This window comes from Neoarius graeffei, chromosome 1 (genome assembly GCF_027579695.1).
Source record: "Neoarius graeffei isolate fNeoGra1 chromosome 1, fNeoGra1.pri, whole genome shotgun sequence".
In the NCBI taxonomy this organism is placed as follows: Eukaryota; Metazoa; Chordata; class Actinopteri; order Siluriformes; family Ariidae; genus Neoarius; species Neoarius graeffei.
Genome location: NC_083569.1, coordinates 99,238,948 through 99,383,126, shown reverse-complemented (window position 1 = coordinate 99,383,126; position 144,179 = coordinate 99,238,948). Strand labels below are relative to the sequence as shown.

The window sequence follows — 144,179 nt, the reverse complement described above, 5'->3', positions numbered from 1 at the left end:
AATAGTTATGTTATGCGGTGTCACATGTGTCTCCTCAAACCAGTGGCCGTTTCAGCTTATAAAAACTCAACGTCGAATTTGAGGAAACACATTGCGGTAAGTAAGCTGTGTGCTTTTGGCTGTCTTCGTAGGCAGACGTTAGCCCTGTTGTAACATCATAAATAACTGTAAAATACATTGTTTTGTGGAAATGTATTGACGCACTGCAGCCTCAGACGGCAAGATAACACACACACACACACACACACCAGAGAACCAAGAAATAAAACTACAAAAAATCTTCCTAACAATCACTTTTTATTGATGTGAAACCAAAAAATGCTCATGAAAATAAGGTTGCTCGCCTAATGTCAGCTCCTCAATAGCGTTACAGTTGTACACGGCTCTGGTCAAAAACTGGGAATGGAAGACTGGTGAAAACTTACTAAATAACAAAACGCATAGCATATCTTTTGTGAAATCTCCATTTTTTCAAGCTACTGTATTTGTTGTGGATTAGAGGGATTTGTGAAGACTTTAGGTGTTTTTTTTTTTCCTGTGAGATTTGTTTTATTATTTGTCTACAAGTGCTTGTTCACAAAAGGAAGGGCATTAGCTTGTTAGCTTGACTGCCTTTTTCTTCTTTTTCTTTGTAACCTCTACCCATTGTTTTGTTATTCTGTTACTTTAATAAATTAAATATTAATTAATTTAATCTTTACATTGTTTTCACCGGTTCACGGCTAAAAGGTCACAGCTTCACAGTGCAAAATTGAGAGCCAGCTGCTGTTAAAGCTGAACAGTCACTTCATGGAGTGAACATGCACGTGTATGCGCGCACACACACACACACACACACAGTGTTATGGTTTATGTGCAGACTGCCTTGAGCTTCTTGTTGTTACTGTTAATACACAGAACTACACACACACAGTTTGTGTGAAATATATATGAAATCTCTGCCTGTTATGACATCCTGATCAATAAACAAAAGTTACTCAGCAGTTACTCAGTACTTGAGTAGTTTTTTCACTTAGTACTTTTTACTCTTACTCAAGTAATTAATTGGACGACTACGTTTTACTTTTACTTGAGTAATATTATTCTAAAGTAACAATACTCTTACTTGAGTACAATTTTTGGCTACTCTATCCACCTCTGCCCGGAAGTTCCGGGAGTCTCTCGCATATTGATAGTGGCTCCCTGATGCCCGCAAATTACATCCAATCTCAGGGAATCTAGAGCAAGCTTCATCCCAAACCAGTCAATCAGTGCATAGAGCATGAAGAAGAGCAGCAGCTGCTCCAGCCATTTTCTGGAACCCAATTAATACATGGTGCAAATCAGCAGTTTTTTTGTTTGTTTGTTTTGTTTTTAACTGATTTGGTGTTCAACTTTCACAGTTATGATAAAGCAGTGTCTCTTTGTAATTGTCATCTTTGTAAGCTCACTTGCTCGGCCCAAGGCTAAATAATGGCAATAAATTACTTTCACTTTACAGTGCTAGAGCTGCAGGAGCAGGTGGCGCACAACAGGCAGGAATTTGTGAGGATTCACCTACAAAACTAAGTCGTTCATAAAACTGCAACCTTTTCTGGTTCAAACAGAACCAATAGGGCCGTGTACACCCTTTCTATTTTGTGCTACAACATTAAGTAGAGGTGTGTGTGTGGTGGTGGGTGTCAGCGCATAATTACCATTGTGTATTTTTACTAAAATCATCGTATCTCTGCAACCATACAAGATTTTTTTTCCCCAAAATTCCAAAACCTATGATCTTCTTGCAGTGTCCGTTTACAGAGAGCTGATTTTAAGGTGAATTGAACCTGTTTGAAATTGGTAAAGTCCCTAAAATAATCACGGAATTGGTGTGAAGGAAAAGGCCACTGCAAGATTAATTTATAATTTAATCACCCTGTGATAAACTTCACCCTGTGTACAACCCCGATTCCAAAAAAGTTGGGACAAAGTACAAGTTGTAAATAAAAACGGAATGCAATAATTTACAAATCTCAAAAACTGATATTGTATTCACAATAGAACATAGACAACATATCAAATGTCGAAAGTGAGACATTTTGAAATTTCATGCCAAATACTGGCTCATTTGAAATTTCATGACAGCAACACATCTCAAAAAAGTTGGGACAGGGGCAATAAGAGGCTGGAAAAGTTAAAGGTACAAAAAAGGAACAGCTGGAGGACCAAATTGCAACTCATTAGGTCAATTGGCAATAGGTCATTAACATGACTGGGTATAAAAAGAGCATCTTGGAGTGGCAGCGGCTCTCAGAAGTAAAGATGGGAAGAGGATCACCAATCCCCCTAATTCTGCGCCGACAAATAGTGGAGCAATATCAGAAAGGAGTTCGACAGTGTAAAATTGCAAAGAGTTTGAACATATCATCATCTACAGTGCATAATATCATCAAAAGATTCAGAGAATCTGGAAGAATCTCTGTGTGTAAGGGTCAAGGCCGGAAAACCATACTGGGTGCCTGTGATCTTCGGGCCCTTAGACGGCACTGCATCACATACAGGCATGCTTCTGTATTGGAAATCACAAAATGGGCTCAGAAATATTTCCAGAGAACATTATCTGTGAACACAATTCACCGTGCCATCCGCCGTTGCCAGCTAAAACTCTATAGTTCAAAGAAGAAGCTGCATCTAAACATGATCCAGAAGCGCAGACGTCTTCTCTGGGCCAAGGCTCATTTAAAATGGACTGTGGCAAAGTGGAAAACTGTTCTGTGGTCAGACGAATCAAAATTTGAAGTTCTTTATGGAAATCAGGGACGCCGTGTCATTCGGACTAAAGAGGAGAAGGATGACCCAAGTTGTTATCGGCGCTCAGTTCAGAAGCCTGCATCTCTGATGGTATGGGGTTGCATTAGTGCGTGTGGCATGGGCAGCTTACACATCTGGAAAGACACCATCAATGCTGAAAGGTATATCCAGGTTCTAGAGCAACATATGCTCCCATCCAGATGACGTCTCTTTCAGGGAAGACCTTGCATTTTCCAACATGACGATGCCAAACCACATACTGCATCAATTACAGCATCATGGCTGCGTAGAAGAAGGGTCCGGGTACTGAACTGGCCAGCCTGCAGTCCAGATCTTTCACCCATAGAAAACATTTGGCGCATCATAAAACGGAAGATCCGACAAAAAAGACCTAAGACAGTTGAGCAACTAGAATCCTACATTAGACAAGAATGGGTTAACATTCCTATCCCTAAACTTGAGCAACTTGTCTCCTCAGTCCCCAGACGTTTACAGACTGTTGTAAAGAGAAAAGGGGATGTCTCACAGTGGGAAACATGGCCTTGTCCCAACTTTTTTGAGATGTGTTGTTGTCATGAAATTTAAAATCACCTAATTTTTCTCTTTAAATGATACATTTTCTCACTTTAAACATTTGATATGTCATCTATGTTCTATTCTGAATAAAATATGGAATTTTGAAACTTCCACATCATTGCATTCCGTTTTTATTTACAATTTGCACTTTGTCCCAACTTTTTTGGAATCGGGGTTGTATTTCTGAATCTTGTCGTTGTCTTTTTGTCCACTGAAACAGGTGCGACGTTATATTGCATCTAAAAACATGAGTTCAGTAGCAAATGAATGGACACGCCATCCTGTTATCTCTCTCAACTCATCGTTTTTTTTTTTGTATTTATAGGATCTGAAAGAGATTCTCTCACAACATGAGCAAAATTTACGCTGTTCAATTAACACTGTATCTTCAGGTACTATTAACACATCATATCCATCTTCTGTCAAATATGTTGTTTTCCGATGTAAAAATCAGCACTCTCCAGTCACAAGACAAAGAATTCTACAGAGATGCGAGAGCATTCTACATCAGAAGCTTTAAAAAAAAAAAAGGAAAAATTCCCAGTGAGAGATCAAATCTTGACGAATCTGTCAGTGGTCAATCCTGAGAACCATGATGATGTGAAACCAGAGCAGATTTTGACTTTGGCAGACAGATTTCCAAATGTAATGAAGGCAGATGCCAGAGAACAACTCCATTTAGAAGTCCTGGATTATGTCTCATCTAACCTGGAAGCACTGGTGCCAAATTATAAGAATTTACCAGTTGATGAGTTCTGGGGGAAGCTGTCCAAAGTCACACCTATGAGCTCAGGGCAGCTGAGATTCAGGGAGCTGTGTCAGCTGATGAAGCTGCTATTGGTGCTGCCAAATTCTAACTGTGATGTGGAAAGGGCATTCAACATGGTGCGTCACATCAAGACAGAATTTAGGAGTCAGACGTCTCACCAAACACGTGTGAATCCGATGTCTTGCAAGATTAAGAAGTTTATTGACACAGAGTGCTATGAGGTGGAGGTGGAATTGCTCAAATCTGCAAAGCAAGCAGCCTCTAAATACAATGAAAGCTTGCAAAAGGAACAGGCAGAGAACAGAGGAAAGGAAAGAGCCCTTTAGGCCTAGGCCTACATGTACAATTGCATTCATTGTCATTCATGCAATTCATTCATTGTTCTGTTATATTCTTCTGCGTTTCGGTATCTAAGTAAAGCAATGTTCTATGGTGAAATATCTATCTATCCTGGTCATCCTTCCTTATTTATGGGGGGGCGGGGTGTCCAGATTCAATCAGTAAGGAGCTTAATATATGGCACATTGTAGTTATCATAGTTTATGGGTTGGGGGCAGCTACATCCCCAAGTCAGGGTGTCAGCTATGAATCTGAGTGAACTGAATGAATTCAGGTATTGTTCATCTCCAAAAGGCCACCCCAAAATCCACCAGAATGCAGAAAATCACATCGACCAAATCCAAAATTTACTGGGGGAGTACCCCCATACCCCCTGGCAATGTCTTTGTCGTCCCCCCCCAAAAAAAAAAAAAATAAATAAATAAATAAAATTCCCCAAAGTGTGTGTGTGGGGGGGACCTCCCTGAAATGAATTTTGTCAGGTTGGGATGTCTGCCTTTGGGATTAACTGGAACACCATCCCAACATCACTAAATACTGAAGTTTCACGTGGTTTTTTTTTTTTTCAGAAATTAAAAAAAAAGTACATACATACAAGAAGACACTAGACTCCCACTTAATTTTCCAATGGTATTAAGGCTTTTTACACTAAATTATATTACTTAGACAAAGAAAAAGGATCCAGCTGAATTTCATGCCTCCACTTCTAGTAGCCTATGAAAAAAAAGAACTTGAATCAGTTTCATTTCTCTGTGAATGATTGTAAGTTGTGATAAATATATAGATCTCTGACCTCCACTATTAGTCGGTACAGATGAAGGGGAGTTTGTCAGTCTGTGGCAGGCAGACCCACTTCTTACTCTCAGCCAGCAGCGCTCCTTTTCTCCCAACACCACCACAGTCTGCCACTCTGGTTCCGTTACCTGGAGCCCAGTTTTGGTAGGAGACCATCTTTCCAGTCACGCAGTACCAGAAGCCCCGAGCGCAGGTGTGACGCAGGCCAATCCACATGTTACTGGAGGCATGTTTAGTGACTACTTCTACCCAGTCCTGCATTTCCTGCGAGTCAATAGAAACCAGGTCCAAATGATTGAATCTGCAGTACCAAAGGGCTTCTCGCCACGTCTTGTTCTCATGAATCACGGTGAGTGGAATTCGTCCTGCAGTGAGAGATGAAAGATGTAGTAATATTATTAATAATAATAATCATTTTGGATAGTTAAATATTTATGGGTTTCCAGTATTACAAATATTACACATCTAGCATTTTTATAGTGTCCTTTTTATCTGTAGGTTTTTTCATTCTTTTTTTAATTTCTTTTTATTTATTTATTTATTTATTTATTTTTCCCAAATTCAGGCTTCATATCAGTGTGAAAATACCAATGATCATTTTTTAAAATAAATATATTAATTTGTTATTCAAAAAATGGTATTTGTTTCACACCATTCATACATCAAACGCAGATTAAAGTGCTTCACAAGAAAATACAATAAAAGTGATCATAAGAACCAAACATGGACATTATTTGTGTCGTGAAAACAGCAATAATAATAATATGGAGATTAAGAAGCTTTTCTGTAAATTGCTCTTAATAACAGTCTCAAAGTAAGTGCCATAAATTTAAATATAAAAACAAAAAAAAAACAAATACAATAAATAACATATAAAATATTTTGTAAAGGAAAAACAGCATGTTCAAGTAGCAACAAAAGAAATTTAAAAAATATGTTTGAAAGGAAAGATTTAAATAAATTATAAAAAAATATATAGTGCATAAAAACAGAAAGCCAAGACCAAGAGCAGTTCACCAAAAAAACCCCTATGGAGAAAAAATCCAGGACCGTGACGTCGCCCGGTAGGACGCAGCCGGGGCCCCACCCTGGAGCCAGGCCCGGGGTTGGGGCTCGTATGCGAGCGCTTGGTGGCCGGGCCTTTGCCCATGGGGCCCGGCCGGGCTCAGCCCGAAGAGGTGACGTGGGCCCGACCTCCTGTGGGTTCACCACCCACAGAGGTAGCAGTAGGGGTTTGGTGCAGTGTGGATTGGGTGGCAGTCGAAGGCAGGGGCCTCGACGACCTGATCCCCGGACACAGCGGCTGGCTGTTGGGACATGGAATGTCACTTCGCTGGGGGGGAAGGAGCCTGAGCTTGTGCGGGAGGTTGAGAGGTACCGGCTAGAGATAGTCGGGCTCACCTCCACGCACAGCTTGGGCTCTGGAACCCAGCTCCTCGAGAGGGGCTGGACTTTCCACTTCTCTGGAGTCGCCCGTGGTGAGCGGCGGCGGGCTGGTGTGGGCTTCCTTATAGCTCCCCAGCTCAGCCGCCATGTGTTGGAGTTTACCCCAGTGAACGAGAGGGTCGCCTCTCTGCGCCTTCGGATTGGGGAGAGGGCTCTTGCTGTTGTTTGTGCCTACGGGCCAAATAGCAGTATAGAGTATCCGGCCTTCTTGGAGTCCCTGGGAGAGGTACTGAGGGGTGCTCAGACTGGGGACTCCATTGTGCTACTGGGGGACTTCAATGCTCACGTGGGCGACGACAGTGACACCTGGAGGGGCGTGGTTGGGAGGAACGGCCTCCCCGATCTGAACCCGAGTGGTGTTTTGTTATTGGACTTCTGTGCTAGTCACAGTTTGTCCATAACAAACACCATGTTCGAGCATAGGGGTGTCCATAAGTGCACGTGGCACCAGGACACCTTAGGTCGGAGGTCGATGATCGACTTTGTAGTCGTGTCATCTGATCTCCGACCCTATGTCTTGGACACTCGGGTGAAGAGAGGGGCTGAGTTGTCAACTGATCACCACCTGGTGGTGAGTTGGATCCGCTGGCGGAGGAGGAAGCTGGACAGACCTGGCAGGCCCAAACGTATGGTGAGGGTCTGCTGGGAACGTCTGGCCGAGCACTCTGTCGGGGAGGTCTTTAACTCCCACCTCCGGGAGAGCTTTTCCCAGCTTCCGAGGGAGGCGGGGGACATTGAGTCTGAGTGGACCATGTTCTCTACCTCCATTGTGGACGCAGCTGTTCGGAGCTGTGGCCGCAAGGTCTCCGGTGCCTGTCGTGGCGGCAATCCCCGAACCCGGTGGTGGACACCGGAAGTAAGGGATGCCGTCAAGCTGAAGAAGGAGTCCTATCGGGCCATGTTGACCTCCAGGACTCCTGAGGCAGCCGACGGGTATCGGCAGGCCAGGCGTGCTGCAGCTCGGGCAGTTGCAGAGGCAAAGACTCGGAACTGGGAGGAGTTCGGGGAGGCCATGGAGAAGGACTATCGGTCGGCCTCGAAGAAATTCTGGCAAACCGTCCGGCGCCTCAGGAGGGGGAAGCAGTACTCTGCCAACACTGTTTACAGTGCGGGTGGGGAGCTGTTGACCTCGACTGGGGACACTGTCGGGCGGTGGAAGGAATACTTTGAGGATCTCCTCAATCCCACCGTCATGTCTTCCACTGAGGAGACTGAGGCTGATGACTCAGAGGTGGACTCGTCCATTACCCAAGCCGAAGTCACTGAGGTGGTTTGCAAGCTCCTCGGTGGCAAGGCACCGGGGGTGGATGAGATCCGCCCTGAGTATCTCAAGTCTCTGGATGTTGTGGGGCTGTCTTGGTTGACACGCCTCTGCAACATCGCGTGGCGGTCGGGGACAGTGCCTCTGGAGTGGCAGACTGGGGTGGTGGTCCCTCTTTTTAAGAAAGGGGACCGGAGAGTGTGCTCCAATTATAGGGGAATCACACTTCTCAGCCTCCCAGGGAAAGTTTACTCCAGGGTACTGGAGAGGAGAATTCGACCAATAGTCGAACCTCGGATCCAGGAGGAACAATGCGGTTTTCGTCCTGGTCGCGGAACACTGGACCAGCTCTATACCCTTCATAGGGTGCTCGAGGGTTCATGGGAGTTTGCCCAACCAGTCCACATGTGCTTTGTGGATCTGGAGAAGGCATTCGACCGTGTCCCCCGTGGTATTCTGTGGGGGGTGCTTCGGGAGTATGGGGTTTGGGGCTCTTTGCTAAGGGCTGTCCGGTCCCTGTACGAACGGAGCAGGAGTCTGGTTCGCATTGCCGGCAGTAAGTCAGACCTGTTCCCAGTGCATGTTGGACTCCGTCAGGGCTGCCCTTTGTCACCGGTTCTGTTCATAATTTTTATGGACAGAATTTCTAGGCGCAGCCAGGGGCCGGAAGGAATCCTGTTTGGGAACCACAGGATTTCATCTCTGCTTTTTGCGGATGATGTTGTCCTGTTGGCTTCTTCAAACCAGGACCTTCAGCATGCACTGGGGCGGTTTGCAGTCGAGTGTGAAGCGGCTGGGATGAGAATCAGCACCTCCAAGTCCGAGGCCATGGTTCTCGACCGGAAAAGGGTGGCTTGCCCTCTCCAGGTTGGTGGAGAAGTCCTGCCTCAAGTGGAGGAGTTTAAGTATCTCAGGATCTTGTTCACGAGTGAGGGAAGGATGGAGCGTGAGATCGACAGGCGGATCGGTGCAGCCTCCGCAGTGATGCGGTCGCTTTACCGGTCCGTCGTGGTGAAGAAGGAGCTGAGCCAAAAGGCGAAGCTCTCAATTTACCGGTCGATCTACGTTCCGACTCTCACCTATGGTCATGAGCTTTGGGTAATGACAGAAAGAACAAGATCGCGGATACAAGCGGCTGAAATGAGTTTCCTTCGCAGGGTGGCTGGGCGCTCCCTTAGAGATAGGGTGAGAAGCACAGTCACTCGGGAGGAGCTCGGAGTAGAGCCGCTGCTCCTCCACATCGAGAGGAACCAGCTGAGGTGGCTCGGGCATCTTTTTCGGATGCCTCCTGGACGCCTCCCTGGGGAGGTGTTCCAGGCATGTCCCCCCGGGAGGAGGCCCCGGGGAAGACCCAGGACACGCTGGAGGGACTATGTCTCTCGGCTGGCCTGGGAACGCCTCGGTGTTCTTCCCGAGGAGCTGGCCGAGGTGTCTGGGGAAAGGGAAGTTTGGGCTTCCATGCTTAGACTGCTGCCTCCGCGACCCGGTCCTGGATAAGCGGAAGAAGACGAGACGAGACGAGACGAGATAAAAACAGAAAGCTAAAAGGTGTGAAAGAGAGTGAATTAAACCTGTGCAGTAAATCTATTAAAATGTTCTGTTTCATTACTCACTTTTATAGCAGACAAAACGGCTAGTCCACTTGCAACTTGCATCATTCCATGCATTCGTTTCACTTGCTCCATTGACTTCCACGCAGTTATTGGTCCCATCATTGTTTGGCTCACCAACAGCCCAGTTTCTGTATGAAGTTGGACTATTATCCGACCAGACCCAAGGCCTCTTCTTTTAAACAAGAAAAACAAAGGACAATACTTCAATACAGCAGTAATAGAAAAAAGTTGTGAATAATGAGATTGAAACAAAAACCATGATACAAGCCAAAAAGAAAACCCCAAATTAGAATGGAGAATGTGAAATTAAGCAACATGTGGATCATGACAGTAAAATAAAACACAAAAACAAAAAAACTAATTAAAAAAAAAATTCTCGCTGGTTGGTCTGCAGCCGGTCATATCCCAATCAAATGTTGCAGAGATGCCTGATCAGTCACTCAGGGATATCTGGAAAGTCCAGCTCTCGTACATGGTTGAAAAAGGGGTCCCACATCTCATAAAATTTTCTCAGGGATCCCTTCATTATGCACCTGATTCTTTCCAGTTTGACAAAATTAAGGATCTCCCTTATCCATAAAGTATATGAAGGAGGAGATGGAGATTTCCACTTAATCAGTAACAAGCGTCTGGCTATAAAGGCTGAAGGAAGAAAGTGGAACTGTGGTAACGTAACACCAAACAATTGCAGTCATAGCATTAGGTGCAATCAGTTTTCTGGTAACTTTGGACAGTGAACTAAAGATTTCTCTCCAGTAAGATTGCAAAGCAGGACAAGACCAGAACATATGTACATGACTTGCTGGTGCTTGGCGACACCTGTCGCAAGTTGGGTTCTCATCTTTATAGCGGCGCTCCGAGAAGAGCACCATTCCTAAGAAAAAATCGAGTCAATTTTTTGTGGTTTGTCCGTGTACCACTGGTCATACACACCGCCTAGTGGTCAGTGTTAGTAATTACCAGTCATACACACCGCCTAGTGGTCAGTGTTAGTAATTACCAGTCATACACACCGCCTAGTGGCCAGTGTTAGTAATTACCAGTCATACACACCGCCTAGTGGCCGGTGTTAGTAATTACCAGTCATACACACCGCCCAGTGGCCGGTGTTAGTAATTACCAGTCATACACACCGCCTAGTGGCAGGTGCTAGCCAGGAAAGAAATAAAACAAGAGACTGGCTGATGTAAGAAAATTCGACAACCCAGAAACAGATGGGAGCTCCGCTTTTACGCAGTGCCTAAATCTATATATTAGCGGAGCTCCAAGCGGAGCACCATATCTAAGAAAAAATGGTAAACCCAGTCGATTTTTTTGTGGTTTGTCCGTGTACGTGTACCACCGGTCATATACACCACCTAGTGGCCAGTGTTAGTAATTACCAGTCATACACACCGCCTAGGGTGGCACGGTGGTGTAGTGGTTAGCGCTGTTGCCTCACAGCAAGAAGGTCCTGGGTTCGAGCCCCGTGGCCAGCAAGGGCCTTTCTGTGTGAAGTTTGCATGTTCTCCCCGTGTCCGCGTGGGTTTCCTCCGGGTGCTCCGGTTTCCCCCACAGTCCAAAGACATGCAGGTTAGGTTAACTGGTGACTCTAAATTGACCGTAGGTGTGAATGTGAGTGTGAATGGTTGTCTGTGTCTATGTGTCAGCCCTGTGATGACCTGGCGACTTGTCCAGGGTGTACCCTGCCTTTCGCCCGTAGTCAGCTGGGATAGGCTCCAGCTTGCCTGCGACCCTGTAGAAGGATAAAGCGGCTAGAGATAATGAGATGAGATGAGACACACTGCCTCGTGGCCAGTGTTAGTAATTACCAGTCATACACACCAACTAGTGGCCAGTGTTAGTAATTACCAGTCATACACACCGCCTAGTGGCCAGTGCTAGCCAGTAAAGAAATAAAACAAAAGAGACTGGCTATGATAAGAAAATTCTACAACCCAGAAACAGATGGGAGCTCCGCTTTTAGGCAGTGCCTAAATCTATATATTAGATTTTAGAGAGTAACCTTTGTGAGGTGAGTGCAGTGTATAATTTTGCACTGGATCAGTCCATGTTTTGTGCGGATCTTCAAATGTGTGTGATGTCCCATCTGGCATAGTGATTTTGAGTGTTTCTGGGTACAGAAGTCCAAACTTAACTTCTGAGTAGGAGTGGAGATTGCATTTCACTATACCAAATGCAGCTTGTTTCTTGGCAACAAAGGACGTGTAGTTGGGGAATACGGAGATTCTCTTGCCTTTGTAAAGGAGGGCTGAGGATTCTCTGGCTCGCTGTAGAATCAGGTTACGAACATGGAAGTAGTGTATCCTTGCCACAAAGGGCTGATGTGGTCTCCCTTCTTTAGGTTTCTCCCTCAGGGTCCAGTGGGCATGGTCAAGTAGGGGCTTCTTGTTAAGTCCAAGCAAGTCCTGCAGTAGCTGAGCGATAAAATCGGTGGCACGGGGTCCCTCAAGTCCCTCTGGTACACCAATCACCCATATGTTATTCCTCCTGGACCTACCTTCCAGGTCCTCACACTTGTCCTCCAGACATTTCACTTGCAAGGTTAGCATGCTAACCGTAGCCTCCAGCTCGTTTATCTGAGTACTGTGGTCTGTAGCCGCCTGCTCAAGGTCTCGCATAGTTACCTCATGAGCATCCACTGTATGCTGAAGTGGTTGAATTGCGTTCTTCAGTTCTTCGAAATATCAGCCGATATTTCAAAATGCAGATTCGTAGAAAGGGTGTCGATTTTCCAGAATATATCACTCTTAAGAGAATCAGTCATGGATTGTAGTAACGTAGCATCAAGAGTGTTAGTAGCGTCATGGAGAGAGGTCGGGCTATGCAGCTCAGTAGGCTGCGATGCTTTGCGGGCTCATGTTTTGGACGAGTGTTTGACATTGTGGTCAATTAAGTCAAAGTTATTAAGCTAGAGCATTTATTAAGTTCGTTGTAAGTTGTCCCAGGTTGTTAATTTGCAAAACTGTACAAAGAAATAATATATTTAGGTCACATTCTCTCGGAGCAATAAGGGGACACGTCTATCTTCCTCTGTGTTCCATAGCGCCCCCACAAACAGTTTTAAAGAAATAAAAATATGGTTTTGTTTAAATGATTTCAAATAGATATTTTTACAGTGAATGGAGATTCAGCTAATAATGTTTTTATTTTGAGGTCCATCACAAGTGCATTTATTATAAATCATCAGAACTAGGCAAATCAGGTTAAAATTCAAATTCAATCAAAATTGCTTGAAACTGGTCTCACTGAATTCAGAACTGAACGCAGAACATACTTTACAGAATTAAAATATGTTTATCCGTTCTTGAGACATTACAAATCAGAGATTGAAAAAATGGCTTAGTTTTTAGAAACCTGCCGTAAGATTCTGTATGAGGATCACATGGTCCAAAATGGACCTCATTAACCAATGAGATCAAATGTTTTTTCTTCATAACTTTTCTATTTTTCAAGATATTTACATGGAAATTGGCAGCATATTTGCATCCAATAAACAATTCACATTCAGACAAAGTGTTTTGGTAAACTGGGATGTATGGATGCTGTCAGTCCCCACTCGCTTGCTCACTCGAGTTTGTTGACGGTGTAGTAGCTGGCTGCTTTATGTCCCGGGGCTCCCTCATGCCTGTGTTGCCTTCTGGCTCTCCCCTTTTAGTTATGCAGTCATAGATAGTTGCCGGAGTCCCTGCTTGTACTCAGTGCAATATGTATACTGTTCCTACTTATTCAGGTGACATTGGGCATACCTAACAACCTGTGTTTTCTTGCTCCCCCCCCCCCCCCCCCCCCCAAATCTGTCCCTCTGAGTTACATGTTGGTCCTGGGATCGAGATGCTGACCTCTTCTGCTCCTCGGACCTGCCTGATCCATCCTGGTGCCCTGTGTCTGGTTGGAGTCTCATCGCATCGCTCCTGTAGAGGGTGGCCCCATGAAGACAGTTGGGGGTTGCACCTGGAGGACGCTCTGGACTCTTGCAGTGGTGCTTTTGTGGCTGGGGACTGCAGTTGACTTGCTGACTTTGGGACTATGGTTGTCGTGAACAGTTTTGCGCTCGGGTTTCTGTCGGTGGGGGGTTTATAGCATCAACGAAGCTGACTTTATGTTAGGACTGTTAATGTTATAGTCATGTTGTCTGTTGTTGCCCAAATGAGGATGGGTTCCCTTTTGAGTCTCATGTCATCTGAGGGAGTTTTTCCTTGCCACCGTCACCACAGGCTTGCTCATTGGGGATAGATTAGGGATAAAATTAGCTCATATTTTTAGTCATTCAAATTCTGTAAAGCTGCTTTACGACAATGTTTATTGTTAAAAGCGCTATACAAATAAACTTGACTTGACATTAACTGAACTGAAATTGACCCTAGTGTTTCAGGCTTCTGTTTTTTTTTCTCAATCCGACCACCAAGATCTCAATATTTTTCATCACAACTACATTTATATTCTAAAGTAGTCATTTATTTACATGAGTCAGTTTGATTTGAAAAAATAAGTAGGTAAAGCTACGAAAACTCACTTCAAAGTCTCCCGTGAATCATAACATCAAAACTAGCAGACAGAAAATTTTGCTGAATCTTTCATCAGAAACAGTGAGAGCGAGAGAACATCCCTGTAAAAGTTTTGATTGATATTCACGAGTAATCCAGTAGGAAACCGATCAGAAGAGAGAGAGATAGATAGAGAGCTTTCCCATGACCGCTTTCCCATGACTCAGAAAGAAAAGCACCAGCAGTTTCCCGACGTCACGCGAGCAGAGTTTTTACTCTGTTGTACCGACTTCAACTTGCCATTACTCCCAAAGTACTGAACAGATCTTAAGGTAAATTTATTTGGAAAGCAGAGATTATAAGCTGACCTGGCGACTTGTCCAGGGTGTACCCCGCCTTTCGCCCGTAGTCAGCTGGGATAGGCTCCAGCTTGCCTGCGACCCTGTAGAACAGGATAAAGCGGCTAGAGATAATGAGATGAGATTATAAGCTTCAAGTGTTAAGCAATGACAGATTTGGAAACTTAGATGAGCGGCTGCATGGACAATTTTCACAGCATGGCCAGTGATCATTTGATACACCAGAAACTCTTAATCTGAAAACTTAATATATAGGAGTTCGGCACTGCCTAAAAGCGGAGCTCCCATCTGTTTCTGGGTTGTAGAATTTTCTTATATCATAGCCAGTCTCTTTTGTTTTATTTCTTTACTGGCTAGCACTGGCCACTAGGCGGTGTGTATGACTGGTAATTACTAACACTGGCCACTAGGCGGTGTGTATGACTGGTAATTACTAACACTGGCCACTAGGCGGTGTGTATGACTGGTAATTACTAACACTGGCCACTAGGCAGTGTGTCTCATCTCATCTCATCTCATTATCTCTAGCCGCTTTATCCTTCTACAGGGTCGCAGGCAAGCTGGAGCCTATCCCAGCTGACTACGGGCGAAAGGCGGGGTACATCCTGGACAAGTCGCCAGGTCATCACAGGGCCGACACATAGACACAGACAACCATTCACACTCACATTCACACCCACGGTCAATTTAGAATCACCAGTCAACCCAACCTGCATGTCTTTGGACTGTGGGGGAAACCAGAGCACCTGGAGGAAACCCACATGGACACGGGGAGAACATGCAAACTCCACACAGAAAGGCCCTCGCCAGCCACGGGGCTCGTAGGCAGTGTGTCTCATTCTCATCTCATTATCTCAAGCCGCTTTATCCTTCTACAGGGTCGCAGGCAAGCTGGAACCTATCCCAGCTGACTACGGGCGAAAGGCGGAGTACACCCTGGGCAAGTCGCCAGGTCATCACAGGGCTGACACATAGACACAGACAACCACTCACACTCACATTCACACCTACGGTCAATTTAGAGTCACCAGTTAACCTAACCTGCATGTCTTTGGACTGTGGGGGAAACCGGAGCACCCGGAGGAAACCCACGCGGACACGGGGAGAACATGCAAACTCCACACAGAAAGGCCCTCGCCAGCCACGGGGCTCGTAGGCAGTGTGTATGAATGCTAATTACTAGCACTGGCCACTCGGCGGTGTGTCTCATCTCATTATCTCTAGCCGCTTTATCCTGTTTTACAGGGTCACAGGCAAGCTGGAGCCTATCCCAGCTGACTACGGGCGAAAGGCGGAGTACACCCTGGACAAGTCACCAGGTCATCACAGGGCTGACACATAGACACAGACAACCACTCACACTCACATTCACACCTACGGTCAATTTAGAGTCACCAGTTAACCTAACCTGCATGTCTTTGGACTGTGGGGGAAACCGGAGCACCCGGAGGAAACCCACGTGGACACGGGGAGAACATGCAAACTCCACACAGAAAGGCCCTCGCCGGCCACGGGGCTCGTAGGCAGTGTGTATGAATGCTAATTACTAGCACTGGCCACTCGGCGGTGTGTATGACTGGTAATTACTAACACTGGTCACTAGGCAGTGTGTATGAATGGTAATTACTAACACTGGCCACTAGGCGGTGTGTATGACTGGTAATTACTAACACTGGCCACTAGGCGGTGTGTATGAATGGTAATTACTAACACTGGCCACTAGGCGGTGTGTATGAATGGTAATTACTAACACTGGCCACTAGGCGGTGTGTATGACTGGTAATTACTAACACTGGCCACTAGGCGGTGTGTATGACCGGTGATACACGGACAAACCACAAAAAAAAAATCGATTTGATGGGTTTACTATTTTTTCTTCGATATGGTGCTCCGCTCTGAGCTTCTCTAATATATAGATTTAGGCACTGCCTAAAAGCATCTGTTTGTGGGTTGTCGAATTTTCTTACATCAGCCAGTCTCTTGTTTTATTTCTTTTCTGGCTAGCACCGGCCACTGGCCGGTGTGCATGACTGGTAATTACTAACACTGGCCACTGGGCGGTGTGCATGACTGGTAATTACTAACACCGGCCACTGGGCGGTGTGTATGACTGGTAATTACTAACACTGGCCACTAGGCGGTGTGTATGACTGGTAATTACTAACACTGACCACTAGGCGGTGTGTATGACTGGTGTGTATGGTAATTACTAACACTGACCACTAGGCGGTGTGTATGACTGGTAATTACTAACACTGGCCACTAGGTGGTGTGTCTCATCTCATCTCATTATCTCTAGCCGCTTTATCCTTCTACAGGGTCGCAGGCAAGCTGGAGCCTATCCCAGCTGACTACGGGCGAAAGGCGGGGTACACCCTGGACAAGTCGCCAGGTTAGACCCCGAAGCCGTTTGTTTTCAGGATAATGGCTGGCTGATGAAATTATTGGCTGGCTAGCTGACTCAGCCAAAACCTTAATGGCTGCTGCAGCCACCAAAATGTTTATGGCTACAAATGGCTGATACTGGACGTCACTGTGTGGCATATATCCGGGCGAACGGATCAAACAAATGGGGGGAATAAATAGCAAATTACCACAGGTCCCCTGGTCTCTTACTTCATTGTAAATATAAATCTAGCAAGATTGTAGTTCAATGCTAATAATAAGCTAATCTGGATTGTTCGAGGAAGGCATCTAGCTATCTACTCTCACTAGCAATGACCAGTGAAGGACTGGCAGCTATCTTACTATGATGAAAGTAGAGTGGTGGAGTACTTTTTTTTTTATCAATCTCGAAGTATGTGAAACAAACAAACAAACAAAAAAATACCTTTACACTTTCCCTCAGCAGCGGCAAAGAATGCAGCCATCTCGTCGATATCGGAGTCGATTGATGCTCTGGGTGGGTTCCCGGGTTCCCCAGTGTATCGTGGTAACGGTGTGAGGGGCGGGAAGCCAGACAGGTAGTCACAACGGCAAGCTTGTGGTGGCTCTCTGTGCTGTGATATCAGTTCTAAATCTCTACAGTGTATGCCTATACGTCTCTATTGTGTTACTACTAGTGTGTACAGTTGATCATGTTTGTGTCACTTTTCTTGTAGCTCATGATGTGGATAAACCCATTATTTGATGTACACAATTCTTAGTGGCTCAGCCAAATTTTATTAGATAGCGGCTCAAATTGGCTTACAAAATTATTGGCTGGCGGCGGCTCAAATTCTAAATGGCGGTTTTAGCGGCGCCTGGCGGCGGCTTCGGGGTCTACGCCAGGTCATCACAGGGCTGACACATAGACACAGACAACCATTCACACTCACACCTACGGTCAATTTAGAGTCACCAGTTAACCTAACCTGCATGTCTTTGGACTGTGGGAGAAACCGGAGCACCCGGAGGAAACCCACGCGGACACGGGGAGAACATGCAAACTCCACACAGAAAGGCCCTCGCCGGCCCCGGGGCTCAAACCCAGGACCTTCTTGCTGTGAGGCGACAGCGCTAACCACACCACCGTGCCGCCTAGGCGGTGTGTATGACTGGTAATTACTAACACTAATTACTAACACTGACCACTAGGCAGTGTGCATGACCGGTGGTACACGTACATGGACAAACCACAAAAAACATCGACTCGATGGGTTTACCATTTTTTTCTTCGGTATGGTGCTCCGCTCAGAGCTCCGCTATAAAGTTCTTGAAAGAATAAAGTAGTACTACATATCAAATAAGCAAAACAGTCTGTAATTCAGTATGTACGTCCATGTTTAATATAAGGCCTAGTTCTAGTTTGAAATGTTCAGTAGAGTTGCTTTCTAAAGCATAAACCTAAAATAGAAATATATGGATCTGTACAATCATTCAACACCATTGATAAATTAATCAGCTGTCTTACAGATACACGTCTGCTGGTGCTTTTATGGGGTATAGTGCTGGCTGATTAGTCAAAATTTTGTAAAGTTTCTTAAGAGAAAAAACAGCAATATCCATCGTGTTTAAATAATTACAATTAAAATAAGTAACAATTAAAATACTTACAGGGTCATTGTCCTGCCTCAGTCCAATCCAGAAGTTTTCTTCACGCCCATTAAGAACGGCCTTTACAGCATCCATTTCTTCTTTGTTCTCGATGGCGGCGAGGTCGGTGTAATACTCTCTGCAATATTTCTGAGCATCAGGCCAGTTCATTTTTTCATCTACCATATAAAACTGACGAGAGGCACAGAAAGCCTGAGCCCACAGTCCTGCTGGGAGAAGAATCAATCATGAGCTGAGTAGTGTGATAAGGAAACAGGAACGAGTGTTACAGATGTTAAGGAAAGCTTAAACTGACCAGAGAAAAGCAGAATGAAGCGCACTGCTGAACCCATAGCTGTGGAGAAAAAAAAAAACATATCTAGAATTCAATTTTAGTACAATTTCTAAAACAAGAAATAACAGCATACACACTATACACATACACACTAATGTACATACTGTACACTGGGCTGCCAACTCTCATGCAATGAGCATGAGACACACGCATTTGACTGTCTTCACACGCCATACCTCCGATTTCTCACGCTAGAAAAAAATCTAGTTTATCTATCTGATCTCGGCTACCCATTGCGTCGCGCCAATCACTTGCGATCGATCAATTACGCCTTACGCACGGCTAAACAGGCAGAGAGGTGTTCCCTTCTGTACACACTCCCCTATGGTAGGTGGCGCATCTAATGATGCTGCACTCACCGGAAGTTGGATAATTGCCTACTGTCAATTTAGAGGAAGAGGAGAGAGAAGAAGGTATCCGAGTTGAAGACGGGTGTCTCAGACAGGTTTGTACATATGCACGCCAGTGTGTGGCGTTACTGGCGTAATTATGAACTTATATAAAGTTTCTTAATCGTTTTAGCCTATAAGTGTTGTGAGAATATTTAATGCCATATCGAGAGCTGTGTACTAGGCATGCTAAATCATTATAGGCCTAATGCCGTGCCGCAGCCTCCATCTTCCCCAACAAGCAGCACGGGAGAGCACCTCCTTAGCACACGGTTATTAAGCGCATTTTTAGTTTGTTTACTGTATGTTATCATACTTTATGACTTTATTTGAAGCCATACTGGAAATGTTGTAAAATAAAGCAAGTAAGAGATAATATTACAAATGCAAGAAGAGCCATTAGCCACCATACCTATTGTTTATTTACAGGGTATTTATTTTTAATTATTTATGATGTATGTAATTGCTCAGTTAAAGTAAATAAAGCATGGTCACCTGTAATATCAAAGAACTTGAACTTGTTGTGAATAATTAAAAAAAAAAGACAGAACAATATACTGAGGAGATGGGGTTTCAAAGAGGGCAAGACAGGTAGAGAATATTTGTCAGATAACAGGCCCTGATGAATGCTCGATTACTAATAAGAAACATAGATAAGAAATAAATTAATAAGAAATATATTAATATAGCTTATTTAAGTATGACCAAAATTTTTAAGCCCAGCTTTGTGTGCACATTCCCACCTATGGCCAAGGTTCAGCTTTTTGTGTAGCACATGCACATTTTGCTTACTGTTTAAGCATTTTATTTGTTCTTTTGCTGTTGATATTTTTCCCCATGCCAATCTTCTGCTGAACCCAGTGGTGGGGAAAGCCCTTAAATGCATAATGAATAGTCAGTGAGGGACAATCTTATTTTTGCAACAGTTATTAAAAACTTAACATTTAGTTTCAATTCAGAAGGTGTTTAGGCTTAGCTGATGAAATATTTTCAAACATGAACTTGCCTTTAAATCTGAAACACAGGTCTATAGGGCTACAGGAACATTGGCAGTCATCTGTAGTTTTCTAGTGTGGGGGCTTTTAAGCCAAAACTTGATGCTTTTGTTGGCCACAAGCTGAAGGCCTGGCAAGTCAGGGTGTGTAAGAATGTAGGTATGGCACAGCAGGCCACTCCAAAAATCCACCAGAATGCAGGAACATCTACTAAATCCAAAATCTCAACACCCCCCCCCCCCCCCCCTTCATTGTCCATCTCCAGCTGGACGACCCACAAACAAAACACCAGAATACAGGGGGACAAGTGAATATCAAACTGAATACAAAATTCCCACTTACTGCGTGGTGTGCGGAAAATTTTTGCCATCTACCCCCCCCCCCCCCCCCCAAAATCTTACTCCAAGGAATTTTGAAAAGTTGGCAGCCCTGCTGTACACCCTAATGTAGCTCCACTTAAAAAAAAAAAAGATGATAAGAAAGAAAATATTAGCACCCGGGTATAACGATTACACTCACACTTTAAAACTGACCACTCAAAAATTAGAACGTCAGTGGTGTCAAACAAAATTGGTAGCATTCAGATGAGCATGGAAAGAGAGCTTCCTGAAGTATAGAAAAGCTCTTAGTGCTGCTAGATCAACATATCTCTCCTTTCTAATAGTGGATAAAAATAATCCTAGATTCCTATTTAATACTGTAGCAAAATTAACCAGGAAAAAGACCACCATGGGGACACTGTAAGCCCGGACTTTGTATTTAATCAAATGTTTTAATACAATGTACGTAAAAATTTAAGTTTGATTGCATTACTAAAAAATATTAAGTATATTCTACTAATTTGTACACATAGTCAAAAGTGTTAATAAGTTTAAGTCGAATGGCCTTAAAATTCTAAGTTTTAGTCATGACCACGCCTCTTTTTTAATCTGCGCAGAGTTGTGAAGCCGCCATTTTAACTTCCACAGATCAGCAGCGGTTACGTGAGGTTTGGTAAAATTCAGAGTGAGCTTCAGCCAACGTTTCTTCTCTGAACTTAGTATTTTGGATCCTGACTGTCGGTGGGAATGTTTGTTTTAACTTTAAGAGCAGTGGAAATCGCGTGTTTTACAGTTACAGGTGGTATTTTACCAATTTCACGTCATTTTCATCTGTTGGCTAAGTTGCTTTTGTCACTGTGGAGAGCTCTCTGGATTTGGAATGGGACACTTTTGAAAACTTTTCGGATAATGTAAGTACACAGCACAACCATATCATAGGTTTAATCATTATTTATTGTACGATTAAGTAGCTAACGTTAGAATTGACGTTCTTCCCCCATTAGCTAAGTGCTCACTAGCTGTTAGCTGCATTGAAAACCCGACCGACAGCACAGAAAACGCGCTCTTCCACGCTGCGCAGCACAAGGCAGAAGGAGAGAGAAAGGAAGGCGACGGTCCGTTGGTGTATCACTGTTTGGATTTATTTGGACATGTTATTTGGTTAGGCTGCTGGGCCATAGAAGGTTCACGCTGCACGCTACATGCTGCACGCTACACGCGTGTAAAGAAAAGTGGACAAACGTAGCATGACTTGCTCTGGGCCATAGAACGGCGTTCACGTTGCACGCTGCACACTTCACGCGTGAAGCGAGAAATGAACATGCACACTTTTTTCTAGGCGTGAAGATGGAAATTCCAGTCAATGCATGCGGTCACCGCCGCGCCAGCCAATCAGAACGGGTCTAGGGAGATAACTCTATGCTTTCAGGGGAAAACTTCAGAAAAAATATAATTGAATGGTATAATTGAAAAATAGTTCTTCATCGGGATTGTCAAGCAGATTATAGAATGTTCGGTGAAATTCACCACGGGTTTCTCTCAGAAGGAAGTGTTCTCGGCTCCAAATTCTGTTCCTTTTTCTCTTCCTCTGTCTCAGTAAAAGCAGAATGAGGCAATCGTCGTCATCCGAAGAGTCCATATTGTTGGTTACTCGGTCAAAGTAGAACAGACGCAACACGTGAACATCCAAGCATGAAGTTTAATGGCCCAGGGTCCGGTTCTTCACGTGAACGTGCAGCGTGAACCTTCTATGGCCCAGCAGCCTTAAGTAGGTTTTTGGTGTGTCAGTTCATCACTATTGCTTACCTTTTCCATCCTCTCTCTCTCTGCCCTCCTGTCTCTCTCTCCCTCTCTCTCTGAAAGTAAATATTTCTGTCAGTGAAAATCTTATATAGTATATGCATATTTTCTCAGTCCTGCCATTAAGAAAGATGAACACCATGCTGTCAGTCTTGTGAATCCAGGATTTGATTTTTTTTTTTCTGCTCCTTTTTTTTTTTTGTAAATGTGCTATCTACAATAAAAGAGAAAAAGAATGTACATTTGTTTTCTTTTTTTTTGTTCATTAAAGTTAATATTGCTATTTATATTGCATTAAACCAACTTGGCATTTAGTGTAATGAACTTAATATGTTACATTTAATGATTATACAAAGCAATTGGTTTAGCAAAAGATTTTAAGTTAAATCAACTTGGTATTTAGTGTGTTGTACTTAAAATAGCAATTCCATTCCCATCAAGCATTTAAGTTTAATTCACTCGAGTTTTGATTATACATTACTTAATTTTTTTTAAGGCAACTGGTTTCCTCAGATTTTTTAAGTAAACTAAACTTATCCGGGCTTACAGTGAAGAGGATATTAAGATTTTAAATATTAAAGCAGTTAAGTGAATTAGACTTATTGTATTAAGTTCTGAGCATTCTAGTCTTAAGTAGACTGCACAGTAGACACGCATACTTCATACTTCCTGGTGGGAGAGTTTCACTTCCTGTTATTACAGCTAGCTTGAATTCCTTTATTTTCACATTTAATATCATCCAACTCCTTTTGTGTAAATTGTAAACTTGTTCTTAAGTCTTGCAAGTCTTTTAGCATGTCATCAATCCTTTTATTACATGTCTCTATTGATCGACTGGCTGAATCCATGCTGATATTGGACGAAAAAGCTGACATCCTCGACAGGCAAGCAAGGAGAGCAAATATAATCATCGATGGAATTCCAGAGGCAGAAAAAGAGAACAATTTAGCCACAGAAGAAAAGGTTCTGGAAATATTCAAAGAGAAACTTAACCTGGACCCAAAGACAATCACAGTGGAACAAGCATGGCGTACTGGAAATGTGAATATCTCTAGCGATGGCACTCAAGGCAGGCCACGTCCAGTCATCGTGAGATTCCATCGTACAAAGGATAGAGACATGGTACTAAGGAACGCAAGAAAATTGAAGGGGACTAGGATTTTTATAAATGAGGATTATCCAGAGGCGGTGAGACAAAGAAGGAAGGAGCTCTTGCCTAAAATGAAAGAAGCCAGAGAGAGGGGGGACATTGCTTTTCTGCGCTATGACAAACTAATAATCTGGCAAGGAGAGAAAAAAGACTCCACAGACGAGTAATAAGATATGACACTCAAAAAAGGACTTTCGTTTTTTTACTGACACAAATGTTTTCTACTGCAGGGCTACCCAAGAAGGGACTGAAAGTAGCTCACTTGAACATTTGCAGTTTGAGAAACAAAATCACTGACATTGAAGAACTCCTAACCTCTAATTCTGTTCATATTCTGGCTATCTCAGAGACTCATCTTGACGAAACTTTTAGTAATGCTGCAATGTCCATTTCAGGTTTTAATATGTACCGCAGAGATAGAAATTGTCATGGTGGTGGAGTAGCCTTTTATGTTCAAGATCACATTCCTGTAAAAGTAAGAGAAGACCTAGAACCAACTGATATTGAAATAAGGTGGTTGCAAATCCACTTACCATATCAAAAGGATATATTGGTGGGTTGTTGCTACAGACCTCCCAGTGCAAATATTGGTTATATAGATAAATTGAATAGTATGCTTGATCAGGTATATGACCTAAGCATGGAGGTCATCCTAACAGGTGACCTAAATGTAGATTGGCTGCTACCACATTGTCCTTTAAAGCAGAAGCTCATGAACATAGCCAATTCATGTAGTTTAAAACAGATGGTGAAGCAGCCAACTAGAATAAGCATCAACAAAAGAGGTATTACGACATCGTCCTGTATTGACCACATTTATGTCAATAGGAAAGAAGTATATTCGAAAGCTATTTCAGTTACTGTAGGCTTCAGTGACCACAATTTAGGGGCTATTGCAAGGAAGGAGTGTACCAAAGGCTAAGCCAAGAGTCATTTTGACAAGGACTCTTAAAAGGTTTTCCGAGGAGGCTTTCTTAAATGACATTTGTAAGATAAACTGGTCAAGTGTACTTGAGGAGGAGGAACCAGACACAGCATTAAATGTATTTATGTCCAAGTTTGTGCCGGTGATAGACCAGCATGCGCCGGTTAAAAAGATGACCGTAAGAACCTCTGGAGCACCTTGGGTGGACGAAGAACTTAAACAACAGATGGCACTGAGGAATGAGGCAAAGGCAATAGCCAACAAGACCAGGAGCGTAACTGATAGAAGACAATATTGTAAATTAAGAAATTATGTCACTAAACTTAACTTGAAGAAAAAGAGAGCATACTTGACTTCACAGTTAAGTAAATTTAGCAGTGATGGGAAAAAAATATGGAAAACATTGAATAGTATGTTGGGGAATAAAACACCCTCACAACCAACATTCATGGAGAATGACGGGACATTCATCACAGATCCAATAAAAATTGCCAATCATCTAAATACTTATTTTCATAACAAAGTGGCTAAATTAAGGAAAGAACAATTATCAAAGGGGAGTAATGACTCCAACCCTATGATAATGCAACTAATTAAGGAGCAATCTTGCAGCTTTCAGTTTGCCAAAGTGGAGGAAGACATGGTAAGCAAGTTAATTAATTCATCTTGCAAGGACCAACAAGCAGGTATTGACAATATAGATGGAAAGTTTCTGAAAATGGCAGTGAGTTACATCTCCCACCCCATATGCCACATATTCAATGTCAGCTTAAAGAGTGGCATTTTTCCCCAAGTCTGGAAGGAAGCAAAAATTATACCACTACCTAAAGATAAAAAGAAAACTTTTACACCATCAAATAGCAGACCAATACGTTTGCTCCCTGCACTTAGTAAAATATTTGAGAAAATTGTTTTTAATCAAATACAATTTTATTTTTCTGAGAATAATCTGTTAACAGAATTTCAACACGCCTACAGAAAAGGGTTTTCAACATGTACAGCTTTAACCCAAATGACTGATGACTGGCTGTGAGAAATTGATGATAAAAAAATCTGTGGTGCTGTCTTGTTAGATTTCACTGCAGCATTTGATGTCATTGATCATGGACTGCTACTTCAAAAGTTGGAGAGGTATGGTTTCAAAACGTCAGCTTTAAATTGGTTTAACAGCTATCTAACAAATAGATCCCAGAAAGTTTATTTTAATGGCAGTTTCTCAAGCAGTGTGAATGTAGACTGTGGTGTGCCACAAGGCAGCTGTTTAGGACCTTTGTTGTACTCCATTTTTACAAATGATTTACCTTCAGCTGTACAAAACGCAAAAGTTGTAATGTATGCAGATGATACTTCCATTTATACATCTGCAAAAACATCAGCCGAACTGACACAGGTTTTAAATAAGGTGCTAGGATTTTAATCATAATATTTCATAGTTAAGTATAAAGTTAGAGTGCGGGGACAGGTAACACATGCTATTTTTCAGTGTTTTAGGTAGTTTTTATTAGTCCTTACAATTATATATCTTAAATTTGAAATCAGATTTTGGCTACTCTAAGATTACTCACTTCTGGGTAGAAAATAAGAATATAAATGGATTTGTGTTCCTTTGACTGTTATTTTTGTAAAGATTTAATTTGTTTTTGTGGTAGTTAAAGTTTAAAGTACATGAATTTGCTGATTATTCCTAATTCTATTTCAAAATGTTGCTTTCCACATATTTTTTAATCTTTATTGCCACAACAGAAAGAGCAGGGTGAGAGAGGAGACAGTGGACCAGAGGCCAACAGGGATGCAGGGTCACAGGTGAGAAGAGAATATAACTAGCTACGTCACTACTACTATTCTTAATTCTATTTATAAATTTTACTTTATAGATTCTGACTTTAGATTTTGATAGTATATCGTTTTAAAGAACTAAAGTCGGTTCCCTGGTGCTGTGCTGTTTGGGGTTATGTGGTTCTTTAGCTGCTAAGGAGAGGCGCAATTGAATGCAAGAGGATGATAAATCACTCAATAGACCTCTGAACAATTTGTCCCCCTCACTTCTAAAATGATGGCTATGCCCCTGCAATCATATACATAATAAAACCGTGTTCTCTGTTCTGACGGAATAAAAATTGAGCTTCCCCCCTGCTACTGCATCAGTGAGACAAAGCAGGACACATATACTTCCGGCCTGGAGTCCCAGGGCCCCTTATTCAAAGTGCACAGGACTGATGGATAATTTGCCCTCAATAATCCCCCCTTAAAAATGGATAAACTAGTCCCAAGAGGGAAATGTTATGAGTCGCTGTTCCATTCAGGATAAAATGGCTCTTAATAACACTCTCAAAAACACAATCATACATGACATTTTTTCTTCAAAAACATTTTTTGAAGAATTGAATTACTAAACTGAAATTTAAAAAGAAATAATCAAAACTGTCGAGTTTGTAAAGTTATTTCTTACCTGTGCTTGACTGGCTGTTCTCCTGTGTGTGGACTATTTCTGTGTACTGCTTTTGATGCATTTCTCTCTCAGTTTCCTGTGACTCACTCACCAGGAGAAGAGAGTGGTGTAAATCTCATGTCATTATCTCTAGCTGCTTTAAACTGTTCTACAGGGTCGCAGGAGCCTATCCCAGCTCACTACGGGCGAGAGGCGGGGTACACCCTGGACAAGTCACCAGATCACAGGGTCAGACGAGGTCTCCATTGCGTGTCTTCTCCAGCCTCACGACAGTTTGCTCACTGACTAGTTTGTCACTTCTGATGCTGCTTTCCTGTGCACACTTTTACTTCTCTTCACTATAGTGGCTGAAAAGAAAAAAAAACAACAGCATTTCAGCAGTATACTGTTATAGTATACTGCTGTATACTGCTGTATACTGCAGTATTCAGTATACAGTATACTGCTGAAATGCTGTTGTTTTTTTTCTTTTCAGCCACCAGCGAGAATAAGTATGTCAGGATCTCTGAAGAGAGGGATTTGGTGTGAAGTAAAAAATAAAAATAAAGGATAAGTCTGGTTCTGATGACTATAGATTTAATTTAATAGGAAGGAATGGAAGGGAAGAATATAAAGTGTTTATAAAACTAATACAAGAAGGTACAGCTTTTAAAGACTGAAATCCAATTCAGATTACAGAATGCCTGAATAAGGAAACTGCAGAGAGAAAAATGTCCTGGATATATAGTGAATTGACAATAAAGAATCTTTGAATCTTGAATGATTGACTCCCCTGACTTGTTTCTCACCATTGCACATTCTCATCTCATCTCATTATCTGTAGCCGCTTTATCCTGTTCTACAGGGTCGCAGGCAAGCTGGAGCCTATCCCAGCTGACTACGGGCGAAAGGCGGGGTACACCCTGGACAAGTCACCAGGTCATCACAGGGCTGACACATAGACAACCATTCACACTCACACCTACGGTCAATTTAGAGTCACCAGTTAACCTAACCTGCATGTCTTTGGACTGTGGGGGAAACCGGAGCACCCGGAGGAAACCCACGCGGACATGGGGAGAACATGCAAACTCCGCACAGAAAGGCCCTTGCCGGCCACAGGGCTCGAACCCGGACCTTCTTGCTGTGAGGCGACAGCACTAACCACTACGCCATCGTGCCGCCCCATGATGTTCTTTGTTTTTGAAAAAAAAAAACACTAATAGTTGTCCACTTCTCAATAGTGCTGTTCTACAGGGTCGCAGGCAAGCTGGAGCCTATCCCAGCTGACTACGGGTGAAAGGCGGGGTACACCCTGGACAAGTCGCCAGGTCCAGTAGGGGTCAGAATTTAAAAAACAAATTAGAAATGTGTTCTGTGTGGTCCATTTGGTCTGTTTTATATTCCCCATAATTTTCCTTTAAGGGGAAATGGGTCCGGGTTCTTATTGGTTAATTGAGCCATAGTAGCAGATACACCCGTTTGCAGAACAGGACCACAAACACCTGCATCACTCTTTTCTCTTGGCAGATCAAGCAGGGCATCTCTTATTGGCATTTTTGCTCATTCTAAGATCCAGAATGACCACAGCTAAACAGTTCTGAGCAGTTCTGCCAATTTCTGGCACATTTCCTGCTTGGCCAGGTGGTGGCGCTATAACAGGCAGGCCCATTGGTCGTCAGGTTCTGAGGCCTGCACTCTCCGAGTGCTTTTCTAGTCTAGTTTTAGGTTAAAACTGGAACTGCTGTTTGATCTTTCCCTGTCACTGTTTTAAATTACCCTTTTAAAAGTAGCCTAATCAACCTCTTATTTTGTAATTTTGCTCCAAATTAGCATTTGCATCATGATCACATCATTTATGCACTATAGCTAACAGTATAAATTATCGTGTGAATGACACAATAATGGCAGTTTTAGTTAGCTGCCTTGGCTAATGTTAGCTAACTAAATTAGCCAACATTAGCCTAGTTATCTGGCCACTAGGCAGTGTGTATGACTGGTAATTACTAACACTGGAGGCGGTGTGTATGACTGGTAATTACTAACACTGGCCACTAGATGGTGTGTATGACTGGTGGTACATGTACACAGACAAACCACAAAAAAATCGACTCGATGGGTTTACCATTTTTTTCTTAGGTATGGTGCTCCGCTGGAGCTCCGCTATTATTGTGTGTGCGTGTGTGTGTGTGTGTGTGCCTGTTTGTTAGAGGGAGAGAGAGAGAGAGTGTGTGTGTGAAAGAGAGATAGTGTGCTCATAGATGTTGCGTGTGCATGTGAGTGCATACTTGTGAGTGTGTGTATGCATAAATATGCATATGACTGAGTGTGTGTATGAGTGTGCACAGAATTGTATATATCATCTGACTCACGATATCCAATATTTTGTAAAGTTTCAGATCAATCCATCAATGAATTGAACATTTTTCCCCATTTCCTGTTTGGCCAGATGGTGGCGCTGTGCTAGGCATCTGAATTACACGTGAATATCATCACAATCATAATACACAATATTTTGTAAAGTGGGCGGCACGGTGGTGTAGTGGTTAGCGCTGTCGCCTCACAGCAAGAAGGTCCTGGGTTCGAGCCCCGTGGCCGGCGAGGGCCTTTCTGTGTGGAGTTTGCATGTTCTCCCCGTGTCCGCGTGGGTTTCCTCCGGGTGCTCCGGTTTCCCCCACAGTCCAAAGACATGCAGGTTAGGTTAACTGGTGACTCTAAATTGACCGTAGGTGTGAATGTGAGTGTGAATGGTTGTCTGTGTCTATGTGTCAGCCCTGTGATGACCTGGCGACTTGTCCAGGGTGTACCCCGCCTTTCGCCCGTAGTCAGCTGGGATAGGCTCCAGCTTGCCTGCGACCCTGTAGAACAGGATAAAGCGGCTAGAGATAATGAGATGAGATGAGATTTTGTAAAGTGTCAGATCAATCAATTAAGGCATTGCCAATTTCTGGCACATTTCCTGCTTGGCCAGGTGGTGGTGCTATAACAGGCAGGCCCATTGGGCATCAGGTTATCATAATAATCATAATATCTATTGAAGTAAGAAGTGTCCGACCATACAGTCAATGCACTGTGGCTTTCTGACACGTTTCCTGTTTATGTGGCAAGATATTAAAATCATAAGGCCATTTCAGCATATTACACAAAATCCCTTCACAAATTAATATCAGCGACATCTTGGCATCACGTATAACAAATTTCACAAGAATCTCATGAACCGTCTAGGAGGAGCATGTTAAAATTCATCATGTGTCAAAACACACATATTCAAAACCCTATTCTTTCCTTGGCCAGTTGGTGGTGCTATACCAGACAGGCATATTGGGCATCTAGATGTCATAATAATCACATTCTCTAATAATCTGAAAGGTTTCAGCCAAACCATTAAATGTATTATGACTTCATGACACATTTCCTGTTTATGTGGCGAGTATTAAAATTCATCATATTGCCATTTCAACATATTACAACATATCAAAAATCGCTTCAAAATTCAACATCAGCAATATCTTGGCATCATGTTTGCCAAGTTTGACATGAATCTGATGAACCGTCTAGGAGGAGTACGTTAAAAATGACCATGTGTCCAAATGCATATAAGCCCAATTACCTCACTTCCTGTTGGGCGTGGCTAATGCAATGTATATATGAAAGTTGTTCGTCTTGGGACGAACTACATACGTACCGAATTTGGTATGCGTAGCTGAAACTATATGCCAATCCAAGGACTCCATGACATTAGGGGGTGCTATGAAGTCCCTGGGCCACACTCGGGGCCAAACATCTGTGGCTGAGAAGCGGTTACAATGACTGATGTGTCTATCAAATTTCATGAGTTTTCGTGCATGGGAAATGCCTCAAAAAAAGCCCAGCGCGACAGAAAAATAATAATAATAATAAGAAGAAGAAGAAGAGGAATCCTTCGAAAAACAATAGGGTTATCGCACTGAATGATGCTCGGGCCCTAATAATAATAATCCTTCGAAAAACAATTGGGTCTTCGCACCGAACGGTGCTCGGGCCCTAATAATCAAATGGAATTGTAAACAACACTTTGGGGGTTCACAACCTGGTGGTTAGGACATGGTACTATAACTTAAATGGTTCAAAATGGCTTCCAAATATATGTCCATTGGAGTGGACACCCAACTGGAACAGTGGTAAACAAGCCTGGACGAGGATGCAAGTTTATCTTCCCACCACGCACAGTGAGGAGTTCACTGTTAGAGAATTGCATCAAAGAGTAGCATCTTGAGGTCACAAAATCTCCATAACAACCATCAGGCGCTATCTACATGCCAACAAGCTGTTTGGGAGGCATGCATGGAAAAAGCCTTTTCTCACTTACAAGCATAAACGTAAACGTCTGGAGTTCGCTAAGCGGTACTGGGACTTCAACTGGGACCATGTGCTTTGGTCAGATGAGACCAAGATAGAGCTTTTTACCAACAAACACTAATACATCACAAAAGATGAGTATGCGGAAAAGCACCTCATGCCCACTGTGAAGTATGGGGGAGGATCGGTGATGCTGTGGGCCTGTTTCTCTTCCAAAGGCCCCGGGAACCTTGTTAGGGTGCATGGCATCATGAACTCTTTGAAATACCAGGACATTTTAAATCAAAATCTGGTGGCCTCTGCCCGAAAGCTGAAGATGGGTCGTCACTGGGTCTTTCAGCAAGATAATGACCCTAAACATGTGGCCTAATCTACACAAAAATGGGTCACCAGACACAAAATCAAGCTCCTCCCATGGCCATCTCAGTCCCCAGACCTCAACCCAATTGAAAACCTGTGGGGTGAGCTGAAGAGGAGAGTGCATAGGAGAGGACCCAGGACTCTGGACGATTAAGAGAGATTGTGCAAAGAGGAATGGTCGAAGATCCCTCTCTCTGTATTCTCCCATCTTGTGAAATGTTATAGGAGAAGATTAAGTGCTGTCTTGTTGGCAAAAGGGGGTTGTGCAAAGTATTAACATCAGGTGTGCCAATAATTGTGGCACATGTGATTTCATGTAAAAGAATTATTTCTTAATGCGGAATTTTTTCCCACTGAATAAATGCACTTGAATTAATGGTTGGATTTTTCTCTTTTTTTGCATTGTTGTCGTAGATTATTAAAAAAAATGAATTTATTAGAAGCCTAAGAACATATCTTAACGGGGGGTGCCAATAATTGTGGAGGGCGCTGTATATATATATATATATGTGTGTGTGTGTGTGTGTATTTAAATTTCTCATCTCATCTCATTATCTCTAGCCGCTTTATTCTTCTACAGGGTCGCAGGCAAGCTGGAGCCTATCCCAGCTGACTACGGGCGAAAGGCGGGGTACACCCTGGACAAGTTGCCAGGTCATCACAGGGCTGACACATAGACACAGACAACCATTCACACTCACATTCACACCTACGCTCAATTTAGAGTCACCAGTTAACCTAACCTGCATGTCTTTGGACTGTGGGGGAAACCGGAGCACCCGGAGGAAACCCACGCGGACACGGGGAGAACATGCAAACTCCGCACAGAAAGGCCCTCGCCGGCCACGGGGCTCGAACCCAGGACCTTCTTGCTGTGAGGCGACAGCGCTAACCACTACACCACCGTGCCGCCCTATTTAAATTTCTTTTAAACCAAATTTCACCCTAAATCAAATAATTCCCTGTGAAACCCCACTTCAGTTTAAAGAAAATGATCTCTGGTCCAGTAATATTAAACACAAATAATGTGACTGAGATCTCCTGTAACTCACAGCCCATTCAACTGTTATTAACTTAACACGACACCAAGAAACACAAACATGCTGTCACAAACAGGACAGAAATTCAATGTAACAGATATAAAAAAGTTTCCAGTTCACTATTTAACTCAAAGTGTAGAAAAAGTCCTATGCCGGCATGAGAACCACACTAAACTTAAACGTCACCCTCGATGCAGGCCTGTTGCGTTGCTTGGGTTCGGCGTGACCAGAAACAAAATGGCCGCTTCGCTCAGTAGAGCAAGAAATTAAAAGGTGACGCACCAGTACCTGAAGTTTGGACAGAAGCAAAGTTGTGTCGTCACCTGCATGCAGAGGTGAACAGTAACGAAGTACATTTACTTGAGTACTGTACTGAAGTACACTTTGAGTATCTGTACTTGAGTATTATTTTTTTGGAAACTTATGACTTTAACTTCACTACATTTGAAAGGCAAATATCGTACTTTTTACGCCACTACATTTCTGTCAAAGTCCTCGTTACTCGTTGCTATGAAGCGGCTTTGAAAGTGGATGTTTTTTCTTTTCTTTTCTAAAGCGTGATTGGGTTTTTTTGCAGGTGACACTGAGACAGCCGATCAGTAATCACTAGGGTCACGTCACGTCCATAGACTGGATAAAACCAAGTTCAATGATTTCTCCGCAGTGTAATTTGAACACGTTCAGTTGATGGCCGAATGAAAGGAGGCGGTTCTTCTGGAGAATGTACGCACTCATGACCATACCTAGAACCCATGTTTCAGTTTTCTGAAAGGATTAAAGGTTTGTTTCATTTTAAATGTTTGCTTTGTTTGCCGAAAACGAACTACATCACGGCCTACAAAAACTCGCCGTCCAACCTGTGAAAGCATATTGAGGTGTATAAACGTTTTATTCCAAGAAAAAGCTTGCAGTGAAGTTGTCTGTGCTTTTAGAGCTCGCGATAATGTTGCAATAGCTATGCAGTCTGGTTAGTCACATGACTTTCTATGGATTTGCCCGCCAAGTTGCCATCGCCTTGTCCACGACTAACGTTAACACATAGCTAGTTAACTTGGACACTGTTAGTTAGCATGTAAAAACAGAGCTACGCTAACATGAATAACGTTAACCTATCTGAAGTCCTTTCCGAAATACATTTTAGCATAATCTTGCCAAATAAACAATGTAGAAATCTTTCTTTTCTAGTAGCGTTAGCTACCCAATATGATTTCGAGTTTGAAAAGAGTTTGCTAGCATGTCAGGTGGAGTTTCACTGACTAGCTAGCTTAACATTAAACCACCATGATGGCACAGCATGTGTTCATTTTGTGAATTCACATTTCTGTCTTTGGTAACAGCGTTAGGTTTTGTAAGCGTTGTGGCAATAATACAACGATGTGTTGAGAGAAAATGTACTTTTGATACTTAAGTATTTTTAAAAGCGAGTACTTCAGTACTTTAACTTAAGTAAAAATTTGACTGGAGAACTTTCACTTGTATTGGAGTAACATTTGACCAGCGGGATCTGTACTTTGACTTCAGTAATGAAGTCGGGTACTTTGTCCACCTCTGCCTGTATGGAACGTGCAGCCGTGTTGCTCCACGTGTAGACCTGTAAATGCTGGCAGTCAAGCTCTCTCTTCTGTCCTGTTCATCTTGTCCAGGTGAACAGCGTTGCTTCTTGACTTGAGAACACGTTAGCCAAGATGGCGACCAGGCACAGCTTCACCATTAAACCGACTCATAACGTGATTTCGCAGTCAATAAACTCTGCATACACAGTCACTGAAACCGTAGTTATCTATCTGATCACTTTCTTCAATTAAACTCCCCTTCAATGTCCTAGAGACAGAGTCAATACCGTGTAACTCAACTTTCTGTAATCCGAGCTCAGACTCACCATCCGCTCTCTTCCCCCTCCGACTCTGTTCCCCCTCCCATCCCACTTTATTCCCCCTCCCCTCCCACTCTGTTCCCCCTCCCCTCCCCTCCCCTCCCACTCCATTCCCCCTCCCCTCCCACTCCGTTCCCCCTCCCCTCCCCGCCGACTCTATTCCCCCTCCCCTCTGACTCTATTCTCCCCCCTTCCTCTCCTCTCCCCCCCCCCCCCCTTCCACGGTGAGTAGCCTAAGCTGTGGAAAGTAAAGGGACATTGGACGTTTCTTTACTATTTTAAGCAGAATATTTTGAGCATAGCCAAGAGTTAAAAGCACAAGAGTAGTTTTAAAACATAGCATGATAATTTTTTTGTCTCTCCCTTGTTTTGGCGCCCCCCCGGCGGAGCGCCCATATGCACCGCATATAGAGCATACCCCGTTTTTGCGCCACTGGGAGCTCCAACCAAGTATTGAGTGTATTTGTTTATACTCTTGAATAGCTCTTCTTCATGACGACAACCGGAAGTGTACCAACACGATGGGGCGTGTAGCGCCACCTGTGGCTCGGGTGCACAATGTACCTCACACAAGAGCTCGATTTCCTTGTGTGCATGTAGGATTGGATTTCTCTGGCACCCCTGCTGGGACCTTCAGCTCGATTACCGACAGCAGCTCGATTTGGATGTGCATGTAAACGCACTGAGTGATGATGCTAAAAATGTTTCTCTAGTTTTGAAATCATTCCATCTTTCAGCAGCTATAGGCCTACTGAAGCAATTTATCAAGTAAAAAAATATTGCAGTGATTATTAACTTAATCCTCGAGATAGAAATCCTATTGAATTTGAGGACCAGTATCTCTGAATAGGTGCATGACATATCAACACGGCAATAGTTTAGAAATTATATTATCAGGTTTCAAATTTGCTACTGTCATTATTCATGTACGTTATGTTAATCTTTTTAGGCGCAGACAAAGCAGTGTGGGGGATTTTTTTTTTTCATAAAAGGACCTCAAATCCCTGCGATCCCCAGATGGCTGCAGACCTTACTGACAGCATTGTACAGATGATTGTAAAGGACACTGCACAAACAATACTAATTTTTTTTTTTATTTTACTTGACTTTTGGATCGATTTTTGTTCCTGTGAGGGGAGAAAAACAGATTTCTGCACTTGGTTTTGTGTTAAGATTATTTTTATTCTTGTATTTGTCCTGAAAGTGACTTGAATTTTTTCATTGACTTTTCTGGCACTGATATCCCTTAAGATTACCACTTTATTAATTGTACTTAAATTAAGTAAGGTCTTGCTTTTTGAGTTTCGAAAGTGTTTTGGTAAAGAATAATGCTCAGTGTGGTGTTTAAGAAATGTTTTAGTAAATATTGAAATGTTAAAATTTCAGAGGGTTTTGTGTGTGTGTGTGTGTGTGTGTGTGTGTGTGTGTGTGTGTGTGTGTGTGTGTTGGATGGGGCAAATTGTCTTAAATAACTAACTGGAAAATAATTGCAATAAAATTATTAGGTTAATCAAAATATTAGCCGTTAGATTAGTTGAATAATCAAAAAAATAATCGCTAGATTAATCGTTTAAAGAATAATTATTTGGGACACCGTGGGCGGCACGGTGGTGTAGTGGTTAGCACGGTTGCCTCACAGCAAGAAGGTTCCGGGTTCGAACCCAGTGGCCGGCGAGGGCTTTTCTGTGTGGAGTTTGCATGTTCTCCCCGTGTCTGCGTGGGTTTCCTCCGGGTGCTCCGGTTTCCCCCACAATCCAAAGACATGCAGGTTAGGTTAATATGGGACGGCCTTGGGCTGAGGTGCCCTTGAGCGAGGCACTGAACTCCCAACTGCTCCCTGGGTGCTGTTAGCATGGCTGCCCACTGCCCTGGGTATGTGTGTGTGCTCATTGCTCACATGTGTGTGCATCAGGGCTTTACATTAGCACCCGCCAAATGTGGGTAAAATCTGGCTTTGGCGGGTAATAACTTTAGTCTCACTAGCCACTTTGGCGGGTGGTTTATTCTGTGGTATGACAATATATTTTAATTGTAGTTTTCTCTGAAGGCATCTGATATAATAAACGCATTGCAATGTATATAACTCGCCTACAACTCCCATGAGCACCTGCATAAACATTCTGTTAGACACATGTTAGAATTGTTTAGAACAGGGGTTTTCAAAGTGTGGGAGAATCAGCCCCCCCTCGGAGAGCAAATAAACAACAGCGCCCCCCCCTTACAATTTTTGTTGTTGCTATACTTAATGTTCCATTTGTATTTTTAAAAAATGGTTGTTGTACACATTTTTATTTTTTTCTTTTTCACATTTTAAACAGCTGTGCTTTTTAAAACATCTTGTTTTACACATTTTAAACATCTCATCACATCGTTAGCTAGCACCTCTTGGCAGACAACACACTGTGGCAGTGGAGCATCTTCAGATCCAGTCCATGAAAATCCAAACTTTAAATAATCGTGGTCATACTTCCTTCTTTTTCCAGTCCCCCAGGATTCCGCGGGCCTTTTTTGTGATTGTTATGGGCTAAAATGGCTGATGTTGCGGGGGGGGGGGGGGGGGGGGGTGTTCCAAAAAAATTGCGATGAAAGTTGCGGTGTTTTTTAGGTTCTTGTTGCGATTACATTGCAGGAGGAAGTGAAAGTTGCGAGAAATTGTTGCGATTTTCTCTTTTTGTGATTAAAATTGAGTGATATGTTAAATATTAAGTTGTTACTGAAAAACTATTGATTAAAAAAACAAAGACACTGAGAAATGGTCCTATAAACAACTTTACCAATATAAAAGATTACCAGGACTACAAAAATGCAGAAAAATAGGCTTTACTTATCCAAATGCACCTGTTGGTTCAAAAGTTAAAGTGCATAGAACCTCACAGCACAACATGAAGTTACCTTAAAATATAATATAAATGCCTCAGCTTTCATGTAAGAAAAAAACTATTAATACTAGTACTGTGTGCAGGCAGTCTCTCCTGAAGACTAAATTAAGCAATAATTATAAACTAATAAAATAAATGGCTCAGGCTTCATAGAAGAAAAAAACAATTTGAACAGAATCTCACAGTATGATGCTGAAGCTGCCTAAACAATGGAAAATAAAATACCATTTTGGCAAAAATGTTGGCATCCATTAATTTCTTGTATTAAGTAAAAAAAATAAATAAAGTGCACGCAGTCCTTCACTGTAAACATAACACACTTTCAGTAACAGAATTTAAGCCTACATAAACACTGACTCGCACATCATGCAATGTTGCCAGATACTGCTGACGTTTTCCAGTCCAAAATATGTTCAAAACCCGCCAAAATGCACTTAAAACCGCCCAATCTGGCAACACTGCGCGCATGCTGCTTCTCTTGAACGTATACACGGAAGTAAGGTGGAAGGTAGTTTGTCGATGTCACCTCAAGACGACGCCAACGATTGGTCAAATTTGCGGGAAAGTTGTGGTGATTGGATATAATTGCAACACCGCCCTGAATTCGCGGGGATTGGTTGAATTTGCGCTGAAGTTGCAAATCGCAACACCCTGGAGGCTCTGTTTTTTTGCTTGGCCCAGACTTTGTCTCCTCACTCACTGTAGCTTTAGGTACTAAAAATCGATCCATTTTGTCTCTGGTAAAGGCTAGCTGAAGTTCGCTAAATGTCCGCAATAGTAACTTATTCTGGTTTATTTTTCCTCACGTTGCACTCCCCCTGAAGAACTCTGGTGCCCCCCAGGGGGGGCGCGCCCCACACTTTGAAAAGCCCTGGTTTAGAACGTTCATTAACGTCTCAGATAAAATCAATGATACGGTAACCTGTGGTTAATGAACAAAGCAACAAAGTTGCTGACGACTGACAAGCACACTATGTGGAGGCATATAGCTGGAGTTTCAAACCCTGCTGCTCAGGGAAAAAGGGGCAGAGATGAGCAGGGCCGGAGCAGCATTTTAAAAATCCCCGTGTTGTAGTTCTTTATATTGTCTTACTGTATGTCTGTCTCAGACCGGACCGTGGTTCACTAGAACTATATTAATAAATAATGTACACAGAGGCGAGGTAACTTCTTGTGCTCTCTTTAGTGGCAGCTCAACAGCAACAAGCATGAGCAATCGTTGACAGCACCTTGAGTGCCGCAGGCTAACATAGTCGAGCACCGAACGCTCGAGCAGGTACAGCACACCCCAAGGTCCATGATGCGCAAAGCGCGTGCCAAAAAATGTTCAACATATTTAAATGAGAGGGGTGAATTACACGCCATGGAAGAGATCTATGTCCCAACAGCCAGCCGCTGTGTCCGGGGATCAGGTCGTCGAGGCCCCTGCCTTCGACTGCCACCCAATCCACACTGCACCAATCCCCTACTGCCTGGGTGCCCACTACGTCAATCGCGATCGACCGGTCGATCTCGAAGGCAGGGATGGTAGATCTCATGATTGATATGTAAATATTAATATATTTGTTATGAAATTAAAAAAAAACGTCGTGGTCATTTTTAAATGTAAACAAATTCGCTTTTTCCCTGAAGCGAAATGTCAGCCAAGCGCTGCGTCAAAAAAATTGTTACATTAGGTTACCATGACAACCAGCAAAATGAAACTGCTGGTTTCAAAGATGCAGTGCCGTGATTTAGGAAACTTCCGAAACCTCGCCTCGGAGCTGGAGATGCAAGGGAGGGCGTTTGCGCAACTTAACAGTGCGCGCTACACTGAGCAGATTGAAATTCTCCAGTCAGAGTTTGAGAAGCAATTTCAAGACTTTGCTTTGCTCGAGCCATTAGCTACATTCATGTGCCACCCATTCGGGGAAGATACTGAGGTGGATTCCCTCGCCTCAAAAGTTGCGGCACTGTTTCAGCTGAACACGTCTGCTGTGGAAGATGAGATGCTGATGCTGCAGTCTGACATCGAGTTGAAGTCCAGGGCGCATGGGCCGTTTTGGAATTTACTCACGGAGGCGAAGTACCCGAACATGCGGCAATGTGCCACCACCTTAACCACATTGTTCGGCTCCACTTATTTGTGCGAGTCGGCCTTTTCGCATATGAAGATCATTAAGTCCAAATACCACTCCAGTATGTCCGACGATCATCTCGAGGCCTGCTTGAGGCTCGCTACCAGCAGCTACTGTCCGGACTATGCAGCCCTCTCTGACTCCCTCCAGTGCCGATCATCATCAGATTAAGACCTGATTTAGGGCCTACATCAGTATGCTATGTATTAAAGTTGTGCTGTTGCTAAGTTCCACGGTAAAAAAAAAAAGAAAAGAAAGAAGGAAAAAAATATAAAAGAAGGAAAAATGTTTTTATATAAAATTGCTGTAAATGTCAAATCTCTGTCTAGCAGGCTATACAAAAGTCAATTGATGTGAACAAAAATGTTTTGGGGTTTACAATGCCTGTCTGGATGCATTTAACTTTTTTTTCTAAACATAGCCCTTTTTTTTTTTTACAGTGGGCTTGTTTCATGTTTACATATTAGTAGTTTGCGGTTTATAAAAGTTAACAGTGATTTGAACAAAAATACGTTTAGGAGTACAAAGCTTATGCATTTAACATAATTTGAATGTAAATTTCAGTCACCTTTTTGTATGCATGTTTGCATATTATTAAACAAATTGCATATGAATGTTTATAAATCAAAACAAGTGTCATTATTGTTATTATCATTATTATTATTAGTAGCAGTAGTAGTAGTAGTACTAGTAGTAGTAGTAGTAGTAGGCCTAGTAGTAGCAGTACTAGTAGTCATAGTAGGCCTAGTAGTGGTAACAACCTAGTCCGAGTAGATCATATTAACATGGTCATTTTAAAAGTAGCTCGCGAATCAAAATATTGTGGGCACCCCTGCTCTACTGCTACCTCTGTGGGTGGTGAACCCACAGGAGGTCGGGCCCACGTCACCTCTTCGGGCTGAGCCCGGCCGGGCCCCATGGGCAAAGGCCCGGCCACCAAGTGCTCGCATATGAGCCCCAACCCCGGGCCTGGCTCCAGGGTGGGGCCCCGGCTGCGTCATACCGGGCGACGTCACGGTCCTTGATTTTTCTCCATAGGGGTTTTGGTGAACTGCTCTTGGTCTGGCCTGTCACCTAGGACCTGTCTGCCTTGGGAAACCCTGACAGGGGCATAATGCCCCCGACAACATAGCTCCTAGGATCATTCAAGCACACAAACCCCTCCACCACAATAAGGTGGCAGTTCTAAGGTTTTTCTGCTCAGTTCTAAGGTTTACTCCAGGGTACTGGAGAGGAGAATTCAACCAATAGTCAAACCTCGGATCCAGGAGGAACAATGCAGTTTTCGTCCTGGTCGCGGAACACTGGACCAGCTCTATACCCTTCATAGGGTGCTCGAGGGTTCATGGGAGTTTGCCCAACCAGTCCACATGTGCTTTGTGGATCTGGAGAAGGCATTCGACCGTGTCCCCCGTGGTATTCTGTGGGGGGTGCTTCGGGAGTATGGGGTTTGGGGCTCTTTGCTAAGGGCTGTCTGGTCCCTGTACGAACGGAGCAGGAGTCTGGTTTGCATTGCCGGCAGTAAGTCAGACCTGTTCCCAGTGCATGTTGGACTCCGGCAGGGCTGCCCTTTGTCACCGGTTCTGTTCATAATTTTTATGGACAGAATTTCTAGGCACAGCCAGGGGCCGGAAGGAATCCTGTTTGGGAACCACAGGATTTCATCTCTGCTTTTTGCAGATGATGTTGTCCTGTTGGCTTCTTCAAACCAGGACCTTCAGCATGCACTGGGGCGGTTTACAGTCGAGTGTGAAGCGGCTGGGATGAGAATCAGCACCTCCAAGTCCGAGGCCATGGTTCTCGACCGGAAAAGGGTGGCTTGCCCTCTCCAGGTTGGTGGAGAAGTCCTGCCTCAAGTGGAGGAGTTTAAGTATCTCGGGATCTTGTTCATGAGTGAGGGAAGGATGGAGCGTGAGATCGACAGGCGGATCGGTGCAGCCTCCGCATTGATGCGGTCGCTTTACCGGTCCGTCGTGGTGAAGAAGGAGCTGAGCCAAAAGGCGAAGCTCTCAATTTACCGGTCGATCTATGTTCCGACTCTCACCTATGGTCATGAGCTTTGGGTAATGACCGAAAGAACAAGATCGCGGATACAAGCGGCCGAAATGAGTTTCCTTCACAGGGTGGCTGGGCGCTCCCTTAGAGATAGGGTGAGAAGCACAGTCACTCGGGAGGAGCTCGGAGTAGAGCTGCTGCTCCTCCACATCGAGAGGAATCAGTTGAGGTGGCTCGGGCATCTTTTTCGGATGCCTCCTGGATGCCTCCCTGGGGAGGTGTTCCAGGCATGTCCCCCGGGAAGAGGCTCCGGGGAAGACCCAGGACACACTGGAGGGACAATGTTTCTCAGCTGGCCTGGGAATGCCTCGGTGTTCTTCCCGAGGAGCTGGCCGAGGTGTCTGGGGAAAGGGAAGTTTGGGCTTCCATGCTTAGACTGCTACCTCCGCGACCCGGTCCCAGATAAGCGGAAGAAGACGGGAAGAGATATATTCCTGAAATTACTTTTAATGGTGTTTGAACTGAATATCATCAGTTTTGAAAAAAAAATCATGTACAGTGGTGCTTGAAAGTTTGTGAACCCTTTCGAATTTTCTGTATTTCTGCATAAATATGACCTAAAACATCATTCGATTTTCACACAAGTCCTAAAAGTAGATAAAGAGAACCCAGTTAAACAAATGAGACAAAAATATTACGGCCATGGAGATGAACAAGACGCTAATGGGAAAATAAGACCATTGAATGACAAATGGAAGTTCGTGTGAGATTGGCTAGTTCATAGCAAAACCGAAAATACCCTGTACTGTAAAGACTGTAGAAAGTCTGGGAAAGACAGGCAGCAGTAATTTTAAACTCGAAACTATAAAGGACCACGAAAAGTCAAATGCACACATCAGTACGATAACTTCAAAACAGGCGAAGACAGCTGGTTCACTACAGGACAGCATTGCTTTCAGTCCCTGGCTGTCATGAAGTCGGCTGAGCTGGAGAGGATGGAACTGCTGTTTAGAAACATTCACACGATTGGAAAGAAGTTGATCTCGCCCCAGCTATCAACTTATGGCCTGCTGGAAGCCTCAAGTCACGAAGACCATTTCTCATGGACCATTCAGACTCATCTGATGATGAATGTAATGAGGACATTTAATGTCTGTCTCTACACATGTTCACACACACAAACACTATTCATAAATAATACATAATATACATAATAATACTTGATAATGGGGCGGCACGGTGGTGTAGTGTTTAGCGTTGTCGCCTCACAGCAAGAAGGTCCGGGTTCAAGCCCCATGGCTGGTGAGGGCCGTTCTGTGCGGAGTTTGCATGTTCTCCCCGTGTCCGCGTGGGTTTCCTCCGGGTGCTCCGGTTTCCCCCACAGTCCAAAGACATGCAGGTTAGGTTAACTGGTGACTCTAAATTGACCGTAGGTGTGAATGTGAGTGTGAATGGTTGTCTGTGTCTATGTGTCAGCCCTGTGATGACCTGGCGACTTGTCCAGGGTGTACCCCGCCTTTCGCCCGTAGTCAGCTGGGATAGGCTCCAGCTTGCCTGCGACCCTGTAGAACAGGATAAAGCGGCTACAGATAATGAGATGAATGAGATGAGATACTTGATAATACACATAATACTTGCATATCAAAACAAATGTTTTTTCAGTGATAAATGTTTTGAATTGGACTTTTAATATTAGAATCAGTTCAGTTGTACTGAATGTTATTTTTCATATTATACGATATTTCATATTGTAAGGGGCTTGAATTTGAGTTCAATAAACAGAATACTCGGTTTATATTTTTGTCTGAATTGGTTGCATGTTTTCATATAGGGAGCTACCTTAACAGCACTGAATACTTGAGTGCTACTGTAGAGATACATTATACACTGCCATTCATAATTAAATCTAGATCTTCCAAACTTAAACGATTTCCTGGCAACAAAATTGTGGCTAGTGAAAAGGCTGAATGGCTAGTGACTCGGGAAAACCACTAGCCACAGTGGCCGGTGAGCAAAAAAGTTAATGTAAAGCCCTGGTGTGAGTGTGTGTTCACTGCTTCAGATGGGTTAAATGCAGAGAGGAAATTTCACAAGTGTGTGATGAATAAAGTTGTTCTTTCTTTCTTTCTTTCTTTCTTTCTTTCTTTCTTTCTTACACACAGAGTATATAAAGGACTGTCACTGGACAGGCAAGTCTGTCCAAGTTTCAATCTGTCTGAATGATGAGCCAAAGGCCTGGAACAATGCGGCCGGTAGCTGAAGGGCTTTAGATGTCTGGAGATGCTTCTCAGCTATTTCCAGGCACATTTTTGTGATCTTCAAAGGCCAAATTACGCTAGACACTAGTTGCTAATTACACTCCAAATTGAATATAATTTACAAGAAAATGTCAAGATTCAAGAAAAAACATGCTTAAAGTTACACCCAAGAAAACAGTAAAACACACAGGTCAGTTCCATCCCAAAACCACACTGCCAACACAACAAAGAGGGAAGGGTTTAGACTGGCCAAGCCACTCATCAAACCTTAACCCAACTGTGTGGCGTTTCACCTCCTAAAGAGGAGACTGATGGGAGAAACCCTGCAAAACAAACAACAACTGAAAGCAGCTGTGGTACAAGCCTGAAAAAGCAATACAAAAGAAGAAAGCAACAGTTTAGTGATGTCAGTGAGTTGGTTTGATGCAGTTATTGCAAGCAAGGGATACACATCCAAACATTGTTGTAATTTACTTTAAGACTGTCTGTTTCTATTCTTTTGGTCACCTATAAATTGGTTGAGCTGCCAACAAAGTTACCTACCTGTACCTATAGATTCCTCTACAGCCATACCTCTAATGTCATGGTAGATTCCTCCAATCAGCAATTTTGTTGCCACAGACTTGCATTGTTGAACTGACATTTAATCATCCATCCTTTATCTGTAGCTGCTTATCCTGTACAGGGTCGCAGGCAAGCTGGAACCTATCCCAGTAGACAATGGGAGAGAGACGGGGTACACTCTGGACAAGTCGCCATGTCATCGCAGGGCTAACACATGGAGACAAACAACCATTCACACTCACATCTATGGTCAATTTGGAGCCGCCAATTAGCTTAACCTGCATGTCTTTGGACTGTGGGGGAAACCAGAGCACCCAGAGGAAACCCACGCTGACACAGGGAGAACATGCAAACACCACACAGAAAGGCCCTTCTTGTCCGCTGGGCTCAAACCCAGGACCTTCTTGCTGTGAGGCGACAATGCTAACCACTACACCACCATGCTATCCGATGTTTAATCAATACAGCAAAACCATCTTTCAATTGTGTTGTCCTCTTCGCCTGTTCAATTGAGACATTCGGCAGCTTTGATATATTGATCCATGGGTCACGATGCTCTTGACTTTCGCAAACAACTTTTTTTTAGTCATCATGGTGTTAGTGCAGTGACATACATGTCCAGTATACTTTTGATATTGACTCCTGATCACACTTCTGAGACTATCGCTCTTGGTTATCCTTAGAATATCAGCATTAGAGTATCTTAGTCTGTATTATTTTTCTTCAGCACCTTCAGGGGGTGCCATCTGGATGCAAATATCAAGAAATGACAGCTGAAATTCTGATCTATCATCTCATGTTAACAATTTCACAAATTTAAATTAAAAACATATCTAGTTTACATATACAAGGACAGTTCAACACTCAATGAAATGGTTTCTTATATAACAAGGCCATATAAATGAAAATCTCAAGTTTTCCACCTCACTATGCCTGGAGACTTTGGTTATGCTGTATGCTACTTTGTTTTAATCAATTTACAGACTACACTGTTAGAAATTGGGATACAGTAGGAGTCCATTTCTATACCCCATGGTATAATCAACACTAATGTATGCTTTAGGGCTTATTTCAGGACCCCAATGTAACTATACAGTTGAGGTCAGAAGTTTACATACAGTGACATGAATGTTATCTTGGATATGAATGTCATAGCAATATTTGGGCTTTCAGTTATTTCTCTGAACTGTTCTTTTTCTGTGGCAGAATGTACAGCATATATCTTTTTTTTTAAACTAGAATTCAGTGGAGAATTTTTTGGGGGGTTTTCTGAAATCAACACAGGGTCAAAAGTATACCTACAGGGTCAAAAATGTACATACACTCACTTAGATTATTAATTCAGAGGTGCTGAAACTTCCAAAATGTCTCTTATCTTGCCAAGGCCGAGGTCTCTTAACTTCCTGTTAGTGAGCATGATTGAAGCTGGTAGCTTCTCTGTACCTTCATAATGAGGTTTGAGAGATGAGAGAGTGAGGCTTACGGCTGCACAACTCTCCCTCACTCTAATCCAAGTCACGTGCAAGTCATGACTTCAAATTCAAGTCCTGTGGCGATGGGCAAGTGGTGAAGCAGCAGGTGTGGAAACACTGGAAGCTGTAGTCATGAACCTGCACACAGGCAGCCCAGGGCAAAGGGTCACTCTCTGCTGGAACGAAGCAGCAATGGAGTTCGTCAGCCCCCGGGTGTCTGAGCAGCCCTGTTTAGGATTCACTCTGCTCACCCCCATGGAGCAAGGGGCTAGAAAAGGTGCCCCAAACATAGCCTGCTTAACCTCACCCTGGCCAGCACACCACGGCTGGCGGGATCCCACTCAGCAGTCAAAGTACAACAAATAAGAAAATAAATAGAGTGAAGGTAAACTGTAGGTGCTAAAGAAGGCAACTGGACTTGCTTGAAATTATTTCAAGAATTTCAAGCAAGTCCTGTTGCCTTCTTTAGCACCTACAGTTTACGATGGCCTGGATGACTGAGAACCTTCACAGATATATAGTGAAGGTACTCAACCTTGGCACATGGAACGTCGATGTGTGGGTGCACCTTCAAAGCCTGGATTGGCCTCCAGATCCACAACTGCCACCCACCAAACTGAAGTCATGCTCATCAATGTCAATGGCTTGCTCATTGGGAATAGATTAGGGATAAAATTAGCTCATATTTTGGGTCGTTCAAATTCTGTAAAGCTGCTTTGCGACAATGTTTATTGTTAAAAGCCCTATACAAATAAACTTGACTTGACTTGACTTGATCTTCGACCCTGAAGGCCGAACGTCATCATGTCTGGCTAAGATTGTTTACACAAAGGAATAGAATCCTAAAATCATTCCCCAAATTTGTTTCTTTCTTGAATGAATTTAAATTATACTGAAGATCGTTAACATTTGTAAAAGGAGCAAAAGCAGAAAGACTGAATGATACTTTAAACCATTTTCCCACTAAATTAGATAACGGAGATAAAACTGTTTCCCTTTGTATGTTTTTGTACACAAATTTGATTTTTATTATTATTTTTCTTGCTTGTTTACTTATTTATGAAGAAGAAGCAGCTCATAGCTGCTAACATGAAATCTGGATTACTTCCGGTAGTCGTTCCGGAAGTGGAAATGTAGCGCCCATGTAGTGATTATTTATTTTATGGTAGTAAGAAAAAAATATTATTTATTTTTAATGAAGAAAGCAAAGCAAGAAAAGATTTATTTATTTATTTATTTAAGAAGAAGAAGAAAGATCAAAGCCTCTAACATTAAACCAGGATTATTTCCGGTAGTCGTTCCGGATCCCACAGTATAAGACAAAAATAGCAAAAAGGACGTCTGACCACCTTGCAATTTATTCAGTGGAGTTATTTGCCATCTATCTTGCTTTAATGTGGATTGATGACACTAAATCTAGATTCAATGTCATATGTTCTGACTCCCTGTCAGCACTGAATAGTATCCTTCACGGCAAGTCTAAGTGTAGGCCTGATTTACTTTGTGAGGTACTTCAATATCTTTTTAGACTACACCAGCAAGACATTTTAGTAAATTTCCTATGGGTTCCATCCCATTCGGGCATTGCAGGAAATGAGGCTGTAGATCAGCTTGCCAAAGAGGCTTTGAAATCTGAAATCCAGTCTAACATCCCACTAAGCAAAGCGGAGGTCAAGGTTATTATATTCAGGAAAATGTTGGGTGCATGGCAGGGGCAGTGGGATAGGGAAAGTAGGGGCAGCTTTCTATGAGCAATTCAAAAACAGGTCCCTTCAAGAAGACTGGGCAGCGGTAGCCGTAGAGAAGAACAAGTAATCACAAGGCTTAGAATAGGTCATAGTAGATTAAATGGCAACCTCCACACAATTGGCAAACATGCCACTGGTCACTGCATCTACTGTCAGGAAAGAGAGACTGTAAATCACGTGTTATTAGAATGCCAAGCTTATAGTGTCCAGAGAGCAATTCTGTTAGAACGAGTTAGAGAGCTAGGGGAGACTAGGCTCACTCTTGATAGGTTACTTGCCTTCTCAGTACCATCTGCTTGGAAGCATGTTTTTGAGTTCCTTAAAAATACAGGCCTTTTAGGTAGGATTTAGTGTATTTATTGGGGTTTTTTTTTTTTTTTTTGGTCACTCCTCCATTGAAACTCCAACTAGATAGTGTCGCAGTTCCGCAAAAATACAGTTGGTGGCGGTAATGCACCATAGTGGATGCCAACCGCCATTAAACCTGAAAGAAGAAGAAGAAGAAGTAGTAGTCGTTCCGGAAGTGGAAATGCAGCGCCCATGTAGTGATTGTTATTTATTTTATGGTATCACATATAGACTCCAACAAAAAGTGCTTATCAGCTATTCAATTTTATTCAAATTACATTAAGTGAACTTGTCTGTCATTTCAATTTGCTCTGTTTTATATCTCCTTTTCTTTCTTTAAATTTATTTCTATTATTTTGTTATTTTATTCACTTATTTATCTTATCACCCCTATTTTTTTCTATATTACCTATTTTTTTATTTATGCCTTTGTCATGTCTTGGAATGTCTGTCACTTTGTCTTTCACTTGTTCTTACTGTTTTGTTGATGTAAATTAAATAAAAATATATATATTTATTTGATGGTATGGGTATCACTTAAAATTAATGATGTTCCATCCTTTGAATTATATCATATTATTTTCTACATGGATAATTTGCCCTCTTCTGTCTCAGACATTATGAACATAATTTTATTAAGGGGTAAATATCATATTCACTGTGCAAAATGGAGAAACTGTAAGCCCTCCTTCCCTGGATTTATTAATGACTTTTCTTGTATCTAAAAAAAAAAATAGACTGTAAAATTGCAAGAAAAACAAGTATAGACATTGCTCGTTATTTGTTATTGTCTCATCTCATTATGAATCCTTTTCCTTTTTGTCTCTGCTCCGTTGTGTTCATTTAAATGCCTAATTTAAAATGTAATTTACATGCACTTGATTTGTTATTGTATGTTTTTCCCTTACATGAATCCCCTAATCTTTAATTTTAATCCATATCCTCCCTGAGAGTTTGTATTTTTCCACTGTTCAATTAATAAAAAAATATTTTATGGTAGGAAGAAAAAATATTTATTTTTAATCAAGAAAGTAAAGCAAGAAAATGTTTATTTATTTAAGAAGAAGAAAAGTGAAAGCTTCTAACATGAAACCTGGATTACTTCCGGTTGTCATCCCGGAAGCGGAAATACAGTGACCAAGTAGTGTTTTCTGCACCAATGAGTGAACGCGCGCTTAATATGCAAACGACTTTATCCTTTCTTTAAACTATGTAGCTAAATATTTATATAATAAAATTGAGAATTTTTATTATAAGTCCAGTTTCACTTTAGCGTGTTGATTTAATTTTACAGCTAAAGTGGTCAAATTAAAGTGTAAACACCGTCATGGCGGCTGCAGGAGCGACAAACGTGGGTGATATTGAAGAAGACGCCTCACAGCTGTCTTTCCCCAAAGGTTCGTTTAGAGGAATCTGTTTCTCTTCACATGGCTTCTTTTCTGTGTTATCATTATAAACACAACGCATGCAGTATAGCACATTTCTGCTCTGCTGTTATTCTGGGTGCTTGAAAGTTTGTGAACCCTTTAGAATTTTCTATATTTCTGCATAAATATGATCTAAAACATCATCAGATTTTCACACAAGTCCTAAACGTAGATAAAGAGAACCCAGTTAAACAAATGAGACAAAAAGATTATACTTGGCCATTTATTTATTGAAGAAAATGATCCAATATTACATATCTCTGAGTGGCAAAAGTATGTGAACCTCTAGGATTAGCAGTTAATTTGAAGGTGAAATTAGAGTCAGGTGTTTTCAATCAATGGGATGACAGGCAGGTGTGAGTGGGCACCCTGTTTTATTTAAAGAACAGGGATCTATCAAAGTCTGATCTTCACAACACATGTTTGTGGAAGTCTATCATGGCACGAACAAAGGAGATTTCTGAGGACCTCAGAAAAAGCGTTGTTGATGCTTATCAGGCTGGAAAAGGTTACAAAAGCATCTCTAAAGAGTTTGGACTCCACCAATCCACAGTCAGACAGATTGTGTACAAATGGAGGAAATTCAAGCCCATTGTTACCCTCCCCAGGAGTGGTCGACCAACAGAGATCACTCCAAGAGCAAGGCGTGTAATAGTCGGCGAGGTCACAAAGGACCCCAGGGTAACTTCTAAGCAACTGAAGGCCTCTCTCACATTGGCTAATGTTAATGTTCATGAGTCCACCATCAGGAGAACACTGAACAACAGTGGTGTGCATGGCAGGGTTGCAAGGAGAAAGCCACTGCTCTCCAAAAAGAACATTGCTGCTCATCTGCAGTTTGCTGAAGATCACGTGGACGAGCCAGAAGGCTATTGGAAAAATGTTTTGTGGACGGATGAGGCCAAAATAGAACTTTTTGGTTTAAATGAGAAGTGTTGTGTTTGGAGAAAGGAAAACACTGCATTCCAGCATATGAACCTTATCCCATCTGTGAAACACGGTGGTGGTAATATCATGGTTTGGGGCTGTTTTGCTGCATCTGGACCAGGATGGCTTGCCATCATTGATGGAACAATGAATTCTGAATTATACCAGTGAATTCTAAAGGAAAATGTCAGGACATCTGTCCATGAACTGAATCTCAAGAGAAGGTGGGTCATGCAGCAAGACAACGACCCTAAGCACACAAGTTGTTCTACCAAAGAATGGTTAAAGAAGAATAAAGTTAATGTTTTGGAATGGCCAAGTCAAAGTCCTGACCTTAATCCAGTCGAAATGTTGTGGAAGGACCTGAAGCGAGCAGTTCATGTGAGGAAACCCACCAACATCCCAGAGTTGAAGCTGTTCTGTACGGAGGAACGGGCTAAAATTCCTCCAAGCTGGTGTGCAGGACTGATCAACAGTTACTGGAAACATTTAGTTGCAGTTATTGCTGCACAAGGGGGTCACACCAGATACTGAAAGCAAAGGTTCACATACTTTTGCCACTCACAGATATGTAATATTGGATCATTTTCCTCAATAAATAAATGACCAAGTATAATATTTTTGTCTCATTTGTTTCACTGGGTTCTCTTTATCTACTTTTAGGGCTTGTGTGAAAATCTGATGATCTTTTCGGTCATATTTATGCAGAAATATAGAAAATTCTAAAGGGTTCACAAACCTTCAAGCACAATTGTACAAATGAGTGTTTCTGTGCATGCGCAAATCACTATAAATCCATCCTGCATCATGTATACTTGAATATAAGTAAGTAATGGAGGCGTTTTGTAGTCGTGTCACAGTAATGCTGCAAACCTTAATATCCCTGTCATGTCTGAGATTGCCACATGTTGTTTTGTGACAGAGTTTGAAAATTCAGAGACTCTCCTGAACTCTGAGGTCCACATGCTCCTGGAGCACCGAAAACAGCAGAACGAGAGCGCTGAAGACGAACAGGAGCTCTCCGAGGTCTTCATGAAGACACTAAACTACACGGCACGCTTCAGCCGCTTCAAGAACCGGGAGACCATCGCCAGCGTGCGCAGGTCCGAGGGGTTACTGCGTGGTTTCTGTGTACCCAATTCTGTTTTATCTGATCTAACGATGTTAGTGATGGGTATTGGAGCTTTGACGTAGGTTGGGGGAGGGATTTATACTTCTGAAAGGACGCCAAGGCATCGTGCACAGGTTCTACCTTGACACCTGGATATGAGTGTGGACACTGAGGCAGTGTCGCATGAACCAAAATACAAAGGAGAGTTCGTAAATCATGCAATAAGTTTGTTCTTGGAAAGGGGGAAAACAAGTGCTGTGGGGAAACTGTACAGAGAAGCATTTCGGAAGTGTTTTCCCTCATCTTTATGAAGTTCATGTATTAAATCCGAGTTTATAAATCCTTCCTACACTGTATGATGCATCAGTTACCAGGAGTTCGTTAAAGGAGAACTAAAGGCAAATTTTTTTATTCTCAAAATTCTCTCATTTTATTAAATATAGGAATATATTTTTGATCACTATTTTGTCGCTGCTATAGCAAGTTATGAGTGTCTGAAATATGTGAAATATGCTCTGTTATATAATGGCCCTTTTCCACTACCCTTTTTCAGCTCGCTTCAGCTCACTTCAGCCCGACACGGCTCGCGTTTCGACTACCAAAAACCAGCACGACTCGGCTCGCTTCAGCCCTGCTTAGCCCCTAAAACTCGCACCGTTTTGGAGTGGGGCTGAAGCGAGCCGAAGCGAGCCAAGTGAGGCTAGGGGCGTGAGCAGACACTCCCCTGTGCACTGATTGGTGAGGAGGAGTGTCCTCACATGCCCACACACGCCCCGCGAGCGCGCTGGGATCTGTAAACACCGCAAATCCGGAAGGAGAAGAATTACGAATTACGAGAATTTCTGAAGCCTTATGCGCCTCGCCTCATCTATACGCTCTTGCCAGTATCTGTCCGCGTTGTCGGTGACAACAAGCCACAGCACCAAGACCAGCAACACTAACGACTCCATGTCCTCCATGTTTATTGTTTACTATCCGGGTCGTGAGACTACCGCTTAAAAGCTCACTGATTGCGCTGCTTAACAACATCACCTGACGTCCACCCACTTTCGCTAACTCCACCCAATGTGTCCACCCACTTCCAGCCAGCACGGTTCAGCGCGGTTGTAGTCGAAATGCAACTCCAACAGCCCCGCTCAGCCCGACTCAGCACGGCACGGCTCAGCCCGACTCAGCCGCGTTTGTAGTGGAAAAGCGGCATAAGTTATCAGTCCACATGTCAAAGCAACGGCCGTAAACGAGATTTGTTGAGACCTGTGCAAGACATCGTAGGACGGAAGTAAAACGTACAGCGGAAATCAAAGCGACCGACATCTGTGTCCGAAATCGCTCACTCGTTCACTACTCCCTACTCCCTATATAGGGAATTACTGTATAGACCCTTTTCAGTCGCGTGACCTTCGTGACAGCGACTGCCATTTTGGACATGTAGTGGACTTCGGCTCGAATCGGTTTGAATGCGAGGAAGGCGACAAACATAAAAGAAAAAGGAGCGAGATGCAGAAAACTGTATTTACTAGTTTACTGTAATTATGATCTGGCAGCTACTTACACCGGATCCAGTGTAAATAGCTGCCGGAGCCAACGTCCGAGGTTCCGGAGCCAGCGCTAGCTCGCGGGCGGGCGGCCGGAGCCAGCGCTAGCTCGGACGTTGGCTCCGGCAGCTATTTACACTGGATCCGGTGTAAATAGCTGCCAGATCATAATTACAGTAAACTAGAATGGAATGTTAACAGCAATGTAACGCCTTTTCTGGCTAATTTTATTCGTCTTACCTCCAACAAAGTGGTCACTACACAAGCGTTGGTATGCCGCTATCCATCTTCTCCGTCGGTCAGCATCTACCGGGATCCGATAAAACGATAACCCTTGCCTTGTTTGTTGATGGTTACTACATCCAGGTGCACAACAACATAGTGGCATGATGGAAGTCTTGCTGAAAATAAACACTTTCTTTGCTGTCGTTCCTCAATGTTGGCTGTGGTAAACTACTGGTAGTACATGTCCAAAATGGCGGCCGCGTTTGTCGTGACGTCACGTGAAAAGGGTCCATAGAGGACTATATAGTGAGCTCATTGGTAAAATTAAAAAACGCTTTCGGACACTACTCCGTCGCGCTGGTATTTACGTCAATACTGTCGCACAATTAAAACGTGCCAGATCAGTCGGCTGGTGGGTTTCAAAATAAACACGCGCATGTATTTTTGTGATAAATCCATATTATACTGAGCGCGTTTCCCACATTAATCAATATAAAGTACCTGCAGCTTTTAGTTCTTTTAAATCAAGGCTGAATACTTTTTCTTTTTCGCCGCTGCCTTTTATTAAATCAAATTTGAGACTTTTAATTTGATTTCTTTCAGCGTGACCGCAATGCATGATGGGATATATTGCTTTGGTTAGTGACCATCGTTGTACACTACTTTTCGTAATGCATTGTGGGATACTTTGAGTGCACTATATAGGGTGTAATAATCCTCACTAAGGTTTCGGACAGCGCTACAAAACGGCGTCCTCATTATATAGTGTCCTATATAGTGAGTAGGGAGCGATTTCAGACACTGGGGTGGTCAAAAGACGCGCGTGCCCGCTTTCGAATGCTGACGTAATCAAGCCGGGAGTTTTGTTTGTTTTGATAGCGATCAGGAAAGTTTGAAAAAAGTAGGCAGTAATCGTCATTTAAACTCGTTTTTGTGCAATACTTCGTTTGGAAAACGGTTTTCAAAATGGCAGCACTGACACCTGGCTGACGCTTCACGCTTCAAAGTCTGGTGAAGATCGCGCGGATAAGCGATGCCTGCCGTGGACCAAACGAACTAAATTCAACACAGCTAAAAACCGAATAGGCCGATAAGTATAACATTTAATTGCAATTAGTTGCCAATATGAGTCACAATATAAGGTTACTAAAACCGAAAACGTAATTGAATAACGTTAAGAAATAAAGCAAGTTTAAAAATGACTTCAGTTCCCCTTTAAAAGACAAAAACAAACAAAACAGGAAGCTTATAGGAGTAAACTAGCCATTCGAACCATAGAACCAGCTTCTAAATATCATGATTGGAGATTTCTGTAAATCTGTCCACTATACACATACTGGCTGCTTTAATAGGAGCTTGTTCTTGGTTCTCAGTTCCCGGTTCTTGGCTGCAGGACTGGAACCCAATGTGGTGTTCTGCTGTTGCATGCTGAGATGCTTTTCTGCTCACCACGGTTGTAAAGAGTTGCTATGAGTTACTATATCCTTCCTTCCTGGCAGAAAAAAGCTCGAACCAATCTGTCCATTTTCCTCTGACCTCTCTTATCAACAAGAAGCTTGTTTCTACCCACAGAACTGTCGCTCACGCTACTGAATGTTTTTTGTTTTTCGCACCATTCTGTTAGACTGTTGTGTGTGTGAAAACCCCAGGAGAACCCTCAGCAGTTTCTGAAATACTCAAACCAGTCCATCTGGCTCAAACCAACACCCATGCCACAGTGAAAGGCCAAGTTTACATTAGACCGTATCTGTCTCGTTTTCTTCGCGGATGCACTGTCCGTTTACATTAAAACGCCTGGAAACGCCGGGAAACGGGAATCCGCCAGGGTCCACATATTCAATCCAGATTGTGTCTGGTCCGGTGCTGTGTAAACATTGAGATACGCAGATACGCTGTGCTGAGCTCTAGCTGGCGTCGTCATTGGACAACGTCACTGTGACATCCACCTTCCTGATTCGCTGGCGTTGGTCATGTGACGTGACTGCTGAAAAACGGCGCGGACTTCCGCCTTGTATCACCTTTCATTAAAGAGTATAAAAGTATGAAAATACTGCAAATACTGATGCAAATACTGCCCATTGTGTAGTTATGATTGTCTTTAGGCTTGCCATCCTTCCACTTGCAAGTGGTAAGTGACGCGCATGCCCGACATGCACTGGGATCACACACACAGCGGCTCAGTCCCAAATCACTGCTCGTGCACTCCACTCGCGCGCTCTGTGAGCTGCGCAGGGCCGGAGTGCGCACCCTCCAGAGGGCACTCGCTGTTCAGGGCGGAGTGATTTGGAGCGCAGGATGCCTGCGGAGCCGAGTATATCCGTGTATTGGTGTTGCTGTGTGCACACTAATCGTTTTAAAAACGTTAATCTGATGATCCGCTGATACGGTCTAATGTAAACACCACCAAAGAAAGTCACACTGTTGCCCCTTTTCCACCAAAGCAGTTCCAGGGCTGGTTCGGGGCCAGTGCTTAGTTTGGAACCGGGTTTTCTGTTTCCACTGACAAAGAACTGGCTCTGGGCCAGAAAAACCGGTTCCAGGCTAGCACCAACTCTCTGCTGGGCCAGAGGAAAGAACCGCTTATGTCAGCGGGGGGGCGGAGTTGTTAAGACCAACAACAATAACAAGACCGCGAAAGATCGCCATTTTTAAGCGACGAGAAGCAGCAGCTGTACAAACGCGAAGTCATCCATTATTATTATCGTTGTTGTTGTTGTTGTTGTTGCTGCTGCTGCTTCTTCCGTGTTTTTGCTTTGATATTCGCGCCAAGGTTTATGCAAACGTAGCGACGTAACTGACGTATACAATGACGTAACTGATGTATACAGCGACGTAATGACGTGGCTTCCCTTAGCACCGCAAGCTATGGAAAAGCAAACTGGTTCTCAGCTGGCTCGCAAGTTGAACGAGTTGTGAACCAGCACTGGCCCCGAACCAGCCCTGGAACTGATTTGGTGGAAAAGGGGTATCAGAGATCAGTTTTTCCCGTTCTGATGTTTGAACATTGTGAACATTTAACCGAAGCTCTTGATTTGGATCTGCATGATTTCATGCATCAAAGAATTAGAGAACTGCATCTATAGAGATCTTGCATGTGACGTCACAGCCGATCCAGATTGTGACAGACGCCATCTTGTAGGTCAAACGCCATATTCCGCCTTCTACTTCTGGTTCTACTTCTGCTTTTACTTCTACCTTTTCTTCTGGAAAACCCTACTATATACAATTCTACTACAACGGCTGCGGCTACAAGCTCTCCCTACCTGTGCACGGTTTTTATGTTTTTTGTGTGTATTTTTGCGTGTTGTTCGTCTGTACCGGACTTCAATATCCACTACAACCGTATGGACTTACTGGACATTGGTTTCCAGCAGAAAATGACGGTTTGTAGTGATTTCCATCGCATGCACAACATTCCGGACGAGAAAAAAAAAAAAACATTCCGGACGAGACCAGATTGCGAGACCAGCGGGGTCTCCGTGGATTGTTATCGGAAGTAAAGCGAAGGAGGCGGCGCCGGGAGCAGAAGCGAGGCTACAGGCAGAGCCGGCCTGTTGACTAAGCTCAGAAAACAGCCACTCAAACCTCCACTGCCAAGCCTCTACCTCTCCAACGCCAGATCCATGTAAACAACACGGACGATTTGGAATTACCTTATTCTATTCTATAATCGGCTGGTCAGTGCTATACTCAATACTTAAGTGACTTACCCATCCAGTGAGGATTATTTTCTTGTTTACAAGATGCCACATCTGAGTCGCTGACAAATCCTGAATTTCTGTAAAGATAACTGTGCAGAGGTTTATAAGCAGGCAGTGCTTCACCACTGAACAGCGAGGGAAAGTTGATGAGGTAATCATACACTTCTGGGTATTCCGCTGGCAGTTCAAAATCCGGTCGTGAAAACTCCGTCCGGAAAGCCATAAGGGTCACAAATCTGTAGATCGTTTATTTTAGACATATATCTAGTTATCTGTTCATTAGAAAAATGAGCCGTGTAGTCCGTCGGTTGAAATTGATCCATTCTGTACACGAGTGCAGCAGTATTCAGCGGTGTTTTTGACCGACACGATGGCGGTTGTGTACTTTCCGGTCACGTGACTGCAAGATCTCTATAGTGGAGCGGATAGCTGGTAAAATATTTCACTTGGTGAGCAAAGCACCAAATTTTGCATGAAACTTTGTCTGCATGTACCTGACCAAAAATCATCGTTGGCCACTCAAGTTTCCACCATTTTCAAGATGGCTGCCATGATTTTCAAAATGGTGTCATTTTTTACAGTTTTCGCCTACTAGTTTTATTATTATATGTACCATTTTTAATTTAAATTCTTTTCTTTTGCTAATATCTACCTCAATATGACTCCCCATAGCCATAATAGTTATTTTGTACAAAACGGCAGGGTTTTTTCTAGAAAAATTTAGTATGAGGGCGCTCACCATGGCGAGGGGGGGGGGGGGGGGGGATGGTGCCGGTTGTCCCCCCCCCGTCCCCCCCCCCGCCGTGCAAAGCCTTTGAAAAATGCTCCAATGGGACATTCTGAGGCTATCTGAGAGGGAAATTGTAACAAATTGTCTGTCAACATTGAAAAAAAAAGAAGTAAGGCCAAAAAAAAAAAAGTGTGTTTCCGGTAACATGAAATACTAAAATAAGGTCGGTAGGTAGGAAAGTTTTTTTTTTGTTTGTTTGTTTGTTTTTTTTTTAATTTTGTTCGAAAAAATTAACACAAGTAAACATCTTACAAAATAGTATTTTGGCACAGAATCCTTTATACCACACATCATAATAAAATAAGTGTTTTAAATCTTTAAACGAATAAAAAAAATATCGCGAGAGTTCGAGTTATGATCTACGGAAGCGAATTTTCATGTAATAACGTGAAAACACCTTATCAAGAAATAATGTGAAAATAACGTCCTAGGCTAGGCTACTTCCATTAAAAGCAGACGGCCTAGCCTAGCCTACTGTAGAACTTGGGTCGAGCAAAAACATGGCTGAATCCTGAATGACTCCTATTTGTATAAATAGGGGACTACATAGGCGGCAAAATGTAGTGTTTTTCCCTGCCATGGAAGTGCACTTGTATACTGAAAAGGAAGCAATTTGCATTACAGCCTTGAATGAGGATTCAAAATGGCGGCTCGGCTCAGTTTATGCAGGAGGGCTGATAGAAGTGGCGAAACATTTTACTTTTTATCGTTTCTTTCACAACTTGAATGCGTTGAAACAAAAAATTATGACAAACTAACGCCGCTTACACTAAAATATCGAGGGAAATTTGTAATAAAAACTTTACGGTCGGCAATTTCGACGCGGAAATTCTCGATCGGTCGGGTTACCAGAAACACACTTTTTTTTTAAATTTTTTTTTATTTGGCCTAATCTTCTTCTGCCCCGGACAGTCTTTGGCTTTCTTCCGCTTCGTGCCGTGGGACGACATCTTTAAATGCCCAAGTGTCAACAAAAACAACTCGCGAACTACTTCTGTCAAAAGCTCCTGCGCCGGTGGGTGAAAGGTCATTCAGTCTCGAGAAATCTCGCTCTACAAGTCAGCTGACCTTGTATGTAACCCATGTCAAATCTCGCGAGAGCAGCCGCGACAAGTAAACAACTAAACAACATGGCGCCTCAGTCTGGAAAACGCCAATTTGGATTGTTTTCGCACCGTCTGGCGGTGTATCTACTATGATTGGAATATTTTTGGAGCAATTATAACGTATTTGATGATCAGACACATTGTCACGTGGTGTTGCTGGGATGTTTTCACGGAGTCGGTAAGGGGGCGCACGCCGAGAGTAAGAGGGCGCAGCGCCCCTGTTCCCCCGTTTAGACGAAAGCCTGAAAACGGGATGATGGTTTCTCACATATAAAACATTCATCAAGGCAGTGTGGTTGCTCTTCTGCTGTGGTAATAGGCCTTTGTCTTGTAAATTTAGGTGATGGTTGGTCGGAACAATTATCATCACGTGGCTGGTGTCTCTTTTGAGCTCTTTGAAGTTTGGTGTTATTGAACTTCAATCTACACGACTCGTGATATTTTGCATTGTGTTTTATCAGGGCAGCTTCTGTTCCATCGCCTTCATCTATTCGCTGAATGTCAAGAGGAACGGGCATTTCATTGATTTTGGCAAACTCCGGAATATTAGCAGACAACGTTCTGTAACCAGATTTAGCAGAGTCAGTTGTAGGTGAAGGAGATTTGAGTGATTCATTTTTGTCTTCCTGACATATAAAACATTTTGACCAATCTGTGATATGCTTCTCTTGAGCAGACAAAGAAAGTCGAATTCTTTTCGACATGATTATCAAAACAAATGATCAAACAAACAAATTCAAATGTAATTGCAAAAAGATACGAATGCAGTAATAAGGAAAATGACTTGTCACTATCAATAACTAAAGGCCGAGGGATTATCCTTTTACCACGTACAGCTATAACACTTTAACGTATGGGATACAACTAGGTTCGAAGATGGAATTCCTACACTTAGCCCGATCGTTCATCCAGTGCAATTTAACTCCCGTGCGATCTGTACACCATTCGAGGGACTTTTAGCCCCGTCCCTCTTGGCTTGGCTCTCCCGCGTTAGCACAGTCCGTCAATTCGGATACGACATCACGACCTGTATATACGGGGCGGATCGTAATGTATTTTGAGACTTTGTATCAATAATGAACACTGAACCCCATGCCGAGTTTAACGGCAGTAAATTGCACCATTGTGCCCTGGTAGTGTTTGCAATTTACTCTTTTGAGAATATAAAACAACAGTTTCTTACGCTACGTTCACACTGCAAGGCTTAATGCTCAATTCCGATTTTTTTGTGAAATCCGATTTTTTTGTGAGGTCGTTCACATTAACAAATATATGCGACTTGTATGTGATCCTCAGTATGAACGAAAAGCGACCTAAAAGTGTTCCGCATGCGCACTGCAGGATACGACGACGTCACACGCAGTGAGCATGGCCAGTGTTTACGGAAGTAAAACCGCCCGGTTGCGGTATGACCCATCCAATCTAGCTTGAATAGCTGCATCCCCCCAAATGGAAATCAGCTCCCTAACCTCTGCGTCCTTCCATTGAGAAGATTCAGAACCTTCACAGCCCGAAGCGTCCCTCGCATTGATGTCATGCGCAGGGGCGCAGATACGTTTTTTTGAACTGGGGGGGACAAAAAACTGGGGGGGACAAAGCTGCCAGCAAACCAACCCTGATATGCCTGTCAAACTTGTGGGTTACCATAGCAACCAAGCTTGAGCTCGCAACCTGTGCAGTCTGCGCAGCTCAACCAACCGAATATCAGTCTTTGTTTTGTTTTATGTGAGTTGTTGCAACTATGTATACACTGCCGTGCACCTCAATAAACCGAATGGTAATTAGTCTTTTGATTTTTCCGTGAGGTTTGCCTTATGCAAAGAAAGATAGCATAGACGTTTTTTCCTCCCTATAAGTGGGGGGGACCGAACGAGGTGAATTTAAATCTGGGTGGGACGAATCCCACCCGTCCCCCCCCCTCTATCTGCGCCCATGATTATGCGCCATGTTGTTGTAACTTTTTTTGAGAGACCCGCCGCCTACTTCAGCGCAGAATAGTGACGTTTGTGGCTTGTTGATGACGTGTAAGTCGGATGAATGCGACCTGGCGGTTCAGACTGAAGTCGCATATGAAAAGAGCGGATAGGAATCAGAATTAGGACCACATATCCAAACGGCCTGGGTCGGATTTGAAAAAATCGGATCTGTGTCGTTCATATTGTCAATAAAAGATCGGATACAAGTCACATATGGGCGAAAAGATCGGATTTGAGTCACTTCAGCCTGCAGTGTGAACGTAGCCGTAGTTGCCCTTTTGAATCAAACTTTTATCATGCTCCTGGACAGTTTTGATCCAGGTTGAATTATTTAGAAAGAATAGTCATTATAACTTCACTCACATAATAACCAAAGCCTTCTACATTAAAATTGTGAAAATCCGGCCAAAAAAACGACCACGATAAAGATATATGTCCATATTTTGGAAATTTGGTTGTTGAAAATGACGCCATTTTGAAAACGGCGGCGGCCATCTTTAAAATGGCGGAAATCGCGATGGCCAGCGATTGTTTTGGAAACAGTATGGTTTGATCTACATGTGTGCCAATTTTCATGCTTTGCTCACCAAGTGAAATATTCTGGTGAAAATTTCATGTTAGCCGCTACACTACAAACCATGGGAGGATGAGTGTTTCTAATAAAGTTTTTGTCCTTAGTGTTAATTCCCGATGATATATGTCCATATTTATGGACATATATCATAAATGTGATGTGTAGCTCTTGGTATTGATGATGTGTAGCTCTTGGTATTCCATATCCGTGAATTACTTTTGAGATTTTTGTCTAAATCCAGTTTCACTGAAGCACTTTCAATGGCTTTTTTTTTTTTTCTTTCCCCAACAGTTTACTCTTGCAGAAGAAGCTCCATAAATTTGAGCTGGCGAGTTTGGCCAATCTGTGTCCCGAAGCTGCAGAAGAAGCGAAAGCCCTCATTCCCAGGTACAGTCTGATCAACATCATGAGTCTTAAAAGTACTCAGTGATTTTTTTTTTTTTTTTAATTTAATAATCTTCAAGTCAAAAGGCGTGTCATGGCTGATTAGAATGTAAGAAAGGAAAAAAAAGTGGCCAAACAAATTAATTTAATAAATGTATACTAGGCTTTGGGGTGTTTTATCTCAAGAATTAAGCTTTTTTTCCCTTTTTTTTTATTTTGAATTTACACATTTAGATCATTTACAGTGTCTTGCAAAAGTATTCATCCCCCTTGGTGTTTGTCCTCTTTTGTCGCATTACAAGCTGGAATTAAAATGGATTTTTAGAGGGTTAGCACCATGTGATTTACACAACATGCCTACCACTTTAAAGGTGCACATTGTTGGTTTTTATTGTGACACAAATAATAATTAAGATTGGGGGGGGGGAAAACAGAAATTTGGAGTGTGCATAGGTTTTCACCCCCCAAAAAAGTCAATACTTTTTGCTGCAATTACAGCCGCAAGTCTCTTGGGGTATGTCTCTATTAGCTTAGCACATCTAGCCACTGGGATTTGTGCCCATTCCTCAAGGCAAAACTGCTCCAACTCCTTCAAGTTAGATGGGTTGCGTTGGTGGACAGCAATCTTCAAGTTATGCCACAGATTCTCAATTGGATTGAGGTCTGGGCTTTGATTAGGCCATTCCAAGACATTTAAAGGTTTCCCTTTAAACCACTCCAGTGTAGCTTTAGCAGTATGTTTAGAGTCATTGTCCTGCTGGAACATGAACCTTCGTCCCAGTCTCAAACCTCTGGCTGACTCAAACCGGTTTTCCTCCAGAATTGCCCTGTATTTAGTGCCATCCATCTTTCCTTCAGTCCTGACCAGCTTTCCTGTCCCTGCAGATGAAAAATATCCCCACACATGATGCTGCCACCACCATGCTTCACTGTAGGAATGGTGTTCTCAGGGTGTTGGGTTTGCGCCACACATGGCATTTCCCATGATGGCCAGAAAGGTCAATTTTAGTGTCATCTGACCAGAGAATCTTCTTCCATGTGTTTGGGGAGTCTGCCACATGCTGTTGGGCAAACTCCAAACGTGTTTTCTTAAGCAATTACTTTTTTTTTTTCCTGGCCACTCTTCCATAAAGCCCCACTCTGTGGAGTGTACAGCTTAAAGTGGTCCTATGGACAGATACTCCCATCTCCGCTGTGGATCTTTGCAGCTCCTTCAGTGTTATCTTTGGTGTCTTTGTTGCATCTCTGATTAATGCCCTCCTTGCCTGGTCTGTGAGTTTTGGTGGGCGGCCTTCTCTTGTCAGGTTTGTAGTGGTGCCATATTCTTTCCATTTTGCTATAATGGATTTAATGGTGCTCCCTGGGATATTCAAAGTTTGGGATATATTTTATAACCCAACCCTGATCTATACTTCTCCACAACTTTGTCTCTGACCTGTTTGGAGGCTCCTTGGTTTTCATGTTGCTTGCTTAGTAGCGTTGCAGAGTCAGGGTCCTTCCAGAACAGGTTGATTTATACAGACATCATGTGACACTTTGATTGCACACAGGTGGATCTTAATCATCTAATTGTGACCTTATGAAGTGAATTGGTTGGACCAGCTCTTATTTAGGGGGGTGAATATTTTTGCACACTCCAGATTTCTGTTTTTTTTTTTTTTCTCCAACTTATTGTTTGTGTCACAATAAAACAACAAATTTACCCTTTAAAGTGGTCGGCATGTTGTGTAAATCAAATGGTGCTAATTCTCCAAAAATCTCTTATAATTCCAGCTTGTAATGCGACAAAACAGGACAAACACCAAGGGGGATGAATACTTTTGCAAGACAGTGTAAATGGCAAACAGTTGTCAGGGAAATATGAGCTCTGTGAGTGTATTAAATGTATTATAGCGCATTAATTGTAAGAGTTAAACCCTGTAACAGGACTGAATCACTGACTCCCTTTTCCTTCATTCTCCGGTAGCTTGGAAGGTCGATTTGAGGATGAAGAGCTGCAGCAGATTCTGGATGACATTCAGACCAAAAGAAGCTTTCAGTATTGATTTGTTGTTGTAGTACAGTCACGTCCAAACCTGTGCAGTACACGAGGACTTTTTTGAGAACTGTGCCGCATTTATTTATAACGGATCGATCCTCCATTCCATATGTTTTTAATTCCAAGTTCTCCATCCATTGTAGATGCATTGTTTATTACTATAAAAATAAATATCTCGTGTTTTTTTGTAAAGGTGTTTTTTGTTTCCATGGTTGAAAACATTAAAAAAAAAAAAACTTTATTGCAAACTGTCTGATTTATGTGATGACTGAATTTTATCATGTTTTATGAACACTTCAAATATTTTAGATGCAGAGTTTTAAAGATTCAGTTTGTTATCATGTGATCAACATCAAATCGGCACTCACTAACCACTTTAATAGGAACTTGTTCTTGGTTCTAAGATTCCTGTTCTCGGCTGCAGGACTGGAACGCAGTGTGATTTTCTGTTGCATGCTGAGATGCTTTTCTGCTCACCACGGTTGTAAAGAGTTGTCATTAGTTACCATATCCTTCCTGGCAAAAAAGAAATCTCGAACCACGAACCTGTCCACTTTCCTCTGACCTCTTTTATCAACAAGGCATTTGTTTCCACTCGTAGAACTGTCCCTCACTCAACTTGATGTTTTTTTGTTTTTCGCACCATTCTGTGCTAGACTGTTGTGTGTGAAAACCCCAGGAGAAACCTCAGCAGTTTCTGAAATACTCAGACCAGTCCGTCTGGCTCAAACCAACACCCATGCCACAGTGAAAGAAAGTCACACTTTGAGATCACCGTTTTTCCCGTTCTGATGTTTGAACATTTGTGAACATTTAACTGAAGCTCTTGATTTGGATCTGCACGATTTCATGCATCAAGGGATTAGAGAACTACATCTAACAGCAGGTGGATGGATGTATAATGCTTATACTTTTAGTCTGAGACTTGATTTCTCATTTACAGTGGTCCTTGAAAGTTTGTGAACCCTTTAGAATTTTCTATATTTCTGCATAAATATGACCTAAAACATCATCGGATTTTCACACAAGTCCTAAAGGGAGATAAAGAGAACCCAGTTAAACAAATGAGACAAAAATATTATACTTGGTCATTTATTTATTGAGGAAAATGATCCAATATTACATATCTGTGAGTGGCAAAAGTATGTGAACCTCTAGGATTAGCAGTTAATTTGAAGGTGAAATTAGAGTCAGGTGTTTTCAATCAATGGGATGACAATCAGGTGTGAGTGGGCACCCTGTTTTATTTAAAGAACAGGGATCTATCAAAGTCTGATCTTCACAACACATGCTTGTGGAAGTGTATCATGGCACGAACAAAGGAGATTTCTGAGGACCTCAGAAAAAGTGTTGCTGATGCTCATCAGGCTGGAAAACATTACAAAACCATCTCTAAAGAGTTTGGACTCCACCAATCCACAGTCAGACAGATTGTGTACAAATGGAGGAAACTCAAGACCATTGTTACCCTCCCCAGGAGTGGGCGACCAACAAAGATCACTCCAAGAGCAAGGCGTGTAATAGTCGGCGAGGTCACAAAGGACCCCAGGGTAACTTCTAAGCAACTGAAGGCCTCTCTCACATTGGCTAATGTTAATGTTTATGAGTCCACCATCAGGAAAACACTGAACAACAATGGTGTGCATGGCAGGGCTGCAAGGAGAAAGCCACTGCTCTCCAAAAAGAACATTGCTGCTCGTCTGCAGTTTGCTAAAGATCATGTGGACAAGCCAGAAGGCTATTGGAAAAATGTTTTGTGGACAGATGAGACTAAAATAGAACTTTTTGGTTTAAATGAGAAGCATTATGTTTGGAGAAAGGAAAACACTGCATTCCAGCATAAGAACCTTATCCCATCTGTGAAACATGGTGGTGGTAGTATCATGGTTTGGGCCTGTTTTGCTGCATCTAGGCCAGGATGGCTTGCCATCATTGATGGAACAATGAATTCTGAATTATACCAGTGAATTCTAAAGGAAAATGTCAGGACATCTGTCCATGAACTGAATCTCAAGAGAAGGTGGGTCATGCAGCAAGACAACGACCCTAAGCACACAAGTCGTTCTACCAAAGAATGGTTAAAGAAGAATAAAGTTAATGTTTTGGAATGGCCAAGTCAAAGTCCTGACTTTAATCCAATCAAAATGTTGTGGAAGGACCTGAAGTGAGTAGTTCATGTGAGGAAACCCACCAACATCCCAGAGTTGAAGCTGTTCTGTATGGAGGAATGGGCTAAAATTCCTCCAAGCCGGTGTGCAGGACTGATCAACAGTTACCGGAAACATTTAGTTACATTAGAACATTAGAAACAAATTTTTGGTCTAAAGGCCAATTTATGCTGACAACCCAGTCCTCGCAGACGGTGTCGCAGATAGCGTCTGCGTAGCCCCCCCACCTTCGCAGACGCTCTGCGCGCACCTCCCAAAAATTGTGACCACCGCAGAAGCCTCGCAGACAGCGTCGCAGATAAGAGGGCTCTGATTGGTCCACTCTACATCCGCTGTACACGCACTTCCGCTTCCCTACTTTCCCGGTTTGGTTTGTTTTCACGACCGCTATTTTTAAAAACACGAGCGAAGATGGAGCAGCACGAAGAGCGGTTGATCGAGGAAGTACGTACATCTATACGACTCCAGTTCTAGTCATTATAAGTAACCGGAGGATAAACACTCCACTAACCACACCCACCAACTACTCCTAGCGATTTCGTGACTTCGCGCCCCCTTGCGTTGTGGCGGTGAATAACATCGCGCACACCTATTACTCCCCGCTCAACGATAAATTACAACTGTCTGCGAAAAGCTATCTGCGAAAGCCTTGTCGCAAGAGCATGCAGAGGCCCTAACACCCCCCCGTGGAGGTATGGACTCTACTGAGTGCCCTTCTAGATTATTATATGTCCACTTTTTAAATTAATTTTCAGACATAATGCGGATTTCAGCAAGTACTCCTATACTAGCGGCTCAGATTGGATTGATAAATGGCAAATTATTTCTTAGAAAAATGAGCACAAGGATGCTTTGATCCCACTTTCAAGAGCAAAAGAAAGTGGGCGTGGCTTGTGTGGTCGAGAGGATGTTTCCTAATTTGCATAATATGCACGCAGTGTTTTCTCTCTTTTAAATTAAGCAATTCATCATTCAGAAATGGTAAAATAAAGGTTATCTGACCTCAAACGTGTTTTTGGTTGTCATTAAAATTAATAATTAAAAAAAAAACAGAATTATTAAAAGTACCCAGAAATCTTTGCGCGCACGCGCGCGCGCGCGACTATCACCAACCCCAAAAACGCATGAGGAGGCTTGGAGATACTGCGCATGCGCACTGGAGTGTCAGCAGGAGCCGCGGTGGAACATGGCGACGTACGTGGACATACTGAAGAGCGAGTTTCCCGAACTTGACACTGAAGTGTTTGCTTATATTACTGGTGAGTCGTTCGAGATAAGAGAGAAAACCTTTTCGTCCCGCTCATGTGCCGAGACAGTAAATTATAAAGTGTATATAGCGTTAGAAAGTCGCTAGCTAGTGTGAGTAGGGCTGGTTAGTTCTTCTTCTTCGGTAGTTTTGCTGATCTTGGAATCATGACGTGGGCAAGAATGCGACATGTATAATGTGTAGATCTGATGTTGTGCTGCACTTCCGGATCACTCGGGTTTTAAGGGGTGAGAGAAGTTGGCCGACAGAAAAGCGGTTAGCATGCGAGAGAGAGAAATAAACAAACAAACAACAATCAGTTTATTTTATTTAATTTTATACACACAGCACTGATTTGATAACACATTCCTAGTCTTGGCTTTGATTAGGCCCTTTTAAAGCCCTTTAAAAGCAATGTATCCCTTTAAATGACTCCAATGGTGATTTAGCAGCATGTTTGAGGATCATTGTGTTGTCTTGCTGGAAGATGATTCTCCATCTCTAACACACTGAATTAGAATTTCCTCAAGAGTTACCCAGTATTTAGTGCCAACTATCTTTCCTTCCATCCTGTTTTTTCCTGTCCCTGCTGACGAAACGCTCCCTACAGCATCATGCTCCCACCACCATGCTTCACTGAGGGAATGGTGTAAAGCCAGTATGTCACTGGGCTGCGACAGCTTGCGAACGTCATTCGCGAGAGAGTTTCAAAAGTGTCAAGTCAAGTTTGTCTCCTCTCATCTCATCTCATCTGTAGCCGCTTTATCCTGTTCTACAGGGTCGCAGGCAAGCTGGAGCCTATCCCAGCTGACTACGGGCGAAAGGTGGGGTACACCCTGGACAAGTCGCCAGGTCATCACAGGGCTGACACAGACACAGACAACCATTCACACTCACATTCACACCTACGCTCAATTTATGGCCCTTTTCCACTACCCTTTTTCAGCTCACTTCAGCCCGACACGGCTCATGTTTCGACTATCTAAGAACAGCACGACTCGGCTCGCTTCAGCCCTGCTCAGCCCCCAAAACTCGCACGGTTTTGGAGTGGGGCTGAAGCGAGCCAAACCGAGCTGGGTGAGGCTAGGGGCGTGAGCAGACACTCCCCTGTGCACTGATTGGTGAGGAGGAGTGTCCTCACATGCCCATACACGCCCCGCAAGCACGCTGGGATCTGTAAACACCGTAAACCCGGAAGAAGAATAATTACGAATTACGAGAATTATGAAGCCTTATGCGCCTCGCCTCATCTATACGCTCTTGCCAGTACCTGTTGGCGTTGTCGGTGACAACAAGCCACAGCACCAAGACCAGCAACACTAACGACTCCATGTCCTCCATGTTTATTGTTTACTCTCCGGGTTGTGAGACTACCGCTTAAAAGGTCACTGATGTCACTGTTTGCGCCGCCTAACGACATCACCTGACGTCCACCCACTTTCGCTAACTCCACCCAATGTGTCCACCCAATGTGTCCACCCACTTCCAGCCAGCACGGTTCAGCGCGATTGTAGTTGAAATGCAACTCCAACAGCCCAACTCGGCACGGCTCAGCCCAACTCAGCCGCGTTGGTAGTGGAAAAGCGGCAATAGACACAGACAACCATTCACACTCAGTCACACCTACGCTCAATTTAGAGCCACCAGTTAACCTAACCTGCATGTCTTTGGACTGTGGGGGAAACCGGAGCACCCGGAGGAAACCCACGGGGACAGTGGCGTGCACAGACATCTTGGGGGGCAAGTGCTCTGGGGGGGGGGGGAAGGGCACTTTTTTGCACATGTGGAACACCTTATTATAAAAGTCTGAGATTTAACCCTCCTCTTGTGTTCATAATCGTATCAAAGTTTGGGGTATTTTTTCTGTAGTTCCATCTTTAAAAAGTCTGATAAAGTCTGATCTTCCCGTCACTGACTTCAGTCTCAAGACTGTGTTTATTCACAGATTTCCGTGAGATCATCTTAAAATTTGTAACGAAATATACACACTCAATGGGCTCAACGGAGCTCTCCTTTATTTGCATAACGGCGCGCATACTAGCATAACGTGATATTCTTAATCTGCCCTGGTTAGCTTACTGAATCATGATGAAGTCAAACATGGTCCACTGTTGGATGAATTTGTTGATTGATGTAAAGTCTCTAACCTGCACCTCAACATATCCAAGACGAAAGAGATGGTTTTTGATTTCAGGCAAAAATCCTTGCCAGCTCCCCCCTCACTTATTGGAGGAGAGGAGATTGAAGTGGTGACAGAATATAAATATCTTGGCCTTATTATAGATAACAAATTATCGTGGGATAGATTTGTAGATGCGATTTTTAAAAAGGGCCAACAACGTTTATATTTCCTCAGGAAGATTAAATTGTTTAATGTAGATAACACAATTATGACTTTGTTTTGTAAGTCTTTTATTGAAAGTATTCTTTGTTATGGCATTGTATGCTGGTATGGACATTCTAAGGTGACACACAATAGTAAGCTGGGAAAAATTGTTAAAACAAGTGGGGAAAATAATTGGGTGTCAGCAGACTGATCTTTATCATGTCTACCTGTCCAGGCTGACCCAGAAAGCAGACAAAATTTGTACTGACATTACCCACCCACTCTCAGTGAAGTTCCAGACACTTCCTTCTGGTCGTAGATATATGGCCCTTTTCCACTACCCTTTTTCAGCTCGCTTCAGCCCGACACGGCTCGCGTTTCGACTACCAAAGAGCAGCACGACTCAGCTCGCTTCAGCCCTGCTTAGCCCCTAAAACTCGCACAGTTTTGGAGTGGGGCTGAAGCGAGCCAAAGTGAGCCGAGTGAGGCTAGGGGCGTGAGCAGACACTCCCCTGTGCACTGATTGGTGAGGAGGAGTGTCCTCACATGCCCACACACGCCCCGCGAGCGCGCTGGGATCTGTAAACACCGTAAACCCGGAAGAAGAAGAATTACGAATTACGAGAATTTCTGAAGCCTTATGCGCCTCGCCTCATCTATACGCTCTTGCCAGTATCTGTTGGCATTGTCGGTGACAACAAGCCACAGCACCAAGACCAGCAACACTAACGACTCCATGTCCTCCATGTTTATTGTTTACTATCCGGGTCGTGAGACTACCGCTTAAAAGGTCACTGATGTCACTGTTTGCGCCGCCTAACGACATCACCTGACGTCCACCCACTTTCGCTAACTCCACCCAGTGTGTCCACCCACTTCCAGCCAGCACGGTTCAGCGCGGTTGTAGTCGAAATGCAACTTCAACAGCCCCGCTCAGCTCGGCTCAGCCCAACTCAGCCGCGTTTGTAGTGGAAAAGCGGCAATAGATACCCCAACATCAGAACTAATGGAGCAAAGAATTCATTCATTCCTATGGCAATTACACAATTGAATAAGATGTGGGAAACACACACCTAACATTACAAGATAACTGTCATCTTTTTATTGTATAAATTTTTATTTATTGCTGGGTTTGTTTTTTTTTTAGTTGGTGCAATGGACGTGGTGTGTTTTATGTGTGTTTGTGTTGGGATGTTTGATATGATGGTGGCTGGTGTCTCGTCTTGTGTTGTGCTGTAAGACAAATTGCCTTTTTAAGGACATTAATGTTTCTAAGTAAGTCATCATGTTCTAAAAACAGGTCGGAATTGATGGAGAGTGGGGTTGCCTCAATGGTTTAGGCTACATTTAAAATGTTGTTCAGTTTGTTTCTCCATATGGAAAGGGAGCAAATAAGCTGGCAAAGGCTGCCATGTGCAGTTGTTTCTGTATGTGACGGGCTACTTCACGACAAAATAATTACAGCTTGGGCTGAGAGGGCAAACAATACATTTTCACTCGATTCATGTGTTACCTGGCTGGTGGGGCAGGGGAAGAGCTGACTGACTGCCCGATGTGTTGTCTGCGCTACGACAAGGCCGTGGCTTCCAGGACGCTATGCTGCTGCAACCTCACATTGAATGCACTGCACGCTTGTTCACGTGACAGAGCAAGAGAGACAGAGGTTCAGTGTGTGTGCGGAGGGGGCACACATCGGGACATTATTTTCACACGCTTTTAATGCCGCGGCTTTTCTAAAAGCTCATGTCGACATTGGCCTCAGTAAACTGTAAAAAAAAAAAAAAAATTCAAAAGGGCACTTTTTTTGGACAGAGGGCAGAGGGGCACGTGCTTGAGCACCACCTCGTGTCTATCTGTGCACGCCACTGCACGGGGAGAACATGCAAACTCCGCACAGAAAGGCCCTTGCTGGCCACGGGGCTCGAACCTGGACGTTCTTGCTGTGAGGCGACAGCGCTAACCACCATGGGTCTTAAAAGTCTTAAATTTAATATTCCAAAATTAAGGCCTTAAAAAGTCTTAAATTGTTTTGCCCAAGTGTTAATTTTTTAAACAAAGGTCTTAAATTTACTCATACTATTCTACGATGTGAAAACGTGGGTTTTGCGTAACATCAGTGAATTTCTTGGAGTATGCGCAAAGAAAGAAATAATATTGATACATTTTCGCGCCGGCGCAATCGTCGGAGTCCGTGGTGGAGAGGAGGCTCCGCGAATCGCAGCATGGGGAAGTGTCGTTTTAATCAGCAGTGGCTTTCAGATGAAAGATATTGTGATTGGGTGAGGGAGGTTCCTGGAAGCGATGTTGAAGCAAGATGCTGTGTTTGTCGAAAGACCTTCAAGTTGTCCACTATAGGTCATTTCGCTTTAGAGTCTCACATGAAGAGCTCAAAGCACATTGCATCTGCCCTCCACCGCCACCAGCCCATCGCTCAGTTCTGCACGGTTCAATCTCCGAATGCACCTGGAGTTGGCACTCGCACCACTGTCGAACGCCAGCAGCATCAGCCAAGCAAGGCTAGCAACAACGCAAGGGCCGAGCAGTGGCATGATGGGTGTCGGTGGAACCCCGACACTTCGGGCAGAGGTGCAGGTGCTCTGGATTTTAAAAACAATTATGGAACACCACTTGTACAGCTCGAATGAGGGCATAAGCGAACTCTTTAAGGCTATGTTCCCAGACTCGGAAGTCGCTACAAGAAGTCAGCTTCGTTGATGCTGGAAACCCGAGCGCAAAACCGTTCACGACAACTGTAGTCCTCAAGTCAGCAAGTCAACTGCAGTCCCCAGCCACAAAAGCACCACTGCAAGAGTCCAGAGCGTCCTCCAGGCGCGACCCCCACAGGAGCGATGCGATGAGACTCCAACCAAAGTGTCTTGAAACATTCGCCGGGCTTCTCGATTTCCTCACATGAGTCGCAAAGTGTCGCTCGTTCGTCGCTGAAATTTTGAACGTGTTCAAAAAAATTCACGCAACACAATTTCTCTCAAAATAGCCGTAAATGCGTCGCGACCCCTTCTCAAGTCAGTTTCCGTGTACTTCCCTGCCTGCCAAGGGAAAGCCAGGCTGTGACAGCCTGCGCCTAGTTGGAGACACGACAAATTTGGTAAAATATGCGAATATCAATTCAGTGCGATTCCAAGTGAAAATTGTCGCTAATTCGTATATTTTATCGCAAGTGTTGTGTCTCCAACGAGTCGCGGGCTGTCGCAGCCCAGTGAGATACTGGCTTAAGATAATTCATAATAATTCCGCAAAATCAAGTCGTATATGAGCTGATGGAATAACTGTTTTATCTACGTTCACTGGAGTTTGAGAAATGGAGCATTTTTAAAAAAATGTCCGACAAAATTAAACAAACCTGCGAAATGACGGGAGCAATTTGTAAAAAAATACAAAAGGGCAATTCCATGAAATGGTCAACCCATGGAGGAGTGAAAATTCCTTGTGTGTGTGTATATATGGTGTTAAATTTGATTGTGTTGTTATTAGTAATGATTGGTTCATTCACTGCAGTCGATATTTTTGTGCTGAACTCATGTCACGTGACTGGTGGCCATTTTGAAATCGGCAGATCCAAGCACGTACTCGAAACCCAAAGCTTAGACACAAAGACGCCTTCGAACTGCTGTCGAAAGTCCTCACCAGGTAAATTAAACTAATGTTTTATATCAAATGGACCTTATTCTTTACATTTCCATGAAAAAAAAAAATTGATTCCGTTGAGTAACTGACAGCTTTGGGGCCTTTTAGATCTAACAAGTGATACTATGACGAAGAAAAAGAAAATTACCGCATGTCATCCCTGTCTGTACATCAGAATCAGATCATATGTAAATTTGGAAAGCGTTGCGTCAGTTAGGGCCAATTTATGCTGACAACCCAGTCCTCGCAGATGGCATCGCAGACAATGTCTGCGTAGCCCCCCCCACCTTCGCAGACGCTCTGCACGCACCTCCCAAAAATTGTGACCACCGCAGAAGCCTCGCAGACAAGAGGGCTCTGATTGGTCCACTCTACATCCGCTGTACACGCACTTCCGCTTCCCTACTTTCCCGGTTTGGTTTGTTTTCACGACCGCCATTTTTAAAAACACGAGCGAAGATGGAGCAGCACGAAGAGCGGTTGATCGAGGAAGTACGGACATCTATACGACTCCAGTTCTAGTCATTATAAGTAACCGGAGGATAAACACTCCACTAACCACACCCACCAACTACTCCTAGCGATTTCGTGACTTCGCGCCCCCTTGCGTTGTGGCGGTGAATAACATCGCGCACGCCTATTACTCCCCACTCAACGATAAATTACAACTGTCTGCGAAAAGCTATCTGCGAAAGCCTTGTCGCAAGAGCATGCAGAGGCCCTTACTGTACATTCCATGGTCTCGGCTGCCAATTCTAAACATTTCTTCATAGTTGATTTCTTTCATTGTATACTATGGTACAGTGGTATGCAAAAGTTTGGGCACCCCTGGTCAAAATTGCTGTTACTGTGAACAGTTAAGCAAGTTGAAGATGAACTGATCTCCAAAAGGCGTAAAGTTAAAGATGACTCATTCCCTTTATATTTTAAGCAAAAACATTTTATTTTCATCTTTTACATTTTCAAAATGGCCCGAAGCAAAAGTTTGGGCACCCTGCATGGTTAGTACCTAGTAACACCCCCTTTGGCAAGTATCACAGCTTGTAAGCACTTTTTTTGTAGCCAGCTAATAATCTTTCAGTTCCTACCTGGGGGATTTTCACAAAAGGCTTCCAGTTCTACAAGTTTCTTGGGCTGTCTTGCATGCACTGCTCTTTTGAGACCTATCCACAGATTTTCAATGATGTTTAGGTCAGGGGACTGTGAGGGCCAGGGCAAAACCTTCAGCTTGGGCCTCTTGAGGTATTCCATTGTAGATTTTGAGGTGTGTTTTGGATCATCGTTTTATTGTAGGACCCATCCTCTTTTTAACTTCAACTTTTTTACAGATGGTGTGATGTTTGCTTCCAGAATTTGCTGGTATTTATTCAAATCCATGCTTCCCTCGACCAATGAAATGTGCCCTGTGCCACTGGCTGCAACACAACCCCAAAGCATGATCGATCCACACCCATGCTTCAGAGTTGGAGAGGTGTTCTTTTCCTGGAATTCGGCACCCTTTTTTCTCCAAACATACCTTTGCACATTGTGGCCAAAAAGTTCTATTTTGATTTCATCAGTCCACAGGACTTGTTTCCAAAATGCATCAGGCTTATTTAGATGTTCATTTGCAAACTTCAGACGCTGAATTTTGTGGCTAGGACGCAGGAACGGTTTCCTTGTGATGACTCTCATGAAGGTTCAGGTGTCACTGTGTAGTAGAACAGTGCACCACCACTCCAGGGTCTGCTAAATCTTTCTGAAGGTCTTTTGCAGTCAAACGGTTTTTTATTTGCCTTTCTAGCAATCCAACGAGCAGTTCTTTCAGAAAGTTTTCTTCATCTTCCAGACCTCACCTTGATCTCCACTGTTTCTGTTAACTGCCATTTCTTAATAACATTACGATCTGAGGAAACAGCTACCTGAAAACACTTTGCTCCGTTCTTGTAGCCTTCTCCTGCTTTGTGAGCATCAATTATTTTATTATTCAGAATGTGAGGGAGTTGCTTAGAGGAGCCCATGGCTGTTGATTTTAGGGACGAGTTTGAGGAGTCAAAGAATTTATACAGCTTTGAAATCTGCATCATCTGACCTTTCCTAACGAAGAATTTGAACAAGCCACAGCTCAATAAGCCAATTAAGGTCTGGAACCTTGGTTAAAGTTACCTGAGAACTCAAATGTATTGGGGTGCCCAAACTTTCGCATGGTGTTCTTTTTCTTTTTTCACTCTCCAATTGTACAAAACAAAAATAATACACAAATCTTGCAGAAAATGCTGAAAAGAAATGTCTCGTTTTTGATGAGTAGCATGCTATAGATGCACAATGGTGTAACATAGGGAAAATAAAAAATTCAGGTTTTGATTTTATGTACTGAAATAACTATTAGGCACAATTTTTTACAATATCTATATAAATTAGTTGTTTTTACCCATTTTAACCTTGAAATCAGCATTTTAATGATTGTTTATCGCACTAAAACAAGCAAAAACGTCATAAGACAGTGGAACTACTACCTTTACTACCTTCACATGGTGTCTTTCTCGATCGCACGTGCCTAGAAGCGTTCCTTCTAGAACATTCCTGGGTGGTCACGGACTGTCACGTAGCCTAGTTCGGTTGTGAAACTCGCTAGGATGGAGTATTTTCGCGAGTTTAGTGGCAAATTTTTGCGCCGCAGTTTCTCTATTCTCGAAATTTGTAACCTGAAACCCTACAAGAAATGTTTCATAATGTTTGGGATTTTGAAAAATGCTTCTAGCAAGTTTATTTCGCTGTATTTTTCCGTGAAACTTGGCATAAATCATCCTTAAGTGATGAGCGTGACATTGTTATTTTGGTATGGGTCACGGAGTTAGTTGGAAGCGGGAGAAATGAGTTTCTCAACTACAGCAGCACTTCTCACCATAGATGGCTGGCGTGTTTCACAGCGTTTGGGATTTACTAAATCGACTAAATCTCTAGATCTACTGAAGCTACGAGGATATAAATCACCAGGATTCTAATTTACTGGGTGAGAAGTATTATATATTTTTTTTGAAAGGTTTATTCGCGCTACAAGTCCATGAAAGTTGGGGTTGTTCGTGAAGGGGTTAGTTAGATTTTGGTAGCGTGACGTGCACAACAAGCAAAAGAAAAAACAAATTTTCTTCCGAATTTCCTTGCTTTATCAAAATTATTTTTTGATGCATTAAAAGACTGTGTTTATAATATTTGATCAAAATTTTCAAAACAGCATTCCAAGTGATTTTTGACGGGTGTAAATGTTAAATTTTAAGAACTAAAATTTAAACGTTAAATTTTAAGAACTAAAATTCTGTTAAAAATTCTAGATTTGTGCTATCATTCTGGGGTTTTGCTGAATAATACTTTAGGGCAGGGGTGGGCAATTATTTTTTCCGTGGGGCCACATGAGAAACAGAAAATTTTGTGGAGGGCTGGACCAAAAAGCTGAACTAAATTCTGCATAATATTAATCAGGGTTTTTTCGAGAAAAATTTAGTATGAGGGCGCTCACCATGGCGAGGGAGCGAAGCGGGGGGGGGGATGGTGCCGGTTGTGTCCCCCCCCGCCGTGCAAAGCCTTTGAAAAATGCTCCAATGGGACATTCTGAGTATCTGAGAGGGAAATTGTAACAAATTGTCTGTCAACATTAAAAAAGAAAAATAATCATCATCTGCCCCGGACAGTCTTTGGCTTTCTTCCGCTTCGTGCCGCGGGATGCCATCTTTAAATGCCCAAGTGTCAACAAAAACAACTCGCGAACTACTTCTGTCAAAAGCTCCCGCGCCGGTGGGTGAAAGGTCATTCAGTCTCGAGAAATCTCGCTCTACAAGTCAGCTGACCTTGTATGTAACCCATGTCAAATCTCGCGAGAGCAGCCGCGACAAGTAAACAACTAAACAACATGGCGCCTCAGTCTGGAAAACGCCAATTCGGATTGTTTTTGCAGCGTTTGGCGGTGTATCTACTATGATTGGAATATTTTTGGAGCAATTATAACGTATTTGATGATCAGACACATTGTCACGTGGTGTTGGTGGGATGTTTTCACGGAGTCGGTAAGGGGGCGCACGCCGAGAGTAAGAGGGCGCAGCGCCCCTGTTCCCCCGTTTAGACGAAAGCCTGTTAATTGTATTTCTTTATATAAAGCAGTAAATAACATTGTTTTTACAAGCTGCTAAGACTGGTAAGAGTCTGGAAAAAACGAGGTTGCCTTACAAAAAATGTCATTTATTCAATCAAATTTCCCGAAACAATGGTTAACAAAATGTGAACGTTTGTACCTTTTTTTTTTTTTTTCCAGTCACATTCACCCCAAAACACAATAAAGACATCACAATATTGTCTTTCTACTCCAAATATCAAGCAAGATGCATCATATTATAATAATGATGCCCACATTTGTAGTCTAATCACCTCATTTGGTATTTTTCAGTTTTTCGGATCTGCTCTCCGCAAACTAAACACACGGCTTTATCTCTGACTTCAGTAAATAAATACTTAGCAGTCCATGTTTTGTTGAAAGCCCTGCATTCGGCATCTACCTTTCTTCTTTTTGCGGACATTTTGGGGGCTAAAGTCTTCTTGTGACCTGCTCACAACAACGTCGATTCGGTGTAGGTCTCAGATCTACAGATCGGCTCGGGCGCCTGCTGGTGACGTCACACTACGTGATTGGCTGGACCGTTTGAAGGATGACGTATAAGTTTGTGGTTGGTCTGGACAAATTACGGAAGTAGTTATCGCAGGATTAGGTTTCGTGGGATTTCATGTCATGTTCATGTCGCGCGCATTGCGTTTTTGTTGAACACAACTTCAAAATAAAAGCAATGCACATTCAGTCCATGCATGAGGTAAAATTAGAAAATACGTTTATTTTGTAATTTCTAATTAACCCTACACGGGCCAGTCAGAATGAACCAAAGGGCCGGATGCTCTTACAATGCTGAAAATTCAATGAGTTTTGGTGACATTCTAGAAGTTATGTACATTTTTAACGCGCCTGATAGCGATTATGCTCACACTTTACCTTTATGCCTTCTGGTGATCAGTTCATCTTCTGCTCACTTAACTATTCACAGTAACAGACATTTTCAGTAAGCGTGCCCAAACTTTTGCGTGCCACTGTATGTTAAGAGTAAAGTTGGAAAAAATGTTAATAAAATTGCAACAAGTTTCACAGAAATTGGCGTTTGGACTTGCGTGTTCGCAGTCGTCGAATTCTCCAAGTTGCATCAGTTACCAATGTTCTCTGCGTGCCACTAAATAAATTCTTCATATCTGGGGAAAACTCCGTGTTGTCCAAGATGGCCTTTGGGCCTTCAGTCATCATCCGTTTGTTTGAGTTTGCTCTTTCTGTAATAGCCGCACAGTTTAATTTTAAAGCCTCCGAATGTTGCGTCAGTTACCCGTGGAATTGCCCAATAATAATTCTTAAAAAATTAAATAAAGATGCACTCTTGCCATGAAATACTTTCATTCTGGATGTTGTTCCTTATTTTTGGGGTTTTGCTTTCGAGTAGAGCGTCCTCGGTTGGTTCGGGGTCATTCCATGTCAAATCTCCGAATGCTCCCACTTAGGGCTGCACGATATCAGAAAAATATGCGATATTCGATAACATGACTGAATATCTCGATATCGATATGCATCACGATAATTAAACATATAATGTTTTTCTTACCTCTACTCGCCGTTCTGCCCTGTATCTAGCATTAAAAAAAAAACACCCAATGCATCGCTTCCATTCCAACATTATTTTTTATTGGAAAAACATGGCTACACCTGCAATGGTGTCCGTCAATCATCTTTAAATCTCTTAATTTTTGTGAGCGCAGCAGAAAATGTCTTAAGTTGAAGTAAACAAAAAACTGAAAACTACATTACATTAACATAAAGCATTCAAAATGGCAATTTCAGCGGCTCCCGGGAGATGAAGGTGAGCGACACAGATTCACCATAAACTCAAACACAGTCTGTTAATAACACATGCGGGTGAGGGAGCAGTGGTGTGTGTGTGTGAGTGAGCGAGCGGTAGTGTGTGTGTGTGTGTGTGAGAGAGAGAGAGAGAGAGAGAGAGAGAGAGAGAGAGAGCGGTTGTGTGTGTGTGAGAGAGAGAGCGGTTTTATGTTTTTATGCTGCTGTACATCAGTGTTTGTCCCAGTGAGCCGCCCCACCACTGTTTTACAGGTACATGTCTTGCAAAGTACCTGAGTTTGCAGTACGTCATCCCTCCTGAATCCAAAGTACTTTTTTTTTGGAAACCAGTTCCTCCTCGCACAAGTTTGTCTCACCACACTTGCTACCGCTTCCGCCATCACCACGAGGATTTTACTTGTTTTGCAATAGGGGGCGGAGTTATCCCGCGGCGCTTGTTGACATTCAAATGTGATTGGACGGCACAGAAAAATGTGCCTTTTATCGAAATTTAAGTAATTTTTGCGGTATGTGTATCGCAAACTATGATATCGCGATATCGATACTTTTTCGATATATTGTGCAGCCCTACTCCCACTCGACCATCTCAGATTTGGCTGAAAAAATTCCAGGAGGTTCACACACTTCCCAATAGGAAAAGTCCCAAATTTTAGCTCCCAACTCCTTATAGTTTTGTCATTAAAAAAAAAATATGTTGGCAACTAACCTCGGACCCGTTTTGAGCAGAGTTTTTTGGGGAGTAAAATGCGCCGCTGTTTTATTTTTCTCGACTCGCAGTATAGACCCCTTTCACTGACGTCACCTGAAACCGGAAGTAAACAGACCCTGCGCCATTTTGGAAGACCAACAAACTCGTGATTAGGGGGAAATAACGGCAGCGGTATGTGAACCCACGAGAATAAAGTGGAGTGGCAAACGACTTAAACAAACAAATCTGAGCTGTTTTATTTATGATTTATTGGCCCAACAGTAGACTTGAAAGAAACCTGTGCGACTTGGCAAAAAACTGTGGATATAATGGATGTCTGTGCATGATCTGCGGACACTTTGAGGTAAGCAAACGCAAGTATCACTTACTATACCCATCAGTCATAGATTAGTCCAGTACAACATGACCAGCTTGCTTTTTTTCCATTTGACTGTCGCAAGTTTTTTTCAGGCTGGTACAGTCAAAAATTGAAAAAAGTTTTGGCCTACTAAACTAGTCATCGATTCTACTAGTGTATTGATTGGAGTCGACATGAAAACGTTAGGTAAAAACTTTAAACCAGTACAATCTCTTCTTCAAAGTTTCACCAAATGGTTTTATTGATGCAATTTAAAGCTCATAATACTGTATAACTTTGGTCGAGTAAAAAAACGGAGCAAAAACATGGCTGAATCCTGAATGACTCCTATTTGTTTAAATAGGGCACTACATAGGCGGTAAAACGTAGTTTCTTTTTCCCTGCCATGGAAGCGCACTTGTATACCGAGGAGGAAAGCAATTTGCATTACAGCCGTGAGGCGGCTCGGCTCGGTTTTCCCTTTCAGGCGCTCTCGTTTTCTGTTAGAATTTGGTAAAGAAAAAAAAAATTATTTACCAGCTTACCGGGTCCATTAACATATAAATCTGACAGCTGACAACTAACAACTAAACAGCTGACAAGTAAACCACTAAACAACATGGCACCTCAGTCTGGAAAACGCCAATTCGGATCATTTTTGCACCGTCTGGCGGTGTATCTACTATGATTGGACAGTGTTTCCCACAGAAATTTTGGAGACTATGGGGGCAGCCCATGGGGGGGGGGGGGGGGGTTGTTTAGTCTACTAATACTACTAAACAAAGAACAAATTTGTTGGTATTGGTTCTGCACCTTGTATTTTATTTTAGCATGTTGCTACAGAGGGCAGTCCTAGAAGAAGAACATATTACAGATAGCAACCAAACCAAAAATCCTACAATACTTCACACCCTGAACTCCTACAAAAAGTCCTACAGAACAAGGACTTCTAGCTCTGCTATATGTCAAAAGTGACCCTGACAAATGCCTGCCCTATTTACAAAGACAACACCCTGCACTTGTGCATTTGATTTTTCTTGGCTTTGAGGGGGGGAAAAAAAAAAAAGAGTTCGAGTGCCCTTTCATAATTTATATCTTCTGGTTGTGGCCCGTTAATGGAAATCCTCAAGCAGGCGGCCAGGTGCTCTCCTTGCAGTCTGTTCCAAAGGTCTGTTTTGACCTAAAATGGCAAACAACTTGTTACTACAATGAGTCAGGGTTCGACATTAACGGTAGCCCGATTGCCCGGGGCAACCATTCAATAGGTTAACTGGTGGCTCGAATGCTGTGTTCACACTTATACCGGTACGAAAGTGGTATAACTGTATCGATACAAAGTATAGAGATCTTGCAGTCACGTGACCGGAAAGTACACAACCCCCATCTTGTCGGTCAAAAACACCGCTGAATACTGCTGCAGTCGTGTACAGAATGGATTAATTTCAACCGACGGACTACACGGCTCATTTTTCTAATGAACAGATAACTAGATGTATGTCTAAAATAAACGATCTACAGATTTGTGACCCTTATGGCTTTCCGGACGGAGTTTTCACGACCGGATTTTGAACTGCCAGCGGAATACCTGGACATGTATGATTACCTCATCAACTTTCCCTCGCTGTTCAGTGGTGAAGCACTGCGTGCTTATAAATCTCTGGACAGTTATCTTTACAGAAATTCAGGATTTGTCAGCGACTCAGATGTGGCATCTTGTAAACAAGAAAATAATCCTCACTGGATGGGTAAGTCACTTAAGTATTGAGTATAGCACTGACCAGCCGATTATAGAATAGAATAAGGTAATTCCAAATCGTCCGTGTTGTTTACATGGATCTGGCGTTGGAGAGGTAGAGGCTTGGCAGTGGAGGTTTGAGTAGCTGTTTTCTGAGCTTAGTCAACAGGCCAGCTCTGCCTGTAGCCTCGCTTTTGCTTCGGCTCCCGGCGCTGCCTCCTTCGCTTTGCTTCCGATAACAATCCACGGAGACCCCGCTGTCTCGTCCGGAATGTGTTTTTTTTTTTTTTTTTTTTTCTCTCGTCCGGAATGTTGTGCATGCGATGGAAATCGCTACAAACCGTCATTTTCTGCTGGAAACCAATGTCCAGTAAGTCCATACGGTTGTAGTGGATATTGAAGTCCAGTACAGATGAACAACACGCAAAAATACACACAAACATAAAAAACGTGCACAGGTAGGGAGAGCTTGCAGCCGTTGTAGTAGAATTGTATATAGTTGGGTTTTCCAGAAGAAAAGGTAGAAGTAAAAGCAGAAGTAGAAGGCAGAATATGGCGTTTGACCGACACGATGGCGTCTGTCACAATCTGGATCGGCTGTGACGTCACATGCAAGTGCTCCATACCGGTGCAGTTTAGTGCATCTATCCACACTAGCAAGAAATGTTTGTGGTTTTCTTTCACGGTAGTGGAAGTGCGCGAAATGTTTCCGTGGTTACCGAGTAACTTCCTTCCGAGAATATGGCGGATGAAACAATGTGTGTGTGCTTTTTGTTGTCAATGTACAGTCTGTATTTCTGGTGGTCATTTATTCAGTCGAATCGTATAAAACGCGCGAGGCAGTTGAGAAAGAAACAAAGAAAATGAATCTCCCTTTCTCCTTCACTTTCTCCCTTTTCCCCTCGTCCTCCTTTCTTCCTCCCTCTTTCCCTCTCCCTTTCTCCCCCCTTTCTTTGCTCCATGTAGCTCCACGGTTGTTTCGGTTTCGCATGCGCATTATATTTGTATCGATACAGAACCGCTTCATCTGTCCACACTACAGCGAAGCGCTACAGTACCGGTACTGTACCGGTACTAAACCCATACATTTGTGGGTTTCGTACCGATCCAGTTATACCGCTACAGTACCGGTATAGTTGCTAGTGTGGACAGGTGTTGCAGTACGAAAGTAGTATTGTATTGGTACAAAATCCCTAGTGTGGACAGGGTATATATTGACCGTAGGTGTGAATGGTTGTGTCTCTCTGTGTGTCAGCCCTGTGATGATCTGGCGACCTGTCCAGGGTGTACCCCACCTCTCGTCCATAGTCAGCTGGGATAGGCTCCAGCTTGCCCGCGACCCTGCATCGGATAAGCGGCTAGAGATAATGGATGGACGGATCGAGTCTTGCGTTCAGACTCCTGACCGGCTTAAAAGAGAAAAGCATTTGACTCTGAGATGGCGATTGAACGAACAAATGAATCTTTTGGAATGAATCATTCAAATGAATGAACTGATCGGTGATTCGTTCATCTGCTGAGATTAACGTTTGATGAACGGAACGATCTACACATCAAATAAGCCCTGAATGAAAGCTCTGTTCCCAAGTGACCTTTCGCGTCTCCTGATTCTTCCTCAGACTGATGAGTCAAAAGACTTGAAGTGTCACTTGGTTATAAACCTCGCATACTTTTGGTCCACCACCCATCTGAGTGTTCTTTCATGTGCATGGCTTTTCTTTTTCACTCCGTTGTAAATGAATACAGTGGCGTAATTTTATTACTTGCCAGTTAATTACGATCAAGCTGCATTTAATTTCATGCGTCGGCTGCTTACAAACATCGTAATGCTGATGTCGGTGAGCGACGCGGCCCGATGGCTGACTGAAAACCAAACCAAACCCGACTGTGGAGTCTAGTTGGCTCATTGACGCGTCAATCAAAAACTGACACGTTTGTTGAATAATTCGCAGGCGAATGAACTGCAGTGTATCGGTCTTTTCGGAAAGGACGAATGAACAAAATGAACGAGCAGGTGAGGGAATATATAAATAAAAATCCCCCCCCCCAGTCTACTTCTCTAAATTCGCAGAGCACAGCACAGCTGGCGGTTTAATCTCTACTTTTCTGAGATTCTGATGGAAATCCAGAAATGCTCATTTCAGAAGACGACTTTTTTTTTTTTTTTTTAAACTTTGCTCGTCTGAGCGTAGACTCGGAAGGTTAAAGATCCTTAAGTGAGTTTCTGTGACGCAGAAGTCTCCCAAAGTGGATTGATGGATGAGTTTATTGATTGATTTGGTCGATGTGTTTAATGCCCACACGGTGGTGATTTGTGTCATGTGACCGTGTCGCTGCAGGAGTGCTGGACAGCGGAGGCTCTGATTTTGAGGACGGAGAGGAAGTGTTCGATGCCATCGGTGGGGTCCTGCAGGAAATAGCCGCCGAGAAAAACGAAGACGACGTCCGAGACATCTGCCTGCAGCTGTTTAACACTCTGAAGATGTGAGTCTGAGAGTCAGACTGTTAGATTTTACAACAACCAGAAGAAAGCAGAAATCAGCTTCAGGGAAAAATCTCACACAGAGTGCAAGGAGTTATTCTACCCCTTATACAGTGTGCTGATTCTCTCTCTCTCTCTCTCTCTCTCTCTCTCTCTCTCTCTCTCTCTCTCTCTGTGTTTGTCTCTCTGTCATTCTGGTTTTCTCTCTCTCTGTCTGTTGTTCTGTCTCGGTTTCTCTCTCTCTGTTCCTATTCTCTCTGTCTGTCTGTCTGTCATTCTGTCTGTCATTCTGTCTCTCCCTCCCTCTCTGTCTGTCGTTCTCTCCCTCCCTGTCTGTCTGTCGTTCTCTCCCTCCCTCTGTCGTGCTGTCTGTCCCTCCCTCTCCCTGTCTGTCCCTCCCTCCCTCCCCCCCTCCGTCTGTCATTCTGTCTCTCCCTGTCTGTCGTTCTGTCTGTCTCTCCCTCCCTCTCTCTGTCTGTCGTTCTGTCTGTCTCTCCCTCCCTCTCTCTGTCTGTCGTTCTGTCTGTCTCTCCCTCCCTCTCTCTGTCTGTCGTTCTGTCTGTCTCTCCCTCCCTCTCTCTGTCTGTCGTTCTGTCTGTCTCTCCCTCCCTCTCTCTGTCTGTCGTTCTGTCTGTCTCTCCCTCCCTCTCTCTGTCTGTCGTTCTGTCTGTCTCTCCCTCCCTCTCTCTGTCTGTCGTTCTGTCTGTCTCTCCCTCCCTCTCTCTGTCTGTCGTTCTGTCTGTCTCTCCCTCCCTCTCTCTGTCTGTCGTTCTGTCTGTCTCTCCCTCCCTCTCTCTGTCTGTCGTTCTGTCTGTCTCTCCCTCCCTCTCTCTGTCTGTCGTTCTGTCTGTCTCTCCCTCCCTCTCTCTGTCTGTCGTTCTGTCTGTCTCTCCCTCCCTCTCTCTGTCTGTCGTTCTGTCTGTCTCTCCCTCCCTCTCTCTGTCTGTCGTTCTGTCTGTCTCTCCCTCCCTCTCTCTGTCTGTCGTTCTGTCTGTCTCTCCCTCCCTCTCTCTGTCTGTCGTTCTGTCTGTCTCTCCCTCCCTCTCTCTGTCTGTCGTTCTGTCTGTCTCTCCCTCCCTCTCTCTGTCTGTCGTTCTGTCTGTCTCTCCCTCCCTCTCTCTGTCTGTCGTTCTGTCTGTCTCTCCCTCCCTCTCTCTGTCTGTCGTTCTGTCTGTCTCTCCCTCCCTCTCTCTGTCTGTCGTTCTGTCTGTCTCTCCCTCCCTCTCTCTGTCTGTCGTTCTGTCTGTCTCTCCCTCCCTCTCTCTGTCTGTCGTTCTGTCTGTCTCTCCCTCCCTCTCTCTGTCTGTCGTTCTGTCTGTCTCTCCCTCCCTCTCTCTGTCTGTCGTTCTGTCTGTCTCTCCCTCCCTCTCTCTGTCTGTCGTTCTGTCTGTCTCTCCCTCCCTCTCTCTGTCTGTCGTTCTGTCTGTCTCTCCCTCCCTCTCTCTGTCTGTCGTTCTGTCTGTCTCTCCCTCCCTCTCTCTGTCTGTCGTTCTGTCTGTCTCTCCCTCCCTCTCTCTGTCTGTCGTTCTGTCTGTCTCTCCCTCCCTCTCTCTGTCTGTCGTTCTGTCTGTCTCTCCCTCCCTCTCTCTGTCTGTCGTTCTGTCTGTCTCTCCCTCCCTCTCTCTGTCTGTCGTTCTGTCTGTCTCTCCCTCCCTCTCTCTGTCTGTCGTTCTGTCTGTCTCTCCCTCCCTCTCTCTGTCTGTCGTTCTGTCTGTCTCTCCCTCCCTCTCTCTGTCTGTCGTTCTGTCTGTCTCTCCCTCCCTCTCTCTGTCTGTCGTTCTGTCTGTCTCTCCCTCCCTCTCTCTGTCTGTCGTTCTGTCTGTCTCTCCCTCCCTCTCTCTGTCTGTCGTTCTGTCTGTCTCTCCCTCCCTCTCTCTGTCTGTCGTTCTGTCTGTCTCTCCCTCCCTCTCTCTGTCTGTCGTTCTGTCTGTCTCTCCCTCCCTCTCTCTGTCTGTCGTTCTGTCTGTCTCTCCCTCCCTCTCTCTGTCTGTCGTTCTGTCTGTCTCTCCCTCCCTCTCTCTGTCTGTCGTTCTGTCTGTCTCTCCCTCCCTCTCTCTGTCTGTCGTTCTGTCTGTCTCTCCCTCCCTCTCTCTGTCTGTCGTTCTGTCTGTCTCTCCCTCCCTCTCTCTGTCTGTCGTTCTGTCTGTCTCTCCCTCCCTCTCTCTGTCTGTCGTTCTGTCTGTCTCTCCCTCCCTCTCTCTGTCTGTCGTTCTGTCTGTCTCTCCCTCCCTCTCTCTGTCTGTCGTTCTGTCTGTCTCTCCCTCCCTCTCTCTGTCTGTCGTTCTGTCTGTCTCTCCCTCCCTCTCTCTGTCTGTCGTTCTGTCTGTCTCTCCCTCCCTCTCTCTGTCTGTCGTTCTGTCTGTCTCTCCCTCCCCCTCTCTGTCTGTCGTTCTGTCTGTCTCTCCCTCCCCCTCTCTGTCTGTCGTTCTGTCTGTCTCTCCCTCCCCCTCTCTGTCTGTCGTTCTGTCTGTCTCTCCCTCCCCCTCTCTGTCTGTCGTTCTGTCTGTCTCTCCCTCCCTCTCTGTCTGTCGTTCTGTCTGTCTCTCCCTCCCTCTCTGTCTGTCGTTCTGTCTGTCTCTCCCTCCCTCTGTCTGTCGTTCTGTCTGTCTCTCCCTCCCTCTGTCTGTCGTTCTGTCTGTCTCTCCCTCCCTCTGTCTGTCGTTCTGTCTGTCTCTCCCTCCCTCTCTGTCTGTCGTTCTGTCTGTCTCTCCCTCCCTCTCTGTCTGTCGTTCTGTCTGTCTCTCCCTCCCTCTCTGTCTGTCGTTCTGTCTGTCTCTCCCTCCCTCTCTGTCTGTCGTTCTGTCTGTCTCTCCCTCCCTCTCTGTCTGTCGTTCTGTCTGTCTCTCCCTCCCTCTCTGTCTGTCGTTCTGTCTGTCTCTCCCTCCCTCTCTGTCTGTCGTTCTGTCTGTCTCTCCCCCCTCTCTGTCTGTCGTTCTGTCTGTCTCTCCCTCCCTCTCTCTGTCTGTCGTTCTGTCTGTCTCTCCCTCCCTCTCTGTCTGTCGTTCTGTCTGTCTCTCCCTCCCTCTCTGTCTGTCGTTCTGTCTGTCTCTCCCTCCCTCTCTGTCTGTCGTTCTGTCTGTCTCTCCCTCCCTCTCTGTCTGTCGTTCTGTCTGTCTCTCCCTCCCCCTCTCTGTCTGTCGTTCTGTCTGTCTCTCCCTCCCCCTCTCTGTCTGTCGTTCTGTCTGTCTCTCCCTCCCTCTCTCTGTCTGTCGTTCTGTCTGTCTCTCCCTCTCTCTGTCTGTCGTTCTGTCTGTCTCTCCCTCCCTCTCTGTCTGTCGTTCTGTCTGTCTCTCCCTCCCTCTCTGTCTGTCGTTCTGTCTCTCTCCCTCCCTCTCTGTCTGTCGTTCTGTCTCTCTCCCTCCCTCTCTCTGTCTGTCGTTCTGTCTGTCTCTCCCTCCCTCTCTCTGTCTGTCGTTCTGTCTGTCTCTCCCTCTCTCTGTCTGTCGTTCTGTCTGTCTCTCCCTCCCTCTCTCTGTCTGTCGTTCTGTCTGTCTCTCCCTCCCTCTCTCTGTCTGTCGTTCTGTCTGTCTCTCCCTCCCTCTCTCTGTCTGTCGTTCTGTCTGTCTCTCCCTCCCTCTCTCTGTCTGTCGTTCTGTCTGTCTCTCCCTCCCTCTCTCTGTCTGTCGTTCTGTCTGTCTCTCCCTCCCTCTCTCTGTCTGTCGTTCTGTCTGTCTCTCCCTCCCTCTCTCTGTCTGTCGTTCTGTCTGTCTCTCCCTCCCTCTCTCTGTCTGTCGTTCTGTCTGTCTCTCCCTCCCTCTCTCTGTCTGTCGTTCTGTCTGTCTCTCCCTCCCTCTCTCTGTCTGTCGTTCTGTCTGTCTCTCCCTCCCTCTCTCTGTCTGTCGTTCTGTCTGTCTCTCCCTCCCTCTCTCTGTCTGTCGTTCTGTCTGTCTCTCCCTCCCTCTCTCTGTCTGTCGTTCTGTCTGTCTGTCCTTCTGTCTAACTCTCGTGTCTCTCTGCCTCATTCTTTTTCTTTCCTTCTATTTCTGTCCATCTATCTGTCTTTTTTTTTTCTTTCTGCTGGACTCTGTGCATTATGTTCTGTCTGTCTGCCTGTCTTTCTTTCTGTACATCTGTCGGTCTCTTTCTTTCTCTCTACCTGTCTTTGTCTATTTTTCCATTTTTTTTTCTTTCTGGTGGTCTGTGTTATCTCTGTCTGTCTCTGTCCTCCTTTAGCACGACCTGTCGCTCTCACCAGAGGCAGGTGCTGCTCGATGCCCCTGTGCAGCTGTCTCAGATCTCTGCAGAGTCGGGTGAGTGTGTGTAAAGTGACCGAGTGCTGTTTTTGAGCTGCTTACAGGTTAAGTCCCGACCTCACATCCGCTTTTGTCCGATTTTCTGTTTGCAGATTCGGCTGTTAATGATGTGCAGGGCATTTGGATGGTCAAGAGAACGCAGGGCACGGTAGGAGAAACACAGCCCCTCCCCCCCGCCACGAGTCTTTTCTCTCACTGTACGTTTGTGATTCCACTGGGAATCCGTTTGGGGCAGCAGTAGGGACAAAATTAGCCTTTTAACAAATACAATTTTCTTAGCAACTAGTTTGCACACCCTTAGGACACGATAAAACGAGGGGGGCTTCCTTCTTAATTTGCCTATGACAGCTACCCACCAGGAACGCTATCCACCCTCTTCCACATCCGTAAACCTCACAGACGCCCATGATTGGGTAGGATCACTGTGATTGACAGGTGAGGGAGAGTAGGCCCCGCCCACCCAGACAGCACGGCCAGTTCTGCTCTCTGGACTCGAGGATGGACAGCTGTGGACGAACAGTTCTCTGGAGCCTGCTGTTCTGTCATTAATGACACTTTTTAAAAAAAAAAAAATTATCCTAATGATGTATCCACCTGCATTAACGCTGACTTATGAAACCACTTCATGTTCCTTCCAATGTTTCCTTCTGCTCAGACTGTTGATGCGAAGAAGTTAGAAAAAGCCGAGGCCAAGCTGAGAGCTAAACATGAGCGGAGGAATGAAAAGGACTCGCAGAAACCCTTAAACCCACTGTAAGTGTGCTGCTTTCCACAACGCTGAGTGACAGGATACTGTAATGTATCATAGATACTGTAGATAGGCACATAGAGAGATGTAGATATTACCATGATGCACCTATGAAGGAAAAATCTGTCTATTATCAGTGATTTTATTATAATACAATACAATGGCTATAAAAACACTACACACCTTTTTATCTTACTTTTCTAAGACATTACTATTTGGATATAGTAACTTGAGAGTATATATTTTTATTATGATCTACATGGAGTGAGTTTTAGGCACGTAACGATGTATTGTGATGATAAATCGTGATACAAACGTATGACGATTCGAGTCGATGTAATAAACAAGGAATTACAATTATTACCAGGCTGCCTCATCTGTTTTCACGGGGTGTAATCACATTATTTAGACAGCAGAGGGAGCCGTAGTATACAATAGAGAGAATACTCGTGACTTCACTGTAGGCAGAAGTAACACAGCTGTAATGCTGCCAAAAAAAAAGTGAGAGCTGTTTGTGTGATTGACTCCAAATAGATTTAACACGAAATCAGAGCTCTCTTCTTACAAAATGCTGAAAGATGAATAAAAGAGAAGTAAATGGAGGAAGTACAAATGTTCATAAGTTTAACTTTAGTGAATAGGTTATATTTTCATTCAGTGATTATTGTTGGTTGTAAATGAAATGAAACAAAAGGGTTCTTTTTATTTAAATTGAACAAAAGAAATATTTAAGTTGATGAAGAAAAGGAAAGTAAATGTTGTTGCTTGCTTTTTTTTTTTTTTGGTAAAAATTATTTTTTACATAAAATTATCACGGGGAAAATTGAATCATAAGCCCGATATTCTGAATCAAATCATGAAATGTGTGAATTATTAAATACCGAGTAAATTTATATTATGATGCATATTATATTGTGACTTGGATCCATTTTTCTAAAACATTTCTATTTGTTTTCCACTTGAATTTTGTCAGCCGTTATATCACGTTAAAGGTTGAGTAGAGGGCGCCATAACATACAATAGAGGGAATACTTGTGGCTCCAATATAGGCGGAAGTAACACAGCTCTAATGCTGTTTTAAAAGAAACCCGGTTGAAAGAGCTGCTGTGTGGTTGAGTACAAAAAGATTTCACAAGAAATCGAAGCTCTTTTCACAAACATAAAGCAGATAAAGAAAACCAAAGCAAATGGGGGAAGCACAAATGTTCATAAAAGTTTAAGAAAAGTTATTTGTTAACTTTTTTTTTTTCATTTTTAATAAAGGGAATATTTTAGTTAACAGGCTATTTTATTTTTTTCGTGGTCCAAATCCTGCGCTCTGATTGGCTGGCGAGCAGGTCCATGTCCGACGGTACGGACCCTGGTTATGGACCTCTAGCAACTCGCTCGTTCACAACAACAAACATAGTAGCTTTTTTTTTTTTTTTGTCGACTTTTTTTTTTTTTTATATATATGAGTATCAAAAATCTTATAAATGTTTGCCAGCATTTCTCAGGAGAATAGCATTAATTTTACAGCATGGATAGTGATAACGACAGTGTTCACAGCGAAAGCGAGTTTTACTCCCCTGAGGAAGAAGAAATAAAAGAAAACATTTCAAGAGAAAGCTAAAAACCTGTAACTGTTGCTAACGCCGAGCAAAAACATGGCTGAATCCTGAATGACTCCTATTTGTATAAATAGGGGACTACATAGGCAGCAAAATGTAGTTTTTTTCCTGCCATGGAAGTGCACTTGTATACCGAGGAGGAAGCCATTTGCATTACAGCCGTGAATGAGGATTCAAAATGGCGGCTCGGCTCGGTTTTCCCTTTCGGGCGCTCTCGTTTTCTGTTAGAATTTGGTAAAGAGAAAAATAAATATTATTTACCAGCTTAAGGTCGGTCCGTATGGTGAAATACCCTGACCTCAGCCTTGAATACTGACCTCGGCCCAGAGGGCCTCGCTCACTACTTTCAAGACCTCGGTCACGGTATTTCACCATACGGACCTCCCAGCTGGTAAATAACATATATTTTGCTCCAACCTTTACAAATGTTTGTTATTTTTGTTGGTTTTTAAGCAAATGAAAAACAATTGTGGTTATTATTATTATTTTTTTTATTTTGCTCATTTAAAAAAATATATATTTCATTGAAAAAAAAAATCATAGGAACATTGAATCATAAACCCGATATTGTGACTTGAATCAAGTTGTAAACTGGGCGAATTATTAAATCCCTCGTAAATTTATATTATGATGCACAGTGTTTCCCTTAAGTTTACTGGATGAGGGTGGTCACCTGCAGGACCCCTCCCCGTGTCCCCACGACTCCTACTTAAAGAGCATTTGGACCTGAGCTAACAGTCATATTTAAGTCTTCGCATTTATCTTAGAACAATAACGAGAACAGTTTTTATCCCCTCCTGGCTGAAAGGCCCAAAAGGGGATTACACTACCGTTGAAAAGTTTGGGGTCACTTTGAAATGTCCTTATTTTTGAAAGAAAAGCACTGTTCTTTTCAATGAAGATCACTTTAAACTAATCAGAAATCCACTCTATACATTGCTAATGTGGTAAATGACTATTCTAGCTGCAAATGTCTGGTTTTTGGTGCAATATCTCCATAGGTGTATAGAGGCCCATTTCCAGCAACTCTCACTCCAGTGTTCTAATGGTACAATGTGTTTGCTCATTGCCTCAGAAGGCTAATGGATGATTAGAAAACCCTTGTACAATCATGTTAGCACAGCTGAAAACAATTGAGCTCTTTAGAGAAGCTATAAAACTGACCTTCCTTTGAGCAGATTGAGTTTCTGGAGCATCACATTTGTGGGGTCGATTAAATGCTCAAAATGGCCAGAAAAATGTCTCGACTATATTTTCTATTCATTTTACAACTTATGGTGGGAAATAAAAGTGTGACTTTTCATGGAAAACACAAAATTGTCTGGGTGACCCCAAACTTTTGAACGGTAGTGTATATCGTGGCGATGTCCATCTGGCCGTCCGTCCCGGGAAGGGCTCTCAGCTTCTGAAATCAACTCCGCTCACAATTTTTGGAGGAATTTCACGAAGCTTGGCAGGATTCTTTGTCAGTAACAATTTTGTTAAATTGGGCCACATTTTCCCAGAGTTCCAGCCCGCGATTAACAAAATTATACTTTGACAATTTCATGGGGTTTTTTTTCCTTCTGAAATCAACTCCTCTTACAATTTTTGGACGAATTTCTCGAAGCTTGGCAAAAGGCCTTGTTATATGACAGTAATACGCATATTGCGATTTAATTTCGTTTGTGAAAATTTTCCCAGAGTTTTGAGCCTTGATTAAATAACTTGTACTTTGACAATTTCATGAGGGTGTACGTTCTTCTGAAATCAGCTCCTCTTACAATTTGTGGAGGAATTTCACCAAACTTGGCAAAAGGCTTCTGTGTTATAGGACGGTTAAAGTGCATATTCTGGGCCAGTTTAGTGTTTGGTTTTTTTCATATGAAAGAATGTCCCTTTACACACTCATCCAGAAGGGTAATTTTGCACAAGGCCATCTGTCTACAGCAGAAAAAAAAAACAACAAAACAACACGTCTGGAAAAATCCCAAGGGAGTCTGGAGCCAGATTCGTGACGTCACCTGCGGAAGCGCCAGCAGGCTGCGCGAGCTTTGCACGGTTTCAGTGCACAGCCTGTGTAGACCAAGCGCTCCCATTTCTCTCTCATTGTCCGGTCTTTTGGGAAACGATGAGTACTAATCCCATCAAGATTGGTGTTGCTACACCCTCCTACGATACATCTGTTAACCATTTTAATAATTACGCGATAACATTGAAGAAATTTGCAGAAAACCACCAGGTCGTTTTCTCATAAACAAACCAGCGCTGACGTAGGATTCAGAGGGAGGTGTCCCGCACGCGACGTCACGAAAATCAATGTTTGCCAGGAAATCCAAATGCCGAGTTTTTTCAGAGGCGGACCAATTCAACTCAAATGGCTCGATTTCAACTGAATTTTTCTGGTATTGCACAAGGTAAAAAAAAATTTGCGCAAAATGTGACAGATATTTGACTGAAGTTTAATATAAAATGGGAGAATTATATTGATCTTGCTCCTGAATTTACCCGGGATATGCACTTTAAGTCAGTATCTCACTGGGCTGCGACAAATTGCGAACGTCATTCGCGAGAGAGTTTCAAAAGTGTCTCGAAACATTCGTGGGGCTTCTCAATTTCCTCGCAAAGTGTCGCTCCTTCGTTGCCGAAATTTTGAACACGTTCAAAAAAATTGGTGCGACAAAATTTCTCTCAAAATGGCCGCAAACGCGTCGCTGGTGCCGCAAAGCCGTCGCGAACCCTTCTCAAGTCAGTTTCCGTGAGGCTTCCTGTACTTCCCTACCTGCAACTAGTTGGAGACACGACAATTGCGGTAAAATATGTGAATATCAATTCAGTGCGATTCCAAGTGAAAATTGTCGCTAATTCGCATATTTTATCGCAATTGTGTGTCCAAGTAGTCGCGCACCGTCGCAGCCCAGTGAGATACTACCCTTATACGCAGATTGAAATTTCGTTTAGTTTGGGCAAATTTTCCCAGAGTTATGTCCATGATTATTCACAAACTTGTACTTTGGCAATTTCATCAAGGTGTGCTTGCTTTCTGAAATCAACTTCCCTCACAATTTTTATCCCCCGCTGGCTGAAAGGCCCGAAGGGGGATTATATGTCGTGGCGATGTCCGTCCGTCCCGGGAAGGGTACTCACCTTCTGAAATCAACTTCCCTCACAATTTTTGGAGAAATTTCACGAAACTTGGCGGGATTCTGTGTTATATGACAGTAATACGCATATTGCAATTTCGTTTGTGATATATTGTCGCGGGGGATGTTGTGCTCTCCGAGCACTCCTGTTCTATTTGTTTTCCCCTTGAATTTTATCAGCTGTGATATCGCATTAAAGGTGGGGAAAAATTTTAATGTGATTTTCATCTTGGTTTCATTGTTTTCCATCACACAAACCTGCACATTTTAGCAGGCCTGTGTGTCACCTTTTATATAAGGGTCTGTCTCAGAAACTGGGTGCTGTGGGGGTGCCCCACTAAATATACTCGGTCAATAAACTATACAGTTTTGAACGGTGATGTTGGTTTTAATGTGAAATAAAATGATGAAAGAAATCTCATCTCATTATCTCTAGCCGCTTTATCCTTCTACAGGGTCGCAGGCAAGCTGGAGCCTATCCCAGCTGACTACGGGCGAAAGGCGGGGTACACCCTGGACAAGTCGCCAGGTCATCACAGGGCTGACATATAGACACAGACAACCATTCACACTCACATTCACACCTACGGTCAATTTAGAGTCACCAGTTAACCTAACCTGCATGTCTTTGGACTGTGGGGGAAACCGGAGCACCCGGAGGAAACCCACGCGGACACGGGGAGAACATGCAAACTCCACACAGAAAGGCCCTCGCCGGCCCCGGGGCTCGAACCCAGGACCTTCTTGCTGTGAGGCGACAGCGCTAACCACTGCACCACCGTGCCGCCCCTGATGAAAGAAATAATACAGATAAAACTAAATCTTTGATGTGAATACTCTATTCAGAATTTGGCAAAAATTGTGCAAATTTGTGGAAAAATGGCGGCTTGATCTGGGACATGATAAACGGTTGACTACATCGCATTCCCTTAAAAAGGTTGCAGTCCACTGAAAAGTCTACAGTTAACAGTTATCACTAATTGTATTTTAAGTTGTAACTTTATCCACCTAAGGATCGGTGCGCTCACAGAATAATCATAACCGTAATAAAACATCATGCAAAATATTTGATCTCCATTTTCCGCAAACCAATACGATCGTGTGTTTTTGGATCTAAACGGAAAGCCTCAGGGTCGAGGTCACTACCTCACCAAAAGTAGTAACTTAAAATCACTACGCCATATAAAAATTTAGTTATAAATCTGCGATTTAGTTTCTTAAAATGAAAGCTGAAAGTTCGGTATAGAATATGTTTCTTACAGAATATGTTACGATGGTAGCTGGTCTTGTATGAATTTCTGAGCTATAAAATGAGTTGTGGTCTATTTTTTACCGTAGCGTGTTATTTGTGTGCGGGGAAGGACACACAGTAACAATTTGCATGTGTAGAATGGAATTTTCCACTCCAACAGTTAGAAGTTGATCGCACTTCCATTTACGGTCTTTCTGTTACGCGGGTTTTCTGTTCGGACGTCATCGCTGAAAAGGTGAGGTTTGACGGTTTTATTTGTGTCAGATCACAGAATCCAGGGACACATGTCCGCCCGGGGGCATTTTGAGTTATTGACAGGTTCAGAAAGTACAGTTTCTAAGCTTTCCAATGATGCCTTCCATGTGGAGATCTGACAGTATTTGAAGAATGTGTGGCCTTTTGAAAGTGTATACTTCTTAAAACAGAAAAGGGAGAAAATCGCCCTCAAAGTTTTCCATCTCAGCTACTCTGGGTGCAGGGCGGGCACATAATGGTGCTCATTTGCATGACATTAAGGAAAGCCCTACCCCCTACGAGCTAGCATGATGCTACTTTCATGTAAACAAAGATCACCACGTCAATTTTCCTTCCATGCAAAGTATGCCCAACACAATTATGAAGTACAAAAATAAGTCCTAAAGTATACTTTAACGTTTTGTGGTTGAAAAATTACTCACACCGTAAGAAAGAAAGATAGCACGATGATGACACAACTAACACAACACTAGTTTCATGTAAAGCCTCGGTCACAACCGGCCGTACAGTACGCGCTCCTACGGCCGGTCTACACGCAAGAAACGCACGGAGGGCGTGCGTGTGACGTGCTGATTTTCGAGCCGCAGACCGGCCGCAGAGGTTCTTTGTCATGTCAAACAAACTCTACGGGCGCTTACGTTTTTTTCAGGTTGCAAGACAAACTTACGGCCAACGTGCGTCTTTCTCCATGAACAAAAAAAACCCGCAGCGATTTGGGAAACGCCAAAAATCACACGGCCAAAAAATCGTACGTCCGGTTGTGACCTAGGCTTAAGCAAACCACAACACTCTCCGTTACATGCAAAAATAACCACACAGCCTTAGATTAATAAACTTACCCCATCAGAAAGAGAAACGGCGCCTTGCACACACCAATGCCTCCGATGGAATAATGTAATCCTAGAACGGTCCGTGTATCATCCGATCATTCAAGTATTCCATTCAATCTGGAAAACGAGGTTGCGTTTTTTTTTTTGCTAGAAATGGTGATCTCCAATGTAAATACCGTGTGTCTGTTTGCTTCACGGTGTTTCAGCTCCTCTGCGCTCTGTTTAGTAACTCATTCCATAGTGAAATCACACGCCTGTATGCAGGTTAAGTAGCCACGAGCTCAGCTCGTATCATACAGCTGATTCGTGGAAAAAAAACCCACAAGACTTAAATCATCATGTGAATGGCCCATATGGTAATTTACCCACACCCCCCAGCAGGCTACAGTCCTGACAAAAACGAGACAATTTGCAACAAAAAATGTATGCTTTTCCAACAAAACAGTCTATTATCTGAAATACTGATTGCATTCTTCAAGATCTCAACTTGCACATGATGGAAAAAAAACAAAAATCACAAATTTCGAAAAAAAATGCTTCTTTTGCGATTATCTCGGATTCGTTTCGGCCGACATGCGTCCCTGGATTCGGTGAGGGGTCACATTTTGTTTAAGTCTTGCAGTATAAGGCAATAGAATGTTTCTTTTTCATCTTACTTTCATATTTCGTAGTGTTTGAGTATTTTTGGCCAATATTTTGCAACCACGGTCAATTTAGATCGAACTTTTGATAGAATCTACGGCCGGTCGTTTTGCCCCGCCCCCGCCTCGCGCTCCGTCCTGTGCGGTAGTGATGTCCCGTTGCTCGCGCGCCGCAGCAGAGACCCGCGCGACCTTCAGCCAGTACAATCGCTGTTCTTTTACCACCGCCGTTATTCTCATCTTTCTGGTGTGTCCTTGATTTTTCCATTGTGTCCTATTTTGCCGTATCAAATACCCAAACTGTATCATATATTATTCATATTTAAGTGAATAATCAATTCAGTCATCATAACTTGGCATTTTTAACCCAAGCAATCAAAAAGAGGAAATTTATTCAGTATTTTCACTCATCTGCGAAGGAGGGGCTTTAATTCTTCATGATGGAGTTATTTTAGAATTAAAAGCATTTGAATTGCCATCAAAAAAATGTTCCACAGTGGAGGCCAGATAAAGCAAGATGCTATCTTTATTCTTATTAAACATGACGAAAGAAACAGTGTGTTAGGTAAATGCAAAAAAAAAAAAAATGTATAGTAAAATTAGAAAATGTATTTTTATTTTTTTTTTTTTACCATAATGTCCCAAATGAGAGAGCAGTTTCTGAGACAGACCCATAACCGTTCCTCACAGTGAAAGGAGATGATTGGGGTCGGGTACAGAAACGTACTTTTTATTTCCCCAAGTAATTTCTTTTCCTTGTTAAGTAATGAATTGTTGAGCATGAGGCTGTTAAAACGTGTCCGTGATCTTTCCCATGTCCTCGGTCCCTGTTCAGCTCTTTATAACCAAGTTATAGTCGAACATGCTGTAATCTAAATGAATCCGTCCGCTGTGATTTGCTTGTAGTTTTTTTTTTTTTTTTAAATAAATCTGTGACAAATCGTCTCCTGAATGGACCCTGGTGCTAAATTTAAGGCTGAATGAGTTTATTAATTGGTGTAATAAATAAAGGTCAGGGCCGCATGGATTATTCATGACGAGGCTGTGAAATGTTTCCCCACAGGGTCCTGGAGGAGGCGTCGGCCAGCCAGGCGAGCAGTAAGAAGGAGAGCCGTGTGGACGTGTCGGGGAAGAATCGCAGCTACGACATCCGGATAGAAAACTTCGACGTGTCGTTTGGAGAGAGGCGAGTCCCAGTGCGGTTTAGTTTCTCACCTGTGTGTGTGTGTGCAGACAGAACCAATGACCCGGTTTCCTCATGCAGTCCACAGACTCCGTGTGAAAACCACATTCCACAAGAGCAGCTCAGAAAGCTGGCAATAAGAGCACGGTTCAGTTTGGGTTTATTTTTTAATCTTCCTCGTGTAGTCTGAAGACAGACGTGTTCGGTATTTACTGTGTTGCACTCCGTTCTGTTCTTTACGGCTCCGTCTCAGACGGTGTGCGCTGTTACACACGACGAGGCCATGATGGCACACCCAGGTACAGAGCAGAAGGAGAAACAAACAAACAAGTGTTGCCCGGTAGCACTTAGGATGAATATGAAGGAAGATATTGCGGAAAAAACAAGCTTGACCTTTTTGGTGACCTTGACCGGATGACCCTCAGAATGTTGGAGGTTCTATTTGAGACCAATGCCCATCTATCCTGCAAGTTTCAGGAAGATTGGTCCAGCCGTTTTCCAGTAATATCGTTAGCAAAGAAAGAAACCCCACCGAAAACGATAGCTCGCCCCCTGGTGGACTCCGTCCCGGGCGAGGGAATAACTTGCAGCTAATTTGTGCGAGTGTTTAATTGTTGAGCGCGAGTGCTCGGTCTGGAGTGTGTTATTCCACTTTGACTGCAGCAGTCTGGCCACCAGGAGAGAGAGAGAGAGAGAGAGTGTGTGTGTGTGTGTGTGTGTGTGTGTCATTTTATTAGTGAGCGACACGCCACATGTTTAATCAGCTTACAGATCGATTTAATGGGACCGAACGTCTCCGAGAAGTTAGTCCTCTCTCTCTCTCTCTCTCTCTCTCTCTCACACACACTCCTTTTCTCTTCCTTTCTTTGTCCCTTTCTTTGTCCCTTTCTGTCTGTCATTGTATTTTTCTGTAATTCTCCTTCTGTCTCCTGCTCCTTCTCTCTCTCATGCACACCTCATTTCCTTTCTTTCTCTTTCTTGGCCTGTGGGTCTGTCTGTCTCTTTCGTGGCCTGTGGGTCTGTCTCTCTCTTTCTTTCCTTTCTTTCTTGGCCTGTGGGTCAGTCTGTCTCTCTCCTTTTTCTTTCTCTTTCTTGGCCTGTGGGTCAGTCTGTCTCTCTCCTTTTTCTTTCTCTTTCTTGGCCTGTGGGTCTGTCTGTCTTTCTTTCTTTCCTTTCTTTCTCTTTCTTGGCCTGTGGGTCTGTCTGTCTCTTTCGTGGCCTGTGGGTCTGTCTCTCTCTTTCTTTCCTTTCTTTCTTGGCCTGTGGGTCTGTCTGTCTCTTTCGTGGCCTGTGGGTCTGTCTCTCTCTTTCTTTCCTTTCTTTCTTGGCCTGTGGGTCAGTCTGTCTCTCTCCTTTTTCTTTCTCTTTCTTGGCCTGTGGGTCGGTCTGTCTTTCTTTCCTTTCTTTCTCTTTCTTGGCCTGTGGGTGGGTGGGTCGGTCTGTCTGTCTGTCTGTCTGTTTTTCTTTCTTTTCTTTCCTGCTGTTCTTCTGTCCTTCTGTCTCACTCAGTTGTTTTTTCTCCCTGTCTCACATTCTTCTTTCTTTCGTTCCCTTTGTCTATAATTGTCATTTTTCTGTAATTCTCTCTCTCTCTCCTTTCCTTTCTTTCTCTTTCTTGGCCTGTGAGCCTGTCTCTCACGCTGTCTGTCTCACTCAGTTGTTCTCTCTCTGTCTCACATACACACACACTTTCCTCTGTCTATCACTGTCATTTTTCTGTAATCTCCCTCTCTCCTTCTGTCTCCTGTTCCTTCTCTCTCACATACACACACTTTCCTCTTTTCTGCTGTTCTTCTGTCTTTCTCTCTGTCCTTCTGTCTCGCTCAGTTGTTCTCTCTCTCATGCACACCTCATTTCCTTTTTCTTTCTTGGCCTGTGGGCCTGTCTCTCACTTTCCTTCCTGCTGTTTGGTCTTTCTCACTCAGTTGTTCTCTCTCACTCACACGCACACTTCCCTCTTTTCTTTTTCTTTCTCTCTGTCTGTCTTTGTGTGTGTGTGGAGGGGGGGTGTTTCTGCCTGTCCTTTTGTCTTCTTTCTGTCTCAGACTCCGACACTCAGCCTGTTATTTTACCCAGAAAACAAACTCCTCGGTCCTGGAGACTTTGCCTGTTTCGAAGCATTTTCACCCGAGACTTGATACAGAAACGTGTTTTTGCAAAAACGTCACCACATCCACCGTTGCACGGTTTACTTTGTTGCATAGCAGCAGGTTTTTATTCATTTTTTTTTTTTTTTTTTTAAATCCATGTGTGATCAGTCTGAGATTATGTGGCGCGTCTGCTGGACAGGGCCCTGTGTGTGAGCTGTTGCTATAGAAACAGTAACGTATTAGGACGGGCGCGTTAATATTAACCTGTAGTTCACCTTACAGCCGGAGCTACCTGTTTGTGGAAATGTAGCTATAGACGGCACATGTGATGGTGTGTGTGTGTGTGTGGACGCGCGTCAGGTCCCTGCTGCAGGGAGCCGAGCTGTGTTTGGTGAGCGGTCGGAGGTACGGTCTGATCGGGAGGAACGGTCTGGGTAAGACCACGCTGCTGAAGATGCTGGCGAGCCGCAGTCTGCGCGTTCCGGCCCACATCTCCATCCTGCACGTGGAGCAGGAGGTGGCAGGAGACGACACGGCGGCGCTGCAGAGCGTCCTGGAGAGCGACACGGTCAGAGAGGAGCTGCTCACCGAGGAACGCTCGCTCAACACGCACATCGCCAACGGGACGTGAGTAGCACTTGACAGGGACTGTGTTTTATCGTAAAAAGATTTCTATTCTATATATATTTTTTCGCTGTTTTACTGAAATCACTGCTCGATGTTCTGATTTTTTTTTCACCTTGTTAGAGCGGAAGGGACTGAAAGCTTGCGTCTGTCCGAAATCTACGCTAAACTGGAAGAAATCGAGGCAGACAAAGCGCCAGCCAGGTGAACTCTCAGGCTGTGTGTGTGTGTGTGTGTGTGTGTGTAAAGACCAGAAGCTTTCGCAGTAGTTTTTCTTCTGTATGTCGAATGAAGTTTTGTTATTTCCTGTCTGTTCCCTCAGAGCGTCAGTGATCCTCGCAGGTTTAGGATTTTCCCCCAAAATGCAACAGCAGACAACCAAGTGAGTGACATGTTTAGCTGAGTCAATTCATCAGCGTACTGTCTTTTTAAAGCAGCCATCTGTAATATTTGACTATTTTTAGGCATCCAGTAACCCCAGAACGAGTTTAGCGAGACCTATTGAGGTATTTCACTCACGTGACCAAGTCATGTGACGCTGCCATTTTGGACGGCACGGCTCGAATCAGTTTGAATGCGAGGAAGGCGACAAACGAAAAACATAAAAGAAAAAGGAGCGAGATGCAGAAAACACCTTCACTATCCAGCGACGTAGGGCATTTACAGGGCGAGCAGAGGGAGAGGGATTTGCAAAAATTGAGGTTAGCAGGCTTAGAGAATGACATTTACCTGCTTCCACCAGGATTGTTCACTGACAGCTAAGGTTTGTTCACATTTTCATTTACTTTCGGTCCTCAGGATAAACAAAATGTTATTAAATGTCATTGAAATAACTTCTTAGTCTGTTGAGACATGGCCCGTTATAAGTTTTTCCTTTACTGTATTTACTAGTTTACTGAGCGCGCTCCGGGGCTGGCTGGCTGGCGCTAGCTAGCGCGCGCTCCGGGGCTGGCTGGCTGGCGCTAGCTAGCTAGCGCTCCGGGGCTGGCTGGCTGGCGCTAGCTAGCTAGCGCTCCGGGGCTGGCTGGCTGGCGCTAGCTAGCTAGCGCTACGGGGCTGGCTGGCGCTAGCTAGCTAGCGCTCCGGGGCTCGCTGGCCGGCTAGCTAGCGCTCCGGGGCTCGCTGGCCGGCTAGCTAGCGCTCCGGGGCTCGCTGGCCGGCTAGCTAGCGCTCCGGGGCTCGCTGGCCGGCTAGCTAGCGCTCCGGGGCTCGCTGGCCGGCTAGCTAGCGCTCCGGGGCTCGCTGGCCGGCTAGCTAGCGCTCCGGGGCTCGCTGGCCGGCTAGCTAGCGCTCCGGGGCTCGCTGGCCGGCTAGCTAGCGCTCCGGGGCTCGCTGGCCGGCTAGCTAGCGCTCCGGGGCTCGCTGGCTCAGTAAACTAGTAAATCTAGTAAAGGAAAAACTTGAGACTGAAAGGTTTTAACAGTCATCCAAATGACTGAACGTAAACATTGCTGCAGTAACATACTAGCTACTGTTGTTGACATTAGCTAGCTTGCCGTCCAAAAGGGCGGACACCGGGGCGTCACGTGACCCTGTGACGTCAGGTGAAATACCTCAATAGGGGAAAACAGGAATGTTGGAATTTCTTCAAGCCTTTTTTTTTTTTTTTTTTTTTTTTTCCTGGCCCAGAAATGCATAGAGAGGCTGAAAGCATGACGCACACTGCTGCTTTAATCCATGTTTTCTTTTTCTGTGCGTTTTTCTCCACAGAGAGTTTTCTGGTGGTTGGAGAATGAGATTAGCATTAGCACGAGCTCTGTTTGCAAGGTAAAAACACCCTTTTTAAAAAAAAAAAACAGTAATAATAATAAATGAGGTTTCTGTGGTGCGTCGAACAAAGTGCATGAGGTAGACTTTCTAATAATGACATTAGGACTGGAGAGCAGTACGGCTGATGTGTTATTAATTTTTCTTGCTGGAAAGCACAGTCCTTAAAAGGGAACTGAAGTCATTTTTAAACTTGTTTTATTTCTTAATTAATGTTTTATTCAATTACGTTTTCGGTTTTAGTAACCTTATGTCGTGACTCGTATTGGCATATATTATATTACACTTGTCGGCCTTTTCGGATTTTAGCCAAGTTGAATGTAGTTCGTTTGGTCCACGGCAGGCGTCGCTTATCCGCAAGGTCTTGTGCGAGACTTCAAACGTGAAGCGTCGGCGCCGCCATTTTGAAAACCGTTTTACATCCATCCATTATGTGTAGCCGCTTTATCCTGTTCTACAGGGTCGCAGGCAAGCTGGAGCCTATCCCAGCCGACTACGGGCGAAAGGCGGGGTACACCCTGGACAAGTCGCCAGGTCATCACAGGGCTGACACATAGACACAGACAACCATTCACACTCACATTCACACCTACGGTCAATTTAGAGTCACCAGTTAACCTAACCTGCATGTCTTTGGACTGTGGGGGAAACCGGAGCACCCGGAGGAAACCCACGCGGACACGGGGAGAACATGCAAACTCCACACAGAAAGGCCCTCGCCGGCCACGGGGCTCGAACCCGGACCTTCTTGCTGTGAGGCAACAGACAGTGCTAACCACTACACCACCGTGCCGCCCACCAGATCACCACATCGTTCCAATTTCAAGATTCGCCAGCTTCATCAGCGATGGAGATTATCCCATACGACTTCGAACCAACGTGGCGTAGAGAAGAGTCAGAAAGACGACAGGATAAAGCCTAGGTCACAACCGGACGTACGATTTTTTTGGCGTTTCCCAAATCGCTGCGTTTTTTTTTTTTTTTTTTTTGTGTTGTTCATGGAGAAAGACGCACGTTGGCCGTAAGTTTGTCTTGCAACCTGGAAAAAAAAACCGTAAGCGCCCGTAGAGTTTGTTTGACACGACAAAGAACCTCTGCGGCCGGTCTACAGCTCGAAAATCAGCACGTCACACGCACACCCTCCGTGCGTTTCTTGCGTTTTTTTGCACGTAGGCCGGCCGTAGGAGCACGTACGGCCGGTTGTGACCGAGGCATAAGGACAAGTCCGTCGCGCTGGTATTTACATCATTACTGTCGCACAATTAAAACCTGCCAGATCAGCCGGCTGATACACGCATGTGTTTTTGTGATAAATCTATGTTATACTGAGCGCATTTCCTACATAATCCTCACTAAGGTTTCGGACAGCGCTACAAAATAGCGCCCACGCTATATAGCGAGTAGGGGGAGATTTCAGACGCAGGGAAAACTTCCGGCTCAGTTAAGTCAGCGTTCGGAATAGGGCGTGCGCGTCTTTCGACAACATCGGTCACTTTGATCTCCGCTGTACGTTTTACTTCCGTCCTCCGATGTCTCGCACAGGTCTCGACGAATCTCGCTTTGCTTTGACTTACGGTACGGACTGATTGAAATATGCTCTGGAATATATCAAACACTCATAACTTGTAGCAGTGACAAAATGGCGATCAAAAATGCGTTCCGATATTTAATAAAAGGAGAGAAATAGAATTTTGATGGTGATAAATTTGCCTTCAGTTCTCCTTTCAATAATATCTTTCAAATGTTTGCAGTAGGAAATGATTTTTTTTTTTTTTTCTGTTGAACGTAAGGCCCGAAGGGGGATTATGTCGTGGCGATGTCCGTCCCGGGAAGGGCGCTCACCTTCTGAAATCAACTCCTCTCACAATTTTTGGAGGAATTTCACGAAACTTGGCAGAATTCTTTGTGACGCATTGCAATTTCGTTCAATTCAATCGCATTTTGCTAGCGGGGGATTTTACGCTCTCGGAGCGCTCTTGTTAGGCAATCCAGATCTTTCATCGCTTTATTTATTTAAATTTTTTAAATTTTATATTGGCCAGATCTTACGAAATGTACGGAAGCCGAGAGAGGCCCTTCATATAATCTTTTTTTTATTCACCTTGTTATCCCGAGATAACGACACAATTAATTCAGGATCTCGAGAAAACACAACTAATTCGAGATCTCGAGAAAACAAGACAATTATTTCATGATCTCAGCTGGATCACTGTATCTCCGTCGGTAGAGACAAAGCCGGGCCAGTCTTCTGCGGAGGTGCCATGGACTAATTTTGAAATTATCCCTTATTAAAAGACTTGATGCAATCTCTCCCTGTGTCAACCCCTGATCAAAATATTGCCTTATTAGGTGATTGATTATTCCAGACATTCTAATGACCAAAGTTGCGTCTATACAGAATGAGAAATAGCCCCAAAGTCAGCATATCACAAGTCTCTTGGCGCACCTGAATGAACCATTTCTCAGCTGTTTTCTCGAGATCTCGGAATAACGGTTTTGTTTTCTCGAGATCTCAAATTAGTTGTGGTGTTTTCTCGAGATCCTGAATTAATTATGTCGTTATCTCGGGATAACAAGGTGAATTAAAAAAAAAAAAGGATTATATGAAGGGCCTCTCGCGGCTTCCGTAGAAATGTGTTGCTTTTACATGTACTGTATGTCACCATAAAATGCTGTCAGTAGAAAGATCTGTTCATAACTGTCAAGGACTCGTCTGGAATCTGGCAGCGTAAACACCATGATGGTGGGACACTCTAAAGGCCAATTTATGCTGACAACCCAGTCCTCGCAGATGGTGTCGCAGATGGCGTCTGCGAAGCCCCCCCCCTTCGCAGACGCTCTGCGCGCACCTCCCAAAAACTGTGACCACCGCAGACAAGAGGGCTCTGATTGGTCCACTCTACATCCGCTGTACACGCACTTCCGCTTCCCTACTTTCCCGGTTTGGTTTGTTTTCACGACCGGCATTTTTAAAAACACGAGCGAAGATGGAGCAGCACGAAGAGCGGTTGATCGAGGAAGTGAGGAAGTACGGACATCTATACGACTCCAGTTCTAGTCATTATAAGTAACCGGAGGATAAACACTCCACTAACCACACCCACCAACTACTCCTAGCGATTTCGCGACTTCGCGCCCCCTTGCGTTGTGGCGGTGAATAACATCGCGCACGCCTATTACTCCCCGCTCAACGATAAATTACAACTGTCTGCGAAAAGCTATCTGCGAAAGCCTTGTCGCAAGAGCATGCAGAGGCCGTTAGACTTGGCAACGTTTAACATAACATTTTTAATGCCAGTTATAATAAAAGTTGGTATAAATACAGAGGCGATTTATAGAAAATCCCGCGCGCTGATTGGTTGAGAGATTCGGACCGTTTCTCGATAATCGCCTCGAGCTTCGTCACTGTAAGTGAGGAAGAATCACACATGATGGAAAGAAAATGCAGTCCCGAAAAGCGCTAAAGCTGCTCCGAAGTTTGGTCTAAAACTATTCAAAGGTAAGGTGGGATTATTATTATTTTTTTTTTGTGATTTATTTTATTGATTTCAAAACAGTGTTTTATCTGAGTCGGTGTAGATAAGCGACCCAAGTCTGCGCTGTGGCTTTTTTACATTGACATGCTGCTTTTGAAGATGGAAATAATTTTTTTTTTTTTAAATGATCACCTGTGTGTTTGTGCTAAAACAGTTATCCACCTCAGGTTCAGTGAATATCTGTGAATAATAACCTCATTTTTTTCGCGGTCCAGTTTCCGTCAAATCCTGCGCTCTGATTGGCTGGCGAGCGGGTCCGTATCCTACAGTACGGACCCCGATTAAGGACCTCTGGCGACTCGCTCGTTCACAACAACAAACAACATAGTAGCATTTTTTTGTCAACATTTTTTTTTTAATAAGATTATCAAAAATCTTAAATGTTTGCCAGCATTTCTCAGGAGAATAGCATTAATTTTACAGCATGGATAGCGATAACGACAGTGTTCACAGCAAAAGCAAGTTTTACTACCCTGAGGAAGAAGAAATAAAAGAAAGCATTTCAGGAGAAAGCTAAAAACCTCTAACTGTTGCCAACGCCGAGCAAAAACATGTCTGAATCCTGAATGACTCAATTTTGTATAAATAGGGGACTACATAGGCAGCAAAATGTAGTTTTTTCCTGCCATGGAAGTGCACTTGTATACCGAGGAGGAAGCCATTTGCATTACAGCCGTGAATGAGGATTCAAAATGGCGGCTCGGCTCGGTTTTCCCTTTCAGGCGCTCCCGTTTTCTGTTAGAATTTGGTAAAGAAAAAAATAAATATATTATTTACCAGCTTAAGGTCGGTCCGTATGGTGCAATACCGTGACCTCGGCCTAGAGGGCCTCGCTCAGTACTTTCAAGACCTCACGGTATATCAGAGATCTTCCATTCAGCTATCATGATATTAAACAAGTCGAAGATGGGTAGCTGAATGGAATATATCTGATATACCATGGAAAAAAGGTTGTTATTGTTGTTGTACATACACTCTCTTCATATCAGCATTCTTGAAGGCCAATGCTAGCTTACCCACGACTCAGTGCTGTTAGTGCAGCAGTCCAGTTACCTTCCAACCAGTGTAGTGTTAGTGAAGGCCAATGCTAGTGCATTCAGGCTGATTTTATTCTTGTTGTTTTCCCTGTGTGACCTACTTAGTTACTTTTTTGAAATCAGCATCGACAGCTACTCACAACGGCGTGACCTCGCAGCCAGAATTCTCTCAAAATCTTCCGTGTTTAACGAAGCCAACTCGGCGGCCGTGTTTTGTTGGCAAATTGTCAGTCGCTCACTTGCTAGTGCGGAAGTTTTATGTCTCCAACACGTAGCGTCGTGTTGTCTTGACAACCATGCAATATCATAAACCATATTCATCTCTCTTTCTCCACTGAGTAGTGACGTACTGTACGCACCACTGCAGGGGTTTTTCTAGAAAAATTTAGTATGAGGGCGCTCACCATGGCGGGGGGGGGGAGGATGGTGCTGGTTGTCCGTCCCCCCCTCCGCCGTGCGAAGCCTTTGAAAAATTGAGGCTACAATGGGACATTCTGAGGCTATCTGACAGGGAAATTGTAACATTGTTTGTCAACATTGATAAAGAAAAATAATCATCTTCTGCCCCGGACAGTCTTTGGCTTTCTTCCGTTTCGTGCCACGGGATGACATCTTTTAAATGCCCAAGTGTCAACAAAAACAACTCGCGAACTACTTCTGTCAAAAGCTCCCGCGCCGGTGGGTGAAAGGTCATTCAGTCTCGAGAAATCTCGCTCTACAAGTCAGCTGACCTTGTATGTAACCCATGTCAAATCTCGCGAGAGCAGCCGCGACAAGTAAACAACTAAACAACATGGCGCCTCAGTCTGGAAAACGCCAATTCGGATTGTTTTTGCACCGTCTGGCGGTGTATCTACTATGATTGGAATATTTTTGGAGTAATTATAACGTATTTGATGATCAGACACATTGTCATGTGGTGTTGCTGGGATGTTTTCACGGAGAAAAGATCGTTTTGAGAAAGATTGCATGTTGTCCAGTAGCATATAAGTGCATGGCCTAAGGGCCTCTGCATGCTCTTGCGACAAGGCTTTCGCAGATAGCTTTTCGCAGACAGTTGTAATTTATCGTTGAGCGGGGAGTAATAGGCGTGCGCGATGTTATTCACCGCCACAATGCAAGGGGGCACGAAGTCGTGAAATCGCTAGGAGTAGTTGGTGGGTGTGGTTAGTGGAGTGTTTATCCTCCGGTTACTTATAATGACTAGAACTGGAGTCGTATAGATGTACGTACTTCCTCACTTCCTCGATCAACCGCTCTTCGTGCTGCTCCATCTTCGCTCGTGTTTTTAAAAATGCCGGTCGTGAAAACAAACCAAACTGGGAAAGTAGGGAAGCGGAAGTGCGTGTACAGCGGATGTAGAGTGGACCAATCAGAGCCCTCTTGTCTGCGAGGCTGTCTGCGGTGGTCACAATTTTTGGGAGGTGCGTGCAGAGCGTCTGCGAAGGGGGGGCTATGCAGACGCCATCTGCGAGGACTGCGTTGTCAGCATAAATTGGCCTTAAGTGTGACTTGGGGTTCAATCGGCGTTTCGGTAAGGGGGCGCAGCATCCCTGTTCCCCGGTTTAAGCCTTGTTCACAACCGGCCGTACGTGCGCCTACGGCCGGTCTACGTGCAAAAAAAATGCAAGAAATGCACGGAGGGCGCACGTGTGACGTGCTGATTTTCGAGCCGTAGACTGGCCACAGACCGGCCGCAGAGGTTCTTTGTCATGTCAAACAAACTCTACGGGCACTTACGTTTTTTTCAGGTTGCAAGACAAACCTATGGCCAACGTGCGTCTTTCTCCACGAACAAAAAAAAACGCAGCGATTTGGGGAACGCCAAAAATCGCACGGCCAAAAAATCGTACGTCTGGTTGTGACCTAGGCTTTAGACGAAAGCCTGCACTGTATTGGCACGGTGGTGAAAAGTGGTTAGCACTGTCGTCCCACAGCAAGAAGGCTCTGGGTTCAAGCCCAGCAGCCAACGGGGGCCTTTCTGCGTGGAGTTTGCATGGGTTTCCGCCACAGTTCAAAGAAGTGCAGGTTAGGTTAACATGGGACGGCCTTGGGCTGAAGTGCCCAAGAGCGGCGGCGCACACGGCGGCTTTGCTCTCCGATGACGAACTAAATTTCGTTGTACATTTGTGCAATGACTATAAAAGCATTCTATTCTATTCTATTCTATTCTACAAGCGATATTGCATGCTCTCAAACCAAATGAATGAAACCTGCTAGAAGGGAATAGAACACACGTTTTTACTCCACTGAAAAAGTGTCGCGTATGTATAATAATCACCGATATTCACTTCACCTTCCTTGAATAATTGTTAATTTCTGCCATCCTTTAATGACCTTTTTCTCTAATCGCCATTGGACCCGGACTAAAACGCTTTTTGGTTCTGACGTGTTTCAGGCCGGACCTTTTATTACTTGACGGTGAGTAAATCTCATTTCTATGGAAACGAACATGCAGCTTTGTGATGGAGAAAATCCTTCATCTAACAGCACCGGTTGGTTTTCCCATCAGAGCCCACGAACATGTTGGATGTCCGAGCCATTCTGTGGTTAGAGAATTATTTACAGGTATCTTTATTTTTTTTCATTTAAATGTGTACAATAATGTTTAGGGTTTTGTTTTTCTTAGGCTGTAACAAAATAAAAAAGCCCTTGCAGAATGGAGTGTTGTTACACCCTGTACATGCTGCAGTGCTGTTTAAAGATTTGATCGTGTGTGTCCGTGTCTGTATGACCCCAGACGTGGCAGTCCACCATCCTCGTGGTGTCTCACGATCGGAACTTCCTGAACGCCGTCGCGACCGACATCATCCACCTGCACTCCCGGCGTCTGGACAGTTACCGTGGCGACTATGAGAACTTCATCAAAACGAAAGAGGATCGACTGAAGAACCAGCAGCGGGAGTACGAGGCTCAGTTACAGTACAGAGAGCACATACAGGTATAAACACACAGCTTTTAATTTCAATTCTAATGTCACATTTTAACACGTTTAGTTATTTTTTTTCATATTTATTTGAATTGAGTAAACTTTTATGGCTTTTTTATTAACGGAGCTGTTGAGTAAACGTGCAGTGAACTGAGTGACTTGTTTTATTCCAAAGAAATGTGTGTGTGTGTGTGTGTGTGAACCAGGTGTTCATCGACCGGTTCAGGTACAACGCTAACAGAGCTGCACAGGTGCAGAGCAAACTGAAGCTTTTAGAGAAACTGTAAGTGTGCCCTCGGCATCCTCGCTGTCTGTACTGTCCCGCTCCAGTTCACCCTGCTTCAGTGACCCCGTTTCTCCCTTTCCACAGCCCCGAGCTCAAACCCATAGAAAAGGAGTCTGAAGTGGTGTTACGGTGAGTTCTGCAGGAAGGAGGTGTGTGTGAGTACACTGTGGGTATTCAGCGTGCGCTCCTCGCGGCGTGGGGTTGGGCTGGTTTTCAGCTAAACGCCGCATCCTCGGCTCATTTGAGGTGAAGAGCAAACTGTCCAGTGGAACACGCAAATGAAGCTTATTGAAAGGCGACCTTTTTTTTGGGGGGGGGGGGGGGATTATTTGACTTTATATTGTTCTTGAAGTATGTTCTTTCTCTCTCTCCTGTTGTCATACTTTTAGCCTCCCTTCTTTTTCTTTCTTTCTTTCTTTCTTTCTTTCTTTCTTTCTTTCTTTCTTCAGTTGTCTTACTTGGCCTCCTCTTTCTTTCTTTCTTTCTTTCTTTCTTTCTTCAGTTGTCTTACTTGGCCTCTTTCTTTCTTTCTTTCTTTCTTTTTCTTTCTTTCTTTCTTTCTTGGCCTCCTTTTTCTTTCTTTCTTTCTTTCTTTCTTTCTTTCTTGGCCTCCTTTTTCTTTCTTTCTTCTTTCTTTCTTTCTTTCTTGGCCTCCTTTTTCTTTCTTTCTTTCTTTCTTTCTTTCTTTCTTTCTTGGCCTCCTTTTTCTTTCTTTCTTCTTTCTTTCTTTCTTTTTTCTTTCTTTCTTTCTTTCTTTCTTTCTTTCTTCAGTTGTCTTACTTGGCCTCCTTTTTCTTTCTTTCTTTCTTTCTTTCTTTCTTGGCCTCCTTTTTCTTTCTTTCTTTCTTGGCCTCCTTTTTCTTTCTTTCTTTCTTTCTTTCTTTCTTTCTTTCTTTCTTTCTTTCTTTCTTTCTTCAGTTGTCTTACTTGGCCTCCTTTTTCTTTCTTTCTTTCTTTCTTTCTTTCTTTCTTTCTTTCTTTCTTTCTTTCTTGGCCTCCTTTTTCTTTCTTTCTTTCTTGGCCTCCTTTTTCTTTCTTTCTTTCTTTCTTTCTTTCTTGGCCTCCTTTTTCTTTCTTTCTTTCTTTCTTTCTTACTTGGCCTCCTTTTTCTTTCTTTCTTTCTTTCTTTCTTTCTTTCTTTCTTTCTTTCTTTCTTTCTTTCTTCAGTTGTCTTACTTGGCCTCCTTTTTCTTTCTTTCTTTCTTTCTTTCTTTCTTTCTTTCTTTCTTTCTTTCTTTTTCTTTATTTCTTGGCCTCCTCTTTCTTTCTTTCTTTCTTTCTTTCTTTCTTTCTTTCTTTCTTTCTTTCTTTCTTCAGTTGTCTTACTTGGCCTCCTTTTTCTTTCTTTCTTTCTTTCTTTCTTTCTTTCTTTCTTTCTTTCTTTCTTTCTTTCTTTCTTTCTTTCTTTCTTTCTTTTTCTTTATTTCTTGGCCTCCTCTTTCTTTCTTTCTTTCTTTCTTTCTTTCTTTCTTTCTTTCTTTCTTTCTTTCTTTCTTTCTTTCTTTCTTTCTTTCTTTCTTTCTTTCTTTCTTTCTTTCTTTCTTCAGTTGTCTTACTTGGCCTCCTTTTTCTTTCTTTCTTTCTTTCTTTCTTTTTCTTTCTTTCTTTCTTCTGTTTTACTTTTAGCTTTCTTTCTACTTTTAGCCTCCTTTCTTCTGTTGTCATACTTTAATCAAACATGGGATCAAGTCATTCTAATGAAGAGAAACTTGGCTAATTATAAACGAGTCTGGTTTGTCATGGTACGGCCATGTGAGATGGTACGGCCATGTGAGCTGCTGCATCGCTGAAACGCTCTGGTTTCTTTCTTTAATTGGTTTCTTTAGTTACACGTTACCTGGCCAAAAAAAGGTCACCTTTTGGATTTAAATAAACAAATACTCAAGAGCCTTTGATTGGATAATTACTGCAGTAATTCATGTGTTTCAGCTGCAACAATTCTTTTAAAGGTCCCATGGCACGAAATTTTCACTTTCTGAGGTTTTTTAACGTTAAAATGAGTTCCTCTGACCTTCTTAAGTCACCCCAGTGGCTAGAAATTTCATAATGTGTAAACCAAACTATGCCCAACATTTGAGAATGGCGTGTCAAAACGGTGCGTTGATAAGCTCTTCCCTTTACTACGTCAGCAAGGGAGATGATCCCCACGCCCCCCATCTGGATTCCCACCCACTGTATGGATTGCCCCACCCAGTTGTAGTGAGGAGACCATAGAGGACACAACATGGCGAGCGAAACATGGAAATTGTGCTGTACATGGATGTGACAACACAGAAAAGAGTCTGTTTTTACTGCCGACGGGAGAGCCCCTGAAGACACAATGGCTTAATTTTATTTACTCCAATAATACGCCGTCGAGTCTACCTAAGACGGTGTATGTTTGTCGGAAGCATTTTCCTGAGGAATGTTTCCACAACTTGGGACAGTACAGGGCAGGTTTTGCACATCAACTGTCACTGAAGCCTGGGTCCGTACCAAGCATCCCTGCCGCATCAGCCACAAACAGCGAACAAGTAAGTGTATAACTGGTCGTTTTGCCGTGTTTTAAAATCGGTGCCACGTTAGCCTTGCAATGGCTACATTAGCTGTGCAGCTAACCGCTTCCTGCAGTTAGCCAGGTACTCTGCGCTACAAAACCAAAAAGCATGCAGCATGCTCTGTTATAATAGCCAATCAAAACAGTTTTTACAAAGACACCCACTTTTTTTTTTGTCACTCGTTCATTTTATTTGTTTGTTCAGTAAAAACCCAAACATTTGTTGAATTTATTTTATTTCCTCGCGTCGCACCTTAATGACGTCAGCGCGCGGTATTTTTCCCTTCGCGGTTTGTTCCTTCTCTCTCGCCATAGTAAGACACCCACATCCGCTTGTTCTGACCCACTGGAGGTAGCGTCACAGTGCTGTTAGCCAATCAGAGGTAACACGTTTACATGTCATGAATATTAATGATAAGACCCGCCCCCACCCTCTATCCTTCCCCGCCTCCTGCTTCTCATTAGCAAAACGACGCACTGGGAAAAGCGCTGAAATGGGGCTTTCTCCCAGGAGGCTATATCTATGTGCCGAGGGTTCATTTCGAGAAAGGCTGCGGATATAACATCCGGAAACCTCCACGAGCCCGTTTAAAGCATCAACAAACCACCATGCCATGGGTCCTTTAACCTGAACTGATGCAGTGAGTAGCTTCTCATTTCTTAAACACGTCAGAAGACGTATCCCATGTACTCGTGGAAAAGCTGTTCCTGTGTTGGAAAAGAGTCCTATTATTGGCCTGTATCAAGCAAAGACAACGAAGGAGATTGGAGCTGAAATGACTGGAATTGGGTTAAGAACTGTCCAACGCATTCTTAAAACCTGGAAGGATCATGGTGAACCATCAACTTCATGGAAAAAATGTGGTTGGAAAAAGATTGTGACTGGCCAGGATCAGAGATCACTTAAATGCTTGGTGAAGTCCAATTGTGCTTTAAAAGAAATTGACATTAGAACTCACGGCTGTGTTTAATAGTGAAATTAAGATCATTTCCACACTCGGTGTGACGAGAACTCACAGGATTGGGACTAAACAGCTGTGTGGCTATTGGAGAACCACTTGCTCGTGAGACTGAAAAGGCTTCCGTTTGCTCAGGAGTATAAAGATCGGACTTTGGAGCAATGGAAAAAAGTCATGTGGTCGGAGTCCAGATTGACCCTATTCCTGAGTGATGGGCGTGTCAGGGTAAGAAGGGAAGAACATGAAGCAATAAACCCATCATACGTACATAGTGTCCACTGTACAAGCCTCTGGAGGCAGCGTTATGATCTGGGGTTGATTCAGTTGGTCAGATCGAGACTCAGAAATGTAACGGCAATAAAATGAAGTCACCTGAATGACCAGGTTCTCGTCATCAATAGGGGTTTTTCTTCCTTGATGGCTCGGATTGTGAAAGTGTGGTTCAGGAAGCATGAGGAGTCCTCCTCACACAGAGTCCTGACCTTAAAGTACATATCCTGGACCAAATTCGGGGGGTTTTTTTTATATGGAAGTATGTCCCTTTACGCACTCATCCCGAAGGGTAATTTTGCACAAGACCATCTGTCTACAGCAGAAAAAAATAAAATAAAATAAAACGAGTCTGGAAAAATCCCAAGGGAGTCTGGAGCCAGATTCATGGCGTCACCTGCGGAAGCGCCAGCAGGCTGCGCGAGCTTTGCACGGTTTCAGTGCGCAGCCTGTGTAGACCAAGTTTAGCAGTTAGCGATTTTGCTTTGAAATATGGAATTGCTACCTGAGTGCAATGTGGGAAACGATGAGTACTAATCCCATCAAGATTGGTGTCGCTACACCCTCAGGGCTTTCCACTAAGGCTCATACTAGCCAGCCATGACAAATAAGTAGCCAGCCGGGGGGGGTAAAACACAAAATAAACTCCTGTGCACGCAGTTCCCAGGATTAAATGCATTTTCCACAGACCATTTATTTATTCACTTTACTCAAATACAAAGTAAAATGGCAGTAAATCTTTTCTTTTCTTGCGTATTGCATCATGAGGCGTTCCTGGCTTGTAAATCTCTTATTTTCGGTGCATGACACATTCACGCAGCTGAGCATGCTATGAATTAACAACGACAACGGTCTGCAGTGGGGCGACACAATTACACACTCAGCGAACATTTCTCCATTTGTGTATGAAAATACACTCCAACCACTCAGTTTGGCTTCATTTACAACCAACGGTGTCTTTTGATGCCAGCACGTAATTGAACGAGAGAAGACTGGTTTACCGGAGACAAAATAAGCGTCATCTCTGCTTCTGTTCCCTCCGACACACTACTGCCTCCGCCGAGTGCGCGCGCGCACACCGCATGTCGGGGCCGCGGATGAGTTACTCTCCCCTGATCAACGAAGTCGGTGGGGAATTTGTGGTTATTATCGGTACAAACAGCGCGAATCACAACTTGAATGAATGCGGTTCAGTTTGACATTATTGTCAGTCCGTTAGATAAACATTTATTAAAATCGAAAATTAATATTTAGAGCCTGTGGGCTACAAAAATAAGTCATTAAAGTAGCCGGCTGGACTTAATTGTGTAGTCGGCTGTATGGCCGGCAGCCGGCGCTTGTTGAAAGCCCTGCACCCTCCTACGATACATCTGTTAACCATTTTAATAATTACGCGATAACGTTGAAGAAATTTGCAGAAAACCACCAGGTCGTTTCCTCATAAACAAACCAGCGCTGACGTAGGATTCAGAGGGAGGCGTCCCGCACGCGACGTCACGAAAATCAATGTTTGCCGGGAAATCCAAATGCCAAGTTTTTTCAGAGGCGGACCAATTCGCCTTAAATGGCTCGATTTCAACTGAATTTTTCTGGTATTGCACAAGGTAAAGAAATTGCACAAAATGTGACAGATGTTTGACCAAAGTTTAATATAAAATAGGAGAATTACATTGATCTTGCTCCTGAATTTACCTGTGATATGCACTTTAACCCCACTGAGAACCTTTGGGATGCTGGAGAAGACTTTACGCAGTGGTTCGACTCTCCTATAAGATCTCAGTGGAAAAATTGATGCAACTCTGGACCGAAATAAATGTTGATTTATGTATAAGGTTGGTGAAACAGTGCTCCAGCGAATGCATGCTGTAATCAAAGCTAAACACAGTCCAATGAAATATTGGTGTGGGACTTTTTTTGGCCAGGCACCGGGTTTTTTTTTTTTTTTTTTTTTTTTTTTTTTGTTTGTTTGTTTGTTTTCTGCAACTATTTGATTAGTATGCTTCTTGACCAAATACAGTGGCCCTTGAAAGTTTGTGAATCCTTTTAGAATTTTCTATATTTCTGCATAAATATGACCTAAAACATCAGATTTTCACACAAGTCCTAAAAGTAGATAAAGAGAACCCAGTTAAACAAATAAGACAAAAATATTATACTTGGTCATTTATTTATTGAGGAAAATGATCCAATATTACATATCTGTGAGTGGCAAAAGTATGTGAACCTTTGCTTTCAGTATCTGGTGTGACCCCCCTTGTGCAGCAATAACTGCAACTAAATGTTTGCGGTAACTGTTGATCGGTCCTGCACACCGGCTTGGAGGAATTTTAGCCCATTCCTCCGTACAGAACAGCTTCAACTCTGGGATGTTGGTGGGTTTCCTCACATGAACTGCTCGCTTCAGGTCCTTCCACAACATTTTGATTGGATTAAGGTCAGGACTTTGACTTGGCCATTCCAAAACATTAACTTTATTCTTCTTTAACCATTCTTTGGTAGAATGACTTGTGTGCTTAGGGTCGTTGTCTTGCTGCATGACCCACCTTCTCTTGAGATTCAGTTCATGGACAGATGTCCTGACATTTTCCTTTAGAATTCACTGGTATAATTCAGAATTCATTGTTCCATCAATGATGGCAAGCCGTCCTGGCCCAGATGCAGCAAAACAGGCCCAAACTATGATGATACCACCACCATGTTTCACAGATGGGATAAGGTTCTTATGCTGGAATGCAGTGTTTTCCTTTCTCCAAACATAACGCTTCTCATTTAAACCAGAACGTTCTATTTTGGTCTCATCCGTCCACAAAACATTTTTCCAATAGCCTTCCACGTGATCTTTAGCAAACTGCAGACGAGCAGCAATGTTCTTTTTGGAGAGCAGTGACTTTCTCCTTGCAACCCTGCCATGCACACCATTGTTGTTCAGTGTTCTGATGGTGGACTCATGAACATTAACATTAGCCAATGTGAGAGAGGCCTTCAGTTGCTTAGAAGTTACCCTGGGGTCCTTTGTGACCTCACTGACTATTACACGCCTTGCTCTTGGAGTGATCTTTGTTGGTCGATCACTCCTGGGGAGGGTAACAATGGTCTTGAATTTCCTCCATTTGTACATAATCTGTCTGACTGTGGATTGGTGGAGTCCAAACTCTTTAGAGATGCTTTTGTAACCTTTTCCAGCCTGATGAGCATCAACAACGCTTTTTCTGAGGTCCTCAGAAATCTCCTTTGTTCGTGCCATGATACACTTCCACAAACATGTGTTGTGAAGATCAGACTTTGATAGATCCCTGTTCTTTAAATAAAACAGGGTGCCCACTCACACCTGATTGTCATCCCATTGATTGAAAACACCTGACTCTAATTTCACCTTCAAACTAACTGCTAATCCTAGAGGTTCACATACTTTTGCCACTCACAGATATGTAATTTTGGATCATTTTCCTCAATAAATAAATGACCAAGTATAATATTTTTGTCTCATTTGTTTAACTGGGTTCTCTTTATCTACTTTTAGGACTTGTGTGAAAATCTGATGATGTTTATGCAGAAATATAGAAAATTCTAAAGGGTTCGCAAACTTTCAAGCACCACTGGATGTCATTTTTAACGATTCTCATCTCTAGCCGCTTTATCCTGGATGTCTGTCCAAAAAAAAAAAAAATCAGCAGACATTAAATTGTATTTTTCGGATGAACTGGAGGTCTAGAAAAATCTTTCATCCCATAGCTTCTGGTTTTCTACGGCAAGCAAGTGCATTTTTTTTTTTTTTACTTCCCGTTCTCTTCCTTTTAAATAAGAATGAGTGGGTGTATCTCTATTTGTGTCCTGGTGAATCCTCGTCTGCACACTTTTTAAAGTTCTCCGTCACTCCTTCAGGAACGGTGCCCTCCATGTCCTCGTGTAAAGACGCAGTGCTCTGTTTTGCAGGTTTCCGGATAATTTTGAAAAGCTGTCTCCTCCCATCCTGCAGTTGGACGAGGTGGAGTTTTACTACACGCCCCAGCAGCGGCTCTTCAGAGGTCTCTGCGTCTCCGCCGATCTCGACTCCCGGATCTGTATCGTACGTGACCTGTGTATCAGTCGAACTACTTTTCTAAAGACACAGCCTAACACTAAGAGCGATCCGGTGTTTCTTTTGATTGCCGTTTTTCAGGTCGGTGAGAACGGAGCCGGTAAGTCCACATTACTGAAGCTGCTCATGGGCGAGCTCACACCCGTCAGCGGCACCAGGCACGCCCACAGGTGAGGCACCGTTCTCCACCCGGGATTTCATGAGCAGTTAGTTTAAAATGAAACGATCAGACTTTTGTTTATAGATGACTTGCAACCACGTGATCAAAATGTGCTACGTCATGAGCGTCCGCCTTGATGGAACGAGGTAACAAGGTGATGTAGATGTGCCTTTTCATACGAAGAAATATTCATTTTAATTTTTCATGTTTCCGCGGAAACAATTTCAGACTCGGTCTCTCAGGTTAGTCTTCGGGGTAGGTTTTGTTTCCGGAGCAGAACTTGAAATCTCTGAGTGGTACGGTCTTGAAAGTTGGTATATGTGTTGATTTAAGTAATGTACAGTGCTCAGCGTAAATAAAAAGTAACATTTTAAACCAGGGGTTTTCAAAGTGTGGGAGAGTCAGCCCCCCCCTCAGAGAGCAAATAAACAACAGCGCCCCCCTTACAATTTTTGTTGTTGCTATACTTAATGTTCCATTCGTATTTTAAAAAAATGGTTGTTGTACATATTTTTTTTCTTTTACACTTTTAAAACATCTGTGCTTTTGAAAACCTCTTTTGTACACATTTTAAACATCTGCTTTTTTTAAAACATCTTGTTTTACACATTTTAAACATCTGTGCTTTTTTAAAACCTATTTTTGCACATTTTAAACATTTTTGCTTTTTTTAAAACATTGTTTTACACATTTTAAACATCTGTGCTTTTTAAAACCCCTTTTTACACATTTTAAACATCTGTGCTTTTTAAAACCCCTTTTTACACATTTTAAACATCTGCTTTTTAAAAAAAACATCTTGTTTTGCACATTTTAAACATCTGTGCTCTTTTAAAACCTCTTTTTTACACATTTTAAACATCTATGCTTTTTAAAACCTTTTTTTACACATTTTAAACATCTGCTTTTTTAAAACCTCTTTCTGCACATTTTAAACATCTGCTTTATTAAAAAAAACATCTTGTTTTGCACATTTTAAACATCTGTGCTTTTTTAAAACCTATTTTTTACACATTTTAAACATCTGCTTTTTAAAAAACATCATTTTTTTACACATTTTAAACACCTGTGCTTTTTAAAACCTCTTTTGTACACATTTTAAACATCTGTGCTTTTTTAAAACCTATTTTTTACACATTTTAAACATCTGCTTTTTAAAAAACATCATTTTTTTACACATTTTAAACATCTGTGCTTTTTAAAACCTCTTTTTTTTACACATTTTAAACATCTGCTTTTTAAAAAAAATCTTGTTTTACACATTTTAAACATCTCATAGCATCGTTAGCTAGCACCTCTTGGCAGACAACACACTGTGGCAGTGGAGCATCTTCAGATCCAGTCCATGAAAATCCAAACTTTAAATAATCGTGGTCATACTTCTTTTTTTTGCTTGGCCCAGACTCTGTCTCCTCACTCACTGTAGCTTTAGGTACTAAAAATCGATCCATTTTGTCTCTGGCAAAGGCTAGCTGAAGTTCACTAAATGTCCGCAATAGTAACTTATTCTGGTTTATTTTTCCTCATGTTGCGCCCCCCCTGAAGAACTCTGGTGCCCCCTAGGGGAGGCGCGCCCCACACTTTGAAAAGCCCTGTTTTAAACAATATCTCAATGAACACAATTTCCAAAATGTTGACAAGACAGTTTAATATAACATCTGTTTAACTTATAACGTGAAAGTAAGATTAATAATATAACTTGGATTACACATTTTTCAGTTTTAGTCAAATTAGGGTGGTGCAAAAATGAGTACACCCCACTGAAAGTCTCTGGAGCAAAGCTAAATTGTTGACTACAAACGTCTAATTTAACAAGAATTCAATCACCGGTGAGTCTAATTAGTCATTACACAGGTGTCCAGCAGACAGTTGACCTATAAAAGGGTGTTACTTAAAGAAAACCCCTTCCCATTTCATGCTGTCAGCAACGGCACCACGTGGAAGAGAAATGACACAAGACCTGAGAAAGAAAATAAATTCTTTCCACCACAAAGGTGAAGGCTACAAGAAGATCAGCGAAGCATTACTTATCAGTCAGAATACTGTCGCAAAACTGGTCCAAGAATTTCAGAAAGATGGAACTGCAACCATCTCACAGAGACGTCCAGGTCGTCCACGGAAGTTAACACCTCGACAGGAGCGTCTTCTGATGAGAAGGGTTGAAGAAAATCTGCATGCAAGTTCACTGCAGTTATCTAAAGAAGTAGAAAGCCAAACTGGGGTGACTATTTCCCGTGACACAATACGGCGTAGAGTAGAGTGGGGTAATACGCCCCCGGCCTGTTTTACCCCAAATAACCACCAGATGGCGCAAAGTTACATTTCTATTGTTGCTTTGGACTGGCTTGAGAACAGGGATATACAAATATCCACTGTGGATCGCATATCAGCAACGCAGCGGAGAGAAATCAAATTTCATGGTAAGTGATATATGATTTTCAGATATCAGTAAAACTGTATTTAGATAGCTGCTATTTCGTCAGATATCACAGCTGTGTATGTGATATGAGTAGACAAGTCAGTACGTTAAAAAAAATACATTAGGTATAAAAAGTTGAATCACATTTTGAAAGTAAGACCCTTTTTTGTAAAAGTGTAGTCTGTGGGGTAAAACGCCCCCTTAATTCATGTTCAATCCACATAAAATTATATTGAAATTAAAATGCGAAATATAATAAAATAATGCATCTATTCATTAATTCAGGGATATTTTCTTGTTTCTTTCACATTATAGGCTTAAGTAAACACTTTTGCTATCCAAACAGCTTTTTTTTGAGTGAGGGGGCCTATTGCCCCACCTCAGGGGGCCTTTTACCCCACTGGGGGGGTAAAAGGCCCCCTTGGCACAATGTTTGTTTTTGTTTAAAAAAAAAAAATTAAGTATTAACTTTAGGCAAACTTTAGGTGGCATTATTGTTCATGTCACTGTTGTCAAAAACTATGATTAAAACTAAACACATGGTTCATTTCAACTTGGAGAAAAACTGAATTTTCCTTAAGGGGGGCTTTTTCCCCCACTCTACTCTACTCTACACTGCAGAGGAATGGCATGCATGGATTCCGTCCACAAAAGAAGCCTCTCTTAAAGCCCAGGCACAAAAAAGCCCACCTAGAGTGTGCCAGGGTCCATGCTGACAAAGATGAAGACTACTGGGACTCTATACTCTGGAGTGATGAGACCAAGATAAATGTTTTTGGAACTGATGGCTTCAAAACTGTATGGCGTCGCAAAGGTGAGGAATACAAAGAAAACTGCATGGTGCCTACAGTGAAACATGGTGGTGGCAGTGTCCTTATGTGGGGCTGCATGAGTGCTGCTGGTGTCGGGGAGCTGCATTTCATTGATGGCATCATGAATTCACAGATGTATTGCTCTATACTGAAAGAGAAGCTGCTACCATCACTCCGTGTCCTTGGTCATCGTGCACTTTTCCAACATGACTAAACACACATCTAAGGCCACTGTTGGATTTCTGAAGAAGAACAGGGTGAAAGTGATTCAGTGGCCGAGTATGTCTCCTGATTTGAACCCAATCGAACACCTATGGGGAATTCTGAAGAGACAAGTTGAGCATCGCTCTCCATCCAGCATCCAGTCACTAAAAGAGGTCATTGTTGAAGAATGGAAAAAGATTGATGCTGCAAAATGTCGCCAACTTGTTCATTCCATGCCTAGAAGACTTGGTGCTGTCATTAAAAATCATGGAGGCCATACAAAGTACTAGATGTAGTAGTTTTTGTTGTGGGGTGTACTCATTTTTGCACCACCCTAATTTGAGTAAAACTGAAAAATGTGTAATCTAAGTTTATATTATTAACCTTACTTTCACGTTATAAGTTAAACAGATGTTATATTAAACTTTTTTGGAAATTGTTTGTGTTCATTGAGAGATTGTTTAAAATGTTACTCTTCAATGGGGGTGCACTCATTTACGCTCAGCACTGTATACGTGCCTTTTTGAAACTCAGAAATGTGAGGGATTTTAATTTTTAGCTCACCTGGACCAAACGTCCGGTGGGTTGATGTATGCCATGGGCTGCTGAGGTCAGCGTAAAGACGTTGGGTTGGCTTCCTGCAGCAGAACTTGAAAACCGTGACAAACGAAGTGTCCTGATCCCCCTCGTCTCTTCTTCGTACTAAGCCTCAGAGTTTCCTCGGCCTCTTTCCGAATCACAAACGGAATTCTAAAAAATCGGAACGCATACTGTTGTAACCACAACCGTAGCTAAAAGAAAGAGAGTTGTACACACGTGACAGTTTTGTATGGAATGTAGCTTGACCCCGCGTTTGTATCTCCACCAGCATGGCCGACATCCGGGTTCCTATTTTGCTTTGACGCCACTTGCAAATCGAGCGTACGTAAAACTCGACGTTAATAAGGAGCTGCTTTTGTTTAATCATGTGAGCAAGTTTTCTAAAAGTGCCGCTTTGAAGAAAAAGAAACAGGACTGTAGATGTTTTTGTTCGTTTTCCAACAGAAACCTGAAGATTGGTTATTTCAGTCAGCACCATGTAGACCAGCTGGATCTCAACGTTTGTTCAGTGGAGCTGCTTCTCAACAAGTTTCCTGGTACAGTATGACAACCAAAGTGTTGATGATGTGCTCTAAACGGGCATAAAAGAACAGACTTGCCCTGCATAACCTGCGTATTCATCTTTATATTGACCGTTCAGTGGCGTTTTACTCCGGTTGCTGGTTTCCTCCGTTACCCACAATGCCGTTCAGTAGTGATGCAGCGGCGCTTTAGTCTGTCCAGCTCTCTTGCCTCGTTGTTTTGCGCACACACTCTGATTAAACAGGCCATCATCTCGTAAATCGCTAACTAGCCGAGCCGAGTCTCTGCCTCCGTTGCGTTCTGGGACTTTGAGTCCAGTGTATACAGTCTCCACTAGTTCAACATTGGATGATACTGGAAAAGACGTCACGGTAAACACACCAGCGTCGTCTTCCTGTGACATCAGAGCGAAACACAATCGCTACCTTCTCACAGGACTGATGAAAATACAGCACCGACAAACAAACTCGCACCACAGTCGCTAAACACATCACAAATATTTCAATATCGGCACATTTCAGGTTAGGGGTTTTCCTTGAAATCAGATTTTCCTCATTAATAATTAGGCATTTAACAATTCGTCCAATTCACGATTCGATTTTCCCACGAAATTTCTGAAAAAAAAATTAAATGAAGAAAATGATTTATTTAAAAAAAGAAAATGCAACATTTTACTTCCTATTCACATTTGTAATGGTTGGAGTAAAACACATGCTGTGTTCACGCTTATACCGGTACGAAAGTGGAATCTGTCCACACTAGCGAGAAATGTTTGCGGTTTTCTTTCACGGTAGTTGAAATGCGCGTGCGCGAAATGTTTCCGTGGTTACCTAGTAACTTCCTTCCGAGAATATGGCGGATGAAACGACGTGTGTGCGCTTTTTGTTGTCAATGTACAGTCTGTATTTCTGGTGGTCATTTATTCAGTCGAATCGTATAAAACGCGCGAGGCGGTTGAGAAAGAAACAAACGAATCTCCGTTCACTATTTTATTCAGCAAAGACATCGATTGAGGTGTGTGACTTTGCGCATGCGCATTATATTTGTATCGATACAGAGCCGCTTCATCTGTCCACACTACAGCGAAGCGCTACAGTACTGATACTGTACCGGTACGAAACCCATACATTTGTGGGTTTCGTACCTATACAGTTATACCGCTACAGTACCGGTAGAGTTGTTAGTGTGGACAGGTGTTGCGGTACGAAAGTAGTATCGTATCGGTACAAAATCCCTAGTGTGGACAGGGTATTAGAGGATCTTGTACAGTGGTGCGAAGATATGAAGTTTATCTTCGAGTGGTGACGTGTGAACGAGTCAACACGAGAAGATAAACGTCATATCGTCGCACCACCACGTAACGTTCGTTTATATTATATGGACACGGTGAGCAAAAATACACAAGTTAATCAAAATAATTTTGAACTGGTTTACCATTTTGACAAGTCAGCAGGAAAACGCTCGGAGTGACGACATCGGAGTGAAATATCAGGAAATAGGTCGCTCAGATCCGCGCTGTGTTTTTTCATATGAAAAATGCAAGTTTTTCAACACAAAAAGATAAACTTCATATCGTCAAGCCAACGTGTGAGTTTCCAAATTTATCAAAACCACTCCCTCATCGATTTCCCCACGAGTGACACACAGAGATGCATGTCCCAGATGGAGCTCGTATGTCATATCAGTGTTGTATTCGAGCTGTGATACTTCCGCCTACAGTGAAGTCACAAGTATTCCCACTGTTTTATGTTATTGCTCTGTCTGCTCTCTAAACAACACGATTGCAGCGAGGAGGGGGAACCTGGCTGTGTGCAGCCAGATAATGAACTCTATCATGAATTATTGTCACACTGTATATCGTTGCATATCTCTTACTAATGTGTTCAGGTCGGACCGAGGAGGAATACAGGCGTCAGCTGGGGCGGTACGGGATCAGTGGCGAGTTGGCGACGCGGCCCGTGGCGAGTCTTTCAGGAGGACAGAAGAGCCGTGTCGCTTTTGCTCAGATGACCATGCCTTGGTAATCCAGTCGTTTATGGTGTCGGTTGAGTTTTCTGCGTCGTACAAATAAAACGACGGCGCTGTTAATTATCAGATAAACAAGATTTATTTTTTCAGTGGAGGATATTTGTCTCATTTACTTCATCCTGAACCGAAACCTGCTCTCTCTGCTTTTCAGTCCCAATTTCTACGTGCTCGATGAGCCGACCAATCACCTGGACATGGAAACTATTGAAGCCCTTGCCAAGTCATTAAACACGTTCAAGGTGAGACCATATTTTCTACTGACTTAAGTGTTTACAGATTACTGGTGCCGCGATTTTAAATCCAATCTAATTCTGTCTAGACCGTTTCAGTCCAGAGAACCGTTGTGAAATTCTCCACTATGGTCCTGAAGCAAATGCTATAAACGTGATGGATAGATCAATACTCAAATTTTTTTTTTTTAATTCTATCCACATTCACTGGATATGAGCAATCGTGGGCTCTGATTGATTGGCTACTCTTCTACAAGGATATCAGCTCATATACTGTGAGTAGAGAAAAACAAAATGGCGGCGCGTGTTGCTGAAGCAACCAAGGATGAAATGAAAACTCTACTCGAAAACAAAATGCCGAAATATGGAATGAAAGTATTTGATTGTAAGAACTTTTTTTTTTTTCCCCCAAGAATTATTATAACGTTTTTCACAAATTGCTCCTGTCATTTCGCCGGTTTGTTTCCATTCTAAGCGGAAATGATTTTGTCGGACGTTCTGTATGAAGTTTTTATTTATCGAATATTTGCTAAAAAATAAAAATGCTCCGTTTCTCAAAATCCAGTGAATGTGGCTCCATCAGCTCGTCTACGACTCGATTTCGTGGAATAACTTAAATATCATGATATTTGAGGAGTTTGTTTTCAGCTATCACTCTTTTTCTTTTTGTGTGTTTTAGTGCTGGCTCTACAATATAAATTTAAGCTCTGATTTGTTTACAGCCGTGCATTTTTCTAAACTGTAGATGTAAGGAATAAAACCTTTACAGCTGTAGGAAAATAATTAACCACAGAGTCGTGTGAAGCTGAACGACTGTAACTCACAGCTGATTATTAATATCCGTTGTCATATGGCACGAGCTACTGCTGGTAAAATCGTGTGCTCTGATTGGTTCCTTGGTGGGCAGAATTTTCCCATAATGCCCATGGGTGATTACGGACTTTCCTTCCCCTTCTGTTCTTCTTTCCTTTCTTCTTTCCTTCCCTTTTCTTCCTTCTTTTTCCTTCTCCTTCCTATCTTCCTTTCTTCTTTCCTTCCCCTTCCTTTGTTCTTTCCTTCTTTCTTTCCTTCCCCTTCCTTTCTTCTTTTCTTTCCTTCCTATCTTCCTTCCCATTCTCTTTCCCTTTCCTTCCTTTCTTCTTTCCTTCCCCTTTTCTTCCTTCTTTGTCCTTTTTCCCTTTCCTTCTCCTTCCTTTCTTCTTTTTCCCCGTCCTTCCCCTTCCTTTCTTCTTTCCTTCCTATCTTCCTTCCCATTCTTTCTTTCCCTTTCCTTCCTTTCTTTGTTCCTTTCTTCTTTCCTTCCCCTTTTCTTCCTTCTTTCTGTCCTTCTTTTTCCCTTTCCTTCACCTTCTTTCCTTCCCCCTCCTATCTTCCTTCCCCTTCTTTCTTCTTTTCTTCCTTCTTTCCTTGCTCCTTCCTTCCATCCATCCATCCATCCATCCAATCTTCTTTTGGTATTACTGGTTTAGCTTTAGCCTGGTTTCAGTCATATCTAGCAAACAGGCAACAGTTCATCTCTATTGGTGTTCATAAATCATCCACTGTGACTGTTACTCAAGGTGTGCCTCAGGGTTCTGTCCTTGGTCCCCTTCTTTTTATATTATATGTTTCTCCTATAGGCCAAATTATTCGTAACCATGGCCTTAACTTTCATTGTTATGCTAATGACATGCAAATCTACATCACTATCACCCCTTCCATAGCTTCTGTCCAGCTGCTAAGGACTTGCATCACTGACCTTAAGCAATGGCTGCATAAGAACTGCCTTAAACTTAATGCTGGCAAAACAGAGGTTCTATTAGTAGGTACCAAAAGACAGGTTCAGAACTTCTCCAGTTTCACTATTGATGTTGATGTTGTGTCTATTAGTCCTTCCCACGTTATAAAAAACCCTGGAGTTCTCTTTGACTCCACCCTTACGTTTGAACCCCATTTTAAACTAATTACTAAGAATGCTTTCTTTCACCTCCGCAATATTGCACATCTCCGCCCTTTTCTTTTGGAAACTGATGCCAAAATGTTGGTCAATGCGTTTATTTTTTCTCGCCTTGACTATTGCAGTTCTCTCTTTTATGGTCTCCCTGCCACATTGCTCAATCGCCTGCAGTCCATCCAAAACTCAGCAGCAAGAATCCTCACACTCACCAAGCGCACTGCTCACATCTGCATTGGTTGCCAGTTATTTCTCAGATTAAATACAAAATCTTGCTTCATGGTCTTGCTCCTTCCTATCTCTGTGAGCTAATTAATTTGTACTGTCCCTCCCGCTCCCTCAGATCTTCTGACTGGTCCTCGTTTTAAACTGGCATCTATGGGTGGCAGATCATTCAGTGTTGCTGCTCCTAAACTTTGGAACTCGTTACCACAATCGCTTCGTGACTGTTCCACTCTCTCTTCCTTCAAAGCTAACTTGAAAACTTTCCTCTTTACCTCACACTATTCTTCCTCGTGTGGCTTTTTTTTTTTGATAACTCCTGTGTAAAGCGTCCTTGGGTTTGTGAAAGGCGTTATATAAATTTAACTCATTATTCTTTCCTTCCTCCCTCGGCACCGACTTTCAGTGCTGCAAAAAAACAAAATTGGAAATCAAAAACGGCCGAAAGACAAATAAGTCACTGAGTTATTTAAGAGATGAATAATGAAGAGTGTTCAGAAACCTCTAACCGCGAACAGAAATTCAGTTTTGAAACCGCTAGCTGTTTTATTCCGCATGCGTGACTCAACTACGTTACAAATCTGATTTTATTTATTTTTATTTAAAGGTTTAGTTATCAGGGACAATGCACATTAAAGTGCCATTCCACCATTGGATGTATTTTTTTGGCATAAAATACAATATATTTTATGACAACATGACTAGACAGAGAAATCTTTTAGCTTCAGAATGATATATCAAACATAATTGTTTGACAACAAGTATATTAATTTTGCGACCAAAGTCACCTACCCTTTTCATTTCCACGTGGTAGTGAAACGTGATGTCATTGGCAGGTTCCCCTTCTTGTGTACCACGTCACGTGTGACGTGGCACAGATTATCAGCAATGGCGGATAGAACGCGACTGTCAGCTTCGGAAAAGAAGCGAAGGAAAATAGCAAGCGATGCCCAAAGGAGACGGTCGATGGTGAATATCGACACAGCAATCGACAAGTGGAAATCGCGTTCTATCCGCCATTGCTGATAATCTGTGCCACGTCACACGTGACGTGGTACACAAGAAGGGGAACCTGCCGATGACATCACGTTTCACTACCGCGCGGAAATTAAAAGGGAAGGTGACTTTGGTCGCAAAATTAATATACTTGTTGTCAAAAAATTATGTTTGATATATCATTTTGAAGCTAAAAGACTTCTCTGTCTAGTCATGTTGTCATAAAATATATTGTATTTTATGCCAAAGAATACATCCAATGGTGGAATGGCACTTTAATAAAACATTTAAACAAATGTAAATATGCCAGAATTAGCCAGAAGGCTATTTTGCATCTGCTGTCCCTGGACTGATGTTAAAATAGTCACCCTAAAAGAACAAAAAATTAAAACATAATCAAATAACACATTTCCAAATAAAAAAAACTAAATCTGAATTAAAAAAAAAAAACTAAAATACATTTACACACAAGCCAACATAAACTCAACACCAAACAATTACTACAAACAAAACCAAGAACAACATTAAGCAACAACAACAAACATCAACAACATTTATAATACAAGACACAATAAGAAACTAACAAGCTATAAACAAGCAGGACATAGACACCAAACACATATATAAAAAAAAAAATAAAAAAAATAACAGTAATACTAGACAAACTGACAAGACAACATGACGGATGGCATCAGAAAAACACCGATAGGCAGGGCAGCAAACATGGAGAAAAATTAAGCACTAAAATTTAATGTTGACAGCCTTGACCACGGTGGCACGGTGGTGTAGTGGTTAGCGCTGTCGCCTCACAGCAAGAAGGTCCTGGGTTCGAGCCCCGTGGCCGGCGAGGGCCTTTCTGTGCGGAGTTTGCATGTTCTCCCCGTGTCCGCGTGGGTTTCCTCCGGGTGCTCCGGTTTCCCCCACAGTCCAAAGACATGCAGGTTAGGTTAACTGGTGACTCTAAATTGACCGTAGGTGTGAATGTGAGTGTGAATGGTTGTCTGTGTCTATGTGTCAGCCCTGTGATGACCTGGCGACTTGTCCAGGGTGTATCCCGCCTTTCGCCCGTAGTCAGCTGGGATAGGCTCCAGCTTGCCTGCGACCCTGTAGAACAGGATAAAGCGGCTAGAGATAATGAGATGAGATGAGATAATTTGATTGATTTCTAATGTCAATTGGAATGGAATTCCACTCTAGTCTGGCTAACGCGACTTCAAAGCTCTCCGAGCATTTGGTCTGGCCAAGATATTAAGCCCAACCGTTTCCCAGAGCCCGTGGTTGACCCGCCTCCCTGAAATGCCTCAGTTTGCTACTGGTCGAAGCCAGAAAAGGCTGTGACGAAGCTTAAACCAATCACATCACTCTTTCCTCTGACGTATGTGACGCGACGGGGCTAACTGGTAGATTAAACTCTTACCAAAGCCGGTCGGGAGCAAGGCGAAAACGGCCTTCCTTTCAATAAATACCTCCAGGGCTGCTCTTTGCTCCATTTTCAATGAGAACTTGCTCCATGTTCGTAATGTTTCTAGTGAATGAAGCGCTTCCGGCATAGATTCTGTAAACAATCTATGGCTTCCGGTCGCAGTTCTACTACGTCACTGCCTTGAACACGCCTCTACCCAGGGCCGTTGGAGATGCTCAAAGTTGATCGGTTCCCGATTTTTCGGGAGCTTGGAAGAGCTGTAGATAGCTTGCCTGGCCAGACTAAGCTCGCAACAGGCCCTCATGTTGCGTCACGCTTAGGATGGGCGGGCCCAGGCTAATTCCACTCACGAGCAGCACTGATGTAACTGAAAGTAGCGTCATGCCTCGTTATAATGACTGTGTCTGTTTTAATCTTGGAAATAAAAAAAAAAAAAGCCATATAATAAACTGTCATTAACCTCGCTTGCTTGGTTTTTACGGGAAAATATCGGACCTCGGTCTTGACAGTACGGACCGAGCTGCTCGGTCCGTACTGTCAAGACCGAGGTCCGATATTTTCCCGTAAAGACCAAGCAAGCGAGGTTAATAACAGAGCAAAGTGAAGTGTTTTACTGCAACGAATGCAGTGATTAATTTGGATCATGTGACGTTCTCTCTCAGGGTGGTGTCGTGTTGGTCTCACACGACGAGCGCCTCATCCGGCTGGTGTGTAAGGAGCTGTGGGTGTGCGAGACGGGCCGAGTCCAGCGCATCGACGGCGGCTTTGACGAGTACAAGAGCATCCTTCAGGAGCAGTTTCGGAAAGAAGGCTTCCTGTGAAGCACCTCATCACCTTAGATATATAGAATCACACACACGCCATTTAACCTGACTGCATCGCCATGACTCCAACACACTCATTGACTCTGTGCCCAAAGTGAACTCATACAGTGCATACAGTGACCCAGAACCGGCGCTGAATCGGTTCCAATCACGGTCAGCCCGTTTTCCCAGCTTCCTGAAATCATATCGACGATGACATCGCCGCTTGCTGCTGTGGTTCATGCTGCGTCCTTTCCTTTCCTGGTCATGTGACATGAGGATGGGATGTGGACGTTCCTGCTGGGGTTCTCTGCACGGGTTCTACTTATTACTACACATGAGCGAAAAAAAAAAAGAGAAGCCTGATGCAATAAGTGTAAAGTGAGAGAGACGTGTGCCATTTATGTTGTTTCGATCCAGCTGTTGTCGTTAACTTATCAATATCTGTTTTAGAACACGCTAATAAAAACCTAAAATCGGTTTTAACCTGCTGTCCTCTGTGATTATTTCACGTTTTCTCGGAACGCGCATTGGCGTGTGAGATTTATGGTTGAGACGTTTTGCTTGGAATTAAAATTAATATAGCATCGCATAACATTTCTCTCTGGATGTGATGTAATGTGATTGGTGTCCATAATCACCTGGGAACAGAAGATATTTAAGTTATTCCACAAAATCGAGTCGGACACGAGCTGACAGCCGATGAGGCGCGTAGCACCGAGTTGTTTATAAAGCCTCGGTCACAACCGGCCGTACGTGCTCCTACGGCCGGTCTACGTGCAAGAAACGCACGGAGGGCGCACGTGTGACGTGCTGATTTTCGAGCCGTAGACCGGCTGCAGAGGTTCTTTGTCATGTCAAACAAACTCTACGGGCGCTTACGTTTTTTTCAGGTTGCAAGAGAAACTTGCAGCCAACTTGCGTCTTTCTCCATGAACAAAAAAAACGCAGCGATTTGGGAAACGCCAAAAATCGCACAGCCAAAAAATCGTGCGTCCGGTTGTGACCTAGGCTTAAGCCGTGTACGACCAGATTGAGTGGAATAACTGTTTTATTCTATCCTCTTTCACTGGATTTTGACACACGGAGTGTTTTTATTTGTATTTTTTGCAAATTCAATCAATAAAAACTTTTTTTTTAATACAAAATGTCCAACAAAATAATTTCTGCTTCGAATGTAAGCAAGCCAGCGAAATGACGGGAGCAATTTGTGAAAAATGCGATAATTCTTGAAAAATTTATAAAAATACGTTCTTGCCATCAAATACTTTTTTTTTTTTTTTTTTTTTTTTAAATTCCAGATTTTTATTGATTTTGTATTTTTTCGGGGATGTTTTTCTTGAGGGTTTTTTGTCAGTTGGCAAACCAACTTAAAAGTGCATTACCGCCACCGACTGGGCTGGGGGGGAGGGACTATATTAATTTAGCTATTTCTGTTTCTTTTAAATACTTGATAATATTTGCCATTTTGTGTTCAAGTAGAGTTTTTATTTCATCCTCGGTTGCCATTTTGTTTTTCTCTACTCATGGTATATGGCTACTCTACGACTAGGATATCGGCTGAATCGGAGCGCACGATTGCTCATATCCAATGAATGTAGATTTTCCATTTTCATGTCACTTGGTTCACACCTAATTTGCCTTTTCTATAATTTAGAGCTTGGCCTTTCAGGTGATGTACTGTTAAATAGTAGGCAATATAGTTTTATTGGCAAAATAGCTTCCACTTCTATCTCTGAGAGTCTCGCTTTATCTTTCAGTCATTATTTCAGCTGTGTGGCCTTTACCTTTTATGCAATTTTGTGGCTGTCGCCAAATGCAAATCGGCTGAGCCGTGCATGTGTCTGCTAATTTACTGGTGATCGTTCATCCCATTTAGTTCGTCTTGTGCGTTTACGTTTATGCGCAACTTGATTTAAAAGACTGATGAGTGAGGTGAGGCCTGTTTCTATTTTTCAAATAGAGTAGGCCGTGAGTATTTCTAAAGTAGCTTATGCATTATTTTTGTTTTTATATAGCATCTATTTTATACAATGGCACAGGTATTATTTCCATTTAACCCATAGCTATGAATAACTCGGTGACTGTCTTTATATTTCTGTAATACAACACCTCAGAGCCATTATTATTATTATTATTATTATTAGCTCATCCGGCCGACAAGTGATGAGTTTATGCCATCGTGTGTTCTCCAGCATTGTCTACGTTTCACGAAAATCGTTTCTTGTCTCTCAGTTCTTCACCGATTTTTCTTTTTGGCAGGAAGTTCGGTCTGCCTGGGGTGCATATAGATAGCTTCTACCCAAATTTGCATAATTGCAATTAATAATGAAGATATGGAGTAATTTAATCAATCCCTAATGAGCAGTTTCCACACACATTGCTTCTTCTCCCTCAATTCTTCACCAATTTTGATTCTTTCTGGCATGAAGGTAGGGGAACCTAGGGTGCATATAACTTCTACCCAGATTTGCTTCATTACAATTATTAATGACGTTACAGACTAATTAAGCCTTAATGAGTAAGCAGTTCAACATAAAAATTGCTTCTTCTCGGTCAATTCCTCACCGTTTTGGATTCTTTCTGGCAAATAGGTCGGTGTTCCTAGGGTGGATATCACTTCTATATATAGCTTGTATATAGTGGATATAGCTTGCAACATTTATTGCGCAAGGTGGCCCACTTTAGATCGTTCCTTCTGGACTAGATGGGGCCGGAGTGAGCGACGCCATCATTGACCATCTCGTTTCTATTTTACTCAGTTGATCGTAGGCAGTAATCCAAAACTACATCCTGTTTCTTTGTACTCCATTTTGGGCATCCTGAATATATGTTGACACCTGACCATCATGCCCATGCTTGTTGAATGTCCCATTCGATATTTAGTCCGCCTTAATTTTCTTTGGGTTTTCTGAAATCAACGCAGGGTCAAAAATGTACATACGCTCACTTGGATTATTAATTCAGAGGTGCTGAAATTTCCAAAATGTCTATCTTGCCAAGGCCAAGGTCTCTTAACTTCCTGTTAGTGATCATGATTGACTACAGCTGGTAGCTTCTCCTGTACCTTCATAAAAAGGGTTTGTTTACAGCACTCATTGGATTGACCAGCACACAGTAAAATGGGGAAAGTCCAAGCAGCTCGGTGCAGATCTGAGAGAGAGGATCGCAGATATACACAACTCCGGAATGTCTCTTGGAGCCATTTCTAAACAAATGCAAATTCCGAGATCAGTTCAAACAATTGTATCCAAGTTATTGTGAAGTGTAGTCACTTTGCCAAGCCACTTTGCTTCAAGAAAACCCAAACTGTCACCCTCGGCTGAAAGGAAATTGATTTGGATGGTCAGGAACAACCTGGGAACCACCATGGCACAGCCCTGCCATGAACTGGAAGCTGATGGATCTCTGTCTACAGTTCAGATCACCATGGACTAAGAGGCTGCTGTCCAAGAAATAACCCCCTGCTCCAAAATTGACACCTTCAAGCTTAACTAAAGTTTGAAGCTGACCACACGGACAAAGAAAAAGCCTTCTGGAGGAAAGCCGTATGGTCAGATGAGACAAAGATTGAGTTGTTTGGCCACAATGACCACCATGTACAGAGGGACACTGTACTAGCTGGTGGTAGGATCATCATGCTCTGGGGCTGTTTTGCTGCCAGTGGAACTGGTTCATTGCACAAAGTGGATGGAATAATGAAGAAGGAGGACTACCTCAGAATTCTTCAGCATAAACCATCAGAAACTTGAACACAACTTGGGAGTTACAACAGGACAATGAACCCAAACACGCATCAGAGCTGGTTGTGGAGGATAAAGCAGGCTAACATTTAAGCTTAAAACAAGTCCTGACTTCAACCCTATTGAAAATATATGGACCGTGCTTATAAGTCGAGTCCATGCCAAGAAAAAAACAAAATTTTAATTGAACTCAACCAATTCTACCATGAAGAGTCATGAAACATCCAACCAGAATTCTGCCAGAAGCTTGTTCATGGTAAACAAAAATGTTTGGTCAAGGTGAATCTTGCGAAGAGACATTGGACCCAAATATTAGGTGTGCTGTATGTATAATTTTGACCCTGTGTTGATTTCAGAAAACCCAAAGAAAATTAAAACTTGTGCACCAAATTGTAGTGTTTTTTTTTTATTAAAGCTGTATGCTGTACAATCATTCTGCCACAGAAAAAGAACAGTTCAAAGAAATGACTGAAAGCCCAAATATTGCCATGACCTTCATATCCAAGATGACATTCATGTCACTGTATGTAAACTTCTGACCACACTGTGTGTGTATAATATATATAAGCCAAGTGTTCACATACTTTTGGTTGTTTAGTGTACACCTAAAAAACAAGTCAAATTATGTACTTATTGACTGAGTGGGAGGGCCAGAGGGGAAAATATTTGGCTTGAGGTCATGCCGTACGGACCGAGCATAGCAAGCATTTTATCATGAGACCTTTTTTACCTAACATACACAGTGGAACACAATGAATAACGGTGTGCGAAAAGCGAACCAATGGATTTTTTATTGACAGCAAACCATTTATATGCTGAATCACCTTTTGTACAAGTTTGAAATAATAGTTTGAATTTGGTAAAACACACCTGACTTCATTTCGAGAGAACAATAAGGATTTTAAGATAACATCGATAACTGGAAATAAGTGCTTGCACTTTGTGTTATCCAATTATTATTATTATTATTGTTGTTGTTGTTTTATCATTCTTAGGGCGACACTGTGGTGTAGTGGTTAGCGCTGTCGCCTCACAGCAAGAAGATTCTGTGTTTGAGCCCAGCGGCCAATGAGGGCCTCTCTGTGCGGAGTTTGCATGTTCTCCCCGTGTCCGCGTGGGTTTCCTCCGGGTGCTCCAGTTTCCCCCACAGTCCAGAGACATGCAGGTTAGGTTAACTGGTGACTCTGAATTGACCGTAGGTGTGAATGGTTGTTTGTCTCTATGTATCAGCCCTCCGATAACCTGGCAACTTGTCCAGGGTGTACCCCGTCTCTCACCCATAGTCACCTGGGATAGGCTCCAGCTTGCCCACGACCCTGCAAAGTATAAGTGGTTATGGGTAATGGATGGATGGATGTATCAGTCTTTATACAATTTTAATTTTTAAAAAATCAAATCTTTCGTAAAAGTCAGTTCAAACTTGGGTAGCTCATGGAGACATCAATACAAGCCTAATAATTCTACACAAAAGAACCTTGATTTGGAAAAAAAAAAAAGTTGAGCAAGAAATCTTTTGAAAATGTTAGTCACTATTTTTTGCCGTGTTTTCTTGTTGTCCCTGTGAATTTGTGAGGTATATAGAGGACTATATAGTGAATGAGCTTGCTATATAGTCCTCTATATACCTCCCTGTGCCAAGCCATCGTACCTCAGTGCTTCAAAGCCACCACCATCATACCACTGCCAAAACAGTCACCAGCATCAACACTCAATGACTACAGACCTATAGCACTTACCCCCATCGTGATGAAGTGCTTTGAAAGGCTCGTTAAAGAACACAACATCTAGACTCCCTGCTGCACTTGATCCACTCCAGTTTGCATACCACCCCAGTCGCTCCACTGATGATGCCATAGCGACTGCACTTCACATTAGCCTGGACCATCTGGAGAACAAGAACAGCTATGTGCGGATGCTCTTCATCGACTTCAGCTCCACCTTCAACACAGTCATTCTCCAACACCTGGTAAGGAAACTTGGCCCACTTGGCATCAACACCACACTGTGCAATTGGTTACTGGACTTCCTCACAGACAGACCCCAGACAGTACGAGTCGGAAAAAACTCCTCTGAGACCATCATCATGAACACTGGAGTCTTCCAGGGCTGTGTTCTGAGCCCTCTGTTGTTCACCCTGATGATCCATGACAGCTGTGCCAAGTACAACTCAAACCACGTCAAGTTTGCAGATGACACAACAGTGGTGGGCCTCATCAGCAACGACGACAACTCGGACTACAGAGAGGAGGTGAACCAACTCATTGCCTGGTGTGATAACAGCAATCTACAACTGAACGTCAACAAAACAAAGGAGATCACAGTTGACTTCAGAAGGAAGCATTCACCTCACACCCCACTCACCATCCGTGGCAGTGCTGTGGAGTCTGTGGAAAGCACTAAGTTCCTGGGGGTGCACATCACGGACGACCTAACATGGACTACTAACACCACCTCCCTTGTCAAGAGGGCACAGCAATGCCTACACTTCCTGCGATGGATGAGGAGAGCAGACCTTCCGCCCCCCCCCCTCACAACTTTTTACAGAGGCGCCATTGAGAGTATCCTTACCAGCAGCCTCTCAGTCTGGTACGGCAGCTGCTCGGTCTCTGACCGGAAGGCTTTCCAAAGAGTGGTGAAGACAGCAGAAAAGATCACCAGAACATCCCAAACACCCATACAAGTTGCTGCAGGAACAGAGCCATCAATATAATCAAAGACCCCACCCATCCTGTACATGGTCTGTTCTACCTTCGGGTAAACGCTACCGAAGTTCACGGTGCAAGACTGCCAGACTCAGCAACAGCTTCTTCCCACAAGCCATCAGAATACTTAACATATTTAAGAAGATCATATGAGCATGATGGACTCAGGACTGTTGGACCCACTAACATACACAGACTGTTACAACTGATGACCCCCTTAATGCACATACAGATTATTGAAATACTGCTATCCGGTAGAATATGCTGTCCTCCTGTGCAATATCTTTCTGAATTTTAAAAACCTCTTAAACCTACTGAAAGACTTGTTTTGTGCACCTCTCGTCTGGATTTTCTAAATTAATGCAAATACAGTGCGGTGCAAAAGTGCAATATCTTGTTATCCTGTGCAATAATTCAATGCCATCACTATGCACTTTATCATCGCCCACCAGTGTTATGGTTCTCATCCATTTTTTTTGTGCAATATGTTCTCTTGTGCAATGTTTGTTTGTGGCCCTACTGTCACTGTCTATTGGTCTACGTCTGTGTAGACGTAGACTAATAGATAATGCTATATGCAAGTCTGTCTAGCTCTCTAGTATGTTTACTTATTGTTGTTTTGTGTGCATTTACTGTAACATGTCTATTGTTTATTGTACATACCAGCGCATTGGAGTGTGGGGAAAGGTGTCTTCCATAACTCGGTACGGAAAGTATGAACCAGAACGGTACAGTACATTACAATAGCATTACGTTTTCTAAATATTCAGGGGTTTCATACTGTCATGTATTCTTTGATTATCCAGTATTATTATATCCTGTCACATTGTATTAACGTTATATTCATGATATTTTCCATCGAAATTTATCTAAAAGCCCGGAACTCCAATTACGGAATATACCTCGGTGTGACGTCACAAAGAAATCCTGTGTGGCGGATAAATTTGTTGAGAAAACTGATAGATATAGAACCATTCATGTAGAAAGGCTTTACTGTAGTTGTAAGTTACCAGAAGATTCAGATTTGTATTTTATGTGCAATGAATGTAAAATGTGGTTTCACACTGACTGTGAAAATGTGGGTCATAAAACCAGATCAAAAAAGATAAGAACTTGAAATGTATACAGTGTCAGCTGAAGAAACGAAAAGGTAGAGGTTGGGGAACCTCTACCTCTAATGTGACATTTTCAACACCTCACTGGATCAAGCCAAAGTCCCATCATGTTTCAAGACTGCTACCGTCATCCCAGTGCCAAAAAACTCTCAAATCACATCACTCATCAACTACCGGCCCGTCGCACTCACTCCCATTATGATGAAGTGCTTTGAGATGCTGGTAAAGGAGTACATCACCTCCAGGCTTCCTCCCACATTTGACCCCTTCTAGTTTGCCTACCGGCCAAACCGCTCCACTGAAGACGCCATCTCCTCCGCTCTTCACCTGAGCCTTGCACACCTAGAGGAGAACACCACTCGTGTGCGGATGCTGTTCCTGGACTTCAGTTCAGCATTTAATACCATCATCCCACAGCATCTGGTGAACAAACTGGGTCCCCTGAGCTTCAGCACCCCCCTATGCAACTGGCTGCTAGACTTCCTCACTGAAAGCCCAGAGTCAGTGCGGGTCGGACAGAACACCTCCAGTGTCATCACCCTCAGCACAGGCTCTCCTCAGGGCTGTATCCTGAGCCCTCTGCTGTTCACTCTGATGACACATGACTGCGTCCCCAAGGCTGCCAGCAACCACATTGTGAAGTTTGCAGATGACACAACAGTGGCGGGCCTCATCAGGGACGACAATGACCTGGCCTACAGAGAGGAGGTGGAGCAGCTGGTGGGCTGGTGCAGGGAAAACAACCTGATCCTGAACGTGGACAAAACTAAAGAGATCATTGTTGACTTCAGGAAAAACCAGCCCAGCCACGCTCCACTTCTCATCAACAACACGGCTGTGGAGGTGGTCAATAGCACCAAGTTCCTGGGGGTGCACATCACAGACAACTTCACCTGGTCTGTGAACACTGTGTCACTGGTCAAGAAGGCACAGCAACGTCTGCACTTCCTGCATAGGATGAGGAGAGCCAACCTGCCCCCGCCCATCCTCACTACATTCTACAGAAGCACCATAGAGAGCGTTCTAACCAGCTGGATCTCTGTGTGGTGTGGAGGCTGCAGTGCCTCTGACTGGAAGAATGTGAGGAGAGTGGTGAGGACCTCAGAGAAAACCATTGGGACTTCTCTCCATTCAGGACATTGCACCTAGGTGCTGCATGTCCCGAGCCAGAAACATCAGTGACCCCTCACACCTTCACTATGGACTGTTCTCCCTCCTGGCCTCTGGAAAGAGGTTCTGCAGCATTTGGTGCAGGACCACCAGGTCCTGTAACAGCTTTTCCCCCCAGGTCACCAGACTGCTGAACTCCAAATCCAAACTCTAAACTTCTATTTATACTTGAGCAATTCCTAATTCCACAGGTCACTTTATTGCACTTTATAATATTTTTGCTGCTGCATAATTTAATTTAATTTAATACACTTCATATTTAATTCTGTGCTAAGCCAAATTGCAACAAAATTTTGTTCTGTGTACACTTGTTGCATACTGAATGACAATAAAGGATGTCCAAGTCTAAGGTAGGGGAAGAGGCAAGAAATTGTAAAATAGATGAATAAATAATGGTTGTTATATGTTTTGACAATAAAACAACTAAACAATACATTTTGTTTTTCTTCTAACTTTAATTATCATATGTGACAGGGCGGGTTCATCTATAAGGGCGGGATGACTAATGTAAGTACTGATTAACAAAATGGTGGACGTGATGGATATCTCTGGAACAAAAAAGGTAAGATTATACATTATGTAATGTCATAAAAATGGTATTGCGGCAGCACTGTGGTGTAGTGGTTGGCACTATTGCCTCACAGCAAGAAGGTCCGGGTTCGAGCCCTGTGGCTGGCGAGGGCCTTTCTGTGCGGAGTTTGCATGTTCTCCCCGTGTCCGCGTGGGTTTCCTCCGGGTGCTCCGGTTTCCCCCACAGTCCAAAGACATGCAGGTTAGGTTAACTGGTGACTCTAAATTGACCGTAGGTGTGAATGTGAGTGTGAATGGTTGTCTGTGTCTATGTGTCAGCCCTGCGATGACCTGGCGACTTGTCCAGGGTGTACCCCACCTCTTGCCCATAGTCAGCTGGGATAGGCTTTGGCTTGCCTGCGACCCTGTAGGACAGGATAAGTGGCTACAGATAATGGATGGAACAAAAAAGGTAATATTATACATTATGTAAATAAATGTCACAAAAATGGTATTGCAGCAGCACTGTGGTGTAGTGCTTAGCACTATTGCCTCACAGCAAGAAGGTCCAGGTTCGAGCCCCGTGGCCGGCGAGGGCCTTTCTGTGCGGAGTTTGCTTGTTCTCCCCGTGTCCGCGTGGGTTTCCTCTGGGTACTCCGGTTTCCCCCACAGTCCAAAGACATGCAGGTTAGGTTAACTGGTGGCTCTAAATTGACCGTAGGTGTGAGTGTGAATGGTTGTTTGTCTCTGTGTCAGCCCTGCGATGACCTGGCGACTTGTCCAGGGTGTACCCCGCCTTTCGCCCGTAGTCAGCTGGGATAGGCTCCAGCTTGCCTGCGACCCTGTAGAACAGGATAAAGCGGCTAGAGATAATGGATGGATGGAAAAATGGTATTGTGGAACAGAACAGCATATAAAAACCCGGAAGGCAAATACAAGAAAATACGTGACGGTACTGGGAGATGCATGGGGAAATGTAATTTCTTTCAGCTATGCACTGCTTGTTGTATGGTCTGAATGACAACATATACAGGCCCGCCGACGGGGGGGACAAACTGGTATATTGTCCCGGGCCCAGAACTGGGTTCTCATGAAGTTGCGATTATTTTATTTCATTTCAAAATGTGTTGATTTGAGGGAGAAATGTGCTATATTTGCATTCAATAAATGATTTCTAGATCTTTTGCCTTTATTGTCTTTGAAAAAGGTGTCAAGAACCCCCTACCACCCCTAATGCAAAAATGGTTTGGTCTGACTCTTTGATTAAGGGGAAAAAAACGACATTGTTCGATCATAGCACTTCGACAATCAGCATGCGTGCCATTTGCCAACATGCACAAGTCAGGAGCACAGAAAAGAAAAGAAAAGAGAGGAAGAAACCAAGAGACTCAGGGGCTCACTGCATAAATATTTTAAAGATTCGGATGATGCAGCAGGTACTAGCAAAGGCAGTGGGGCAGCTGAGCCAGGTAAGACACAGCCAACTTTTTCCAGCCCCGTAAAGTAACCCCAACCAAGGCACGCGCGGCACGCAATTCATGTTACAAACGAGGGGAGAGCAAGTCACACTGAACACCATATCAAACGCACAGGGCATTGAATCATTTCATAACCACAATGGCTTAATAACATTGTGTTTCATATATCTGATTGAAGCTAAGAATATTCACATTAGCCTGCAATCATATCCCGCCGTTTCTCGAGCGGTGTGTTGTTCTCTGCTTTTCACACTGAACAGTACGCACGCACAGTATACTATGTTCGCCCCCAGCCCTGCCCGAAATCCCCCGTCCATCGCTGCTCCTTCAAGAGCACCCCAATCGCGTGATTATAGTAGACTATCCACGAGTTTAGGAAGGCATTGCGGGGGCTGTCGCATGCAGGCTTGGGGCGTAACGGAATACATTTAATGGCGTTCGGTTAAAGGATACAAAATAACAGTAACCGCTTATTCCGTTACAGTACAGGGGGGAAAGATTCAGTGAAATGGTTTTTGAATACCTGTCATTTAAGGGTTGGAGTGAGTAGAGACTGGGATAAGAGAGGTGGGGATGTGTGTGTGGGTTGGCCCGGGGGGGGGGCTCATTCAGAGCATTTTGTCCCGGGCCCAGCCAAAGCTGTCAGCGGCCCTGTATGTATATGTGTGTGTGTGTGTGTGTGTATATATATATATATATATATATATATATATATATATATATACTGGGTGCGATTTGCTGGGGGGGATCATCCCCCCCCCCCCCCCCCCTCTGGTTTTTATCTCTGCTGAAAAAAAATCCTCGGGGACAACCCCGTCAATAAAACAAACAAACAAAAAAAAAGTTGACATGACAGGCATGTTGTGACACAGTTTTCTATGGTCTACATTACACTCACTTTCAAAATGACCCGAAGTGGCAGCTTTGATGTTCACGAACGTCCCCAGCAAATAGATACATTGTAGATAATAACAATATCTTTGCGTTCTATGCAGGGATGCAAACAGCGCGCTTTTTGGCGGATGCCGCCTTTTTCACGGCCGTTTTTTTTTTTTTTTTTTTTTTTTTGGGGGGGCGTTGGAGTGTCTGATTATAGTTTCAAAGTAAATTCTGTATTAAAATTACTAAATAAGCAAATCCATTACAGTCCATGAAACAGGAAGTATAAGGATGAGAAAAAAAACAGTTTAAATCGGAAAGCTGCGCACAATGTGAACTGCGCCATCAGAGCAAACTGTTCATTTAGTATTCATGTATTTTAGTGATTTTCGAGTCATTGTCCATTTAATCCGGAGGGAGAGAAACATCACAGCAACGCGACAAGCAATGCGAACTTTGTTGTGTTAGTGTTCGTGTATTTAGTCAGAGAGATAGGAAGATGAATTTACTATCTCTGGTTTAGTGTTCGTTTTCATTTAGTGTTATTCATTTGATATTGTAAGAACGCCAGGGACGCTTCTTAACACACACTGCGTCCTTTATTTTTATTAACAAGTATTTAACAAGGAGTTGCTGTTTTAGCCACAACTCACGCTTCCTAACAGCCCATAAACAGTGCCAACCCCCTGCGCTCACTCTCGCGCACCCACACCTAAACTCCACCCCCCAGTTCCCCTAAAAGGCATATAACAACATAAGAAACTCAACAGGTAACAGAACACAACACAGGTTATCACAATATCATCGGATGTTATTGAGCTGTTAGCCTATTGTTACCTTAATTTTGTGATGTTTCATGATTTAAAAAAAAAAACATCCCCCCCTTCTGGTTTTTTGACAAATCACACCCTATATATATGTGTGTGTGTGTGTGTGTGTATATATATATGTGTGTATATATATACAACCCCAATTCCAAAAAAGTTGGGACAAAGTACAAATTGTAAATAAAAATGGAATGCAATGATGCGGAAGTTTCAAAATTCCATATTTTATTCAGAATAGAACATAGATGACATATCAAATGTTTAAACTGAGAAAATGTATCATTTAAAGAGAAAAATTAGGTGATTTTTTTAAATTTCATGACAACAACACATCTCAAAAAAGTTGGGACAAGGCCATGTTTACCACTGTGAGACATCCCCTTTTCTCTTTACAACAGTCTGTAAACGTCTGGGGACTGAGGAGACAAGTTGCTCAAGTTTAGGGATAGGAATGTTAACCCATTCTTGTCTAATGTACGATTCTAGTTGCTCAACTGTCTTAGGTCTTTTTTGTCGTATCTTCCGTTTTATGATGCACCAAATGTTTTCTATGGGTGAAAGATCTGGACTGCAGGCTGGCCAGTTCAGTACCCGGACCCTTCTTCTACGCAGCCATGATGCTGTAATTGATGCAGTATGTGGTTTGGCATTGTCATGTTGGAAAATGCAAGGTCTTCCCTGAAAGAGACGTTGTCTGGAAGGGGGCATATGTTGCTCTAGAACCTGGATATACCTTTCAGCATTGATGGTGTCTTTCCAGATGTGTAAGCTGCCCATGCCACACGCACTAATGCAACCCCATACCATCAGAGATGCAGGCTTCTGAACTGAGCGCTGATAACAACTTGGGTCGTCCTTCTCCTCTTTAGTCCGAATGACACGGCATCCCTGATTTCCATAAAGAACTTCACATTTTGATTCGTCTGACCACAGAACAGTTTTCCACTTTGCCACAGTCCATTTTAAATGAGCCTTGGCCCAGAGAAGACGTCTGCGCTTCTGGATCATGTTTAGATACGGCTTCTTCTTTGAATTATAGAGTTTTAGCTGGCAACGGCGGATGGCACGGTGAATTGTGTTCACAGATAATGTTCTCTGGAAATATTCCTGAGCCCATTTTGTGATTTCCAATACAGAAGCATGCCTGTATGTGATGCAGTGCCGTCTAAGGGCCCGAAGATCACGGGCACCCAGTATGGTTTTCCAGCCTTGACCCTTACACACAGAGATTCTTCCAGAGTCTCTGAATCTTTTGA

General features: G+C 43.3%; 2 protein-coding genes across 2 annotated transcripts; both read left to right on the top strand.

Annotated features, from left to right (window-relative positions):
* Positions 1 to 48,909: 48,909 nt before the first annotated feature.
* Positions 48,910 to 63,824, top strand: polr2d (RNA polymerase II subunit D). Its single transcript, XM_060913491.1, has 4 exons — positions 48,910 to 49,179; positions 51,059 to 51,239; positions 61,446 to 61,541; positions 63,505 to 63,824. The coding sequence occupies exons 1-4, from the start codon at positions 49,110 to 49,112 to the stop codon at positions 63,581 to 63,583; spliced, it is 426 nt and encodes a 141-aa protein (XP_060769474.1). The 5' UTR covers positions 48,910 to 49,109; the 3' UTR covers positions 63,584 to 63,824.
* Positions 63,825 to 66,910: 3,086 nt separating this feature from the next.
* abcf3 (ATP-binding cassette, sub-family F (GCN20), member 3) lies at positions 66,911 to 130,985 on the top strand. The gene is made up of 21 exons (XM_060913380.1): positions 66,911 to 67,003; positions 83,999 to 84,143; positions 88,315 to 88,391; positions 88,487 to 88,542; positions 89,050 to 89,147; positions 97,916 to 98,038; positions 100,486 to 100,752; positions 100,873 to 100,953; positions 101,072 to 101,131; positions 102,460 to 102,516; positions 109,488 to 109,510; positions 109,602 to 109,657; positions 109,830 to 110,030; positions 110,225 to 110,301; positions 110,389 to 110,433; positions 118,003 to 118,135; positions 118,229 to 118,317; positions 122,787 to 122,878; positions 124,752 to 124,884; positions 125,044 to 125,131; positions 130,359 to 130,985. The coding sequence occupies exons 1-21, from the start codon at positions 66,931 to 66,933 to the stop codon at positions 130,515 to 130,517; spliced, it is 2,133 nt and encodes a 710-aa protein (XP_060769363.1). The 5' UTR covers positions 66,911 to 66,930; the 3' UTR covers positions 130,518 to 130,985.
* The last annotated feature ends 13,194 nt before the right edge of the window (positions 130,986 to 144,179 follow it).

Coding starts and splice junctions, on each gene's coding strand:
- polr2d (XM_060913491.1), top strand. CDS start 49,110: ATGGCGGCTGCAGGAGCGACAAACGTGGGTGATATTGAAGAAGACGCC. Junction 51,240..61,445: donor ACCATCGCCAGCGTGCGCAG/GTCCGAGGGGTT, acceptor TTTCCCCAACAG/TTTACTCTTGCAGAAGAAGC. Junction 61,542..63,504: donor GCGAAAGCCCTCATTCCCAG/GTACAGTCTGAT, acceptor ATTCTCCGGTAG/CTTGGAAGGTCGATTTGAGG.
- abcf3 (XM_060913380.1), top strand. CDS start 66,931: ATGGCGACGTACGTGGACATACTGAAGAGCGAGTTTCCCGAACTTGAC. Junction 88,543..89,049: donor TCAAGAGAACGCAGGGCACG/GTAGGAGAAACA, acceptor CCTTCTGCTCAG/ACTGTTGATGCGAAGAAGTT. Junction 100,954..101,071: donor GCAGACAAAGCGCCAGCCAG/GTGAACTCTCAG, acceptor CTGTTCCCTCAG/AGCGTCAGTGATCCTCGCAG.